At 48.7% G+C, this 121,896-nt stretch overlaps 7 protein-coding genes, 1 long non-coding RNA gene and 1 pseudogene across 34 annotated transcripts; 4 read left to right on the forward strand and 5 right to left on the reverse strand.

The window, feature by feature from the left end:
• Positions 1-1,829: 1,829 nt before the first annotated feature.
• ACKR5 (atypical chemokine receptor 5) lies at positions 1,830-5,695 on the forward strand. Of its 5 annotated transcripts, none has more exons than XM_005571275.5 (3): positions 1,830-1,923; positions 2,474-3,746; positions 4,538-5,695. In XM_005571275.5, exon 2 carries the CDS (start codon positions 2,490-2,492, stop codon positions 3,702-3,704), a length of 1,215 nt encoding a protein of 404 aa, XP_005571332.2. In that variant the 5' UTR covers positions 1,830-1,923; positions 2,474-2,489; the 3' UTR covers positions 3,705-3,746; positions 4,538-5,695. The 5 variants fall into 5 exon arrangements, with proteins under 5 accessions (XP_005571332.2, XP_005571330.2, XP_045221427.2 ...); XM_005571273.5 differs by having other exon boundaries at positions 4,759-5,695; XM_045365492.3 differs by having other exon boundaries at positions 4,782-5,695.
• On the forward strand, positions 3,908-5,695 carry LOC102129072 (uncharacterized; annotated as a pseudogene).
• A 395-nt stretch (positions 5,696-6,090) lies between these two features.
• ZBTB39 (zinc finger and BTB domain containing 39) lies at positions 6,091-13,780 on the reverse strand. The gene is made up of 2 exons (XM_045365490.3): positions 13,639-13,780; positions 6,091-12,205 (listed from the first exon to the last, which is right to left on the reverse strand). Exon 2 carries the CDS (start codon positions 12,159-12,161, stop codon positions 10,023-10,025), a length of 2,139 nt encoding a protein of 712 aa, XP_045221425.2. The 5' UTR covers positions 12,162-12,205; positions 13,639-13,780; the 3' UTR covers positions 6,091-10,022.
• Positions 13,781-17,553: 3,773 nt separating this feature from the next.
• On the reverse strand, positions 17,554-24,428 carry TAC3 (tachykinin precursor 3). 2 transcript variants are annotated; one of them, XM_005571277.5, is made up of 7 exons: positions 24,286-24,428; positions 23,584-23,702; positions 21,472-21,565; positions 21,254-21,283; positions 20,717-20,770; positions 20,274-20,348; positions 17,554-17,839 (listed from the first exon to the last, which is right to left on the reverse strand). In XM_005571277.5, exons 2-6 carry the CDS (start codon positions 23,695-23,697, stop codon positions 20,275-20,277), a joined length of 366 nt encoding a protein of 121 aa, XP_005571334.1. In that variant the 5' UTR covers positions 23,698-23,702; positions 24,286-24,428; the 3' UTR covers positions 17,554-17,839; position 20,274. The 2 variants fall into 2 exon arrangements, with proteins under 2 accessions (XP_005571334.1, XP_005571335.1); XM_005571278.5 differs by lacking the exon at positions 20,274-20,348.
• Positions 24,429-34,337: 9,909 nt separating this feature from the next.
• Positions 34,338-59,065, reverse strand: MYO1A (myosin IA). Of its 2 annotated transcripts, XM_015431071.4 has the most exons (28): positions 58,834-59,065; positions 57,168-57,301; positions 56,947-57,062; positions 56,585-56,679; positions 56,261-56,365; positions 56,019-56,065; positions 55,819-55,882; positions 55,517-55,615; positions 53,095-53,198; positions 52,845-52,992; positions 52,229-52,347; positions 52,061-52,147; positions 50,454-50,519; positions 50,208-50,312; positions 48,234-48,296; positions 47,831-48,031; positions 47,434-47,660; positions 46,894-47,094; positions 46,573-46,666; positions 45,993-46,142; positions 45,823-45,891; positions 45,358-45,432; positions 40,079-40,213; positions 39,243-39,349; positions 38,774-38,906; positions 38,469-38,621; positions 38,166-38,293; positions 34,338-37,915 (listed from the first exon to the last, which is right to left on the reverse strand). In XM_015431071.4, the coding sequence occupies exons 2-28, from the start codon at positions 57,279-57,281 to the stop codon at positions 37,789-37,791; spliced, it is 3,132 nt and encodes a 1,043-aa protein (XP_015286557.1). In that variant the 5' UTR covers positions 57,282-57,301; positions 58,834-59,065; the 3' UTR covers positions 34,338-37,788. The 2 variants fall into 2 exon arrangements, with proteins under 2 accessions (XP_015286557.1, XP_073863327.1); XM_074007226.1 differs by lacking the exons at positions 34,338-37,915; positions 38,166-38,293; positions 38,469-38,621; ... (6 more) ...; positions 46,573-46,666; positions 46,894-47,094 and having other exon boundaries at positions 47,549-47,660; positions 47,754-48,031.
• NEMP1 (nuclear envelope integral membrane protein 1) lies at positions 59,002-96,199 on the reverse strand. 10 transcript variants are annotated; one of them, XR_010579462.2, is made up of 11 exons: positions 95,957-96,199; positions 80,905-81,029; positions 78,463-78,682; positions 77,023-77,095; positions 73,042-73,135; positions 72,468-72,582; positions 71,518-71,743; positions 68,557-68,730; positions 67,660-67,840; positions 59,663-59,730; positions 59,002-59,118 (listed from the first exon to the last, which is right to left on the reverse strand). XR_010579462.2 is itself a non-coding variant. In XM_065524431.2 (10 exons), the coding sequence occupies exons 1-9, from the start codon at positions 96,105-96,107 to the stop codon at positions 67,660-67,662; spliced, it is 1,359 nt and encodes a 452-aa protein (XP_065380503.1). In that variant the 5' UTR covers positions 96,108-96,199; the 3' UTR covers positions 63,436-64,114. The 10 variants fall into 10 exon arrangements, 7 of the variants coding, with proteins under 7 accessions (XP_065380503.1, XP_073863336.1, XP_065380504.1 ...); XM_065524431.2 differs by lacking the exons at positions 59,002-59,118; positions 59,663-59,730 and adding an exon at positions 63,436-64,114; XM_074007235.1 differs by lacking the exons at positions 59,002-59,118; positions 59,663-59,730; positions 77,023-77,095; positions 95,957-96,199 and adding exons at positions 63,436-64,114; positions 88,440-88,575.
• On the forward strand, positions 95,645-97,591 carry LOC141408066 (uncharacterized). Its single transcript, XR_012420369.1, has 3 exons — positions 95,645-95,802; positions 97,018-97,097; positions 97,453-97,591. It is a non-coding gene; the product is annotated as an uncharacterized lncRNA (long non-coding RNA).
• Positions 97,592-98,529: 938 nt separating this feature from the next.
• NAB2 (NGFI-A binding protein 2) lies at positions 98,530-104,906 on the forward strand. Of its 2 annotated transcripts, XM_005571290.3 has the most exons (7): positions 98,530-98,770; positions 100,559-101,432; positions 101,882-102,015; positions 102,349-102,400; positions 102,495-102,627; positions 102,839-103,030; positions 104,039-104,906. In XM_005571290.3, the coding sequence occupies exons 1-7, from the start codon at positions 98,688-98,690 to the stop codon at positions 104,146-104,148; spliced, it is 1,578 nt and encodes a 525-aa protein (XP_005571347.1). In that variant the 5' UTR covers positions 98,530-98,687; the 3' UTR covers positions 104,149-104,906. The 2 variants fall into 2 exon arrangements, with proteins under 2 accessions (XP_005571347.1, XP_005571348.1); XM_005571291.3 differs by lacking the exon at positions 102,839-103,030.
• On the reverse strand, positions 104,834-120,713 carry STAT6 (signal transducer and activator of transcription 6). Of its 11 annotated transcripts, none has more exons than XM_005571288.5 (22): positions 120,645-120,713; positions 117,507-117,643; positions 116,950-117,088; positions 116,576-116,659; positions 116,043-116,181; positions 115,878-115,930; positions 115,541-115,689; positions 114,828-114,959; positions 114,511-114,699; positions 114,077-114,164; positions 113,808-113,930; positions 112,160-112,252; positions 111,621-111,827; positions 109,417-109,511; positions 109,188-109,324; positions 108,715-108,861; positions 108,434-108,497; positions 108,211-108,321; positions 107,927-108,019; positions 106,497-106,562; positions 106,279-106,407; positions 104,834-106,190 (listed from the first exon to the last, which is right to left on the reverse strand). In XM_005571288.5, the coding sequence occupies exons 2-22, from the start codon at positions 117,620-117,622 to the stop codon at positions 106,001-106,003; spliced, it is 2,544 nt and encodes an 847-aa protein (XP_005571345.1). In that variant the 5' UTR covers positions 117,623-117,643; positions 120,645-120,713; the 3' UTR covers positions 104,834-106,000. The 11 variants fall into 11 exon arrangements, with proteins under 11 accessions (XP_005571345.1, XP_005571344.1, XP_005571343.1 ...); XM_005571287.5 differs by having other exon boundaries at positions 120,641-120,713; XM_005571286.5 differs by having other exon boundaries at positions 120,479-120,713.
• Between the last annotated feature and the right edge of the window lie 1,183 nt (positions 120,714-121,896).

The raw sequence follows: 121,896 nt of genomic DNA on the forward strand, positions 1-121,896 counted from the left end.
GCATGTTCCAATGTGAATGAACCTTGAAAACATGCTAAGTGAAAAAAAAAAACAGACACAGAAGGTCACATATGATATGGTTCCCTTTCTATTAAGTATCCAGAAAAGGTAAATCCATAGGGACAGGTAGCAGAAGGTTGGGGGCGGGGGAATAAGATTGATTGCTTAATGGTTATAGGGTTTTCTTTGGGGGTAATGAAGATGTTTAGCACTTAGACAGAGGTGGTGGTTGCACAATGTGCATGTCTAAATGTCATTAAATCACACATTTTAAAATGGTTAATTTTATGCTATGGGAATTTCACCTCGACTTAATATATACTCAATCCCCTCCAGGCGACACACCTTTGGCTCAGGCCTAGGCAGCTCTGCCATCTGCCAAGTGTGGCTTGTGTAACACACAACCTCTCTGGGCCTCAAAGAGGGTGAAGAAATCCATCCTCCCCAGAGGGATATCTCCAGAATCAAACGGTATGAAGTGAGGTGAAAGCCCTCTGAGAGGCAGGAAGCTCTGCTGACACACAATGTTCACCCATAACATGCAGCTCAGAATCCCTTACCCACTAGTTTGGAGGGAGAGACAACTCTGCTCTCCCTCCCCCACACCCCATCCCCTGCTCATTCCCTGCCAGCCACCCACCACACCCTTCACGCAGAGAAGTATAGAGCCACAGGGGGAGGGCGCCATTCTCTCTCTCCCTCCCCATTTAGGAATCTCCCTGAAGCTTTGACAAAGCCCCCTTGACACCCCACATTCATTTTTTTTTTTTTTAACTCTGTCACCCAGGCTGGACTGCAGTGGCCTGATCTCAGCTCACTGAAACCTCTGCCTCCTGGCTCAAGCGATTCTCCTGCCTCAGCCTCCCAAAGTGCTGGAATTGCAGGTGTGAGCCACCATGCCCAGCCATTTAATCTTATCTTTCTCCCCAGATTCTCACCTCCAGTCACAAGATGAAGGCAGGGAGCTCACAGCCCTGTGAGGGGCTGGGGAGAATGGCAGGGTTGGGCCAGAGTCATTAAAAGCCCAACTGATTTTCAGATTTATTTTAACCCTCCCCTACACCTCCACATCCAATTTCACTCTAGTAGGAATTAAGACAGGGGAGGCCGGGCGCGGTGGCTCAAGCCTGTAATCCCAGCACTTTGGGAGGCCGAGACGGGCAGATCACAAGGTCAGGAGATCGAGACCATCCTGGCTAACACGGTGAAAACCCGTCTCTACTAAAAATACAAAAAAAATTAGCCGGGCGCGGTGGCGGGCGCCTCTAGTCCCAGCTACTCGGGAGGCTGAGGCAGGAGAATGGCGTGAACCCGGGAGGCAGAGCTTGCAGTGAGCCGAGATAGCACCACTGCACTCCAGCCTGGGCGACAAAGCCAGACTCCATCTCAAAAAAAAAAAAAAAAAAAAAAAAAAAAAGACAGTGGAGAGAGGGATTCCAAGCTGACTTAGGGAGAGGAAAATACATATATATGTGAAGCATTTGCCACAGGCCCGGCCTGAGCTAAGCACTTTCCTTCCCTCAACAGCTCCTTTAATTCTCACAGCATCCCTTTTAGTAGATAATATTGTTGACCCCACTTTGCAGAGGAGAGCACTGAGGCTAAGGAAAGAGGTAAATTCATTCAGCGAGTGAGGGAGGAGTTGGGATTTTAATGCTGGCAGTATGACCTCCCTGCCACTGGCACACCAGGTCTTTTGCTGGGACGTCCCCTGTAACCGGATTGGGGGAATGCAGGAAAAACCCCCGCCTTCTCCACAGAGCCTCAGCAGTGACAGCTACTTCCCGGATGGGAAGGGCGGCCGTGAAGCCAGCACGGAAGCCAGCCCCACAGTCAAGGGCCCTCCAGCCTCCTCACAGCTCCCCACAGCCTGGACCTGCCGGCCCTCCCTCCAGGACGGAGGGGCTCCCAAGGGAAATTCAGGTGAGTGTCGCCCTCTCCCAGGGAAGATGGGAATCAGGGCTTGCAGACAACTGGCTTTCCCGTGTGATCCACAGGTTTTCCTAGGGGTGAATCAGATGTGTGTGGTGTGCGTGTGTGTGTGTGTGTGTTCCACACTCACGGTCCAAATAACGAGACAGAAAAAGAGCAATGAAGATCTGTGCAAAAGGGCTGAGGAATGAAGTGCCAGGAGAGAGGTGGAGGTTGGAGACCACCTAGGAATGGCGGGTGTGGGGGCATTGAGGGGGTTGTTGAGGGAGAACTGTCTGGGGGTGGGAAGAAATGTTGGTGGACACCAACAGCCCTGGCCTCTTCCACCTGAAACCCCTTAAGAAAGTATCTCTGCTCTTGGGTCAGAGCTAGCAAGTAAGTTGTGTATTATTTATTCACAGTTTGAAAGCTAAACTTCCCTTTCTTGCCTCATCAGCCCAGAATCTTTCCCCAAAGCCCCCGACTCCCTCTGGCCTCTACCTTGAGGACACAAGGCTCTCAAGGTCTGCTTTCCCTTCCAACTCTCCTTTCATCCCAATAGGTGTGTGCTGGTCCCAATGTCAGTGAAACCCAGCTGGGGGCCCGGCCCCTCGGAGGGGGTCACCGCAGTGCCTGCCAGTGACCTTGGAGATATCCACAACTGGACCGAGCTGCTCAACCTTTTCAACCACACTTTGTTTGAGTGCCATGTGGAGCTCAGCGAGAGCACCAAGCGCGTGGTCCTCTTTGCCCTCTACCTGGCCATGTTTGTGGTTGGGCTGGTGGAGAACCTCCTGGTGATATGCGTCAACTGGCGCAGCTCAGGCCGGGCGGGGCTGCTGAACCTCTACATCCTCAACATGGCCATCGCGGACCTGGGCATTGTCCTGTCTCTGCCCGTGTGGATGCTGGAGGTCACGCTGGACTACACCTGGCTCTGGGGCAGCTTCTCCTGCCGCTTCACTCACTACTTCTACTTTGTCAACATGTACAGCAGCATCTTCTTCCTGGTGTGCCTCAGCGTCGACCGCTATGTCACCCTCACCAGTGCCTCCCCCTCCTGGCAGCATTACCAGCACCGAGTGCGGCGGGCCATGTGTGCGGGCATCTGGGTCCTCTCGGCCATCATCCCGCTACCTGAGGTGGTCCACATCCAGCTGGTGGAGGGCCCTGAGCCCATGTGCCTCTTCATGGCACCTTTTGAAACGTACAGTACCTGGGCCCTGGCGGTGACCCTGTCCACCACCATCCTGGGCTTCCTGCTGCCCTTCCCTCTTATCGCAGTCTTCAACGTGCTGACGGCCTGCCGGCTGCGGCAGGCAGAACAACCCAAGAGCCGGCGCCACTGCCTGCTGATGTGTGCCTACGTGGCCGTCTTTGTCATTTGCTGGCTGCCCTATCATGTGACCCTACTGCTGCTCACACTGCATGGGAACCACATTTCCCTCCACTGCCACCTGGTCCACCTGCTCTACTTCTTCTATGATGTCATCGACTGCTTCTCCATGCTGCACTGTGTCATCAACCCCATCCTTTACAACTTTCTCAGCCCACACTTCCGGGGCCGGCTCCTGAACGCTGTAGTCCATTACCTTCCTAAGGACCAGACCAGGGCAGACGCACACTCCTCCTCTTCCTCCTGTTCCACCCAGCATTCCATCATCATCACCAAGGGGGACAGCCAGCCTGCTGCAGCAACCCCCCACCCCGAGCCAGGCCTGAGCTTTCAGGCATCCCCTTTGCTTCCAAATACTTCCCCCTTCTCTCCCCCTCAGCCTCTTACATCCAGCTGAGGTAGAGGCCAGGCTCCTCCAACAGTGAAGGAAAAGACACAGGTGAGAGTATAGGTGGGAGATTTGGGGGGATGTAGAGGGGAGGGTCAAATTTGTGTCTATCTTAAAATACAGAGGTATGGAGAGGGAGACAGGGTCGGGAGGGATAGAGAGCAGGCCCTCAGTGTTGTACTATTTGTCTTGGTCCTTGTGTCTAAGGAGCCATGCAGAAAAAAAGGTGAAATAAATGGGAGAGATAGTCATGGACTCTGGATCTTTTAAAAATCTGCACTTCCAGCTGGGATTGGGAAGGGAGCTGAGGCTAAAGAGGTGCTCGGCAGAGGAAACTAGACACATTCATTTCATAAATCACTCTGGCCGGAAAGAGTGAGCTCTGCAAGAACGTCACAAAACTCCTTTTGTGTTTGTGAGCTTGTTGATCTTCCAGCTCACTATGCAGGTTATGGGGACAAGAGGCCAGAGGCCAAGGAACCAGGCGACCCCAGCAGGACGTTCTCCAGCTGTGCATCCTATGCACAGCTATAAGTGAAGGGGGATGGGGATGTCAGGGGTGGGGGCAAAGCCAAGGTCTGAGACCTGCACCCTGCAGCTGGGTCAGCTGCAGGGTATCTCCACCCTCGGCCATCCAGGAAACACAGCTCCATTTCCTTGTTGACACCCTCCCCTCCCCGTTGTCCATCCTGCTCCCTCCCCACAAGCAGAGGAGCTGTCCCAGAGTCAGCTCCTCATAGCTGACCTCCTCCCAGCTTCGGATCTAGGAAACTTCCAGACTTCTTCTAGGGAGACACAGAGCTACCAGAAAGCCCAACCCACCCCCATCTCTTTCTCTCCAGATCATAGGAAAGTATCAAGGGATGTCATTCTGGGAGCAGCCCTTGGGACAGCCAGCAGCAGGTGCTGACAGATGCTCTGTCCTTCACCCTGTCCCCAGCACCAGATGGGGAAGGCCACAGTGGAAACTTCTCAATTCCGTCACAGGGCAGAGCTCTGACACTGTTATAAGTCAGTTCTCCCTGGCCATGTCTTTTCATAATTTTCCTGTCCCACAACTTAGGTTCCTTAACACTTCTTCTACAGATGAAGCAAAGAAGTCCTCTGTGAACAAGTAGATCTTCTGGAAAAGGATCACTTATGTTTGGGAGACTAGGACCCTGTCCATGAAGAACTCTGAAGTAAAGGCCTAAGAACAGGATCTAGTTTCCGCCTTCCAATTCCACGTCCTTTGCCTCTTAATCCTGCCCATGGTGAGGGGACTAGAATCACTGATAGCCTCTTCGCCATCTCCTCTGTCCTGCTCAAGTGCTTGATGTATCTGGAATGTTTAACTTGGAGCAACTACTCACTGACCTGGAGACCACCTGTTCTGCTTTGAGAAATCAGACCTGTTCTGTGGATGCACTGACCACGTGCTCCAATTGCATAGCACCCAGGTTTGTCAGGAGCATGGAAGGAAACCTGCATCTCCCTGCTCACTGGGCCCAAACCTGAAAGGGTCTTATGCTGCAGACAGCTGCTCAGTAGCACAGAGCTGAAGGCTTTTTGAATCAGGAGTCTGGGTTGTGGCTTGGGTCGCAGTAAGGGCTTAGCCTACCAATGCAGAATTCACACTGAAAAAGACTTTCGTCTCTTGTCCCAACATAAAGAAGTAAGCCAAGATCTGATGCCCCTATCACTGCCTCCTCTGACGTGGGCTACAGTTGTTTCCCAAAGGAAACCTAATTTTACATCTGTCACATTGCAGGTCACCTCAGAGGCCACTCTCCCAAGATTAGTTATCACCCTGGCAGTATGAATACTTCCCTAAGGCCTCCCATCCATGGAGGGGAAGAGTGGTAACCAGCTGTTACACTCAGCATCTACTGAGCACTGATGGGAGCCCCGCCTGGGCCATGTGCTCTGGGGCCAAATGGACATCACTCCCTAACTTCTTGAGGTCTGTCTCCTCTGTGGAAACACCCGTATATCAAACTCATTAAACTATGCCAAACTTTTGCCTCCTCCCTCTTTCAATCTGTCTCGCTCCACTCAAAGACACACCATGTCCCAGCAAATCAAATGGCATTGGCAAAACAAATTGTAGCCAAATCTCTCACTTAGTAACATTAGTCCAAGTAGACACGGGCAGGGACCCACCACTCTCTCTGGGCTGACGGAGGATCCTCTCAGGAATACCCCCTGAAAAGGTTGAGTCTCTGACTTAATTTCCCACTAAAAACAGGTCAACAAGTTAATCCTGGGGAATTCCAGCTACAGAAAAGGAAAATGTACTACCTGAGAGAATTCTGGCATCTGCTGGGCAGAAATGTGCTACTGAAAGGGTGATGAGCCCAGATATTCTGAACTCCAGGTATGAGCATATTCATAGTAGGTAGGAAGAGAACTCTCATTTCAAATTTCTTTTTTTATTCTAAATAAAAACCACACTTTGTGCTGAACAATGGAATATAAAAGAATCAGATGTACAATGATTTTAGACATCTACTATTTGGGGAAAAAAGTTTACAAAATATACAAAACTTTACAGCAATAGATAGTAAACACTTAAATATTAGGAGGTCAGTACTTATTAATTTAATGGAAGGAGTTAGACGTCAACAACTCTTCTCTGTTTCGTAAGAGACTTTAGCTATTCAAGGTGGGGGCGGCGAGTGGATTGAACAGGGGAAGGATTTTAAAGAAACATCAAAATCGAGTTTCATTTTCATTCTGATGTTAAGCTTACGATGCATAACCACACTGAAACTAATGCTGTGCACCCTGCCTCCTGACTCATTTGGTGCAGGATTTAGGGAAAAGAGTCCCAGATGGGTGCAGACCACTCCATAGAGCCCACTCCCATACCAACAAATACAATGTCCATCTAGAATTTGCTTTGGAAGTAGTCTGGGGCTTGGGGAAAGGGCCACAGGAGGCCAGAGGAGGAAGAAAATTCAACACTAGCAAAAACATGTCTAGGAAAAAGATATTTAAGCCCAAAGGTTTGGCCTGGAGACAAACAGGTACTCATAGATCAGAAAAGAAGGATATTAAAAAAAAAACTTTTACCCATCTCCTGGTTCTTAAAGGTCACCTGGGCCTGACCCCTATCCCACCTCCTTTCTTCCTAACTAGCCATGGACGATGGGAACTCCATGGAGTCATAAAATTTAGGACCAAATACTAAGGTTTAGCAGAGCTTCCCAGCAGGTGCTATGGCATCAGTAAGTCACCAGTGGGTCACTGGAGTGCCAGGATACTAATCTCTGCCTCTGGCCACATGGAGCCTCTGCTGTTTAACCCCAGATACCACACAAGTATTACCATTTTCCCCTCAGAAAACAAGTTGGGAATGGCCTCATATTTGGTTTAATGCTCTATGATCATTCTTAATAATTTGTGAATAAGAGAGCTCCACAAATGATGTAGCTGGTCCTGAGTACATACCAAGAAAACAGGAGAAGAGGATGTTCAAGGCTTAAACAGAACTTCAGAGTAACACAGAAGACAGTACTAAACTAGGCTCCAGGAGAGAGGGAGCAACAAAATCAAATGAACGGAAAGTCAAAACAATTAAAAATGCAAAATAAAATGAATACCTTCTACCAGGTATCCCAGGGTGCCCTATGCCACAATATAGTGTTTCAAGTAAAACCATTCAGAAGAGGGTGAGCTAGAGGCAGAGGAAGCAGACATGACTTTGGCGGGGTGGAGGGAAACGGGGAAGTTCAGGTGTGAATATAAGGGTCCCCAACAGGGAGAGGGTTTGGTCAACAAATCTCATAAGCTACTGATCCTATGACATATCTGACTGGGACCAACTGGGCCACCCTGATCATCTGATCAGCCCCAGGGGGATCAGGGGATGCAGTTTTCTGTCTCGTGTTTCAAGGGCACAGTTTCAAGGATCTGCTTTTTGGTTTACTGGCAAAAAAGGAAAACTTCACAGTTTCAGGTTAAGTACACAGACCACCCAGCACCCATGATGCCCTCTGTTAAGGAAAAAGGTTTCTCCAGCACATGTATCTGCTCTCAGCCACTTGGCTGGTTCCAGTAATTACCACCTCTCTCACGCCAGCATTTCAAAAATCAGTCCTCACCAACAGTCTGGGAGGGACTGCTCATGCTTGAAAATGTAGCAGACACTTGATTGTAGTCTGTTACACATCTCCTTCTTAATTCTAATGGTCAGTGTGAGTAAGAAAGGGAGAAGCCAGTCAGCAATGAAGTCTCAACACTGCTTTCCTGATGAGGATGTCCTGAGGGGACACTGAACAAGGTGGGTTTAGATGGTCTAAGGTGGACCTTTAAACTGGCCACTGTACAAGTCCCTTCATCTAATGGTCACCCCACCAGACAGCCATGCACTCCGACTCTGAGGCTTTATCAGTTCAGGGCTGGGGAGAAGCAGCAGGTCCAACAGGGATGGAGCTTTGGTTTGTCTGACATCTCAATATAAATAAGGACAGGAGGCTTCCAAACTGTGCAAATAGGTCCCTCATGTCACTTGCTCCCCTCAACCCTGTCCCCAATCTACTCCATCACAGGATGGAAAGGGGTTGAAAGGCCTGGAATTTAACTGGCCCGAACTTTCTAGAACATACACCCATGGCCTAAAGCGTTCCCTGGGTTTATTATGCTAGAGATAATCTGGAGAAGAAAAGAATTTGCTTAAGGGCTTGACACGTCCTCCCTTAGTTATACCCCTGGTTCTCCAAATCTCTGGTCAAGGCTGTTTTCTAGAATATGGCTACTTGCTGGGGAAAAACTCATTTTCCTAAAGTCTCTTATACAAAAGACATGCTGGGTAATGTGTATACAAAAACAAAAATAAATAAATATTAATGTCCAAAAAGGCTTTGTGAGTTAATGAAAACTAATTGCTTGTGAAACAGCCTGGGGTGCTGCTGAATCCCACCAGGGGCAGTGTCAGGGCTGAAGCCAGGGACTCCCAGAGCTCACCTGAGCAGGGTGAGGTAGTATGAGCTACTGAGGTGGCACCTCACAAGTATGCAAGATCGAGGGCCCTATCCCTCAAGCCTTCTTTGGGCAAAGCCCCTTAGAAAACCAAGTAAGAGTGGAGCTAACCAGCTGCGTGGGCTGGGCCGGCACACTCTGCAGCCACCCACGGAGGGCCTGAACCAGCTGCCATCCAACAGCGACCCCTGGAGGTAATGGCAACGACAGATCAGGATAAATTCCAGCAGGTCAAAGGTGAGCTGCCAAAGCTCCGGCACTGTTAGCACAAAGTAAACAACAGGTTACCCGACTAGGACAGACAGTCAGAACGCACACCCTGCTACACACCACCAGTTACTCAGGTCCCTTTAATTCTGAAGGGCTCGCAGTCTGCGACTCCACCACTTCATGGAGTCAGCTCATCTAAACCACGGGCCAAACGCTTCTGGGCAGGAGACCAGATATAAATTAAGGCAAGGCTGCTGCTGTCAGAGGCATCCCCACCTCTCCACCAGGACACTCATTCACAGCCAACAGAAGTGGCCGAAACAGACGACTGTATCAAGTGGTTCCCTATCCTCTCTGCCCCACAGAAGGTCAGACGTCCCGGGCCAGCACGCCATAAAATCCTGTTTCTTTGGAAATTAGGAGACAAGAGAAACCTCTCCTGTCCATCCAGGCTGCCACTTCTGGCGGCACCGCAGGACACCTCTTCTGGCTGGCAGGGATTCATCCCAAAGCTTTCTGACCTAAATAGAAAGCTCTGTCCCTAGTATGGATCTAGCTGCCAAAAGATTTTCACTGTCCAATCAGCAGATTAGGGTCGTAGATAAGCAGACACCTACATCCCTGATACCTTGTCCCTGCTGAGGGCTAGAACCTGAGGGGACTGCCCTGCTGACCTGTCTTTTCTGAATGACCACATTCCCAAAATCTTTCTCATAGCTGGTCAGCCCAGCTGGAGGCCTGGCGGGAACACCCACAGTGGAAAACCTCCCTTTACTCCCTCTGTCCAGTGAGGCTGTTGGTTGGATTCGTAGCAGCATAAAACCTATCAGTAAACTAAAACTAGAGAGGCTGGGGAAGGGGGTCTAGTGGACACCAACTGCTTGACTAGATCCCAAAACCAGCCTCAAAAGAATAAAAAACACAGCCCTTCATGGGCAAGAACAGGTATGGAGGTAAATGTGATAAGGCTGTTGCTTCTCAAAAACAGTAACAGCTTATGTGCTATTTCTTCTTCTTTCCTTCTTTAAACACAACACAGAACAGAATTCCTACCAAGGCAAAATTATAACTTCAGCAGGGGAGGGACCAACAGCTCTTAGATATCAGCGTTCCAGCTGCCGCGTGGGAGCTCCCCGTGGCTCTGCCAGGACCCAGTCAACTGTCCGGGTTCTTTTCCGCCTCTTTGGAATGGATGATGTACATGAAGGTCTGCTCGATGGTGAAGTCAGGGGGTAGGCTGCCTTTGTGCACACCAACATGCTTGCTCATGAGGTTAAGGGTGGAACTGTAGTGCCCACAGACTGTGCAGCGGTACATGAGGGCCCCCGAGTGTGTCTTTAGGTGGCACTTGATGGTTGAGCGGCCTCGGAAGAACTTGTGGCACACCTTACATTGGTATGGCTTCTCGCCCGTGTGGATCCGCCGGTGGTAGTTGAATTCGCTTGTGTGGGCAAATCTTTTGCCACAGACCTTGCAGCTATACTTGCTGTTCCCAGGTTGGCCCTGCAGCGCCAGCTCTTCACTCAGAAACTCCTCTGCTGGCAGCTTCCGCTTCTGGAGAGCCGGGTGCTGTAGCCCAAAACCAGGCCGTGCATCAAGGCCACTGGTGCATTTGTGCTGGCTGACGTGGTAGCGATAGGCAGCCTCTGACTTGAAGCTCTGGCTGCACAAGTGGCAGTGGAAGAGGGCATCTTCCAGACTTTGGTGCACAGCCATGTGCTTCTCTAGAAGATGCCAGTCCACAAAGCTGTTGGCACAGACAGAACAGGAGAAGACTGAAATGCCGAGATGGGACAGCGTGTGCCACATGAGGCTGCAGAGGTTAAGGTGACGCTGGTCGCAGACACTGCAGGCCTGGCCCTTCAAGTTTAGGTGGTCAAGGATGTGGCCCCGGACCACATGGAAATCTTTGGCCAATACTTTCCCGCAGGCAGCACATTTCAGCTCTGGGGAGGCTGCTCCTGAAAAGACACCCAGCTTCCCTGGCAGGGGATCATTGGGGTGGACAATGACGTTGTTCTCAAATATTCCATCCCGTCGGTGAAGGGTCAGCTGCCACTGGGTAAAGAACTTAGTTTCACACATGTCGCAGGAGAAAAGGAAAATACCAATGTGGGACAGGACATGGGTTACCCGGGAGTTTCGGTCCTGGAAGTGGGTCTCACAGACCTTGCAGTTGCCCGTCAGCAGGTCCACATGGTCCCGAGCATGCTGCCGGATCAGTTGAATGTTGGGCTCTAGAACTTTCTTGCACACCTGGCAGGGCATGGCCTTATTCTCCCGATTGTCATTCTCTCCAAAAGTCAGCTCATCCTCACTGTCATCACTCAGCTCAATCACCTCCTCAGCTGTGCCTATATCCTCAGCAGGGTCTTCAAACTGCAAGTCATCATCCCCCAGGTCCTCGAGCTGGAGCTCATCCATCTGCCCAAAGCCTGGATCTTTGGAGTGCTCACTATTGCTCAGACAGGAGTTGGTCTCAGTGGTAATGTCTACTGCATTGTCAGGGGTGAGGAAGCTGTTTTTACTGAAGTCTCCATTGCTTTGAACTTTGTATGGCTGGCAGGAGCTGGTGCTGGTCTGGATGCCCGTGCTGACAGTGCCTAGGACTGGCTGGGTCATCATGCTAGGAACAGACGTGAAGGGAGCAGGGGTGTCATGGTCTTCTGTCTTTGGTGGTGGTGGTGGCGGTTGCAGCAGAAGCAGGCTATGGTTAGCATCACTGGCAACATTCCTCTCTTCCTCTTTATAGCTCCCTCCAGCATCACTGGGCAACACATAGTTTCTATCAGCACCAAGGTGGTCCCCACCAGCTCGGAGTTCTCCAAGGGGATGGGCAGGTTCTGCCGAAGGACAACTCAGGGTACCAGAGTGGCTCTCATTGGTGCTGGTCAGGGGCTTGGCCCTGGCAGTGCTCTCTAGGTCAGGAAAGGTAGAGTGACAGGCCTGGAGGAGGTCCTCCATACCCAGACGCTCAGCCACCTCGTAGATGACCCCAACATTGATCAGGTCTGTGAAGAGTTCTGATGTGTAGACAAAGCTCAGAACCTTCTCAAAGTTGGCAGGGGTGATAAAGTCCACCACATAGGTCCTGGCAGCATCAAGCCCAGTATTCAGGAAGAGGTTCTGGAAGTAGCCAGCTGCACAGGCCAGAACAGCCTTGTGGGCCGGGAAGGAGCGGCTCCCCACCACAATGGTGACGTCGCACATGGTCTCTGAGAGCCGGCACTTGTTGAGTTCCTTCAGCAGGTTGTTGGGGTGGTTGGTGCTTTGCAGTTTGATCCTCATGCCCATCTTAGCAGCTCCTATGAAATTACCTCCTTATCAGCACAGTTAATCTGTGGACAGCAAGAGAAAAAGATGGATGGCCAAACACATCCGTGCAAAAGAGAGGCTATGCAGGAGAAAATACCACCACTCTGAATGTTTCCAAGCCCCGGGTGGGGATCAGGAGTAAACTGGCATGGAGAGTTCCTCCATTATGACAAGACAAGGACATCTCCCCCTGTATATACTCAAAGAGTTAAGACAAAAACCAAAAGGCTTGATGACAATCTGATAGCTTGGTCTTAAGCTGGTGCCTAGAGACGAACTAGAGGCATTCCCTCGGACACAATCTTATACTTCATTACCAGAGCCACTGGATCAGATTTCTCTATTAATTTCCTCCCAAATACAAGCTTTCCTACTTCATTGAGCATATATTCTTTTCCCTCATGATGCCAAATGCCATGCACATGCTTGAACACAACTATCAAAGCTCCACTAGCTACTGAGGAACAGGTAAGTTAGTTCCATCTTTTAACTTTGTCATTGCTGTGTCTTCAACCTCTCAATCAATCTCTAAATAAATCTCACGTTCTTGAATCCCCATCTCTCTCTGCCTATACTACATACCTGCTCTCTGGCCTTTAGATAACCCAGAGCCATCACAGTCCCTGTATTCTGTGAAGTTAAAACACTCAGAATGCACAGCAAAGCAAAGCAGAACACAACTGTGGTAGTATTTAATATTATTTTAATATGTTGTATTCTTTTTGGCCACCCTTTTCGGGGTTTATATTTTGTTAGCCCTGCACTAACATATATTTACTTGATGCCGCAAGAAAGACTTCTAATTATACAGATAAGACTCCTAGAGGCTTGTTCACTACCACTTTCTGCCCTTTCTGACTCCTGCACGACTAAGGAAGAAGAGCTACTTGAATCCCTGTTCAGTCTCACAACTGTGCGCAACGCAGCCCCTTTCTCCATCTCTCCAGATTCTACCAACAACTCCCAACTTTTTCTGGGGCCCAGGAAGAATCTGAGTATTGTGGGGTACCGGCCAAGCATCTCCCGGGCCCTGCTGGCCACCCCTGAACGATCGGCGGGTCGCAGCGCCGGGCAGCCAGAGTGGAGGGTGCGAGAGGGGGAGGCTGGGAACTTCTGAGGACACCCCAACAATCTCCGGGCGCCGCGGTCTCCCCTCCGGAGACTCGCATCTGGGAGGGAAGGGCGCTGCATCGGCTGGGGCGCTCCCTCTGGAGGCACCGAACGCCTCGGTCCCTCCACAAACAGCGCAGGGCTCACCCGGGTGAGCCTGGCGGGGGCACGGGGCTGAATAAGGGGCCAAGGGAGGAGCGGCGGGGCCGGCCGGGGTCGGCGCGCGGGCGGGGAAGATGGGTCCGGCCGAAGGGAGCGGGCAAGAAAACCCCAGGAAGAGCGAGAGAAATGCCGGCACGGGGGTCGGGCTTCGACCAGGGGCAGCCCTCGGCCTGGCCGCGCTTACCCGGCTCCGCGGGGCCCCGAGCACCATCGCCGCCGCCGCCTTACACAAAGGCCCCGGCCCGCCGCGCCCGGCCCGACGAGGAGGCGGCGCCGCCGGCCGCGGCCAGACTCTCCATCCGCCGCGCGGCTCGCCGCGCCGGCCCGGGCCGCCCCCGCCGCCCGGCCCGCAGCGCCCCCCGCCGTCCCGGAGGAGGCAGCGCCCCCCGCCGCCCGACCGCAGCGCCCCCCGCCGCCCGGGAGGAGGCAGCGCCCCCCGACGGCGGGGCCGGGGCCGGGCCCCTACTCGCGCGAGGGGTGCAGGGGCTTCCAAGTCCCCAGGCCTGGCTTTTTCTAAGCGCTGATCCACTGTGTGGGGGACTTGGTGCCTGAAGAGTGAAAAACCCTATCCAAACTCTCTTCGCCTCCCCTATTCTTCGCTCACAGTTCCAAAAGCTTCTCTTCAGAACATCTACTATGGGCATTTTACAAAAAGTTGTAAGATTGTTTGATCACTATATATCTCCTCCACTAGGCTGTGGGCTTCCTGGATCAGGGATCTGTGGCTTTGCACACCGCGGCACGTCCACACTGACTGCTACCACACTTCTTGGCACAATAAGTGCTTAATACATTAAGCCTGCTTGAATGAATGAAGGAGCACTTGAGGGCTAGACTGCTACTACTGGACCCTTCTGGTAATCCTCTGCTGTCCCTCCTTCCACCCAGGTGGCCAAATGAAGAAAGTCACAGGATCTCACTGTACGTTGGCACCCCAGGCCTGTTTCCTGAAGCCTGCCCTCCCCAACTCTGTGTAGAACTCGATCACTCTTCCTCCCAAATCATCTTCTCAAATGCTGCTGCCCAAGAATTGTCATCAAACCAAAACCACCTACACTGCCAGCCCCACCCACCACCACCAAAGACATTAGAAGTCTTGGTCATGTCACCCTCCCTCCCTCGGTACAGAGGAAGCTCTTAGGCTCCAGGATCCTTCAGTTTCATCCTCTCTCCCATCCCATCCCCGTCACTGCCTGAGAATAGCTTGCAGCCAAGGAAGGACAAACTCCCAGGACAGGTGCATGGTAGGGTTCAGTAATTCCTTGATGGATAAATGGAAAGGAAGGGACACACTGAATGTCGCCAACAGATCTAAGCCAGTTTGGCCATTCAGCAATTGTCCATTCTCTTGATGAATTTGGGAGATTGCGTGTCCTTGTTTCCACAACCTCACTAACTGGTGGTAGATTATACTGAAAGCAAGCACTATACCAAATGCTGCCAAACATGTAACATTTGTTAGCCAGGAGACACAAAAACAGCCATACAACTGTTCTTTTTTTTTTTTTTTTTTTTTTTTTTTTTTCTTTTGAGACGGAGTCTCGCTCTGTCGCCCAGGCTGGAGTGCAGTGGCCGGATCTCAGCTCACTGCAAGCTCCGCCTCCCGGGTTCACGCCATTCTCCTGCCTCAGCCTCCCGAGTAGCTGGGACTACAGGCGCCCGCCACCTCGCCCGGCTAGTTTTTTTGTATTTTTAGTAGAGACGGGGTTTCACCATGTTAGCCAGGATGGTCTCGATCTCCTGACCTTGTGATCCGCCCGTCTCGGCCTCCCAAAGTGCTGGGATTACAGGCTTGAGCCACCGCGCCCGGCCACAACTGTTCTTATAGTTTGGGGATGAGGCATCTCACTTTACCATCTAGTGAAAGGGTCACTTAGAGGCTGACACAATGTTTCAGTGGCAGGCCCAGCTCTCACGGTTGTGCAAGGGAACGGAGTCTCCCTAAAGTGGAATATCACACAGCCAGCAGGTCCAGACCTCCAGCATGACTCTGGAGACAGAGGGCTGCTGGGCTTGCAAGGGCCTGGGCCTGTTCAATCTTTCTAACCAACTGCCCCAGCCATCTCTGGAGGGTTGACCCCAATAAACTTCACATGAAAACAAAGCATCCCAAAGACGCAGGTGAAAGTATATACCACTTATACTGAAGTCTTTTTAAAGTAAATCACCATATAGTCACAATAACAAACATATACAAAGTTAAATGGAGAAGAAAGGGCCAGGAATTTAGTCAAGGTCTTGTGGACCAGATCTCTTTAGGCATCAACCATTTTACAACAGGAAAGGGAAGATCAGGATCCCTTCACACATTCTTCAAGTACAAACACAGGAATCTAACTTAACATTTGTCTTCATTTTTTCCAGGAGTCCCCAGTACTGCAATTTTTGTCAGTCCCACTAGAGAGCAATCTTTCTGCACTTACGTTCCTACCTGCAAAGCAATTTTCTCATCTCAGCCTATATGCCTAACTCCCACTAAGTCTGAGCAGAACCAACTCTTATAGCTTTCATGACCCAAAGAAAGTCCCTAGACTCTGCTTAAGTGTACCCCGTTTTAAGCCCTATAGATAGATAATTTTGAAAAGTCAAAGAGATGACTCACTGGAAAAAGGGTCTAGGCTCTGGGGTGGGAGCATTCTTTGACCTCTGGCTATAAAGCTGACATAAGTAATACTAAGGTGAGTGTTCCCTCCTTTCACCACCCCCCCATATAGCTGTCATTCCAAAGTGGCCCCAAGTCAGGCTGTAGGAAGACAGAACTTTCACTGGAATGAAAGGACTGCAGGAAGTGGCCTCTGGCTCTGTGGCCCTGTCCCTACACTGCCTTGGGAAATCTATGTGTCGATGTTTTATCAGTGCAATTCAGGGGCACAACCAAGGCCCCTGTACCAGGCTAAGATAAGGAGCCTGAGGATTTCACTGGCTGTTCCATTAGGGTATAGAACCCCCCTTGGGATGACGGGCCGTGATAGTTGACATCTCAGATTAATAAAAGACACCCATACCCATGCATATACCACATGTAAGTGCCTTACACATTCTGGGGACTGTTAAGTCAGAGCTGCAGGGGCTGCTAACAGGCATATTAGAGAGGAGTCAGAGGAAATAATGTTTTACCTTTATAATAACTAAGGCAGCCAGTTAACAGTGAAGATATCTGCTCCTCTCTTTCTTGGCCTCAGTAGTAACTTCCCTGTCCACACCCTGTCCTAGCTGGATCAAGTTCTGTTTGCTTGTCCACAGCCCTGCTAAAGTGTAAACTCTCTGTATGAGTCATCATTTCATCCCTAGGATCTGTCACAGAACCCAGGCTCAGCATTTGGAGACAGAAAAATTGTATAGTGTTATAGATTCATCCTCCTCTGTGGCTGGGTCTCTGCACAGCCTTGGTCCTCACCTCCTTCTCTAATTAAGTAGGGTCAGATTCAGGAATGGATGTCTCCCAGGCCCATCCTAGTAATACAAGTCATTCTGAATATATTTTTTCTTTTTCTTTTTCCTTTTTTGTTTTTTGTTTGTTTGTTTGAGACGGAGTTTTCTGCTCTTGTTGCCCAGGCTGGAGTGCAGTGGCGTGATCTCGGCTCACTGCAACCTCCGCCTCCCGGGTTCAAGCGATTCTCCTGCCTCAGCCTCCCAAGTAGCTGGAATTACAGGCATGCACTACCACGCCCGGCTAATTTTTGTATCTTTAGTAGAGATGGGGTTTCACCATGTTGGTCAGGCTGGTCTCGACCTCCTGACCTCGTGATCCACCCACCTCAGCCTCCCAAAGTGCTGGGATTACAGGCGTGAGCCACCAGGTCCAGCCTGTTTTTTCTTTATCTAAAACTGGTCTGTGAAAATATTTATGTGTTAGAAACCATCTTCCAAATTCATGTGTTTATTTTAATTACTAAATAAATCTGATACTCATTGTGCAAAGCACTGTGTAAGGCACTGTTCACGAAATAGATATATACAAAAAGATATATAAAGTTATTTACATTTAAATATGAAGTGTGTGTATCATAAGTATGTGTGTATTTACCATGTAGCTGGAAGAGTCAAGGGACAGAAAAACCCACTAACCAAATGAGTAAACACACACATCACATCATTCATATGAAAAAATCCTTTATTGTTGAGGAGTAGAGAGAGACATTATATTTTTAATGTAGGACACTACAGGAACTGTAGGGGATTCTATAGTCAATGCCCATTGGGATTGGGGATATTCGCTATGCAGTTTCCACACCAGGGTCAGGTAGAAAAGACGGAGAAGGAGTCAAAGCACAAGAATGTTACAAGAACAGGGAAGAGAAAGGGTAACAGGAGTGTGTGCACCTGGGGATTGGGACAGGGAAACAGGTCTTCCTAATGCAGTCCAGGAGTCCGGAAGTGGAGTGCTGAGGACAAAAAACAAACAAACAAACAAAAAACACTGAAATCACATCTTATGTCCTGTAAAAAAAAAAAACTCCCACTAAAACCTGCTGGGGCAGCAGGAGAGAAGGGGAGGGGCGTTTGTGCGAGAGGAAAGAACAAGAGTCTTGACCCTCAGCCTGCCCTGCAGGCTTTGGGCCTGAGGATGGAACTCTCCTAGCAGCAGGTACTTGCACCTTCCCAGCTGCCATATTCACATTACTCTACACACCTGTGTGCATGGCCAGTGGGGCCCATGCGGACCAAAGAAGTAGGAACTAAGTTCATGCCATCCTGGCACCCCCATGAGCCAGACATACACACAGCCCTGTCCAAGGTGCCCTACTAGGAATGCTCCCCTTGCCTTATCCAGTTCCTCCTCTTCCCAGAAACCTCCTAGAGAAAGGACAGGCCCAGGGATTACTTCCTTTTGCTTTTTTTTTGAGACGGAGTCTTGCTGTGTTCCCCAGGCTGGAGTGCAGTGGCAGCGCGATCTCGGCTCACTGCAAGCTCCGCCTCCCAGGATCATGCCATTCTCCTGCCTCAGCCTCCTGAGTAGCTGGGACTACAGGCGCCCGCCACCGCGCCCGGCAAATTTTTTTGGTATTTTTAGTAGAGATGAGGTTTCACCGTGGTCTCGATCTCCTGACCTTGTGATCCGCCCGCCTCGGCCTCCCAAAGTGCTGGGATTACAGGCGTGAGCCACCGCTCCCGGCCTACTTCCTTTTTCAACAGTTTCACATGAATGAAATCAGATGACACAATGATCTTTGCTGATCCATCTCATGTAATCTTTAAATGCCGGCTCCCAGAAACCTTATGTCCTATTCTGCCTGACACCTAACAGGTTGGGAATGCTCCCTCAGTGGTAAGATTATGAAGGCTGCAATTATGGGTCCCTCTGAAAGAGCCTGGATGCACAAACAAGCATTAAAAGTAGATTTCCACAATACACTTGTTTTTGCCATTTGTATAAAATGCTATAGCAAAATTGCACTGTAATTATCTTTATGGCCAGTGCACAACGCTGGAGGAGAGTATGTCATCCAGATATAGCTGCTTGTATAATTATCTGGCCGTCGGCAGGACTGAAATAACCATCTAATGAGAGCAAAATGATACAGTAACTACCATGTAATCAGCGAGTTACAGTTATTATAGCTCTTTGTGCCCTCTCACCCAACACTAAATGGGGGGCCAGACCCAGTCTCTGGTCCCAGGAATTCATGCACAGGCAGCATCATCAAGCACCAGCTCCTTGGGTCTTGGGCATGCCACCTTGAGACCAATGAGTATGGGTAACAGGGACACAGGAAGAAGGCAGGAGGCTATTCATGATTAAGAGCCTTCCCAATCCCTCTCCCTCTCGTTTTCACTCCCCCCGCCCCACTTCTTTGGAAGCTAGTGAAAAGAAAGCCATTGGCAGAGCTGCTATTGCTATGTGTGGTAAGACAGTGTCAAGGCGGAAGGTTCGTGTTTTGACTAGACACTTCCCTGGGGGACTCTCACACTCGCATACCAAGTGAGGAATCTGTCAGCCCACTCAGGCCTGGGGTCCAGACAGAGCTAGTCAGGGGAAACATTAGGACATCCCCCACACCCCCCAGACTGGGACAATTATTATAAAATTGGCACACAGCACTATGCACCCGGCACTGTTCTGAACACTTTATCTATACTCAATCCTCAAAACCACAACCCTGCGAGATACTATTATCACTTTTATTTTTCAGATGAGGAAACTGAGGCACAGGAGGGTATGTAACTTTGCCAAAAAGATACAGATAGAGTGGCAGATCCAGGATTCACATTGAGGCCATGTTCCTATTCATTACGCTAAAGAGAGAGATTCAGATATGGTTTCCTGCTACTCCCATTAGATTTCAGAGCTCCTTGCATTTCTTCCTGAATCATCCTTGTGTATGACTACCCTCTGGACCCAGTAACACAGGATTCCGAGTGATCCAAAAGGCTCAGCCTGCCTGGGAGGCAAATGCTTGCCTGTGAATTGGTTGTGGTATTTGTAATTATCAGATAATAATCTCTCCATCTTTTTGCATAGATCACAAAAGAATGAAGTCCAAACAATAGAAGTTACCCATCAGAGAAGCCCCTCTCTCCTCATCTCCCAACACTCACTCCTGCTCAATAGTCAGCTGAGGTCCATGATCCAGAGGAAAAAGATGAAAGACGGGAGGATGTGTACACACACACACACACACACACACACACACACACACATATACACATGCCTCTAAGTGTCTTTGTGTTTGACTGACAGTGTGCTGGGCACTGGCAGTGTATTTCAGGGCAAATCTATGAGCTTTAATACCTGTAGCATGTGAGGAAATGCACAGCTGGCAACCCCCACAGCCCCCTCCCCAGTCCCCTCTCCGCTCTCTAATGAACAATCCTTACTTCATTCTGCTCTCAGGGGATACTTGAGGGTGCCAGAGCTGGGGACGTTCTCTTGATTCACATCAGTAGGAGAGTCTAGGGTAAAGCGAACAGTGTAAATAAGAGGGATCTTTCTGAATGTGAACTACACCCTGATCCAACAGCAAAGGGCTGGCTATGAAGGGCAGCATTCAAAGACAGAGTTGGGAGACTGGGGAGAAGCAGAGTCTCCCTGTCCTTCCTCCCAACTACAGCAGGTCTACCTTATAAAGGTCTCCGCTCCTCTGTTCCCAGGGAAGGCTTGCCTGTGGATCCAAGCTGATTGGGATGAAGGGGCCGAGGAACCCTCACTGAAGGTAAGAAAGGTCCTGTCTTTCCCTCTGGTGAATAATATGGGGCACGTGACTTCTATCATACTCTGCCAGTACCCTAAGGCCTTCCACTGTACCCCCACACACTCCTACCTGGCTTGACGCTCCTCTTGCCCATCAGTCCCACGAAGAAGTCATGCATGTCACCTGCAGAAAAGGGCCAACATTGTCAGCAGTGATTATGAGAAAGTGATGCATCTTCCCAGACATGGGTCAATACTTCTGAGACTGGGTTTCTGGTCTCTGTTCCTTTTTCTTGTCAAAGCATAACTCCTCACAGTTAGCACGTGTCTCCCCTAAACCCACTCTCTCTGCCCACCTTTCCTTCCTCCACATTTCAAGAATTTTCTGCTCTAGCAGGTGCCTGACTTGGAATCTTCAGGGCCACCAAGAGATCCTCTTGTTTTCCAATGACCAACCAGCAGAGGGAGAGTCCACTATGCCCCTCACACCAGCTTCCTCCTAGTTCTGGATGGCCTCTCCCTTTCAGGAAAGGTTGGCTGAGCAGTGGGAGCTGGCATATTGTTTGTACCAGGTGAGAAGGGGCTGGACAAAATGGCCCCTGGGCCCAATGCCCCACAGAGCTCTGGGAAAGTGGCAAGAGATAGGGAGGGAGAAGAGGCTACTCACGTTTTTCGGGAGATGTTGATTCCTTAGGATCTGTGAAACCAAGAACAAATGTCTAAATGGGGAGTGAAGCTGGACAGTGATGAGAGGGGGTTCAGATCACAACCCTCACCGATTCACTAAGCTATCCCCCATCTCCCTCCCATCTGAAAGGATCTCCCAGGCCTCTCATCTTCAGAATCCTGCCCCTCACTCCCCTCTCTCCTAGGGCTGCCTCCTACCTGTGCTAGCCTGGCTCATGGCTTTGAGCAATCCCTCCAGAGATGAGTGGCTTTTGAAGAGTCTCTGGAGTAGCTGGTAGAGATCCAGATCCCTCTAGGGAAGAAACAAAGAGGGCTGAGGCAGGAGGCTCCCACCCGGATCCACTCATCCTTTTCCCACAAGAAACAGCCTCTTCCTGAGCCCATCCTGAATCCGATACCCGATTTCTTTCAGAATTTCCTCTGGTTCACACTGGACGAGAAGTAGGTGCTCCAGGAGCGACCTGTGGACCAACAGCAACACCAGCACTATGCAGAGCCTGTTAGAAATGCAGACTTTTGGTCCTACCCCAGACCTCCTGAGACAGAATCTGCATTTTAAGCAGCCCCCTAGGTGATTCACAGGCATGGTGAGGTTAGAGGCGCACATCTGCCCGATTCCCCCACTCTGCACGATGTCCACGGATGTTTCTCTCCCTGTTTTCCACCGCCTCTTTCTCTATTCTCCATGGCTTTCTGCCTCTAGTTTTCTCTCCCTCTCCCTTTTCGGCCCTAGGTCTAGAATTCCAGGAAGGCAACATGCTCAGAAGGCATGTCTTCTCTCCACAACTGAACCCCAAGTTCTAGAGCTGCTGCCCAGCACGGGCTCTTGATTGTCCCTGTGATTTTTTTTTTTTTTTTTTTTAGCAACTTGGGCACAGCAGGGTGGTGGGCACACACCACACAGCCAGTTAATTGCAACTGCAGAGAAACAATAACAATGATCATGGCTGGAGATTTTCACCTCAAATCTCAAGTCTTGGCAGTGCCTCTCTTTCCAGAAGCCATGCATCCTTGGGCTGTTGTGCACACACAGAAGTGCATTTACACAGAACGCACCCCCACACATACCAACGCAGTTGCCTAGGCACACCTATATACTATCCTCTTCCTGCCCCAATTTCTCTCATCCTTACAGACTCTCAGGGAGAAGGGGTAGGATGGCAATCCCTCTCATTCATTGACCAAGAGGGCAGAGGGGACATCTCATTGGCCAAAGTCCTGAAACAAGTTTGTCTCAGAAAAACCCAGATATTCTAACTATCCTGGGCTGGAACTTTGTGGCTCCAAATGGTGTCCAGCCCATACTTGGCACTCCCTGGGCCTGGGTGTTTTTTTTGTTTTTTTTTAATGGTTCTGGCCTTTTGGATATGGCACAACCACTGCCACCTGCAAGGCTACCCTGGCAATATCTCCCTTGGCCCAGCATGTGGCGTTCAGGCAGCCACTTTTCCCAAATTGTTGAATACTCTGCCCACCTCCTGTAATGAGATGCTAAACAGATTTGAGCTGAAGAGGCAGTTAAACTTCATGCATTGAATTTGTAATAAGTCCCACCCGTAATCATCTTAAAAGCATTTGTACCGATGTAATTGCTGTCATTTCAAAACCTTGAAAAGACTCCCTCCCTATTCTCCCCCTGTATCCCTACCCTGACAATTCCTATTCTTTTTCATAGAGGAACTGTGGAAATCGAGGTTCAACCTGGTTTTTTTGCTGTTGTTGTTTTCCTATCCTGACTAAGCAGAGGATAGAGGCAGGCAAGGGAGAAAAGAGAAGGAAGGGGTTGGGATCTTAGAAGCACCTGAGGTTACTGGGAGTGGATGAGCAAAAGATAAGGGAATTTATTTGCATTTTGAAAATAAAACAATATACATAACTGATAGGTAAAATAGCACACAAATGACCATTTGGGAAAGAAATTCTGACTGTTTCATACCATCCAGGGAGTAGAAGGGATCTGTCCCTTGCAAAGGGGTCTGAGGTAGACCATAGAGAGCCTTAGACCACCCTAGCTCACCCCTCACAGTACCATCCAATCACCAAGTCTCCCATCAATCAACCTACCAAACAACATATTTGTAGGGCACCTTTTATGTACAAGGTGTCAAAGACATGCAGAGATACAGAGACACAAACACAGCTGGAGATAGTGGGAACATGAGAGGACCAGAGAAACAAAGAAATTGAAAGGGAGGAAAAATGCTCTCTGATGGACAACCCTCCCACCCCAGCTTCCTCACTACAGCTGTCCAGACAGGCAGAGTCCCAGGTTCCCGTGATGTCCCCAGTACTCTGCCCGGTGAGATTTACCTTGCTGTGGCCCCCACCAGGAACCATCTCCTCCTGTGGCTCCTTACAGACAGCCCCAAAGCTCTGAGCTAGGCTGAAGGTCAGGATGGCTGTGAATAGCAGCATGATCCTCATGGTGCCTGGGAGAGCAAAGGGACAGGACTCAGGTAAGGGAGAGAAGAGGAAGATACAGCGTGGGTGAAGGCACAAGAGACATTCATTACCAGCAGCTTGGCTTGACCCTGCTTCCCCAGCCCCCAACTCCACTGTCCAAGCCCTGGTCTGGAGAGAGGGTGGAAAGTATTTCTGAGAAGGGGGTAGAGCCCTTGGGCTTAGTTTCCCTGCTCCCTCATCAGACATCTCCCCCGGAGATGTGCAGTGCTATAGTGGTGCCGGGGGACTCTAGCTCCCAAGGAAGATGGTAGATTTATAGGACATGGACTGGTCTGTTTCCTTAGTGAGCTGGAGGAGGGATCCTGGATGCTATTTTCCAGTACTAGATAATCCCAAGACTTAGGCAAAAACTTTCTGGTATGAAAGAATGAGTCTATAGCCAAAGGCTCCAAACACTAACCAGCTCTCGGCCCTACAGGTGCTTTCTGCTCACCTTCCCAGTCCCCTGCTCCCCTATCAGAGGCTGCCATCTGCTTTATTCCCTCCTGACGCTGGCTCCTGTCCCCTGGTGCCAGCTCCAGTCCATCCATCATTCTCCCGACTGCCTACCTGTGGAGCAGCTCTGTGCCAGGGGCTGGGTGGTCTGGCAGGATCAGGGAACTGGCTGGGAGCGCTGCCTGCTACCCTCACACACTGGTGCTGCCGGTGCTGCTGCAAAGAGAGAAACCGAGTGGAGGGGATCTAGGAAGGCTGCAGTCACTCAGTCCCAGCTCCCTGAGAAAGGCTCTGGGTGGGTCTAGGGGAGCTGAGGGGAGGGGCTGAGAGTCACCAATCCCAGGGTGGCTGGAGGGGAGGCGGGGAGGCTGCCGGGGGGAGGAGGATGCAGAAGCAGCCACACACACAACACACACATACCCCACAGACCCAGCAATAAGCCCATTTCCTAACAGCACCCAAGCTGGCTGCTGTGTATGGTTTGTGTATGGTTTGACACTGTACAATACCCCAAAATAAAGGCCTCAACAGCAGCCTCAGAAGCAGAAGTTTTTATCTGACCCCCTCCTGTCCTCTTGTCACTCAGTTACATTCTCCCCCAAGACCAGCTATAAAAACCAGAACCCCTTTTCCCCACAGCCAGCCATAAAACCTAAAATTACTCTATGTAAAAACTGGCCAAAAAAATTATCTGACCAGCCGAGAGTGGTGGCTCATGCCTGTAATCTCAGCACTTTGGGAGGCCAAGGCGGGCAGATCACGAGGTCAAGAGATCAAGACCATCCTGGCCAACATGGTGAAATGCTGTCTCTACTAAAAATACAAAAATTAGCTGGGCACGGTGGTGCATGCCTGTAGTTCCAGCTACTCAGGAGGCTGAGCCAAGATTGCACCACTGCACTCCAGCCTGGTGACAGAGCAAGACTCCATCTAAAAAAAAAAAAAAAACCTCAGAAAAGATGACACTCACCCCTTTTTGGGGGTCTCCTACTTTCGTTGTGGAGTTTCAAGAGTCATGGGCAGATTCTTCTCAGGTCTAAAACTCTGCTCTCTTCTACACTACATTACCTAATCTCTTTGGTTTTTGAGGATGCCAAAAATAAATTACTTTGTATTATTTAAAAAACCAGGCCGGGCGCGGTGGCTCAAGCCTGTAATCCCAGCACTTTGGGAGGCCGAGATGGGCGGATCAGGAGGTCAGGAGATCGAGACCATCCTGGCTAACACGGTGAAACCCCGTCTCTACTAAAAAATATATATATATACAAAAAACTAGCCGGGCGAGGTGGCGGGCCCTGTAGTCCCAGCTACTTGGGAGGCTGAGGCAGGAGAATGGCGTAAACCCGGGAGGCGGAGCTTGCAGTGAGCTGAGATCCGGCCACTGCACTCCAGCCTGGGCGACGGAATGAGACTCCGTCTCAAAAAACAAACAAACAAAAAAAAAACTAGATGTATAGCTAGTCATATATAATAACTAGATTAAAAATACAGTTTTAGAGATGACTTATGACAGTTATTCACAACAAATTATTACTACTATACACGGCTACTTATTTCTTTGTGCATTTAAATTTTTAAACACATGGTTTGGGGCACCTAAGGACAATGAAAGCACTCACCATTGAGGATGAAACTCCCATTAAAAATAGGCTAAGCATGCAGGGCGTGGTGGCTCACACCTGTAATCCCAGCACTTTGGGAGGCCGAGGTGGGTGGATCACTTGGGGTCAGAAGTTCGAGACCAGCCTGGCCAACATGTTGAAACCCCATCTCTACTAAAAATACAAAAAATTAGCTGAGTGTGGTGGTGGGTGCCTGTAATCCCAGCTACTCAGGAGGCTGAGGCAGGAGAATCGCTTGAATCTGGGAGGCAGCAAGCCGAGATCACGCCATTGCACTCCAGCCTGGGCAACAGAGCAAGACTCCACCTCAAAAAAAATAAAAATAAAAATAAGCTAAGCACAGAGTGGGCTAATCGGCACTGGGCTGCCTGCCAGCCTTGGGGGAGCATCTTTACAGTGGGGCACTCAATAAAAATGCCACACATCTTGTCCCATGACATTTCCCTCTTTGGGGGGGCCTAGGATTCAATATAAAAATGGGATCCTTGATGGGTGAGGATCTGTATTCTGCCTTCCAGCTATGCCTGCTTTACACATTTAAATATAAGGCCCTAAAAACTATGTTTTCTTCCCCCTGTTTATTAAAGGGTTCCACCCTAAAGTCAATAATCTAATTTAAAAACAAGCTAGTTAAAAAGCCCAAAATACAACTTTCTAAAAAAAAAAAAAAAAAGTGGCTCACGCCTGTAATCCCAGCACTTTGGGAGGCTGAGGTAGGTGGATCACAAGGTCAGGAGTTTGAGACCAGCCTGACCAACATGGTAAAACCCCGTCTCTACTAAAAATACAAAAATTAGTTGGGCGTGGTGGCACACACCTATAATCCCAGCTAGTCAGGAGGCTGAGGCAGGAGAATGGCTTGAACCCAGGAGGCGCAGGTTGCAGCGAGCCGAGATCACACCACTGCACTCCAGCCTATTGACAGAGATAGACTCCGTCTCAAAAAAAAAATTACCTGACCTACGTTATTTGACTTAGGTCATAAGACCTCCATTCCAGAATTCCAGAGAGGGTCCTGCCCCACACCCAGAAGGAAGGAATGAGAGAGGCCAGGAGGAATCTCAACAGACAGGCCTTGCTGGGTTTCCCCACTCAATCTCTTAACACTAGATCATGCCCTTTCTGTCCCGTCATATTTCTACACAGTTGTCCGTACTTGGTTAAACCTAAACATAAAAATAGACAATTTCCCCTATAGCTGCAAGGCTTCATTCTAAATGCTCCCATTCATATTAAATAAATTTGTATGCCTTTTTCCCTATTAATCTGCTTCATGTCAGTGATTTTCTTTCTTTTTTTTTTTTTTTTTGAGACGGAGTCTCGCTGTGTCTCCCAGGCTGGAGTGCAGTGGCGCGATCTCGGCTCACTGCAAGCTCCGCCCCCTGGGTTCACGCCATTCTCCCGACTCAGCCTCCCAAGTAGCTGGGACTACAGGCGCCCGCTACCACGCCCGGCTAATTTTTTTGTATTTTTAGTAGAGACGGGGTTTCACCGTGTTAGCCAGGATAGTCTCGATCTCCTGACCTCGTGATCCACCCGCCTCGGCCTCCCAAAGTGCTGGGATTACAGGCTTGAGCCACCGCGCCCGGCCATGTCAGTGATTTTCACTGAAACTTTAGGGGGCCAAGACCACAGTTTGGCATCACAAATAAGACCACCAAAGCTACTGTGCTTTTCTGGAAGCCGCAGAGAAGGAAATACAGGAACCTGACAAGCCAGCAGAAGAGTAAGAATTTCCTGCCAGACTCCCAGTTTTCCAGTTTTCCTCTCTCTCTCTGTGGACTCTGGATGAGTGGACAGTAAAAATCATTGTTTTCCTTTTCCTTTCCAAATGTAAGATTAATGAGAGAACAGGTTTTGTGTGTGACTAACCTTGGTATAGTGAGTCTGATATATTTTTTAGTACTTTGTGGTATGAGTATTCATATTGTTTGACCCCGTTCCTTTCTTATTTATTTTATTTTACTTTTTTTTGAGACGGAGTTTCGCTCTGTCACCCAGGCTGGAGTGCAGTGGCCGGATCTCAGCTCACTGCAAGCTCCGCCTCCCGGGTTTACACCATTCTCCTGCCTCAGCCTCCCGAGTAGCTGGGACTACAGGCGCCCGCCACCTCGCCCGGCTAGTTTTTTGTATTTTTTAGTAAAGACGGGGTTTCACCGGGTTAGCCAGGATGGTCTCGATCTCCTGACCTTGTGATCCGCCCATCTCAGCCTCCCAAAGTGCTGGGATTACAGGCGTGAGCCACCGCGCCCGGCCTGACCCCATTCCTTTCAGAAATAGCTTTTTTGTTGTTGTTGCTGCCATTTTCCTTTGTTTTTGTCTTTGTCTTTTGGTGTTCTGTCATAAGGAGGGGTACCCTAGGCTAGAAGAGGCCTGCAACCCACTGTTTGAGCAGGCCCCGCAAACCAGTCAGTTTCGTGGTTCTGGTTAGACTGATTTCTGTTACGACAAACTTTGCTGCCAGTCCCTGAAATAAAAACAGGGTGAGAGGTTTCCCTGTTGTCTTATGTCCTTGAAAGCATGACGTGACTAGATGGGGATATTCCCGCTTGGTATCCACCATCCAAAGGATGTGATTTTCGGGTAACATCACAGCCAGTATGAAAAGATTGGGAGCCCAAGACATGTCTTTTCAAACATTCCAAGCTCCTAGAGGAGTTTTGTCTCACAAGGTCTCATCCCTCCTGGGCTTCTGTCTTCTTTGATATAAAGAAACCTTTGGATTAAGTCGCTATTGGAATTAAATACCCCATTAAAAAATCTAATTGTCAATGGTCAAAAGATAAATCCTTTAGACTAAAATTCCTAAATTAAAAAAAAAAATCACTTGTTCTAAAGAATTGATAGAAAGACCAAATTAAAAGGACACATAATAGTGTCATAGCTATCCTTAAAACTTGTCTTGATTAAAGCATGAAAACCTGACCTAAAACAATTCACTCAAACTGCCATTTTGGATTCCATACAAAATTAACAATGGAGGCTGCTCCATTTTACAGTTTAATAATTAAAATTCCCGCCGTGGCTTAGGGTTTCCTTCCTAATCAGAAATCAGTCCTTTTCAGCTTAAAATTTATGTGATTTTTAAAATATCAGCATTTGTCCCAACTAAAATCTGGTAACAAGAGATTTAAGGCAAAGCACAGTGGCTCACACCTGTAATCCTACCACTTTAGGAGGCCGAGGCGGGCAAATCGCTTTAGCCCAGAAGTTCCCTGGGCTTGAGACTAGCCTGGGTAACAGGGCGAAACCCCATGTCTACAAAAAGTTTTAAAGGGGGAGAGAGAGAGAGAAATTTAAAAGAATTTTTGTTAAAGAGCTCCATAGTTAGAAGTCAACTTAATTAAAAGCTAATATTCAAGCTATGTGTATATTTTTAAAGCCTTCCTGTGTTTTCTCTTTAAATCCTATTTAAACAAATTTTGTTCAGTCGACTAAAATCTTTTTTTAAAAATGTGCTTGATGTCTCTATTCACTTCCTTTCTTAAAATCTATTCTCCCGTTCACTTTTACTCCACCCTATTCCTCCTTCCTCTTTGCCATCTCCAATACCACATTTTAAAAAAATCTAGAAAAGACTTCTAATGACTCAGACTCCTTAAAAAACTCAGAGAAGACCGGGCGTAGTGGCTCATGCCTGTAATCCCAGCACTTTGGGAGGCCGAGGCAAGTGGATCACCTGAGATTGGGAGTTCGAGATGAGCCTGGCTAGCATGGTAAGACCTGGTCTCTACTAAAAATACAAAAATTAGCTGGATGTGGTGGTGCACAGCTGTAATCCCCACTACTCAGGAGGTTAAGGCAGGAGAATCGCTTGAACCCGGGAGGCGAAGGTTGCAGTGAGTGGAGATCGTGCCACTGCACTCCAGCCTGGGCGACAGAGCGAGACTCCGTCTCAAAACAAAACAACAACAACAACAACAAAAAATGCCATTTGTAAGGGCATCTCCCTCTCTCACCCAAACCTCCAAAACCTTTTAGAATAGAAAAGACAATGGCTTAAAATTTAGATAACTTTACTTTTATTTAGATCTAAATTCTATGCCTTTGAAATATACATTTTCTACCTCATTTCACCTAAAAGTCATGTCTTAGAGATACAAGTTTAGAGTTGCCTAGTTAATAATTAAGACATAAAACAGATAATTACAAAATTGATAGTCTGAAGTTGGGGAAAACTACCTAGAAACTGACAAATAAAAAATCTGGTCTGGCGTAGTGCCTCACGCCTGTAATTCCAACACTTTGGGAGGTCAAGTTGGGAAAATTGCTTGAGCCCAGGAGATCAAGACCAGCCTGGGCAAGATGGTAAAACCCCCTGTATCTACAAAAAATACATAAATTAGCCAGGTATGGTGGCATGCGCCTGTAGTCCCAGCTAGTCAGTCAGGTAGAAGGATTGCTTGACCCTTGGAGGTCGAGGCTGCAGTGAGCTGTGATGGCACCACTGCACTCCAGCCTAGGTGACAGAAGGAGAATCTGTCTCATTTAAAAAAAAAAAAAAAAAAAAGGATAAATCTATAAGCTCTACTTCAAGTATTTTGTTAAAAAAATAAAAACTTTAACTCAAATGTCTGTTTAATTCACATGACTTTGTAAACCAAAAGTAAAATTCTAAAGCTCCCTAACCATCTGAATGGACCACTCCTCACAGCCAAGGGTATTGTAAACTTAACCTGAAAACTAGGTCAGGCCATGATGGGAAGGGGGAACCAGACCCTCCTCCCTTTTGGAATTAATGATAGAACAGACTTAGTCTGATAAGAAACATACATTCATTTATTCATATATTTTTATTTATTTTTTGAGACAAAAATGCCTTTTACTAAATAACTGATTACTCATATCATATAGAGGCCTGGCTTTGGTGGAAGCCCATCTGCAATACCACTGCCTAAAATGAGACACAACTAATAACTATTTAACTAGACTGGCCTATTCTCAGGACTAAGAGACTAGTTCCATGGCTTATAAGACAATTCACCAACTCAATTTCTGGACTATAACATTTTTTTTTTAATTTTAACCCCGAGGAAATCTGGGGCTCAGAAGACAATACCCTAAAATGAAGGCCTCAGTAGCAACCTCAAAAGCAGAAGTTTTTCTCTGACCCTCTCCTGTCCTCCTGTCGCTGGGTCCCATTCTCCCCCAAGGCCAGCTATACAAACCAGAACCTCTTTTCCCCAAAGCCAGCCATAAAACCTAAAATTACTCTATGTAAAAACTGGCCATAAAAAATTATCTGACCTACCTTATTTGATTTAGGTCCTAAGACTCCCTGCCTCCCCCGTCCAGAGAGGGTCGTGCCCCATACACAGAAGGAAGGAATGTGAGAGGCGGGAGGAATCTCAACAGGCCTTCCTGGGTTTCCCCACTCAGTCTGTTAACATTACAGCATGCCCTTCTGTCCAGCCATATTGCTACACAGCTGTCCATACTTTGTAAAACATAAACATAAAAATTGGCAATTTCAGGCTGGGCACGGTGGCTCACGCATGTAATCCCAGCACTTTGGGAGGCCAATGCAGGCGGATCACAAGGTCAGGAGTTCGAGACCAGCCTGGCCAGCATGGGGAAACCCTGTCTCTACTAAAAAATACAAAAAATTAGCCAGGCATGGTGGCACATGCCTGTAGTCGCAGCTACTTAGGAGGATGAGGCAGGAGAATCGCTTGAACCCAGCAGGCAGAGGTTGCAGTGAGCCGAGATCATGCCACTGCACTCTAGCCTGGGAGACAGAGCAAGACTTCGTCTCCAAAAAATAAAAATTAAAAAAAAAAAAAAAAAAAAAAAAAAAATATATATATATATATATATATATATAAAAACTGGCAATTTCCCCTCTATCTTTGGGTCTTCATTCTAAAGGCGCTCATATATACATATTAAATAAATGTATCTCCCTTTTCTCCTATGAATCAATTAGTCTCATGTCAGTGATTTTCAGCAAACTTTTAGGAGGCTACGTGTCTTGGCCCTCACAACACCAATTCCCATGTCTGAGTCCAGTTCAGTAGATGTGGACCCTGGGCCTCTTTCCCCACCTTGTTCATCCAACAGCTCCTTGCCTTTTAACCTTCAGGCTTGACTCCTGGGCTAAAACAGTTTCAGGCAGGCGCCCCTCCCCACCTAGGACCACCAGGCTCAGGCCCCTGAGGGTTACAAGGTGAGCTGAGCATCCCCTCCAGTCCTCTCCCGTCCCCCTCCCTGAGGGAGCTGCCCCATCACATTGGTCCTTGTGAGTGTCACACCCCTCCCCTGCTGTTGGGCAAAGAAAGCTCCAGTGTCAGCCTCCCTCCACTCCTCAGCAGTGCTCATGCCTCTCCCACCTCAATCCTTCTTGACCCCTGAATTAGCTGGACTTACCTGCATCCTTCTAGAGTTCTTTTATGCTTCCTGATGTAATCTCAGAGAAGATGAACAGAACTCGATAACTGTGCTGCCCCATCCCCTCCCCAGCCTTGATCTCTTTTTTTTTCCTTTTTTTTTTTTTTTTTTTTTTTTTTTTTTGAGACAGAATCTCACACTGCCACCCAGGTTGGAGTGCAATGGTTCAATCTTGGCTCACTGCATCCTCCGCCTCCCAGGTTCACACGATTCTTCTGCTTCAGCCTCCCGAGTAGCTGGGATTACAGGTGCACACCACCATACCTGGCTAATTTTTTTGTACTTTTAGTAGAGAGGGGTTTCACTATGTTGGCCAGACTGGTCTCGAACTCCTGATCTCGTGATCCTCCAGCCTCAGCCTCCCAAAGTATTGGGATTACAGGCATGAGCCACCGCCCCCAGCCTTGATCTCTTAATTGCTTCCCTTTTTCCTCAGAGTTACATTTTCCCCACTCTAATCTGTCTCCCTGCAGTTCAGGCATCTTCTTCTCTAACCTTTCAAGCCTCTTGTTCACACCCCACACAGATGAGGGAGATTATCTGCTTATTTCTCACCCAAGGGAGAGAGCCGTAGGGGAGAGTCAGAGCCAGGATCAGAGCCAAGAGCCAGAGCCAGATGCTGCTGCTGAATGAGACAGCGGAGATGCAAAAGCAAAGCCAGAGCCATCCGTCAGCCCAGTGTTTGTAATGGGTACAGGGTTTGAATGTTTGCAGGGTGCTCTGGTGTGGAGCAGTCCATCTGGTTTTCATCACCATGACCATGTAAGTAGGAAATATTCTGATTTTCCATATGAGAAAAAGGCCCAGAAGGTTCAGTCACTTGCTCTAGCACATGTGGCTACTAATCAGTGAAGAACAGCCTCAAATCCAGGTTTGTCTCACCCCAGGTCTCCCACTTTTTTTTTTTTTTTTTTTTTTTTGAGACAGAGTCTTGCTCTGTAGCCCGGGCTGGAGTGCAGTGGCCGGATCTCAGCTCACTACAAGCTCCGCCTCCCGGGTTTACGCCATTCTCCTGCCTCAGCCTCCGGAGTAGCTGGGACTACAGGCGCCCGCCACCTCGCCCGGCTAGTTTTTTTGTATTTTTAGTAGAGACGGGGTTTCACGGTGTTAGCCAGGATGGTCTCGATCTCCTGACCTCGTGATCCGCCCGTCTCGGCCTCCCAAAGTGCTGGGATTACAGGCTTGAGCCACCGCGCCCGGCCCGTCTCCCACTTTTTTTTACTACACTGGCATAAACTTTGACCTGTGAGGGAACAGTTAACTGTCCCAGAGGGAATGGGGAGCCCCCCTCTCCAAGAGACTTGAATATTTGGGACCTTCTGCTCTTCTACATCTTGAGATTGGGAAAGAACTGTATCTTTATCACATATTTACTACAAAAACAATCTGTGCAACAAGCCCTTCCCCAATCACCCTATTTAAAATTATCACCACCCCAAAACTCCATATATCTCACTCCCATTTTTCCCTTCATGAACTTATTACATCCACCACGCTAAGTATTTTACTTATTGTCTTTCTACCACCACTCCCACCCAGGAATACAAGTGTCATGATGGCAAGAATTTTTGTCTGTTTTGTTTGCTACTGTATCCCTCACTTTATAATGTTTGACATAAAATAGGTGCTCAATAAAAATACATTTACAAGGCTGGACATGGTGGCTTATGCCCATACTCCCAGCACTTTAGGAGGACAAGGTGGGAGAATTGCTTGAAGCCAGAAGTTCGAGACCAGTCTGAGCAACATAGCAAGTAAGACCCCATCTCTACAAAAACATTTTTAAAAATTAGTCAGGCATGGTGGCGCACGCCTGTGGTCCCAGCTATCCCAGAGGCTGAGGCAGGAGGATCACTTGAGCCCAGGAGGTTGAGGCTGTAGTGAGCTATAATTGCATTGCTGTACTCCAGCCTGGGCAACAAAGTAAGACTCTGTCTCCTAAAAGAAGAAAAAAATGTTATTTACAAAATGAACAAGGAAGCCAGAGCCAAGTTTCTTGTATCACAGTCAAAAACATGAATCCACCATGGAACCTCTCAAGTGCTGCTGGCGTCCTGAAATGTTTGTCTCCCACCCCACCCGAGAACTTAGACTGTACTGACAGAAGTCACTGGCTACATAGGGACCCGTGTTCATCCCAAAGTGAGGACAGCAGCTGGGTCTCAAGGCCTCTTTATTACACAAGATGCTAATGGGACTCATTAAAAGCTTCTCATTACCCAGCTAATTACTGGGCTATGTGGGCAAAGAACATGGGCCAGGACCCAGGGTTGGGAGCATTTGGTAGGATGAGAAGTGGGAAGCTGTTTACATGCAAATGGCATGACTGTTTCACTCCTGTGAGGAGCCCAGGTGCTCTTCCTAATTGGATCCATCCATCTCCCTCCTCCTCCTCTCCTAACCCCACCAATCTGGAGCTGGAGGCCCAAGCTAAGCAGGCTGAAGGGAGTTGCGTGTGCAAGAGGAGGAGGTGTTAAGCCAAGAGCTGAGGACCAAAAGCCTCCTGGGTCCAATCTCTGCATCCAATCCTCTCCCCGACCAACCCATCCGTCCCTGCTCCCAAGCCCTGGCACCAGGGAAGCAGGGCTTCAGCAAAGGTCCACCATAAATAATGTCCTTTGATGATGCAGCATCTCAAAGAGGATGGCAGGAGCCAAGGATGGTGGCAGGGGGCAGGGAACAAGGGGATGGCAGGGAGAGCTGATCACCCCTTGATCTCTGGGATTAGCAAAGACTTGAAAGAGCTAATGCTAGGCTATGTTGGAGAAGTGATGAGGGAGGGAGGTATTGGAGGGCTAGGACAGCCTGGGCTTCGTTTTGCCTACAAATCATATGGAAATGGCACGTAAAGTGGGTGTTGCAGCTATAGAGTGCCCAAGTGTTTTTTCTTGAACACCCACCCTTTATTTGAGCCACATCTCAGATGATGTCCCTGGCCTAGAGGAGCAGGGTACTTGGAGTCCAGGGTCCTTAGCAGCTCTTCCCCTGCAACTTCCCCTCTTTGCCGCTATGATGGGTTAGGGATGAGGCCAGGAAAAGGTGTGTACAGTTGTGCTGTGATGAGACAGGTTAGTCAGCAATTCACTAAGGGCCAGAGGTAGAAGCAGACCCTCTAGCTTGTGCACACGAGATGGCCTGAATATATCCACCACACGCACAACTTGTGGACTCTCTCAAAATCCCAGAGGGGTACTGGCGAGGGGAGGGCAGGGCTAGGGTCATATGTGACACTGGGTGGAGATACCAATGAAGAGTGGAAGGATGACAGCATTCTATGTCCTGCCATGTCCTGCAGCCAGGAGACAGCTGGAGAAAACCCCACAGAGCAAGGAACAAGAGGCCCTCAGAGCCTGGGGAAGAAATGGACTAAGCCAGGAGGACTGAGCTAGAGCTGGTTTAAGCTGTGAGATGCTAGGATGGCTCCTCATGGGTTAGGGGAATCCAGGATGGCTTGTCCCCCTCAGAGGCCGAAACAACCCAGACTCTGACAGCGCTGAACTGGCAGAAGGGAAAGGGCTAGGAGAGAAGAGGCAGGGCTGGGGAGGGGAGGACTGGTAGCAGAACTCCAGCTTCTCCCACAGTGATGGAGCTAATTCCAACCCTGTAATACAGGTGAGGAAACTGAGTCCTTATTGGTTTCAGGGGATGAAAACACACACTCGGGCTCCAGAAACGAGGCAGAGACAGGAAAGAGGAGGAGGAAGGAAGAGACAGAAGAGTAAAGGAGGAGGGGAGTGCCTTCCCTTCCTCGAACTCCAGTCCATCCACATGATGGGCACATTGAGGACAGGGGTGAGGGCCCTAGCCCTTCCCCTCTCCCACCACCCACAGCCCAGGGAGCTGACAGTGCCTTTAGCCCTGTGAAGGGAAATGCAGGATAGGGAGCAGCAGCTGCATGTTCTCCTGAAATTGCTTCTGAAAATGACCACTTCACTGGGAAAGTGACGACAATTTGGGCCCTGGGAGCAGGAGATGAGATGGAAAGCGGGGGCGATGAGGCGCAGGTCACCACCCCCCTCTCGGCCAGATAGGCCCTTCTCGGCCTGATTCTGAGAAGTCAAGGATGGGGAGAGCTGTTGGGGGGTGGGAGAAGGCTGGTCAGAACCTGAGTTACCCCTATTCTGAACAGAGCCACCCTTCTACCAAACAAGGCAGGCTCTAGCCCCTCACCCGCCTGAAAACAGATGATTCCCCAGGTCCTATCTCAGCTTAGAGCAGGGTGTGCCAGAAGCAAGTGGCTTGTGCTCGGAGAGCAGATTAATCTGCAGGCAGGAAGAGAAGTTAATCAGTTCTCCCTGGCCAGCATGATAGCCGGGCCGTGAGCTGCCTGCAGATGGAAGTCAAGTGGAGGGAGACCCCAGTCTCAAGGCACAGTGAGTTCAGGGAAGGAAGTGGGAAGAGATAGGCAAGGTAGAGATCTTGAAAGGAGGAAGAGACAGCCAGAGACAAAAACAAAGGCAGCCCCTGGTAAGCTCTCACAGACCACAGATCTAAATTTTACTGTGAATATATGAGCAGCTTGTTCCCCAAAGGTAGAGGCCAGGATGGTGAGAGGCTGAGACAAGACAGAATCTATGAGAAAATAGATATGAGGGGGAGTAGAAAAATATTTACAGCATTTTACAAAATATTACATATTGATATCAGTCAGAGCCCACAGAAACAGGGACAATGAGACGGTGTGAGATAGTTGGGAGGGTGAGAAAAAGATAATGACGATGATGCAGGAAAAATAAAGGAAGAGGAGAGGAAAGGGCCAGGTCACAGGGATGGGAGGGTCTTGATGAGGGAGCCTCCCAGTGAAGGGCCACCTGCTGCAGGCCCCAGCTGTGGGACAGCGACGAGCAAGATAACTGTTGGCAGCAGTTTGGCATCTCGGGTGTGTGAGAAGGAAGGGGGTGTTGGGGAGGCTGGTGTGATGCAGCCCTGTGTTGTGTGTGGGAGTAGAGGGGGTGATGGCGCTCTCCCACGTTCAGGAGACCCTGCATTCCGCAGCACTCCTAGCATACATAAGCCCTCCAGCCTTGGGCCACTTTTCAGGCTAAATCGCCAAAGGATCCCAGTTTCTGCCAAGATAGGGATGCTCACTTCTTCCCTCCAGGGACACACTTAATGAATCAGTCCACTGGCCACCTGAGACCTAAGCCCCATCCTTAGCTCCCCCCGCAGCCCCTCCACCCACCACAGTCTCTCTAAACACCCCCCAGAGCTCAGCCGGTCAAGGAGCCCGGAGACAATTTCCCTTCTTTTCCTTTCTCATTACCTCACTAGCTGGCTCCAAGGAGCTTGAGGAGGAAAAAGGGCATGGGGGCAGGGGTCTAAGTACACCTGGGTGAAAAGATAGGGGGAACAGGGACCGACCCACCCTGACTGAACCTTTCCAAGCCACATGTTTTATTAGTGAGCAAAGAGGCTGAGGGTTGGAGGAAGCTACTTTTGGAGGAGAGAACAGGAAGGGTTTGGGACAAGGGTCCTCTTCAAGGGTAGTTTAATCCCCAAGCCATGCCCCACGATCAGAGGGGTTAGAGACCCTCCCACACAGGAGGGCAGAGGGGGTTAATGCTGGTTTGGGAGGAAGCAGCTGCAGTCTCTGCATGGCGCCCCCTCCTCATTGCACTGTCACCTCCAGGCAACGACTCCCCTTCTTCTTGCAGTGTAGCTTGCTGTTGTCACCACCTACGGGGCCCTGGATGACCTTGACAGCCACACTGTTCTCCTTGAACCTCATTGAGAACCTGGAGAGGGAACAGAAAAACCAAATCTAGTGCCCATCCCCTCACCCCGACTCCCGCATTTCCATGATGGCTCCCCTATCATGCGAGTCAGAGGGCTTGAGGCCCCAAGAACCTGGGTGGGGGCCTGAGAAACACCTCCAAGCCCCACCCTGCTCTGCCCTACATGCTTCGCTTTCTGATCCCGGTCACAATGACCATTAGCCTGGCTGTCTACCCTAAGCCGCCCTTCACCCCCAACTCATGGCCTCACTTCTCAGTCACGGTAACTGCAAGCTGCCTCTGTGTGGCATCCAGCACAGCCCGGTACATTTTGGTCAGCAGTTCAATCACATGCTCGCTGACCAGCAGGAAGTCCCCCTTGGAGCCCACCGATGACATCTTAGGAAGAGGGAAAAATAGCAGGAAAGGGATTCATTTTTTCTCTCCAGCAGCACCTGAGGGACATCAAAGGCCCAGAGCGAAAGGTCTGGTCCCCATCACCTCCAGCCTTCCCCAGCTCTGGGATGCATACCACCTTCTCCAGTCCAAGGCCTGCCCCACCCAGCTCTGATACCTCACTCAGATGCAAGCTAAAGAGCCCATCCTTGAAGCTGGTGACTGACACCCCAGCCACATTGTCTAGCCCAATGACAATTTTGGCCTGGGACTTCTTGGTGTCTGTGAGAATCACATGGCCCTTGGTCAGGAGGAGAATCCGAGAAGAAGTCTAGGGACGGAACAGGAAAGGGTAAGGAAAGGCAGGATTAATTGCCCCCACTCCACCTGGCAGGGCGCAAACACAGCCTGCCATCCACTCTGCAGATGCCAGAAAACAGCTCTGCAGTAGCTGTGGGAGGAGTTCAGCCTGCAGACCCTTACCTTGCCATTGCCACGATTGACCTTCTTCACGGCCTCTGCCATCAGAACAGGCCCTTCCTCCCCACCTTTCAGCTTCTGCAGCTTGGGGTTCCCTTGCAGCCCAATGTAGTCACCACAGAATGGAATGGGGACACTGAGAACACACGGGAGGTGTGCAGCAGAGACAAGCCCACAGGCCTCTCCCCACCCCCAGAGTTCCCATTCTAGTCCTCCTGGGCCCTTCCCCCACGTCCATGTATCCTCTGTCAGTGTCCACAGAGCACAGTCCGGGACCAAGACATCAGCACCACCTGGAGAGTTGTTAGAAAGGCAAATTTTGGTCCCCACCCCAAGACCTGCTGGATCAGAGACTCTGAGGAGGGACATAGCACCTGGGGATGACAATCCTGCCAGGTGATTCTGAGGCAGGCTCAAGTTTGAGAAGCACTGCTTGATGGAACTGGCTGTGCAGGGTCTGGGAGGCCCTCACCTCTGGGGATATGAAGCCTTCTTGCCCTTGAACAGTTCACTGGCACAGAGCTTTTCCCTCAGGATCTCTACCTGCTTCGGGGACAGCTGATCCCGGAACTTCTTGCACTGTGAGGAAGAAGGAACAGGAGCTAAAATCATGGAGTGGGAGGGCAGGGCTGGGGAGGGAGGTGAGAAACATCGACTAGAAGACCCTAGGAGAGGAGAGAGACTGAGGAAAAAGGACAGGCACTAGACACCTCAGGGAGAGGCCAGGGCTGGAGGACCATTGAGGAGGAGTGCAGAAACCGAGGGAGGCTGGGGTAGGGAATGGACACCATCAAATAAAAGCACCAGGAGGGCTCTATGCTCAGCTCTCAGGGCAAGGCTTAGCCCCAGACAGGTGCTGAATAAGCATTTCCTGAATAAAAGAATAAATTACATGATGCTAAGTGAAATAAGCCAGACACAAAAGGACAAATACGATATGATTCCTACTTATATGAGGCACCTAGAAAAGTGAAATGCATAGAAACAGAAAGTAGATTATAGGATATCAGGGGCTAGGGGAATGGGAGAATAGGGGGTTATTGCGTAATGGGTACAGAGTTTCAGTTTGGGGTGATGAAAAACGTGTATGGAGATGGATGGCAGTGATGGCTGCAGAACAACATGAATGTCGCTCATGCCACTGAACTATACACTTAAACACCGTTAAAATGGTAGATTGTATGTTATGTACATATTACCACAATTTTTTTAATGAGAAAAAAATAGAAGAGGGAGGCAAAAGAGGAAAATCAGGGTGAGGGGGAAAAAAAGATGAAATGAGAGGAGGGGTGCCTGGGATCCACTTGCCTTCCACCGGTAGAAGAGTTGCTGCAGCTCCTGATTCGCTGTGCTGAGGCACTTGTAGGGGGCGGCTGGCCATGTCTTGTCCAAGATGTTTGTGGATGGCAAATTGTTCTTCAGCCCCAGTAGGAATTTCTGTACCTGGTTTGGGAGCAGGGGGATTGGGAGTAGAGTGATGAGAAGAAACACTTCCTGACAGGCAAACTGGCACCCAGATCCTGCCACTTCAAAGGAGGAGATTAACCCACAGTGAGAAGCAAGGGGTGGAGCTGAAGAGATGGAAGGGAGTCACCTCCTGGATCTTTTTCAGCGTGAGGTGCAAGCTTGAGGCCGGGAGGTAAGAGCATGAATAGGAGACTGGAGGGAGAGAAAGATTAGTTCCAACCAGAGACCTGCTACCCAGGGCAGTGAGGTAAGAGGAACCAATATGAAAGCTGGTTTCAAAGTTTTGCTCCTGTAGCTTTCTATTCCCTCTGTTCACAATTACCTACGGGTGGCAGCCACTGTCTGTGTCGGCTGTTGGCTAGGTACCAAATTTCCCCTCCTCTCAAATCAGTCAAGTCCAAACATGTCAGCCTCCATTCAAAGGAAGAAGGAACAAATAAAGGAGCAAAGGAGAAAGAGCAAATGAAGGTTCAGGGAGGCAATGAAGAGGCCCAGAACTTCAGAGCCCCCATTCCTCTCTTAAGCTTTGGGATCCAGACCCTCGAACAACAAAGAGGGGCTATAAGCAAATGTGTCTCATGTCTGAATGAGTAATAGTCAGGGTCCTAACCACGGTCAAAAATCCAATCAGTGGAGGTCAGTTACAATTTGCTCCAGCCTCTGTCCAAGATCCCATGCTCTTCCTCCTTCTCTCTGGCCTTTCCCAAGGTTTCACTGGAAGTGCTTTTCTCTCCCCACTTTCCTCCCTGACACTTAGACCTCAGCCTCATGTCGTAGGACCTCTGCATTCCCCGGGCACATCACCCAGACAGGACTCTTTCCCATGCCCCTACCCAGCCCACACATGATCACTGTGTGCCTTGGCTCAACTCTGCCAACCTGGGAGATCTGCTCAAAGCCCTCCCTGATTCCCCAAGCCCCAGATTGCCTCTCCTTTCTTTGAAGCTCCACAGCAATTTGCCTACACTCATCTTTATACTATAGTTATTTGCATGGAAAACAGCTCCCTTTTCTAGACACTGAGTCCTTATAAGGCAGGATCCCAGGTCTCACATTTTTTTTCACTATTCAACATTTTTTGAGTGTCCACTTAGTGCCTGGCACTGTTCTAGGTATTGGGACATAACAGTCAACAAAGTCTTCATTTTCACTGGATTTACATTCTACTATAGGGTGGAGAAGGGGACCAACTACACAAGCAAATAAATATAGAGGGTGATGTCAGATAATGGCATCTGCTGTGATGCAAAGAAGTAGACCCTGAGGCAGGAATGACTGGCAGCATATTCCAGAGACATTAAAAAGCCAGGGTGTGCAAAAATTAGCTGGGCATGGTGGCGCATGCCTGTACTCCCAGCTACTCTAGAGGCTGAGACAGGAGAATCGCTTGAACCCGGGAGGCGGAGGTTGCAGCGAGCCGAGATAGCACTACTGCACTCCAGCCTGGGTGACGGAGCAAGACTCTGTCTAAAAACAAAAGAAAGGGTGACCGGAATCACTTGAGCAGGAAAAAAGGATCAGAGGGTAGGTCGGGGCAGATCATGATGGGCTTTGTAGGCTGTGGTAAGGAGTGAAATGGAACACCATTGGAGAATTCATGCAGAAGAGTAGCATAATATGATGTTTTTAAAATTCAATATAGCTTATTATTTTGCAAATTTTTTTAACTTACAGAAAAGTTGAAAAAAGATACAATTAACATCTGTATACTGTATGCTCCTCATCGAAATTCACCAACTGATAATGTTAACACCTTGCACTATCTGTGTACTCTAACACATATACACATGTGTGCATATAAATACATGCATATACACATTTACACAAATCCTTGCCACCCTACCATCCTAAACTAGGTTATAGATATCATGACATTTTACCCTAAAACATCAGCATGCCTCTCCCAAGAACTGGAACATTCTCTTACATGATCATAACTCCATCATCACACCTAAGAAAATCAACATCATTCATCCAACAGTGATCCACACTCAGATTTCTCTACATGTCCTTTACAAACTTATAAACATGTCCTTTTAAGCTTTGTTTTATTTTTCCTTTTCCAGGATCCAGTGAAGCTTCATCCATGACTGTTTAGTCTCCCCCAATCTAGAATGACTGTTTAGTCTCCCCCAATCTAGAATGAGGATTCTTAAGTTTTTGTTTTTGTCTCTTTTTTGGAGACAGGGTTTTGCTCTGTCACCCAGGCTGGAGTGCAGTGCCACCATCACAGCTCACTGCAGCCTTGCCCTCCCAGGTTCAAGTGATCCTTCCACCTCAGCCTTCCAAGTAGCTGGGACTACAGGTACGAGCCACCACACTCACCTAATTTTTAAATTTTTTTTGTAGTGTCTAGGTCTCACTATATTGCCCAGACTGGTCACAAATTCCTGGGCTCAAGCAATATTCCCGCCTCAGCCTCCCGAAGTGCCAGGATTACAGGAGTGAGTCACCTTGCCTGGCCAAGGTTTTACATCCCATAGAGCACCTAGCAACCTGTTTGTTTATGGCACAGAATTACTGAAGATATAAAAAATGACTTGATTTTTGGCACTTCTAAATGTCTGAAATTTTTATGAAAATGTTTTACTAAGATATCAGGTTAAAAAATTAAAATAGAAAGAGGCAGAACACAGTATATTGTTGTAACTGCAGGAACTATCCAAGCTCATTGTAGCTTCCACTACAGGTCTGGTGGGTTTGGTGGGTTTGGGATCTGGGTCTGGAAAGGCCTCCACGACTGGAGTCCCCAGTCCCTGGTCTGATTTTATTTATTAATAATTCAAAAAACATGCCTAAGCATCTGTCATAATCCCCTTTGTTCCAATTAATGTGGAGCCTCTGAAGGCTTTCTTCTTTTCATTGTTTTTTCTAGATTAGAAAGTTCTGCCCTTTCCTATGCAGCCCCCCTCCTCCCAGGTCTGCCTAGGGCCACGGGTTGCCCAGGCCTCTATTGATGAGGGGCAGTCTTTGGCAGTGGTTAAAAGCTCTAGAGTCAAATAATTTATAACCCAGCTTTACCACTTACATCTGTGGAACCCCTGGCAAGTTATTTAACTTCCCTGAGCCTTGGCTTTTTAACTATAAAATGGGAGAAAGAAAAGAGCCTACCTCACAGGGTTGGTGAAAGTATTAGAGTTAATGCACATAAAGAGCTTAATGCATAGTAGATGTTCAAAATGGGTAAGGCCGGGTGCAGTGGCTCACGCCTGTAATCCCAGCACTTTGGGAGGCCAAGGCGAGCGGATCGCTTGAGCTCAGGAGTTTGAGACCAGCCTGGGCAACATGGTGAAACCACATCTTTACCAAAAACACAAAAAATTAGCCAGGCGTGGTGGCATGTGCCTGTGGTCTCAGCTACTGGGGAGGCTGAGGCTGAAGGACGGCTTGAGCCCAGGAGATGGAGGTTGCAGTGAGCCGAGATCATGCTTACTGCATTTCCAGCCTGGGCGACACAGCAAGATTCCATCTCAAAAAAAAAAAAAAAAAAAATAGGCTGGGTGCAGTGGCTCACACCGGTAATCCTAGCACTTTGGGAGGTCGAGATGGGCAGATCACTTGAGGTCAGGAGTTTAAGACCAGCCTGGCCAACATGGTGAAACTCTGTCTCTACTAAAAATACAAAAATTAGCTGGGCATGGTGGTGCATGCCTGTAATCCCAGCTCAGGAGGCTGAGGCAGGATAATCGCTTGAACCTGGGAAGCGGAGGTTGCAGTGAGCCAAGATCACACCATTTACTCCAGCCTGGGCGACAAGAGTGAAACTCTGTCTCAAAAAGTAAATAAATAAATAAATAAATAAATAAATAAATAAATAACAAATGATAATGGATACTAGCGTTAGTTACAGTCAAGGCAGTGGCAAATTGGAATAGTCAGAAACACTGGGGGGATCAGTGCCCAGTGGCTGCAGACTTCTATGGGGGTGTGATTTATTGAGGCCCTGGTCTAAACCCAGCAGCTTCTGGGTTGACAATTAGTAGCTGCCTGACAATATACAGATGAAAGAAAGGAGGAAGAATGGCAGTCAGGAGGTAACAGCAAAATCAAATTACAAGTCTCAGGTGTGTAGCAAGAAGCATGTATGGTGGGAAGGCAGCTACTCTGGCACCAGCACAAGAGGTGAACAGGCAACTGAAGAGACCTGGAAGATGGAAATTCCCTGGGGAGGGGAAAAGAACGAGCAAATGAAGTCTCAGGAAGGCAAAAAAGAGGCCCAGAGCTTCAGAGCCCCCATTCCTCTCTTGAGCTGAGGGATCCAGACTCTCAAACAACAAAGAGGGGCTGCAAGCAAACATGTCTTATGTCTGAATGAGCACAGTCAGGGTCCTAACTATGGTCAAAAACCCAGTCAGCAGAGGTCAGTTACAATTTGCTCCAGCCTCTGTCCAAGATCCCATGCTCTTCCTCCTCTCTGGCCTTTCCCAAGGTTTCATTGGAAGTGCTTCTCCCTCCCTGGTTTCCTCCCTGACACTTCTCAGAAGCACTATTGCTATCCGACTGATGTCTCCAGAAGTTACTCTTCTCTGTCCCTGTTTTTCTCCCCCTGGGAACTGCCTGTAAGTTTGAATGTGTAGGCCTTCCAGGTAGGTCTTCCCACCCAGCCTGACCCACGTCCTCCAGAATTAGGATAGGTCCTTCCTGAGATTTACTTTCTGACTTGCCAACAATAGTTTCAGAGGAAGTAGAAGGAAGACACAATTCCCCCACTTTCACCCCAACCGTAAAATATATCTTGGGAGGTTGGGCTAGTTAATGTGCAGATCACTCTACTCTTAAATGAGGCTTAGCCTCTTCAACTGTTGTTAAACATCCAGCCCCAAGCTCTTCACAAGCCTATTTGACCATAGACCAGATGATGGGTGTGCTGAGACCCCTTCCTGCCACAAGGTTGCCTGGAGTGTCCACTCATGCCAAAATGCTATCTGATTCTGCCCCTGAGTACAAGGCACTGGGGCCTGGTCCCTACAGGTAGCTGCCCTCTTCTCCTAGGACTTAACTACATGCAGACTGAGGAAACTCTTGGGGGAAAGCTTTGGGTTGCCTCTTCTCAAACCCCTCTCCCAAACCTGTGCCTCCCTGCTCCATCCCTAACATCTACCCTAACCCATACCACTTACCATGCTCTTGTAGATGAAATCTGCCAAGGTGAGGGCAGCCTCTGACCGGAAATATTTGCGATAATTCTTTCGGGCCTGGCAGAAAAGTACAAAAAAGTAGCCAAAGTGAAGATAGGCAGATTCCGGAAGAGGTTCTACTATTTTTTAACCACACAAAGACCTGAGTAAGATAAAGAGCTGAGACTGTAGCTGGAAGGAGGTAGTAAAGTCAGACAAGTTGGCAGTGAGGACACTTAGAGCAGAAGGCAAAGTTCTGCTGCCAAGTTAGGCATCTACACACCCAGACACCTACACAGGTCTCCCCTATAGGCCTCTCACTCCCAGATACCCACCCACACATGGACGGACTGATACACAGAAGTACAGCCTGGGTGCAGGCAGGACTAGCTCTCTGCTGCTCTAGCCAGCAGGTGGCACAATCCAGGAGGAACAATGTGAGGAAGCCTCTCTTCCACTCTCCATTACCTTCCACCCTCTCACAAAGGCCTGGATCAATAACACGGATGCCTTTATCTTCCCATAGTGTTTCTTTTGCTGTAGAAAACATGGGAGTTGTTAGAAAAACAGCATCTCCTGAGCCACCTTCCATCCTCCCTATTAGAGTGAACACAGTCGGATTTTGGGGGTGACCATACCACATTTCCCCGAAACCAAGCAGAGATGAGGATCTGACTCTTTCGCATCAGCTGGTAGTGGGTGCGGCAGCGCCAGCCTCGGTAAATCTTCTGAATGAGTGTGGCCAGCTGCTGGAGTCTCAGGCGCCTCTGTTCTTCGAGGTAGAAAAGCTGTGGAGAGGTGGAAGAGACTGGCTCAGGGGAACAGTACTGTCCTCTCCTATACCCCACGGTACTTAGGCTTCCCAACTAGGCCTTATTTGATCATTCCTTTGTCTTCTTAGTTCATTTATTTATTCATTCAGTAAACAAGTATCTACTGAACTCTAACTTTGTAGCTAGATGTTGATCACTCCGACCCTCAAGGGCTCTGCCTCAGGCAGAGGCACTTAGAGCCTTGCAGCACTGAGCTCCCCAGACTCAGGGCAGTGTAGGAACCCAACAGTTCAGTTCCCAGGGATACGGTTCCTACAGACAGGAAGCTTCCCATCTACTATCCATTCCAGGTTATACATGCTCCCACCCCCTCCAGCCTTTCTCAAGTGGGCTTTCACTCTTCCACCTTCCACCCTCACCAAATGCAAGTGCACTTCTAACTCACAGTCTTGGGGCTTCTAATGAATATCTTTGTCTTGCCAAAGGCCAGCTCCCCCGAGGACATGCTCAGCTCCCCCAGGACCTTCTCGACACCTTCCCTATGGAAGCAGATGACAGAAAGCTGCAGAGGGGTATCTCAAGAGAGAGTCCTCTTCCACCTTTCCCCTAATCCTTTCAGCCTCCAAGAAGTGGTCATTCAATTCATTCTTCCAAGTATCCATTCACCCAGCTTCAGCAGATGTGCACTGCACCTCCAGGTCTCTTCCTCCAGAGATGCTTTCTGCACTGCCCTTTCCTGATGCCCAGTCTCCCTATGGGGTCTTACCGGTCTCCCCCATTCCAGTGAGGCCAGGTGCTCCGGCTCAGCAATCGGTACCTCTCCAGGAAGGGCCCGTAACCCTGGCGGTGGGCATAGCCTGCCCGTCGCACCCGCACATTCTCCAGCAGTCCCAGGTACCGAGCCTGGGTTGCCACCAGGTCTGAAGAGAACTGACCTCGCTGCTGATGCTCATTGGGCTTTATGCACCTGGTGGGAGGCAGCGTAAGGCACAGGCTTCAGGAGCTGACACCATTGACAGTGTAATCCATCATGTTCCCCTATGCTGCACACAGTCCACTTCATTGAAAATTTTCAAAGAAAGTAGACACACTGGCCTCCCCAGTTTCACTCGCTTCTATGTATTCCCTACTGAATCTGATGCTTTCTCACTGGGATTCTCAGCTCCTTATCTGACTGTTTTCTGTGAGGAAAGGACCTCTGATATCCTTATTCCAGAAGCCTCCCACACGGACATGTTGTATAGCGCATGGACCCTGCACATGCCATCACATATGTAGCATGTTCCCCTGCACGCCAGCATGTCACCTGATGTAGTTGGGGTTCTTGGAATACAGGTTCTTCATGAGGATGGCCACAGAACTCTTGAACTGGGCCCCAGCAGTCGGGGGGCGTTTGAGAGATGCCTGCTTAGGATTGCCCTCAGGAAACAAGGACTGAAGGAGGGGGTGCTGGGCCTTCCACATGGCCTGTGACAGGTCTCGGAAGAGTAGGTCATTATTCTTGTCAATAAAGTTGGTCACATTGTATGTCACCTGTAAAGGAGCAGCTATCGGTTTGGAGACCCCACAACCTTGTCCCAGCACTTGGCCCTCCCAGTCTCATTGTGAAGTATTCCAGACTCTCACCTTCCCCGGGTTCCTCCCCCATTGCCTTCAGCCTGGGCTTGGGCCCTAATCTCTGCCCTCCAGCCCTGCCATTTCACCTTGCCCGCATAGTGGCAGATGCGAAAGCAGCTGAGGCCCATGGTGTGGTCATATTGACGCTGGGCATTCTGGGTGACTTTGCTCTCATAGTGGCCATGCTTGGAGAAGAGCTGGTTCAGCTTTGCTAGGAAAGTGGAGTCACTGACCACCCCAGGCCGCAGGCATTCCTCATCCAACATGGCCAGGATACCTCGCTGATTCTGGGCCAGGGGAACAAAAGAAGGCCAACCTAAATCTGGTCCTCCAAGATGTCCACGTTCTCACTGCTGCCCCCTTTCTCCACTCTTATCTTCTGCCTTCTTTACTGTCCCTACCAAGTGGGGAGTCAGGGAGAGAGACAGGGGAAGGATGTTCAGGCAGTCTGGAAGAGGAAGTCCCACAGATAAGAGAATGATAACTCACATGCTCAATGAGGTTACAAATGATGCCATTATCAAAGTAGTCCACCTTTGTCCACGGTATGCCCTGGTCAGGGGAAACAATTACAGGGAACAGGTCCAAGACAAGCCTCCAGAGACCTCACCAGATCCAGCCTTTCACCCACCCAACAAAGGACATCAGAAAGTCCCATAATTCAGAGGGGTCCTTGGTATGATTTCTATTTATGTCCCCATCCCTCCAAGGTTGGTGGAGAATTTGTGGGGTGGGTAGACAGACACACGGAAGGAACTGGAGCAGCTGTGACAGAGGGTGAGACAATGCAGAGATCCCTGTAGGTGGTGTAGGGTGGAGAGGGAAGTGTAACATGTTGAGTGAAGATTAGGATAGAGATTTCCCATGTGGGAGTGGGGAAGGATCCATGTGTATGTGGAACAGCGGCCACACTACTCTGTGCTCTTTAAAACCACAGCATGTGAGTGAGAGTTTATCATCAAACAACAAGGCTAATTTGATACATCTTCAAAGATCTACATCCATGATTCTCAAACTTCAGTGTGCATCACAATCACCTGGAGGGCTGTTAAAATACAGATTGCTGGGTCCCACTCCCCAAGTTTCTGATTCAACAGGTCTGGGATGTGGGCCTGGAATCTGTATTTCCAACATGTTTCCAAGTGATTTTGATGCTGCTGGTCCAGGACCACCCTTTAGGAACCACTTTATCTACATGAGACTTTTAGACTATATAATGTTTTGAAAAGCAAGAATGGTGCAAAAGCAGAAAACCCAAAGATAATTGTTCTCTACTTTGGGGACTTGCTGGGCATCAGGTCTACAGACAGGACAGTTCCTGACCCCACCCAAGGGTCAGATGCTCTAGGCTGGGACATTCTCAAGTATGGCTGGGAAGCATAGGTCTTTCTTTCCTCCCTCTATCACAGGTCTTTAGCGAAAACAGAACTAAATTAAGTTGCCCTCCCACTTCATCCCCCATATACCTTCCCCAACCAGTTAAAGGAATTATGATATCCTTAAAATACTATGTTGTTGTAAAAAAGCATCCTTACATACTGATATGGAAAGATCTTGTTATGCGATGACGACACGGTACAGAACAGAGAATATTTACTGCCATTTGTATAGATTTTATGGGGAAATATATTTACAAATTTGCTTGCATATGCGTAAGAGACTTCTGGAAGGAGGCCCATGTTGGTTGCCTCTGAGTGGGGAGGAGAACTAGGAGGCTAGGGGCAGAAGCAGGAGGGAACGTTTCCTTATATATTTTTTAAGCTTTTTGAATTTTGAAGCATGGGAATGTATTATGTATTTGATCATTCAAATCGTTAAAATTAAAACACACAAAACAACTAAAAAAACTTTTTCACACATTGTGACCACATTGCCTGAAATTCTGTTACAAATGATTCCTGAGAGCTCACAAGGGAACATCCCTGGGAGGGTTTTGATGAGTGAGACTCTCAGCCATTCACACTTTGAAGGGAATGAGCTCAGTCAGAGAGCTTTTCTAACACCTAGCCATAGAAATTGGAGCCATGTGGCATTTTTGGTAAGGAAGTCTGGGATCATGGTGTTACAAGAAAGGACAGCAACTGTAGCTAGGGCCCGGGGGAGACCAAGGACTCTGAGATGTTAGAGAAGGGCACAGAAAGAGATGTGGTTGGGCCAAGCCCAGGAGAAATGTCCTTTTTATATTTGGCTCACAGTCTGCCATAGGCCAAGCACAGCTGTCACTTCCCTCTTGTCAGGACTTTCCACACGTGCACCCTGGGAGGCCAGGGAAATGCAGAATGGAGAGCAGAGGATTAGGGCTACTTGGTAATGCTGGAATGATCTACTCTGCAAGGGAAACATTTTGTCCTCTGTGTTCCCATCTGGGGATGACTTAGAGGAAATTGTGATCAAGAAGAAAGGAAGCTCTGGCATATGCCTAGAAGTTGTTTAAGAGGGGAAAGTAGAAAAGACTTAGTTTACTTCTCTCTCATATTCCTCTTGCTCTTCTTTCAAGGTCATCTCTATGAACACCTGCTGCAGCTTCTCATTGCAGTAGTTGATCACAAATTGCTCAAAGCTATTATCCTGAGAGAGGGAGCACAGGTTAGAGAGCTCACTCCAAGACTTTCTCCCTCTCAGCCCTACCTCCCCCCACTCGCATCCCCCCTGTGAGCCTGTCCACCTCTAATCCTAGGGGAGCAGGGTTCTGAGGTGAGGAACTCTCACCTCTAATATCTCAAAACCGTAGATATCAAGGACTCCCATTACCTTCTTCTTTTCCCCGATGCCCACCTGAAGAGGACAGAAAGATAAATCTGAGGACAGGCCCCCTCTGCACACCAGGCCAGGTCCTTCTGGAGCGGATGGGGTTGGAGTAGGGGGCAAACAGAACTAGAAAGAGCTTTGCCAAACGGGAAAGGAATTGTTGTGATTTTACTCTTGCTCCTCCATACACTAGAGAACAAAACAAAGAGGGAGGCAAGAAGGAAAAGGAAGATACAGATAGATTCCAGGATGGTGCTACAATGGTACCAGGTAGAAAGACAATAAAACCTCTCAGGACAATAACCATCTCTTACATTTGTAGAGCATTTTACAAAAGATTCCATGTCTTTATTTATCATAATCTTATAAGGTGCTTTTATTGCCATTTTACAGATGAAAAAGTCAAATTTCAGAAGGATAGGTACTTACCCAAGCCTAGACTCAAATCCCTTCTTATTCTACTACCTTTCAGTAATAGCTTCTAAATAAATGGCACTTCCATGTGGATAATTTGTTAATAACAACTTTACTGAATATAATTCACATACCACATATAATTCAGTGGCTTTTTAGTATATTCAATAGGTTGTACAACCATCACCACTACCTAATTTCAGAACATTTTCATCACCCCGCAAAAGAAATCCTATACCCATTATTAGTCACTCCCCATACCCCTATCTCCCCCAGCCCTTGGCAGTCATTGATCTACTTCCCATCTCTATGAATTTGCCTATTCTGGACATTTCATATGAATGGAATCAAACAAAATGTGGTCTTTTGTGACAAGCTTCTTTCACTCAGCATAATGTTTTCAAGGCTCATCAATCTTGAAGCGTGTATCAGTACTTCATTCTTTTTATGGACAAATAACATTCTTTTGTACAGATACACAACATTTTATCTCTTCATCAGCTGATGGACAGTTGGGCTGTTTCTACTTTTTGGCTATTACAAATAAGGCTTCTATGAACACTTGTGTACAAATTTTAGCTGAGGACATCTAATTTCAGTTTTCTTGGGTATATACCTAGGAGTGGGAATTGTGGTATCATATAGTAACTATTTACATAATTTATCTGATCCTCATTAAACCCTGTGAAGCAGGTAGGCATGCATTAGTGTTTCTTAGTTTTTTATTTAATTTACTTTTTTTCATAAAATATAGATTTGGGGTCTCACTATATTGCCCAGGCTGGTCTTGAACTACTGAGCTCAAGCGATCCTCCCACCTCAGCCTCCCAAAGTCCTGGGATTACAGGCATGGGCCACCACGCCCAGCATATTAAAGTTTCTTAGTGGGCGTTTCCAAATCAGGACACTGAGGCCCAGAATCTTTGTGATATTGAAAGTCCACATGACTTTCAATTAAGTAAGTAGATGATAGATCCAGATTGTCTAACTCAAAAGCCCGTGATGTTTCCATGACAACACACTGTTGGAAGGAACTGTACCCTCCCATCATCCTCCCTACTCTGCTCATCTCAGAAACCAAGGTATAGGGCTAGTGACAGGGCAAGAAGGTGAGGCAGACAGGAGAGCATGGAGAAAGGAGAGCGGCCACTTGCCTTGATGCTCTCATTGATTCGATTCACTATCCAGTCGAAGAGGCGGCTGTAGACATTCTTAGCCAGGGCATCCCGAGCATACTGAGCCTGTGGATGAGGCCCAGCTGGTTAGGGCGGCATCACAGAACAAGGTCAAATCAACCCCCTCCACTCCAGTGAGCCCCTTACCTGCATGACATTCAGTGCAGTGACCACCTTTTCCTTGGCTGTTTCCATGGTCCTCGAGCACAAAGCTCTCTCTAGTTCTTCTGAATTCAAGCCCACAGTCTCCCCAATCTCCCGAATACCTGGGGTAATGAGAAAGTACACCATGTCCTTAGAGGCAGTTTTCTCTCAGGGGAGGGAGTGCGATCTGATAAGTGAAACTGCCTGAGAGACTGGTGTCCTGGGGTCTCACTGGAGAAGTCATTGCAGCCAACCCAGAACATGGCCCTGGAGGAATCTCAGGGAGTTGGGGGGCAGGAGAAAGGGGATCTGGGCATTTTGCATGTATCATCTACTTTAATATGAGAATCTCCTGAATTAGGTGTGATTATCCCCATTCTGCAGAAGGATCACCTCAGACTCAGAGAATTTCCAGACCTAGATATATCAAATTTCAAAAGCTCATTCCCATATGCTTCATCGGGAGCTCTCAGTGAGTCTGTTTAGGGGAGAACTCAGGAGTGGGCTGAGTGGGACTGCATCAGGGTGAGATCAATTATGCTAGGGATGGCAGAAGGACACGACTTGCAGTAGGAGATTAAGGATCTGGGTAGGGGCTCCAGCAGGCTGGGATGCAGACCTCTCCCATCACGGATGCCACTTGCTGGTGTCCCATTGGCCTGGAACTCATCAGCTACCAACACGTTCCCCAGCTTTAGCACCATGGATGTCACCTCTAGCACTTGTTGAATCTCCTCCTCCGAGAACCCAATCACTGCCATTGCACTCTTAGGCAGAAAGCAGAAATCAAAAGCTGAACTGTTAGTGCCAGTCCAATGAGAATAGAGGATGACCTAAAGGCCCAAGCCTGCCCCACCCCGGGCACCCACCTGTACAGCCCTGAAGCTGGAGGCGTCGTCCAAGCCATCCACTCTGGATACTTCCTGATTCAGATAGGCATAGCCAGTTGTATCCCGCTCGAGCTTCAGGGCCTCTGGGAGGGCCAGTGTTGGGGAAGAGGGTTAGTACCCAAGGCTCTCTGGAGCCCTCCAGCCTTGACACCTCACAGCCCTTGCCCTAATGGATTCATTCATTTATTCAAAGGAGTCATTTTTGTTTTGGGTTCTTCCCCTGCCTCGTTTGATTTGGGATCATTAATTCCTGTGATGACAGAATAATTTTTTGTTGTTGTTGAGACAGGGTCTCACTCCGTCACACAGGCTGGAGGGTAGTAGTGCGATCTCGGCTCACTGCAAGCTCCACTTCCCAGGTTCAAGTGATTCTCGTGCCTCAGCCTCCTGTGTAGCTGGGACTACAGGTGAGTGCCACCACGCCTGGCTAATTTTGGTATTTTTAGTAGAGATGGGGTTTCTCCATGTTGGCCAGGCTGGTCTCGACTCCTGGACTCCACCTGCCTCAGCCGCTCAAAGTGCTAGGATTACAGGCATGAGTCACTGCACTCGGCCTGATAAACTAAAATTTTAAGTACACTTTTAAGTAGTGTTTAGGGTTTTCATGCTCATATTGGTTGGGTTTTCCCCCAACTTTTATGAAACAAAACCCTCATTTTACTCTTCTCCCTACCCTCAGGGTTCTAAATAATAAAAATAAACAAGCAACCCTTCCATCCTACGCAAGTGCCTCTGGAGGGTGAAGGAAAGGGGAGAAGGGTAAGCTCATATCTCCTGCCTGCCCCCAGCCTCAACTGTCGGCCTGGGTTGCTCATTCATTGTTTGAACACCAAATACCAATAAAGTGGCAGGTAGCATGTTCCCCGACCCTGACACCTCTTCTGAAAAGTTTTCTCTGATGCTGAGGCACTGAGCCAAATGACTCTCTTGCATTCCCCACTGGTGAATATATATCCCAGCCCATATCATATGGGCTAGGTTTTGTTTTTTTCTGTCTCTCCCACAAATGAGCAACTTGTGTGTTGGGACTGTGTTTCTCATCTCCATATTCTGTGTGCCTTTCTGGCATGCAGGAACTTTTCTTTTTAATAAACGAATCAAGTGAATTATCAAAGCTGTTTCCCTAGGATGGGAGGGATTGGGTTAATCATGGAGTTTGAGGGATGTCAATTATCTGGTATGCAAATGATCTGAGAATCAGGGAGCATCCTTCAAACTATAAGCTAATGGTAGCTCCCCCGGCACACAAATTTTGAAACAAGAGCCTGCTAAGGAGGCGTATCTGGAGAGAGAATGAGTCAGAAAGTCTGGGGATGATGATACCTGGGAGACCTCATCTAGAGTTGATTTAAACCAACAAGTGACAGACCAACCAGAACAAGACACTAATGCCCATGATGCAGACAAGTTGAACACAACCAAAACTATTAAGCCAGGAATGAGCATGAGATCTGCAGGTGTTCCTGAAGATCATAGAGATCTCCAAGAGTGGAAAAGGAGATAGCACAGGTCTAGCATAGAATCACCAGAAACCAAAGAGACATTCTTGGGGGCCAGACACCCACAGTGCTCGCAGCCAGAGGGGAGAATGGGAGGCAAACTCCAGTAGGCTTAAAGTCCACCAGACCCTCCAGTGATGCCCACCCAGAGCCACTTCAGGCCAGTACAGCATCCAGGCTGTAATGGACCCTTCCCCAGACCAAGCCAAGGGGCTGTAGGTCTTCTGCTCTTATAGCCTGCTGCACAGGCCTGATGGCCCCGATCACACCATATTACAATGGATCTGCTCACACACCTGTTATCCCTAGAAGACTATAAGTTCTTCGAGGACAGGGTCGTGTCTTACTCAAATCTGTATCCCTAGAGGCTAGCATAATATTCGATCATAGGTGTTCAAGAGATGTTGAATGAATGAATGAATGAATGAAAATCAGGAACACGGTCCTAGGTGAGGCAAATGTAGACCCAGGACAGCTTCAACTGCTGCTCACTGAAAGTTCCTGAACACTTACAACATTCTGCCTGCTTCCCTGTTTTAATTAAATCCCCTTAAGTTGAAGGTAGGAAGGAAAGTAGATGGAGACAACTGTTTCATATTTGAAGCCAGCTCAGGAAAAGCAGAACCCAGGCAGGAAAGAGGAACAAGAACAGTGAAGAGGCAAGAAGGCATATCCCTAGCAATAAAACCCCAAAAAAAGAAGATAACACAGGGGTAAAGGAATTTGTTCCCAACAATGAGTGGGTGAGGCTCAGAATGGGAAATGCAGCAAGGAAAATCTGGGAGGTTCAAGGGAAGAGGGCTACAGGGGCCCAGAGGGAACAGGGGTTCTGGGACTGAATGGAGGTTGGGGACTTTGCCATGTGTCACTCATGAGAACACTTTCCCCATGCAGGCACATACTCAGCAGCTGTGCATCTGCTCCAGCCAGCAGCTGATAGAAGATGTGGAAGTTCCTTTCTCCTTTGAGCTGCTTCACTACTCGGGATTTCTCAAGCAGATCTGGCAGAGAATTAGAAAATAACATCCTGAGGGCCTGGGAGATGCCGTAGCTTCCCTCTAACTCTGCCCCCATCACTGGCATTCCTAGTGGTTGGGAAGTCTCCTTGATATTTAACATTCTGTCTTTCTACAGGAACAGATTAGCAGAAAGGGCCATGTGAGGCAGGTGGAAGACAGGTGAGTAGAATTGGGGAGACACATACAGTTTGTGATGACACCACCGAGGGGGGATCCCTTGAAGTCAAATTCAATATCCATGTACTTTCCCTTCAGAGAGAGACCAGAGAGAGAAAGACTTAGCTTCTTCCTCTTCTCACCACCCTGCCCGGGAGGGGTCTGTGCCACATTCTTCCCTCTCAAGCCCCCACATCATCTCCTCCCAGGTGGGGAGACATTTACTCACAAATCGGGAGGAATTGTTGTTGCGAATGGTCTTGGCATTGCCAAAAGCTACAAAGATGAGGAGGGGAGAAGTGAAACTCTAGAGAAGGGAAAGGAGGAAGGGCTTCCAGTCCTCATGACAATCTCGGATTTTTTGGGGCTGAACAAGAGAGGTGATTTTGCAGCACTGGGGAAGAGGGTCTAGGGTTTAGTGATTCTGGAGGTTAGGTGTAGGGTGGAGAGGGCAGAGAGCAGAATTCTCACCCTCCAGCACTGGATTAGACTGCAGCAGCTGCTCCTTCACAGAGTTCACCTGCTCTCCTTTCCCACAGATGGCAGCCACATAAGACATCACCAGCTTGCTGGCCTCTGTGCAGGAGAAACACTCTCGTGGGTCCCTACCCAGGACCAGCCCATCCCCCCATCTCCTTAACTTCCCTCACCCCAGAGCCTCACCACCCCTTGGAGTCAGATAAAGTGGGAAGGAAGTTCTGTGGGGTAAAGGTTCAGGTCTAGGTCTGGCTTGGAAAGAGACAAGGAGGCAGTTCCAGAGGTGACTCCATGTGTTCCCCCAGCCAGGGGCCTCACCAGTCTTGCCCGATCCACTCTCGCCTGTGATGAGGATACACTGGTCTCGGTCCCTGTCCCTCAGTGACTGGTACGCCACATTTGCCAATGCGTAGCTTGTGGGGAGGAAGTGGGCAATGACTATTGTGGAACCAGTTCAAGACACCATCTTTCACTCAATCTCCAGCATGCAGGTTCATCCACTCTCTCTACTTGGAGCAGACTGGGCAAGATGTGACAGGCCTTGGAAGGGGCCTCCAGAAGGCCAGGGAAGGAAGGGGCAGCTGGAGAAGCCCCTTCAGGGGAAGGGACAAAGGAAATTAGGATGACTCAGTGTCAAGAAGCTGGGGCCCTGTCAGTCTTCCCTTGGTCCCCCTACTCACATATGGGGCTTCAGCTCATAGAAAGTATAGTCTCGATATTTGGCGATGAACTCTGGCCCATAGATGGGAAGCTGCTGATAGGGATTCACCGAGATCACCACATTCCCAATATAGGTCTGGAGCCAGGAAGAAGGTGAAGGGAATGAGCTGGAGGGTGAGGTGGGTACCTGTGACCTCTCCAGCCACATATCCACAGCCAGAGACACCCATATGACACTCACATAAATCTCCTTGCTTTCATAGCGAAGCTGAAGATTCTTGAGCAGGGATTCCTCCACCAAGGGTTCCAGGAGGACAAGATCCTCCACCCCCACAGAACCATCCAGGAGAGGCATGTCCAGAGGGGCCACTGATCCTGGAGATAAGAGGCACAGTTTGCTGATGTCCACTCAGCTTTAGGGACCAATAACTGTTTGAGGGGAGGATGGCAGAAGGACAAAAAGAGCCTTCCTCTCTTCCTACCCTGGCCCTAAAGAGAGCCCCCAACCTAGGAGAGGCCTCTGGACCAGCCCAAGCTAAGGGAGGCTGAAACTCTCAGCAGAAGGTTGGGGGGATCCTCTGGGTTACAGTTGGTAGAGGTAGGGCAGGGGCGGGACAGGAACACCTGCCTCTGACCACCAGGGGAAGGCAGGCACCCAGTGGGCTACAACTGGGGAAGCGGAGTTGTGACTGAAGGAGAGAGGGCTGAGGAGGAAAGTGTAAGTGAAGACTTGTGCTGCCGCCAGGTACAGAAAGCCCTCTCTCTCCCGCACTGGGCCCTGGCCAGGGTCCAGACTCCCTATCTCCCCTCAGTGCTTCTTCTCAACACTTTACTTCTCACAGCCCCTATTAAAGACACCCAACCTACCCATACCCATTTCAGAAGTTCTTCCAAAGGTCTCTCCTCCCCTGGCATTGCTACAGTGAGCTTCATTTTTAAAATGGGAACTGGACAAGGCAGAATTATAGAGGACAGAGGCAGGAGTTCCTCCATAAGAGACTGGAATTTCCCAAAGAAAATGAAAGTGGGGTTTGCTTCCACAACAAACAGGCAGTTGTCAGGACCTCTGGATGTGTTACATGTCTGTCTCTATTTTTCCATCTCCAGCTTTTACACCCACTCCTATAAGCTTCTGGCATGGACTTTGCCCCAGATGGACACACCCAGCTTCTTGGGGAAGTGGGCAAGGAGGAGCAGAGTTGGAACTACAGGGAGGGTGGTGGGGCTTGGCCCCCACACAGTAGGCACATAGCAGGTGTTCCCTAAGGAGGAAACCCGGCCCTCCTCAGTCTTTCCTGTGAGACTGAGTAGGCAGAGTGGCCAGGCACAGGACAGAATTATTAGTACAATGGTCAATGCCACTCCCAAACAGGAATGAAAGAGACACATTCTCCTACGCTATTGCATCTCTGAACCCGGGTCAGAGAGGGGAGGAAGCAGGAATGGAAGTGGGGCAAGAAGGGGCACAGGCTTCCTTCTCCCTTCACTTAGCTTTCCCCAAGCTCTAGGAAAAGAAAGCACTTGTCACTTCTCAGAAGGACACAACTGAGGAAGTAATAAGAATATCAATAATAGTCTCTAGGAATCATGCAGCGTTTACCATGAACTGGGCACGGCTCTAAGCACTGTACAAACACTAATTCATTTAGTGCTTACAATATCCCCACGAAGTAGATACTATTTTTGTATTTTCTAGATTTTACAAAAAGTTAAGTCTTTTAACTAACTTGGCAGGGAAGGGTGAGAAGCAGAAGGTGGGTCGGGAGCAGGCATATTCTTTGGATTTAGATTTGAAGGGAGTGGGAATGCGACTGGTTGAGGGTGGTGAAGGGCAAAAGACAACAGGCCCCTGATGGGGCACCTCAAGGTGTTAAAGAGAAGCAGTGACAGGTCAAGGCAGGACTCACCCAACACTGGAACTAGGGTATAACTTCACTGTCCTTTGGAGAATGGTGGATGAAATCTCAATTTGACAGGAATGGGGCATAGGAGTCCCGGCCCCGGGATGGAGAGGTGGTTTAATGGGAGCTGTCCATGGTGCAGGGAAGCCGGGAAAGAGGCTGGCCTCCTCTTGCAAGTGTCCACTCTTCTGATCTTCCCTTTTGCTGCCTCTTCCAGCCCAGGCTCCCTGTGCCACTCAAACCAGGAGAGGCCGGAGATGGCTGATCAGCACAAAGTCCAGACTGTTCCTGCTGAGGGTGTGGCTCACTTAACCCTTCACAGGCCTGAAGCCCCAGAGGGAGACACTCAAGCTCCCTCTAGGTAGGAAAGGATATCTGGCTGGCATTAGCTGAGAGGCTTAACTAAAGGAGGGTTCTTGCTCCATTGTCTCCCAAATTTGGAAACGAAAGCTGGAAGAATGGAATTTATAGCCAAGGAAAATATTTCCCAAAGAGAAGTCAGGAATTTTGTCAAGGGCAGGTAGGGCCCAGTGCGGTTGCTCATGGCTGTACTCCCAGCACTTTGGGAGGCCAAGGCGGGAGGATCACTTGAACCCAGGAGTTCAAGACCAGCCTGGGCAACATGGCGAGACACGTCTTTACAAAAGTCTTCCTAGCAAAAAAACAGTACCTCCCTCATACCTAATCTTCCTATCTTATTGGGAGTCAGGGGATGTTAATGAGATTACTTGGAGAGCTAAGCAGACAAAATCCCCAAATTCTTCTCCACTTCCCTTCCCCCATGAATCAGACCCCATCATAGGGACCCAAAGATTAAAGTGATTAGTAATAATACCTTATATGTATATAGATGTCCCAGTTTCATTAAACTCCCCCGTCATTGCCTCACTGAATAGCACCACCCTGAGGAAGGCAATACAGATACATTAAAATGGAAAGCTAGGGACAAACACCAGACTCAGAGAGGTTATACAATGTGCCCACAGTTCCACACTAGTGCATGGCAGAACCAGGAACAGAATGCAGCTCCCTAACCCTAAGTTTGCCATAAGTTGCAGCCCAAGTTCTGATGTTTCTAATTTTAATTCTTCAGCACTAGGATACTAAGACCCTGAGTTGCTGTAATAGCTCCCTCTGATAGATAAGTACCCCCTCATCCAGCCAGGAAAATTCCTAAAAACAGCAAGTCCTCTCTGCCTACCACCCTCTCTCCCAGGCATGCACAAAGAACAAATTAGGTAATTATAGTAACTTAACTGAAGAGACTTGATTCTCCAACTCTCAGCTATGACTGCTTGGTGCAAGGTCCAAATTCTATTGCTCTCACAGAAGCAGTCTGCATAAGCCTGGCCCATCAGCAGTTCTATTATCAACCTGCCTTTACATAATTTATTGATCTACTACATATATTTGAAGGTGGAGGGGGGCAAGGAAAAGAGAGAAAGCTGAGTGGAAGTGACATCAAAACATAATGCTCTGTGTAAGTGGAGCAGTATCCATGTCCTAGAGGCAGAAGTGACAAATATCCCCTATTTCCCCATGGAGGAAACCGATCCAGAGTGAGAAAACCACTTTTCCAGGGTCATACCACTGCAAACCTGGCAGAGCTGGCACCAAAACCCAAGTCTCATGCTCTCTAGGCCAGGAATCTGCAGCCATGTGGGGTTTACCTGCATGTCCACCCATTCAGTCAACTGAGTGCCTACTATGTGCTTATTCATGAGCAAAGTGACTCTAAAATGAGATGGCATTCTCCAGTGTAAGAACAATGACATGAGTATCACAGCTAGGGCAACCAACTATACTGATCTGCCTGTGGGACACAGCGGAGTTCTCTGGACATGGGAATTTGAGTATTAAAACTTGGAAAGTCCCAGCAAACTGGAGCCAGTGGGTCACCCTAAATTAACAAGATATGAAATACACATCCAAGTCAGCTGGGATTTTCTAATCTCCTGCTTTCTAGGCAAAACTGAAGCAATCAGAGCTTATTAGTCTTCCTCTACTCTGACTCCTAAATCACTTTCCTTTTTCCCCCATTAACATTTCTAGACCTTGGAGGGGCAAGAGGGAACTTTTTGGGGTTACAGAAATGGTCTATATCCTGATTGTGGTAGTGGTTATACAACTGTCTCCATTTGTCAAAACTCAGCAAATTTGTACACTTAAAACTGGTAAATTCTATTGTTATGTAAATTGTACTTCAACAAAGTGGCAAAAAAAAAAAAAAAAAAAAAAATTCTAGGCTGGTTATGGTGACTTACGCCTGTAATCCTAACACTTTGGGAGGCCGAGGCAAGCCAATCACTTGAGGCCAGGAGCTCGAAACCAGCCTGGTCAATATGGTGAAAGCCCGTCTCTACTAAAAATACAAAAAAGATTAGCTGGGCATGGTGGCGGGTGCCTGTAATCCCAGCTACTCATGAGGCTGAGGCAGGAGAATCGCTTGAACCTGGGCAGTGGAAGTTGCAGTGAGCCGAGATCACACCATTGCACTCCAGCCTGGGCAACAAAAGCAAAACAGTCTCAAAAAAAAAAAAAAAAAAAAAAAATTTAAAATTCCAAATCATTTGGTGCTGATTTCTGACAAATTGGGAGGGCAGCAATCTGATTAAGCCAACTCACTCATTAATCCTCCCACAGACACTAACTTTTAAAAAGATGTTACACACTAAAAAGGCAGATATTTTCAGATATGCTGAGGAAGATATCTGGTGGTAGAGGGTCTTCTTGGCTCTCATAAACTATCTGGTATTAATAACATTTATCATACTTAGACTGGACTAAGATGTGCCAGGTAACAAGCTAAGTGCTTTACATCATTGCTATTCAAAATGAAGTCCAAAGACCAGCATTATCTGATCACCTGGGAGCTTACTAGAAATCCAGAATCTTCAGGAGGATTAATTGGGAGGTCTGCTTGAGCCCAAGAGTTCCAGGCTGAACTGAGCTATGAGTGTGCCACTGCACTCCACTCCAGCGTGGGTAACAGAGCAAGATTCTTCTCTCTTAAAAAACAATTAATGCAGATTCGTGGGCACCACTGAAGATTTACTGAATCAAAATCTGCATTTTAACAAGATCCCCAGGTGATTCCTATGCACTTTAAAGTTGGAGAACTGCTTTACACAACTCACCATCTTTTTTTATCCTCACTAAAACTCTATGATGTACATCTAGCAATTACGCTTTAAGTTTTTATTAGTTCAACCATTAACGATCACCTATGTCTCTTATTTACCTAGTGATAGTTATGGAAAGAAGAGGAGAAAAGATGTCATTAGTGTGCCTTAATTAACATAAATTTACATATGTTCTACATCCTGTTTTCTTCCTACTTTGCCAACTTTCTGTCTTAAAAAAAAAATAGACAATGGATTTCCACGCAGTCCAAATAACTGAGATGAACTTTGGGAGGCTGAGGTGGGCAGATCACCTGAGGTCAGGAGTTCAAGACCAGCATGGCCAACATGGTGAAACCCCATCTCTACCTAAAAAACACAAAAACTTAGCCAGGAATGGTGGTGGGCACCTGTAATCCCAGCTAATCAGGAGGCTAAGGCAGGGAGAATTGCTTCAACCCAGGAGGCGGAGATCCTGCCACTGCACTACAGCCTGGGTGACAGAGTGAAACTCCATCTCAAAAAACAAAACAAAACAAAACAAAACAAAAAGTAATAATAATAAAAAATAGGCAGGGTGCAGTGGCTCATGCCTGTAATCCCAGCACTTTGGGAGGCTGAGGCGGGCGGATCATTTGAGGTCAGGAGTTCAAGACCAGCCTTGCCAACATGGTGAAACCCCATCTCTACTAAAAATACAAAAATTAGCAGGGTGTGGTGGCATATGCCTGTAATCCCAGCTACTCAGGAGGCTGGGGCAGGAGGATCACTTGAACCCAGGAAGCAGAGATTGCAGTGAGCCGAGATCATGCCACTGCACTCCAGCCTGGGCAACAGGAAGACTCTGTCTCAAAAAAAAAATAATAATTAATTAATTAGATGAAAAAAGACAGGTACAGAGTTAATATGAATATTACAAAGGATTCCCAGAGCAAAGAAGATAGCCAATACATAAAATGAAAGGTACCAGACTCCTATGGTAGAAGCTGGGCCTAGACATAATTAAGGTTTTTCTTCAATACTCATAATGCTCACTATAGCCCTACTCTCTCTTCCATCCTATACAGAGCTCTTGGTAGGGATCCCATAGCTGGAGCCATAGGTCTTCCCTCCATCCCAATGGACAAACAAAAGAGATATTTTGTGCCATAAAAAAACAAAAGAACTAAAGTGTAATCAGAGTAGTTCCTTGGGCCAGGAATAACCTATATTTTGCTTTTCTATGAGACAGCATGGTAGTATAACCTGCTGCTCCTGAAAGAATACCCCTTAGAGATTCTGCATCCTGGGAAATCATTGAGTCCAAGGATGAAAGTAGACCAGTACAGACTCAGGACAGGAAGGGGTGGCTAAGAAAAAAAGGGAAATAAATGGCATGCAAAACCATCTCATTAGAAAGAGGAAACTGAGGAGTTAATTGTTGATACCTGAAAACAAGAAATCCAAACAAGAAAACAATATGTTCATTAAGAAAGACCACGATATATCTATAAAACTTTTATTAAAATTGGAATTAGAAACTATACCAAAAACTTTAAAAATACATAAGACATTGTTCTTTTTTCTTACAGAAAAGAGGGTAAAAATAAGACCCATGGCAAAGAGCCATCCCTGATAATTTTGTTCCTTTCAAACATTCATGAACATTTAAATAAAATTACAAATATTTAAACAACCCTAAGGTATTACCCACAGGCTAAAACTTGCCAGTAATTCCTTAGCCCCGCTATTTCAATATCAATTCCACAAATGTGGAAAATTACGGCAATTGTAGGCTGTAACAGCTTCTAATATTCACATTTTGAACTATTTGTTATGTTGTCATAAGAATGTACTCATGCTACAGGCAAATTCAGAGGTGATTTCACCATTTTCAAATTATCATCAAGAGTGTGAGAGGAAGATGACACACACGTGGGGTGGTATGGAAATCCAAAGCCCCACATTTTGGAAGTCTGTGACCACTCCCATCCCCCACTAAAGCTACGAGTTGGTGTTGGCATGAATCTGCTTTGCTTATTCCCAGCAGGCTCTGGCTCGTGTCACATAAGGCACAAACATCCTTTTCAAGGTAGTAACCATCTAGAATCCAACTCAATTGTAACCTGAATCCGTAAGCTTAAATCACCAAAAGACATCACTGGGTCATAATTATATAGGTTCCCCTAAAAAAAACACAAAAAACCATTTTTGCTATGTAGAAACAGAAACAAAAGGTTTAGGTGCATTTGCCTTGTTCAATGGATATTTCACATGTTTATTAATTGATTTCAGTTAATACGTAATATGAAGGTATGATAAATGTGTCAAACTGTTCTCTTGTTTCAGATACAATTCTTGGCATTTCAATATAGGTTATTATCTCATATGTCAGACTTGAGTCCAAAGAATACCAGAAGGACATTTAATTTCCTTTCCTCCTACTTCCTTTCACTACTCAATTCAAAGAAAAGTTATGAATACAGAGCTAGGAACCATTTTTACGTAGGCATCCATCTGAGCCCATCTTTTTTTTTTTTTCTAAAACAACAAAAAGACTAAGGACAATTACATAATGCATTCCCAAGCCTTTTATGGATATCAGGACCTGGGGGGACTATCCGGCCTATTTGGGTTCTTTCATTCACCAAAATTCTATTATACATGCCAAAGGTTAAAGGGAACACCATCAGTGAAGAGGCTGGGCCCTAGAATGGAATCTATTAGCATAAAATGGAACAGTGGGACCTAAAGAGCTATCATCAGCAAAATTCCCTTTGTAACAGACATAAAAATCATGAATTTGAGGGGAAAAATAAACTAGTTTTGGTGGGATGCAATGGCTAACAGGAATAACTTATTAGAAGGTAACAAAGTTGCTAAATTTTCCTTGTTTTTGATCCCTGTGTTCTGTTGGTCTCTTGAAGCAATCTAAGTGGGAAAGGAAAGTGAAAGAGAAATGTTTTATGCCAGCTGCCTCTTGTATTCCCATTAATGGGAGTCTCTACGTTAATGCTCTACATAATTTGGTCAGACTGTTGAGAGGCAATAGATTTCCAATGCTGATGAGATCCGGAGCCCTGGAGCCCATTTATGGCTTGACATTTGCCGAGCAAGATGCTGACGTGGCAGCAAACATGGCTCCGATGTCCAGCTTACCTCATAGTTATCCCTTCGATCCTTCTTTATGAGATTGGTCTGAGAGATGAGACTGTACTGAAATCACAAGAGCTATAACTGCCAGAGAAAAATTAAATGGGGTCTTCAAGTAGTGACTGAGCCAGCAAACTAAGTGGCCAAGAGGGAGACAAGAGCAGCTCCTAAAGAAGGTTGAAGTCAAGCAATCTCCGGATACACAGAGGATCTGAAGCATCCGGGCAGAGCCACAGGCAGGCAGGGCAAGGACACACAACACACTAGAGAAGCACCGTCCTTCACTGTCTGAGAGCAACTCTCAGGCTGCAGAACCAATTGCCATCTCCACTGCCTACAGCTCAGGTCTCCAACTACCAGACAGGGAGTAAAAAACAGTTTGATTTTACTCACCTCAAATCTAAACACGGTGGAAAAAAACCGATCTAAAGGTGGAAACTATATTTCATGGGGATTTATTAAACAGAGAAAGAGGAGAATCTTTCACAATTTCACAGTGCTTTCTCATTGAAATAAAGACATGATCAGGAAAAGTCACCCTTAGAGGCAAGTTATCACCTCCCTAAGTAGGGGAGGCACCAAAATTTCCAGAGAATCCTGAGACCACTTGCACAAGTTGAATTATTTTTTAAAATAAACTTATGCTTAAATATGCTAGGTCTCAATTTCTATAAATAAGGTAAAAAATAGTATATCTCAGAAGTTTTAATAGTTCTTTGTAGAGAGATAACATTTTACCATACACATAATTCACAAGGGTATAAAGGTTTCCCAATGTAAAGTTCCTTTTACCCTTCAACTGTAACCCATAGCATCTGCCCAAATACTGCTCATTTTTCACTTTCTACTATATGTCTCTTTCCTGCCAACTGAGGTAGTTGTCACTTTAGGACAGTTTAAGGCTGTGGAAAACACTGGCGGAAATAATCAACTGCCCACCTGGAGGGCAGTCTCAGAGCTGACCCTTTGGAAGTCTGCAATGGAGCCAGGCCTTTCAAAATTACCCACGCTAAATGGCTGGTCTAAAGGAGTCATTACGGCTTTTTAAAAAATCATCTGCCTTTTTCCATGATCATGGTGAGCCAGTAAGTCTGATGCTGTGCACTTGCCATGACCATCTATTTTCCTGGCTAAAGTAATTACAGATTTTTCCAGGGTATGAGGCTGAAGACTGCAAAGAAAAAGAACCAAGTAAATGACAGACACTTGAAAATTTGCTTCCTCACAGATAACACTGCTGGTTTATAAGGGGTACTTTGCACTGGCAAAATAATCTGAAACTAATGCTACTACAACAACAGGCAGCATAAATCTCAGGTCAGAAATGCAATCACAAAGAAGTGTAAGTTCATGGAAACTTGACAGCTGAATGAGCACCCAGAGGCATGAAGATAACCTGGAGCCTATTTCCTGGCAATGCAAATTGTGGCTGCTGCATAACTACAAATTCTGTATCAAGAAACTACATAGTTCCAGGGCTTAAAAATTACCCAGATTTGGGGGAGTATGGGTGGTGAGAAAAGGCTGAAATGGACAGAACAAGTAGACAAAGGGAGGGAAAGGAAAAGGACATAGTTTCTTGATTTCATAGCAACTCAAAGATACGTGACCCAATGACAGGAAAAATGGAGAACTTGTAAAAAGCATCCAAATCCCCTAAACAAGATGACTTCTCCTAGCTAGCAGGAATAATGCTACTCTGAACATACATAGTTCACAGGTAAGGGAACTGACCCTTCCTGAAAGGTCAAAGGCAGGGCAAGGAAGAATGGGAAGAGAAGAATACGAATGTTTTTTAAGATGGAATTGAAAGTTGAATATAATAAAAAGCCCAACACACCTCACCTGCAGAAGAGCCTACAAGCATGTTCCTAAAGGCAAATAGAACTTTCCATCATATGTATGAGAACTAAATCAAAGCTTAAAACAGCAGCTCCTGGGGCTTTAATGGATAATCCATATTAATAAATATGTAGGGGCCTAGGGGGCGTGCGTGTCACTCTGGAGCACTTGCTGGTTCTGGAACATGAGTTTGTTACGTTTTAAAAAGACATTCATTTAAAAAACAAAACAATAAAAATCTATTTTCCCCCCAAAACAGTTAAATCAATAATTATTCTAAAGTCAATGAAATAAAAGCTAGAGTGAAAGAGGCTCAGATTTCTGGATTTCTCTCTGGAAGATGCAGCCTATAATCAAAAAGCATTCCTGCACTTAACAACAGTTCTTTCTTTGGAGAGCCAGTGAAAGAAATGCCATGATTGAATCAACTTTCAAAAAGGAACTAGAATGCCATGCTAGCTGTGGCCATCCAATTTCTGTGGGAACATAAAAGTAGGCTGTTAGCTTAACCAATGGGAAGTGAACTACCATAGCATTCACTACCTTATCCACTCTCCTTCCTCAGGGATCCCATAGAGACCTCCCATTTCCAAAGGGAGGCCTTTTTAGGCCTCTTATTTCAGTGGGAGAATTTCTACCCTATCTCACTGTTTCAAAGGGTTGAAAGCAATTGCACAACACACGCAACACGGACCAAGGCACCAAGCCAATCCACATAAAGATAACTGACCACCACCTAGGTTAGAAAGTTGTTCTGTGTGATAGCAGGACACCGAGAATATGAGTCCTCCTCCTCAGAGGATGCTTCCTCATAGATTTCATCCTGGGCAATAATGCTCCCTAATCCATACTCCTGCTCATGGACAGAAACTTCATTTGGCGTGAGGTGGGAAGAGCCTTCCACAAAGTCAGCAAATCTGGAAGAGAGAAGACAATACTCATTAGAAATATGCCTTCTGTCCTTCTGGTTTTCTTTCAAAATAAGAACAAATTAAAGCCTTCAATATGCTCACAACACAAATTATATTGAGTCTAGCCAACATCCTTGTCCTTACTCTGGCAGGTAAGTAGACTAAAGCATGAAGTTAAGGAGAAAAGGAAAGCTGGGATCATAGGCCAATACCCCTGCAACTCCATCCTGCTTAATAAGCACTTGCCTATCCTTTCTAATTATGAAAGTGCCAAGGTTCCTTTAGTCATCTGTAATCCCGATAAGAGAAGATTAAGGGGCATTACACAGTTATTCACGTTTATGGCCCTATAAACTTTATACCATCATGATTCCAAATTGAAGCTTCACATACTCATTGGTATAGTTGCCCCCAACTAAAAAGTGGGTGGAGAGGAACCCTACCAACTCAGGGAGCAATGCAAAACTTTCAGAAAGGAAACTTAATATGGTACTGGAGTCTTCCCATCTTAATGCTACAATCAAAGCTAGAGTAGATAGTTCCCTGAGGAAACAGGTTACTGCTTAATGTGTGATTATATATCTACCTTTCTCTTGACTACTTGAAGATTAACAGGAAAACAAAGGTCACAAGTGCATGATTCTCTAGAGGTACGATCTCTGGTAGAACTCAAGGTCACAATTACCCTGATAGATGTTTGGCATATCTGGCCAAGAGTGTACCTTTTTGGAGACTGGATTCGAGAAACAGTCTTCCAAGCAGAGCAGTCTGGACTGTTACAAAATTCTCGGAGCTCTTCTAAAGCCTTTCGGGTTTCTACCTCTCCTTGTATCCGATACTCTTCTTCTGTCAGGAGACGAGGGGGGACAGGCTTTTCTGTTGCCTTATACACCTTTCTGTGCTCACCAAAATAACATTATGAATCATTAATCAGTAATCTTACTTCTAGCTCCCTTCAGTGGGCCAAGCATACAGCAGACAGCCTGAACATTAAGAGTCATCACTCCTAAAAATCCCATAGACATCTTTAGTTATAATGAACGCCTGACATATTAGACTATGAATGACAACTCATAGGCGACAGAGCGAGACTCCATGTCAAAAAAAAAAGTGATATAATTTGCACCACCTTGTGGTAACAGGAACACACGACATTTTACTAGACGTTTTTATTTTATATAAAATGACTAGAATAAAAATATAAAAATGCCTATAGAAAGTGAAAAATTATTTACAGTCAATATTATCCACTAATGTGAATAAACTCACTTTATTTTTCAATAAATGATAAAATACTTATTTTTTAATAGATGGGAAAATAACAAAAAAATTATGGTATAAGATTGTGGTCCTAGCCGGGCGCAGTGGCTCACGCCTATAATCCCAGCACTTTGGGAGGCCGAGGCAGGCAGATCACCTGAGATCAGGAGCTGGAGATCAACCTGACCAACACGGAGGAACCTGTCTCTACTAAAAATACAAAATTAGCCGGGCGTGGTGATGCATGCCTGTAATTCCAGCTACTATCGCCTGAACCAGGCAGGCGGAGGTTGCAGTGAGCCAAGATCATGCCACTGCACTCCAGCCTGGACAACAAGAGCAAAACTCCGTCTCAAAAAAAGGCCAGGCACGGTGGCTCATGCCTGTAATCCCAGCACTTTGGGAGGCCAAGGCAGGCGGATCACAAGGTCGAGATTGAGACCATTCTGGCCAACATAGAGAAACACCATCTCTACTAAAAATACAAAAATTAGCTGGGCGTGGTGGCATGTGCCTGTAATCCCAGCTACTCAGGAGGCTGAGGCAGGAGAATCGCTTAAACCCGGGAGGCGGAGGTTGCAGTGAGCTGAGATTGTGCCACTGCACTCTAGCCTGGTGACAGAGCAAGACTCCTTCTCAAAAAAAAAACAAAAAAGATTGTGGTCCAATAACTTGATTTCCCAGACTGAAGGTATCACCTTGACTATCTATAATAGACAACTTCAGGACCTAGGAACATTCCATATTTATTTGCAAGGTGACAAAACATGCTACGAATTACATCTTAAAATAAGACTAAAACCTCCAGAGCAATCTGAAAGCCACTGAGAAATAGTCTGAAATGGGCCGGGTGAGGTAGCTCACACCTATAATCCTAGCACTTTGGGAGGCTGAGGAGGGCAGATCACCTGAAGTCAGGAGTTTGAGACCACCCTGGCCAACATGGTGAAACCACATATCTGTTAAAAATACAAAAATTGGCCGGGCGCGGTGGCTCACGCCTGTAATCCCAGCACTTTGGGAGGCCGAGGCGGGCGGATCACAAGGTCAGGAGATCGAGACCACGGTGAAACCCCGTCTCTACTAAAAATACAAAAAATTAGCCGGGCGCGGTTGTGGGCGCCTGTAGTCCCAGCTACTCGGGAGGCTGAGGCAGGAGAATGGCGTGAACCCGGGAGGCGGAGCTTGCAGTGAGCCGAGATCGCGCCACTGCACTCCAGCCTGGGCGACAGAGCGAGACTCCATCTCAAAAAAAAAAAAAAAAAACAAAAATTAGGCCGGGCGCGGTGGCTCAAGCCTGTAATCCCAGCACTTTGGGAGGCCGAGACGGGCGGATCACGAGGTCAGGAGATCGAGACCATCCTGGCTAACACGGTGAAACCCCGTCTCTACTAAAAAAAATACGAAAAACTAGCCGGGCGAGGTGGCGGGCGCCTGTAGTCCCAGCTACTCGGGAGGCTGAGGCAGGAGAATGGCGTGAACCCAGGAGACGGAGCTTGCAGTGAGCTGAGATCCGGCCACTGCACTCCAGCCTGGGCAACAGAGCGAGGCTCCGTCTCAAAAAAAAAAAACAAAAAAACAAAAACAAAAAAAAAAAAACAAAAAATACAAAAATTAAGACAGGCATGGTGGCGCCCGCCTGTAGTCCCAACTACTCGGGAGGCTGAGGCTGGAGAATCACTTGAACCCGGGAGGCGGAGGTTGCAGTGAGGCAAGATCACGCCACTGTGCTCCAGCCTGGGTGACAGAGCAAGACACTGTTTAAAAAAAAAAAAAAAAAAAAAACTGAACCCAGGAGACCTCAATGAGCATATAGTATAAAAGCGATATAATTTGTGGCCGGGTGTGGTGGCTCACGTCTGTAATCCCAGCACTTTGTAATTCGAGCACTTTGGGATTGCCTCAGCACTTTAGGAACCCCTGACATTTGAGGTCAGGAGTTCGAGACCAGCCTGGTCAACATGGTGAAACCTACTAAAAATACAAAAATTAGCTGGGTGTAGTGGCGCATGACTGTAATCCCAGCTACTCAGGTGGCTGAGGCATGAGAATCGCTTGAACTCAGGAGGTGGGGGTTGCAGTGAGCCGAGATCACGCCACTGCACTCCAGCCTGGGCGACAGAGCAAGACTCCATCTCAAAAAAAAAGTGATATAATTTGCACCACCTTGTGGTAACAGGAACACATGACATTTTACTAGATGTTTTTTATTTTATATAAAATGACTAGAATAAAAATATAAAAATTCCTATAGAAAGTAAAAAAAAAAAAAAAATAGACTCGGGAAGGAACAAAGGCGGAAGTACAACACAATGACTTTTCATTAACGAAGAAGCTCCCAGGTCAACACCTCTGTATCCTCTTGCTGCAACTGCATCCCACACTGTACCTGTCAATATTAAGTTACATTGCCTTTCATTCACCTGTAGGTGATGTACAGCCACTGAATAGGGTATTCCAGGTTCTTAGTACACAGAGCAATGATGATAATGGCAAGGGCAATATGTGGTATCTGGATGCCAGAATACATGAAACACAGGCCCATTAGCTGCAAGGTCCAGGTCAGCAGGTTGATACTTCGTTCATTTTCCAAGGGCCCATACTTGTAACACACTGCAAAACTCATGAATCCAACTGTGAGGACATAACCTATGAGAAGAGTTATCAGAAGACATTCTTTTTCATCTATACTTGGTAAAAATAATTTGTGTGGGAAGCAGTAGTAAATTTACTATATAGCACCAATTGAACCGGGAAATCAGATTTTTACTTAATTATTCACACTTTTTTCTTAAAATACATTTCTCTAAGTTTCTATCCTTTCTGCTGTCCTAAATTTATTCGGTTCAAACAGAACATTAAAGTTATATGTCAAACAACCCTGAAATAGTCTATTTTAAAAACCAATATATGGAAATCCAGATTAATCACCCCTCAAAGGATAAATCAAAGGTTACTATCTATAGGACCAAGGATTTTTACTTTGTAAATAAAATCTACAGCAGTTCATTCAGAAATGAAGGAGAAAAAAATTTACTGCAGAGTCCTTTACTTAAGGTCCCCAAGTATATTTAAAATATGATTCCATTAATAAGGTCAATTTACAGCTTTTCAGAAAAATGTTTATTGTGTAAAGAAAGGTATATTTATGAATACCAATAAATGACATCTTCTCCTTAACAGTACCATTCTAATTTAAGAGAAGGTGATAATCGTAGAGGGGTCAGAAATAAGCGAAAAACTACGATTTTTAAAAGTTTTTAAAAATGACATGAACTATTAAATCCCATAAGCAGGTAAAATATTTTCATGATTAAATTAACTGAAACAGCCTATAAACATACAAAAGGAAAGCAAAACCGACAACACTTACTTAAAAGATACTGCCAGTAACACCTCCAGATCTCTTGTAAATTTTTAAAAACTAGTTGAATGAGGTACAGAGAAAAAGACCAGCCTCCCACCAGGATGACGTAAATGGGACTTTTCTAAGACAGAGAGTAGAAGTGAAAGCAAAAAGTTACAACAGGCTTTCCATACATAAAAGAAGCAAAATGGAACTATGATTTTTTTTAAAAAAATTCAACCTACTCAAAATGCACAAAAAACACTTCTCTTAAAAAGATGTCCTTTATACTTAAAATGGTACAGTCTGCAAGGAACACTGGGAAGATGAGATGCTAAATAACTTAAAAGCCTGGCTATATAATTAAAAAACAGGAAGGAGACTTTAACCCCCCTCCGAGCACAGGATTTTATATAAAAAGAAAAAATTTGTAATCAGGCTCCAAGTTTCATCGTGGAAAGTACCTTTCTGAATCAAGGAGAGTAGGACATTGACTCATCAGCCATCAATACACATTTTCAGTTTTCTAAGATTACCCAGGAAAACAGTCCTTCAGCTATCCAAATTCATTCTAGCTGCACATGAAGATTCTGATACTTACCTTAGGCATAAACTTAGATAGTATAAAAATGATGATTAGTAGAGAGGCCACAATTCCCACACTCATCCCAGTGGAGTAGTAGAAAATTTGACTTCTGCAGAAAAAAAAATGTATTTCATGACCATATGTATATATTTCATACATAGTACTGTTGAAACTAGGACAACTAACCTAGCCAAAAGATTTTAAAAGGAACAAGATTAGAGCAGTACAAGCAAACATCAGAAACATTTCCAATTTGGTTCCAGACCACTGCAACAAACCAAATACTGCAATTGCAATCAGTAAGTCATACAAATTTTTTGGTTTCCCAGTGCATATAAAAATCATGTTTACCCTATATTAGAGGGTATTAAGTATACAACAGCATTATGTCTTAAAAATATATATTCCTTAATTTAAAATGCTTTGCTAAAAACTGCTAAAGATCATCTACGCCTTCAGTGAGTCATCATTTTTTTGCTGGTGGAGGGTCTCACTTCCATGTTGATGGCTGTTGACTGATGAAGGTGGTAGTTTCTGAAGACTGGAGTGACTGTGGCAATTTCTTAAAATACAACGAAGTTTGCTGCACTGGCTCCTCCTCCTTTCATGAAGATTTCTCTAAAGCATGCAATACTGTCTTGATAGCATTTCACCACAGAACTTCTTTCAAAATTGGAGTCAATCCTCCAACAGCATTAACCCTTAACAAGAGGATCACCCCTCCTTTGAAGCTAGGCACTGACTTCTCTCTCACCATGAAAGTCCTCAATGGCATCTTTAATTGTAGCCACTTTCAACAATGATCTTAGCTAGATCTTCTGAACAACTTGCTACAGCTTCTGTATCAGTGCTTGCTTCATCTTTTTTTTTTTTTTTTTTAAGACAAGGTCTCACTGTGTTGCCCAAGCTGGGGTGCGATGGTATGATCATGGCTCACTGCAGCCTTGATCTACTGGGCCCAGGTGATTCTCCCACCTCCGCCTTCCAAGTAGCTGGTACCATGACTGACTTTTTTGTATTTTTTGTAAAGGCAGGGTTTCACCATGTTGCTCAGGCTGGTCTTGAACTCCCTGGGCTCAAGTGATCTGCCCGCCTCAGCCTCCCAAAGTGCTGAGACTACAAGCATGAGCCACCACGCCCAGCCTACCTTGCACTTTTATGTAATGAAGACAGCTTCTTTCCTTAAATCTCATGAACCAAGAACCTTCCTTCACTAGCTGTAAACTTTTCTTCTGAGGTTTCCTCACCTCTCTCAGCCTTCACAGAATTGAAGAGAGTTAGGGTCTTGCTCTGGATCAGGCTTTAGCTTTAAAAAAGTTGTATCTGGTTTAATCTTCTCAACAGCCAACTAAAACTCTCTTCATATCAGCAATAAGGCTGTTTCACTTTCTTATCACTTGTGTGTTCCCTGGAGCAACACTTTTAATTTCCCTCAAGAACTTTCCCTTTGCATTCACAACTTGGCTAACTACTTGGGACAAGAGGTCTAGCTTTTAGTCTATTTTGGCTTTTGCTGTCCTCACTAAGCATAATCAGAGAGATGTATGACTCTTCCTTTCACTTGAAGACTTACTATCTACTCTAAGGTTATTAATTGGCCTAGTTTCAATATTGCTGTTTCTCAGGGAATATGGAGGCCCAAGAAGAAGGGAGACAGGGGAATAACCAACTGGTGGAGTTGTTAGAACACCCATGACATTTACTAAGTTCACTGTCTAATATGGTTTGGCTGTGTCCCCACCCAAATCTCATCTTGAATTGTAGCTCCCATCATTCCCACATGTTGTAGGAGGGACCTGGTGGGAGATAATTGAATCATGGGGGGAGTTTCCCTCATACTGTTTCTCATGGTAGTGAATAAGTCTCATGAGATCTGACGGTTTTATAAGGGGTTTCCCCTTTCACTTGGGTCTCATTCTCCCTTGCCTGCCGCCATATAAGATGTGCCTTTTGCATTCTGCCATGATTGTGAGGCCTCCCCAGCCATGAGGAACTATGAGTCCATTAAACTTCTTTTTCTTTATAAATGACCCAGTCTCGGGTATCTTTATCAACAGCATGAACTAATATAGTGTCTTACATGGACATGTGGTACCCCAAAATAACTGCAACAGCAGCATCAAAGATCACTGATCATGGATCACCATAACAGTTATAATCATATGAAAAAGTCTAAAATATTATAAGAATTACTAAAATGTGACACAGAGACCCCAAGTGAGCACATGCTATTGGGAAAATGGTGTGGTAGACTTGCTCGACCCAGGGTTGCCAGGAACCTTCAATTTGGAAAGAAATGCACTATCTGTGAACCACAATAAAGTACAATAAACTGATGTGTGCCTATATTTGCCCAAAACTTGAGGTCAGAGAACTGTAAAGACTGACGCTATGTAGTTACTATCAGATTATGAAGATTAGTATTCAAGGGCTTCCCTCATATATTTCCCAATAATGAGCCTCTGTGTAATGTCCTATTCCCATCTCCATCATCTCTCCCAACCCGATTATTTTTTCTTTTCTAAGACAGGGTCTCACTTTGTCACCCAGGCTGGAGTGCAGTGGTGCGATCACAGATCACTGCAGCCTCAACCTCCCGGGCTCAAGTGATCCTCCTACTTCACACTCCCAAGTAGCTGGGACTACTGGAACGCACAACCCAGGCCTGGCTAATTTTTGTATTTTTTTGTAGAGGCAGGGTCTCACTATGTTGCCTAGGTTGGTCTCAAACTCTTGGGCTCAAGTCATCCTCCCCCCTTCAGCCTCCCAAAGTGCTAGGATTATAGGTGTGAGCCACCACAACCAGCCCCCTATTCCAGATTTTTTTCTACCAGTTATTCCTCCCTCACTGTTTCTCCCAGCATCCCCAAAATAAGGAACAACTTCCAGCAACCCCACTCCAGCCCAACTTCAAACTCCAATTGTTAATCTTTCATTCACTATTCCACAAATACTTTTTACTTGTATACAAACTTAATGCTGATTTTACCTTCACTCAATGTTTATTTAGTTACCTATATATTTTCTTCATATTTGTACATGTCAGTCTCACCTGTCTTAACTAGTAGGTTCTTAAAGGAAGAAAATGAATAAGCACTTGATTTTTATTTTTTTGAAACAGGGTCTCCCTCTGTGGCCTAGCTTGGAGTGCAATGGTGTGATCTCGGCTCACTGCAACCTCCGCCTCCAGGCTCAAGCAGTTCTCGTGCCTCAGCCTCCTGAGTAACTGGGATCACAGGCACATGCCACCACACCCAGCTAATTTTTGTATTTTTTGTAGACACAGGGTTTTACCATGTTGCCCAGGCTGAGCAGTTGATATTTGTCTCTTTTTTTTTTTTTTAAAAAAACGGAGTCTCGCTCTGTTGCCCAGGCTGGAGTGCAGTGGCGCGATCCCGGCTCACTGCAAGCTCCACTTCCCGTGTTCACACCATTCTCTTGCCCCATCCTCCCAAGTAGCTGGGACTACAGGCACCTGCCACCACGCCCGGCTAATTTTTTTGTATTTTCAGTAGAGATGGGGTTTTACCATGTTAGCCAGGATGGTCTCGATCTCCTGACCTCGTGATCCACCCACCTCGGCCTCCCAAAGTGCTGGGATTACAGGTGTGAGCGACCGCGCCCAGCCGATATTTGTCTCTCTACGTCTGAACAAAATGAAACTCATCAACCCATGGACCTGTAAAGATGACACCTTAACACATTACTTCTAGCAATGGAAAGGGTGATGATGTTCCATTTCACTGTATTGGCTAACTCCTAGCAACCCAATGATAGGCCAACCTAATGTGGGAATTTCATTACTGTCAATATTGTTCAAATAAGAAAAAACAAAAATCATAATTCACATTAAAGTATTTTTTAAACTATCCAAGCAGGCAACAGCCAAGCCATAAAGATCCTGGAAATGGGAATGGCAGTACTTAATAGTTATTATAAAACCCAAGCAGGATAGGTATGAGCCGTGTCATTCTACACACTAGCCTTGGAACCTACCTGCTCAGCAAGTCTCCACAAAAAAATAGCATAAGTCCAAGAAGGAAAACAAGAAAGAGTTTGGGATCAAATCCTGAAATAAATAAAGATTTTTGCTTAATAAGGGAACAAAACAGCTTAAGGCATTATAGAATAAAAGACAATGTTGGCACTATTGGTCAGCTACAGTAAAAATAAATGCGAACAGCCCACCTAAAAAGCATTTAAATTCCACCTAAAGCCTGGGCACCCTTCCAGTGTATAATTAAGTTTCTGTCTAACCTGTATTTGCCTGATGATCTTACTTTTATTTCGGCTAAGGTTAAAAGAAACTCAAGCTTCGTTTTGGACAAAGCTAGACACAGTACCATCAGCAATTCATGCAATCACCCACTAGGGGTCTCTATCATTCTGGCTTTCAAGCTTTAAGTCACTCACAGTCATGGAACTCAGATTTGCCCAGAACTCCCAGAACTGTGGGTCAGGGCCTTGTGTTGTTCTCTAACTGGCCGCTTTTCTTGCCCAACAATACCACCTACTTCCCTTTGCTACAGAGCACTGTGCTGGAAAAGCCTACACGCAAATACATCTCACTCAGGACCAGGGGGCCCTTGCAAAGGCCCCTCAGTGGCATACCAGATACTCCCACAGCTTTTACATTCAACAGCTCTACGGGAGGCCCACAAACAGAACAGGAGCAGCAGGAATCAGTAAATGTAGAAGGAATGTCAAAAAACCAGCCAACCCTACATAACCAAAGAACCCTAAGACAAATGGAAGGGCACAACCTATTTCATACTAAACCTAGAAACATTTCTACTACTTACAACATCCCAGGACCCTGTGTAGTAACCAAGGGGAAACAAAGTCAGAGAGAATTCAAGAGGATCCACCTCCTCTGAAACTTTCTCAGTCATCTTCAGAAAAGAGAAAACTTCTCCCAGTTCCACTGAGTAAGTTTTAAACTGCAGTGGTCTTCATCTTTATTTATAGTTCCATGAATACACTTTTTACTTGTGAATGATTAATATTCAGTTTTACCTTTCTTCAATTTTTATTAACCATTCATGTCTTTAAATATAGGCATGTACACATCGGATAGTTACCTTTGTCTAGAAGTGTCCAGAAGGCAGAACACATCTATCTGATTTACTCTTAAGAGTATTTGGCATATATGCTCAGGGCCATTAGCAGCACATTGTAATTATGAATAAAAGTCTTCACAGTTCCAGGTAAGGAAGTACTCAGAATTTCCTGAGGTGGAGTTTCAATTCTAGGCCTAAAGTGTCTGATATGGGGTGAAGTCTCCATGAACTGTTTGGAGCAGTGGTATACTCAGGGTTATAATCAGAACCCAACTGGAGATGTCCTGGGCTGACTTCTCAGTCTCACTAATTATACCCTTCAGAACTCAGTCCTTATCACTACAGAATCCATCAGAAAAACAGAGGTGAGACTTACTCCGGATGACAATGACACTGTACTTGGTGTCCTTCTCTATAATTTCAACTTTGAGGCAGGTTTTCGTGCTGTATAGACCCACGTTAACATAGGTGTCATTCAATTTCTCCTTTAAAAAGGAGGAAAAAAAGTTCCAGATACTAAACTGCTCTAGCTCCTTCAGTTTATCCTCATTCTCCACCTGCGTGACTCGAATCAATTTGGAACTATTTACTCGGATCTGTAACACAAATAAAATCAGGATGAGAAAAAAGTAAGTAGGAATTTTAATTTTTCACAAATACAATTTTTTTAAAACCCTCAGAGTAAACAACTAAATCAGTAATAGTGTCAGTTTTCCACAAGGCTTATCAGAAATATAGAAATACAGAGGCTAAAACATAATTGGGCAAGTAACACTGCACATGTTAGAGAGACAGCTGTTAGAATACCTTCTTGTTAACACGACCTGAATCTACTATTAGGTCGTTCTGACCTAGAACATAGAACATAGAGGAAAAAAGGCTTCCAAGCTGAAAGAGTTATCGATACAGCTATTTATTAGAGATCAAACAAAGCAAAGGTCTATAATATTAAGAAAATTGCCAGGCATAAACTGCCCCAGAAGACTAAAAACGTTTTCCATAATGACAGGCTGAGTTCAATCCATTGTCACAAGTCACTGATTATGAGTAAATGTTGGTTATAATGTGCCCCAGATGGAGTATCACTTTTTTATCAGATAATTTTTTTTTTTTTTGAGACGGAGTCTTGCTCTGTCGCCCAGGCTGGAGTACAGTGGCATGACCTCGGCTCACTGCAACCTCCGCCTCCTGGGTTCAAGTGATTCTTCTGCCTCAGCCTCCTGAGTAGCTGGGACTACAGGGTGCATGCCACCACCCTCGGCTAATTTTTGTATTTTTAGTAGAGACAGGGTTTCACCATATTGGCCAGGCTGGTTTCGAACTCCTGACCTCAAGTGATTCACCCGCCTCAGCTTCCCAAAGTGCTGGGATTATAGGCATGAGCCACCGTGCCCAGCTTATCAGACTTTTTTTTTTAATAATTTTTTTAAAAAATCCACAAGTCAGTCAGGCACGGCCCCCAGCTACTCAGGAAGCGGAGGTTGCAGCGAGCTGAGGTCGTGCCACTGCACTCCAGCCTGGGTGACAGAGCAAGACACCGTCTGAAAAAAAAAAAAATCCACAAGTCCACCCTATGTTTTTGATGTGAACAACAAATGCCCTTATCAGTAACTATGCTTATAACAACTACGACAGGCCGGGCGCGGTGGCTCAAGCCTGTAATCCCAGCACTTTGGGAGGCCGAGACGGGTGGATCACGAGGCCAGGAGATCGAGAGACGATCCCGGCTAACACGGTGAAACCCCGTCTCTACTAAAAAATACAAAAAAACTAGCCGGGCGAGGTGGCGGGCGCCTGTAGTCCCAGCTACTCGGGAGGCTGAGGCAGGAGAACGGCGTAAACCCGGGAGGCGGAGCTTGCAGTGAGCTGAGATCCGGCCACTGCACTCCAGCCTGGGTGACAGAGCAAGACTCCGTCTCAAAACAAACAAACAAACAAACAAAAAAAACAACTACGACATTTCTGAAAGGACTCATTTTGTTCAATCACTGTTACTGCCAGACACTACTGTTTGCCAGGTGACTTAACAGTGTTATGAAACAAATGAGACCAAAGTCATTCTTCAGCTCTGGGGGTTTATGAAATACCTCATGTAGAATCAGAATAGGAACAGCGGGGCAAAAGAGTTTACATCCTGACAGGCACATAAGTTTCCAGCCCAAAGAAGGCATAAGGCCTTTAAAAAGAAAGAGGAGGGCTGGGTGTGATGGCTCATGCCTATAATCCCAACACTTTGGGAGGCCGAGGCGGGCAGATCACTTGAGGTCAGGAGTTTCAGAGCAGCCTGGCCAACATGATGAAACCCCATCTCTGCAAAAAATACAAAAAAATTGGCCAGGTGTGGTGGCATATGCCTGTAATCCAAGCTACTCGGGAGGCTGAGGCAGGAGAATCGCTTGAGCCCGGGAGGCGGAGATTGCAGTGAGCCAAGATGGTGCCACTGCACTCCAGCCTGGGCAACAGAGGGAGACTGCCTCAAAAAATAAAAAATAAAAATAAAAAAAGCAAGAGGGGTGTGTGTGTGTGCACACATACTTACTGCAAAATGAAGGACAAGAAAATGAAGCAGTTTCTTTGGGAAAAGGAAAGGAAGTTTACCCTGGAATACTGTAATCTACTTGAGGGAGCAGAGGGGAATACAAAGTAGGCATAAATGCTTATTGATGAAAACACAACTCAGGATAATCTCAACCCTAACAAGTTTGTTAACATTTTTTTTTAAGTATGTGAAAGGGAGACAAGTGTCAAAATACTCATTAATCACCGACAGACAGAAATTTACAGAAGCTGCCCCTGCCAGAGGATTCCAAGTTATTACCTGTATCCGTGTCCATATATCATGCCATTTTGGAATAAGCACATTTGTGTAACAGAATTGTTGGCTGGCACGCTTTTCACAAACTTGGGAATCCTGAAGCATGACCACATTTACATCAATTTCAGCTTTATGCAAAGAAAGGAAACAAGAATTAAACATAACAAGCTAATAACTATAACTCATTTCATGAAAAAGAGTAAACTAACCACTTTCCTAAACTTTGGGTTAAAACATTAGCCAGACTGAGAAATAAGGGAAAAAACTGAGAAGAAAGAACAACTAAGGCAGAGTCTTATTTCTGTTGTTTAATTATTTAAATATTACACAGTCATTCAGTCAGACAAGTAATAATAAAAACTACTATTAGGTACCTATTAAGACAGTATGCTGCCAGGAGCAGTGGCACATGCCTATAATCCCAGCACTTTGGGAGGCCGAAGTGGGCGGATCACCTGAGGTCAGAAGTTTGAGACCAGCCTGACCAATATGAAGAAACCCCGTCTCTACTAAAATACAAAAACATTAGCCAGGCATGGTGGCACATGCCTCTAATCCCAGCTACTCAGGAGGCTGAGGCAGGAGTATCGCTTGAACTTGGGAGGCAGAGATTTCGGTGAGCGGAGATCATGCCATTGCACCCCAGACTGGGCAACAAGAGCAAAATTCTGTCTCAAATAAATAAATAAATAAATAAATAAATAAATAAATAAGACAGTATGCTGTCTCATTTAATGCTCCCAACAATGCTATGAGGTAAGCACTCATAATCCCTATTTCGTAAATGAGGAACGGATGTTTAAGAAAGATTAATTTGCTCCAAAATCACACAAGTAGTAAATAGCCTATCTGAGATTCACCCCCAGGTCTGACTATGGTCTAGATATACTTCCTGTCCTATAAAGGACTAGTTAAAGTAAGCTAAAATACTCCATCTGTTGATTTTCTCTATCCCTTTCCTGAGTGGAACAGAATTGGCAAGTTTTTTCTTTTTTTTGAGACAGGGTCTGGCTCTGCTGCTCAGGCTGGAGTACAGTAATGTGATCATAGCTCATTGCAGCCTCAAACTCTTGGGCTCAAACAATCCTCCCACTTTAGCCTCCCAAGCAGCCAAGACTACAGGTACACGCCACCACACCCAGCTAGTTTTTTTTTAGAGAGACAAGGTCTTACTATGTTGCCCAGGCTGGTCTTGAACTCCTGGCTTAAAGCAATCCTCCCACACTGGCCTCCCAAAGCACCCACACTGGCCTCCCAAAGCACTGGGATTACAGATCTGCCACCACACCCAGCGAGCATTTTTTTTTTTTTCAGACAGCGTCTCCCTCTGTCACCCAGGCTGGAATACAGTGGTGCAATCTTGGCTCATTGCAACCTCTGCCTCCCAGGTTCTATCGATTCTCCCACCTTAGCCTCCTGAGTAGCTGGGATTACAGGCATGAGCCACCTCAACTGGCTAACTTTTTTTTTGTATTTTTGTAGTAGAGATGGAGTTTCACCATGTTGGCCAGACTGATCTAGAACTCCTGGCCTCAACTGATCCACCCACCTCAGCCTGCCAAAGTGCTGGGATTACAGGCGTGAGCCACCACGCCCAGCCAGCAATATTTTTAATATATAGTACTTTAGGAGGATACTAAAAGATTTCAAGGTTGTTTCCTTCCAGCTGTTTTGTCTCACTTCAAGTTTTAAGAGCAGGCAATGATTATATGCAGTCCCTCTGATATACCAAAACAGAAGATTCTCCTCTCAATTTCTATTTAGTATCAGCTAATTCAAGGTTTAAAAGTGACCACTGTCCAGCCGGGCATGGTGGCTCACACCTGAAATCCCAGCACTTTGGGAGGCCAAGGCAGGCGGATCACTTGAGGTCAGGAGTTCGAAACCAGCCTGGCCAACATGGTGAAACCCCGTCTCTACTACAAATACAAAAAACTCAGCTGGGCGTGGTGGCGGGCGCCTGTAATCCCAGCTTCTCGGGAGGCAGAGGCAGGAGAATCACTTCAACCTGGGAGGGGAAGACTGCAACTGCAGTGAGCAAAGATTGCGCCTCTGCACTCCAGCCTGGGTGACAGAGCATGACTACGTCTCAAAAAAATAAATTAAATAAATAAATAAATAAAAAGTTGGGGCCAGGCATGGTGGTTCACGCCTGTAGTCCCAGCACTTTGGGAAGTCAAGGTGAGGGGATTGCTTGACCTCAGGAGTTTGAGACCAGCCTGGCCAACATGACGAAACCCCATCTCTACAAAAAGAAAAAAGAAAAAAAATATATGGCCAGGCATGGTGGCTCACACCTGTAATCCCAGCAGTTTGGGAGGCTGAGGCAGGCAGATCACTTGAGGTCAGGAGTTTGAGACAAGCCTGGCCAACATGGCGAAATCCCGACTCTACTAAAAATACAAAAAAATTACCCGGGCATGGTGGCGCACACCTGTAATCCCAGCTACTCGGAAGGGTGAGGTAGGAGAATCACTTGAATCTAGGTGGCCGAGATGGCGCCACCGCACTCCAGCCTGGGCGACAGAACAAGACTCCATCTCAAACAATTAATAAATAATAAAAATTTAGGCCGGGCGCGGTGGCTCAAGCCTGTAATCCCAGCACTTTGGGAGGCCGAGACGGGCAGATCACGAGGTCAGGAGATCGAGACCATCCTGGCTAACACGGTGAAACCCCGTCTCTACTAAAAAAATACAAAAAACTAGCCGGGCGAGGTGGCGGGCGCCTGTAGTCCCAGCTACTCGGGAGGCTGAGGCAGGAGAATGGCGTGAACCCGGGAGGCGGAGCTTGCAGTGAGCTGAGATCTGGCCACTGCACTCCAGCCTGGGCAAAAGAGCGAGACTCCATCTCAAAAAAAAAAAAAAAAAAAATAATAATAATAATAATAATAATAAAAATTTATACACAAAGATGTTCACAAACTTACAACACTGAAAAACTAGAAATACCACAAATATCCAATCAACAGTACAAACCACCAATATCCAACCAAATGTTTAATCCAGAAACATTAATAATGATTTTTATCAGGCAGATGACACATGCCTGTAGTCCCAGCTACTTGGGGAGACCGAGATGGGAAGTTACAGTGAGCTATGATTGTGCACTGCATTCTAGCCTGGATGTCACAGCAAAACCATGTCACTAAAAAATAATAAATGAAGGCCAGGCGTGGTGGCTCACACCTGTAATCCCAGTACTTTGGGAGGCTGAGGCGGCTGGACCACCTGAGGTCAGGAGTTTGAGGCCAAGCTAGTCAACACAGTGAAACCCCATCTCTACTAAAAATACAAAATTAGCTGAGTGTGGCTGGGCGTGGTGGCTCATGCCTGTAATCCCAGCACTTTGGGAGGCTGAAGTGGGCGGATCACAAGGTCAGGAGTTTGAGACCAGTCTGGCCAGCCTGGTAAAACCCCATCTGTACCAAAAACACAAAAATTTAGCTGGGCATGGTGGCGTGCACCTATAATCCTAGTTACTCGGGAGGCAGAGGGAGGAGAACTGCTTGAACCCTGGAGGCTGAGGTTGCAGTGAGCCGAGACTGTGCCATTGCACTCCAGTCTGGGCAACAAGGGCAAAACTCTGTCTAAAAAAAAAAAAAATTAGCCAAGTATGGTGGCACACACCTGTAGTCCCAGCTACTTGGGAAGCTGAAATGGGAGAATGGCTTGAAACCAGAATCAAGACTGCACCACTGCACTCCGGCCTGGGCGAGACAGAGCAAGACTATGTCTCAGGGGAAAAAAAAGAGAAAAAATTAAATGAAGATTTGCCCATATATTGGAATGTAATACAAGTAAGACAACATTTATAAAGAATTTTAATGCCAGGTGTAGGGGCTCACGCCTGTAATCCCAGCACTTTGGGAGGCCAAGGCAGGCGAATCATCTGAGGTCAGGAGTTCGAGAACAGCCTGGCCAACATGGTGAAACCCCCATCTCTACTAAAAATACAAAAAAAAATTAGCCGGGCGTGGTGGCGGGCGCCTGTAATCCCAGCTACTCAGGAGGCTGAGGCAGGAAAATCGTTTAAACTCAGGAGGCGGAGGTTAAAGTGAGCTGAGATTGCACCATTGCACTCCAGCCTGGGCAACAAGAGCAAAACTCCATCTCAAAAAAACAAACAAACAAAAAAAACCAACCAACCAAACAACAAACAAACAAAAAACAAAGAATTTTAAATTACATGGGAAAATTATTGTACTACAAAATCAAACGATAAAACTATCTCTGGTAACAACTGGCAGCCTCCAGGGAAGAGAACTAGAGTACTGACTGGATACAAATTATCAATTCATAAAAAATTAAAAATATGTGGAAAAAGATCAGAAGAAAATGTGCTTTTTAAAATAGATTGCTTCTGAATGGATTAACAGTGAGGTTTCTGCCTACTTCTTTATACTTAATTGTACCTTGCCAAATCATCTAAAATAAACATGCATTATTGTGGCCGGGCACAGTGGTTCATGCCTGTAATCCCAGCACTTTAGGAGGCCGAGGCGGCCGGGCGTGGTGGCGGGCGCCTGTAGTCCCAGCTACTAGGGAGAATGGGGCAGGAAAATGGCATGAACCCGGGAGGTGGAGCTTGCAGTGAGCGGAGATCGTGCTACTGCACTCCAGCCTGGGTGACAAAGCGAGATTCCGTCTCAAAATAAACAAACAAACAAACAAACATGCCTTATTTTTACAGATCAAATTTCTTTTTTTTTTTTTGAGTCAGAGTTTCACTCTTGTTGCCCAGGCTATAGTCCAATGGCGTGATCTCGGCTCACCACAACCCCTGCCTCCCAGTTTCAAGTGATTCTCCTGCCTCAGCCTTCCTGAATAGCTGGAATTACAGGTGCGCGCCACGTCCGGCTAATTTTAGATTTTTAGTAGAGACGGGGTTTTTCCATGTTGGTCAGGCTGGTCTCGAACTCAACCTCAGATGATTCGCCCGCCTTGGCCTCCCAAAGTGCTGGGATTACAGGCGTGAGCCACCGCGCCCAGCTACAATCAAATTTTTCAAAATTTCCAGTGAGGGCCGGGCGCGGTGGCTCAAGCCTGTAATCCCAGCACTTTGGGAGGCCGAGACGGGCGGATCACAAGGTCAGGAGATCGAGACCATCCTGGCTAACACGGCGAAACCCCGTCTCTACTAAAAACACAAAAAATTAGCCGGGCGAGGTGGCGGCGCCTGTGGTCCCAGCTACTCGGGAGGCTGAGGCAGGAGAATGGCGGGAACCCGGGAGGCGGAGCTTGCAGTGAGCTGAGATCTGGCCACTGCACTCCAGCCTGGGCAACAGAGCGAGACTCCATCTCAAAAAAAAAAAAAAAAAAAAAAAAAAAAAAATTTCCAGTGAGAAGGAACTCTCTACATTTTGAAGTACTCCATTCTAACTTTAGGTAACGTCTGAGTTTTAGAAAGTTCTTGTCTAATTCCATGATTGCTCTTCCTAGCTGCCACCAGTATCAGGCAGCACTGAACAAATGTAACCCCCTGAGTTTACTCTTCTCCAAGCCAAGAAGTCTCTGTTCCTCTCCTCATTTAAGAAACTTAGAGAGAGACTGCTAATTGAGTGCTTACTATGTAGGAGCATTTTTGCCTCTATTTTCTCTTTTCTTCACAACTCACTACCCCATTTATTAAGAAGTTTATTCACATCATGGCCCTTCGAATGCTATCCTGGGCCCTCTTCTAAGGATGCTGAGACCACCTTAAAGCTGTAAGGATAATCATCAAGTGGCAGCATGAGATAGGCAGGAACCAAAGGGAGAGGTGAAAAAGAGCATGGCCAAATGTGGTGGCTCACTACTGTAATCCCAGCACTTTGGGAGGCCGAGGCAGGTGAATTACCTGAGGTCAGGAGTTAGAGACCAGGCTGGCTGGCTAACATGGTGAAACCCCGTTTCTACTAAAAATACAAAAAATTAGCTGGCCGTGATGGCGTGCGTGCCTGTAATCTCAGCTACTTCGGAGGCTGAGGCAGGAGAATCGCTTGAACCCGGTAAGTGGAGGTTGCAGTGAGCCGAGATCGGGCCACTGCACTCTAGCTTGGGCAACAAGACAGAAATTCCTCCGTCTCAACAACAACAAAAAAAGCCGGGCACGGTGGCTCACGCCTGTAATACCAGCACTTTGGGAGGCCCAGGCAGGTGGATCACGAGGTCAAGAGATCAAGACCATCCTGGCCAACACGGTGAAACCCCGTCTCTACTAAATACAAAAATTAGCTGGGTGTGGTGGCACACGCCTGTAGCTCCAGCTACTCGGAAGGCTGAGGCAGGAGACTTGCTTGAACCCGGGAGGTGGAGGTTGCAGTGAGCCGAGATCCTGCCACTGCACTCCAGTCTGGCGACAGAGCGAACTCCATCTCAGGAAAAAAAAAAAAAAAAAAAAAAAAAAAAAGATGGTAATGTGTGTTTATGAGATACTATTATCTTTATTCTCTTGAGCATCAACTTCCTCCAGTGGATTCTAGAAAACGTCACGTATTTTTCTGTTTTGAATTTAATGATAAGGGGGTAGAAGGAGGTTTTCAGAAACACATTCTAAATTTTCTGGATTGGAGCAGAAGAGTTTCCTTTCCAGTCCAAACTTCATTATCCAGCAGCAGGTACCAAATAAGTGGAATATAATGTAAGTGGAAAGTGGAATAACTTATAATTCACTTATAAGTGGAAAGTGGAATAACTCCAGTTCCGTTCTACAGGGCTGTTAAGAGTCAAGATCTTGGAAGGGCGCAGCGCCTCACGCCTGTAATCCCAGCACTTTGGGAGGCCAAGGCGGATGGATCACGAGGTTCAGGAATTCAAGACCACTCTGGCCAACGTGGTGAAACCCCGTTTCTACTAAAAATACAAAAATTAGCCGGGCGCGGTGGCGGGCGCCTGTAATCCCAGCTACTCGGGAGGCTGAAGCAGAATTGCTTGAACCCGGGAGGCGGAGGTTGCAGTGAGCGAGATCGCACCACTGCACTCCAGCCTGGGTGACAGAGCAAGACGCCATTTGCGGGCGGGTGGGGGGTGGGGGAAGGAGTCAAAGTTTTACATGAGAAGATAGTAAAGATCACTGCATTTAGGTCAACCACATTCGTTCTGCCACCCGTGCCCTGCGTCCTGACAGAGCATAAGCTCAGATGGTGTTTGCTAATTTGCCGAATGAATGAGATGGTCCTTTACCCGCGGCAGCTCTGCCTGCCCAGAATGGTCCCCTGGTTTTCTCTTTTAACCAAGAAACTCGAGGAGGCCTCTGCGGCGCGACAGAGCCCCCAGGATCGCTTCTCAATGAGTCTAGGCCTCCCTTCCTGTCTCCGCCAAAGGGCTTCAGGCTCCTCCCCACTCTGGGAAGCTGCCCCAGCCCGCTCCAGGGCCCAGACCCTCAGCCCCGACGCCCACTAGCCCGCCAAGTTTCTTCCACCACATTACGCCGGCGCCCCTCGGTAGAGCCACCGTGGCCCGTCTGCAGAATAACGGCCCGCGCCCTCCAGACAATCCCTTTTCCAAAAATAACCCCCTCGGCACCCGCCCCCTTGGCAGCTGCTGCCCGGGCGGTACCTGTGCCGTAGACCAAGCAGCCGGAGAGGATCAAGAGTAGCCGCACTGTCCTACCGCCCCCGACACCCCAGCCCCAGGGCCCGGGACCAACTGCCGGCGAGACCGCCACTTTCATTCCTCCCGCCATGGTTGCCTCAAGCCGCCTCCTCCTCACGTGCCTTACCCCAGCAACTAACTCTGAACGGGCAGCACCAGCAGCCTATCCTCTACGAAACCCGCCCCTATCAACCAATCGAATGGGCAGCGCTTCGAGCACCCGGCTCTCCAAGGGTCCTACGAGTCCCGCCCCTTAGCAACTGAAGAGAGAGGGCGGGAAAAGCAGCTGTCAGCCTATTAGAAAATGGGTTCTCACCCTAGCAGTGGCGACAGGAAGATCCCACCCCGCTAACAACACGCTTCCGTCTTCAGTTTATTTACAACTGGTGTGATTGATGGTAAGCTTAACCAATAGAAAATCGGAATGGGAGAGGCCTTCTTGACCAAACTCGGTATTATCATCGAAGCTGTTTGAAGTTCCTTCGCTTTTCTTTCGGTTACTTTTTATCACGACCTTTCTGTTATGAGACGCCTACAATTGAGATCGCTTTATGAGTAGGGTCCTGATAGGCCATTTTTTAAAGTCGACTGACAAAAGTGTGGTTCTCCAAAATCCTAAAGGATTTAAAATAGAAGTCACAAAAAAGTGTGTTGTCAATATTTTATAAGCATAAACATTAGCTTTTAAAAATGTATTCATAGGATTTTTATTTTTGGAAGTAAAATTAATGTTAGGATTAAGAAAGATTTATTTATTCCTCTTATCATCTTGTGAGACAAATATAATTCTCTCCATTTAAGAAGCCAAAGCCAAGACAGCCACAGGAACCTGCCCAAGATTTCATAGTTCATCTGGTCTGTGGTCCCAACCTAAATCCTACTGACCCCAAAGCCTGAGTTATTTATACAGATTAGCTGCTTCCCATTCAATGATTTAACACAGGTCCCAGCAGAGAGCCAGGTGTTCCGAAACTCTTAGTAGAAATTGAAACCTTTTTTTAAGAGGATCCGATGGTGGTGGGTAGGAAAACTACAGATGATAAAGCCAAATGAATTGAAGAATTCAAGGAAGGGGGTATCTTCTGGGGAAGGCTCAAGCTTTCAAAACAATTTTTTTTTTTTTAATATTTTTAGAGACAGGGTCTCTCTGTGACACCCAAGCTGGAGTACAACAGCACCATCACAGCTCAGTGTAACCTTGAATTCCTGGACTTAAACCATCTTCCTACCTCAGCTTCCTAGATAGGTTGGGCTACAGGGATGCACCACCATGCCCGGCTATTTGTTTGTTTCATTGTTGTTGTTGTTGTTGTTGAGACAAGGTCTCCTTCTGTAACCCACCTGGAGTGCAGTGGCGTAACCACAGCTCACTGCAGCCTCGAACTCCCAGGATCAAGCAATCCTCCCACTTCAGTCTCCCAAGTGGCTGGGACTACAGGCATGAGCCACTATGTCTGGCTTAATTTTTTAAATTATTTTTTGTAGAGACTGTATCTAGCTATGTTGCCCAGGCTGACCTCAAACTCCTGGCCTCAAGTGATTCTCCCACCTTGGCCTCCCAAATTACTGAAATTACAGGCGTAAGCCACTGCACCTGGTCTAAAACAAGGAATTTTTTAAAAGTCAAAATGGGCCAGGCACAGTGGCTCAGCTCCGTAATGCTAACACTTTGGGAGGCCAACACAGGCGGATCACCTGAGGTCAGGAGTTCAAGACCAGCCTGGCCAACATGGCAAAACCCTGTCTCTACTACAAATACAAAAATTAGCCAGGCGTGGTGGTAGGCACCTGTTACCCCTGCTACTCGGGAGGCTGAGGCAGGAGAATCCCTTGAACTTAGGAGGCGGAGATTGCAGTGAGCCAAGATCACCCCATTGCACTCCAGCCTAGGTGACAGAGCAAGACTCTGTCTCAAAAAAAAAAAAAAAAAAAAAAAGTCAAAATGGGCTGGGCATGGTGGCTCATCCCAGCACTTTTGGGAGGTTGAGGTGGGAGAATCACTTGAGGCCAGGAGTTCAAGAACAGCCTGGCCAACACAGCAAAACCCTATCCCTACCAAAAATACAAATATTAGCCCAGCATGGTGGCAGGTTCCTGTAATCCCAGCTACTTACAAGTCTGAGACAGGAGAATTGCTTGAGCCCAGGACGCACAGGTTGCAGTGAGCCGAGATCACACCACTTCACTCCAGCCTGGGCAACAGAGCGAGCCTCTCTCTCAAAAAAAAAAAAAAAAAAAAAAAAGGAGGCTGAGCGCCTGTAATCCCAGCACTTTGGGAGGCCAAGGCGGGCGAATCACGAGATCAGGAGTTCAAGACCAACCTGGTCACCATGGTGAAACCCTGTCTCTACTAAAAATACAAAAAATTAGCTGGGCATAGGGGCGGGCACCTGTTATCCCAGCTACTCGGGAGGCTGAGGCAGGAGAATCACTTGAACCTGGGAGGCGGAGGTTGCAGCAGTGAGCCAAGATCAGTGCCACTCCACTCCAGCCTGGTGACAGAGTAAGACTGAGTCTAAAACAACAACAACAACAACAAAAATAAGGCCGGGTGTGGTGGCTCAAGCCTGTAATCCCAGCACTTTGGGAGGCCAAGACGGGCGGATCATGAGGTCAGGAGATCGAGACCATCCTGGCTAACATGGTGAAACCCCGTCTCTACTAAAAAAAAACACAAAAAACTAGCCGGGCGTGGTGGCGGGCGCCTGTAGTCCCACCTACCCGGGAGGCTGAGGCAGGAGAATGGCGTAAACTCGGGAGGCGGAGCTTGCAGTGAGCTGAGATCCGGCCACTGCACTCCAGCCCGGGCGACAGAGCGAGACTCCGTCTCAAAAAAATAAATAAATAAATAAATAAAAATAAAAATAAAAAAGGAAATCTGAATAAACTGTAGACTTTAGTTAATAATAATTTTCAATACTGTTTCATTAATGGTGGCAAATGTACCATACTAATGTCAGATAATAATTGGGGAAATTGAATGTAGGGTATATAGGAATTCACCATATTATCTTTTCAATTTTTCTATACATGTAATGTTTCTAAGTTGGCTAGGCTCAGTGGTTCACACCTGTGATCCCAGCACTTTAGGAGACCGAGGCTGAGGATGGCTTGAGCCCAGGAGTTCAAGACCAGCCTGGGCAACATAGTAGGACTCTGTCTTTACAAAAATACAAAAATTAGCCAAGTGTGTTGGCACGCGCCTATAGTCCCAGCTGCTCAGCAGGCTGAGATGGGAGGATCACTTGAGTCTGGGAGGTTGAGCCTCCTGTGAGCCATGACCATGCCTCTGCAGTCCACCCTGGGTGACAGAGTAAGACCCTGTTGCTAAAAAAAAATGAATAAATTGGCCAGGCGCAGTGGCTCACGCCTATAATCCCAACGTCTTGGGAGGCTGAGGCAGGTGGATCACTTGAGCCTAGGAGTCTGAGACCAGCCTGGGCAACATAGTGAAATGAAACCCTGTCTCTACAAAGAATACAAAAAAAAAAAAAAAAGAAAAAAATTAGCTGGGTGTGGTGGCATGCACCTGTGGTCCCAGCTACTTGAGAGGCTGACGTGGGAGAATTGCCTGAGCCTGGGAAGTCAAGACTGCAACGAGCTGTGATTGCACCACTGTGCAGCCTGTAATCCCAGCACTTTGGGAGGCCAAGGGTGACAGAGTGAGACCTTGTCTCAAAATAAATAAAATAAAGCCTACTAAAAATATATATGTATAGATATGTATGTGTATTTTTTATGTGTAGGTATATATACACATATATAAACACATGCTTCATTTTTTTTTACCAGGCCCCATCCTCACCATTCAGAGCTTGCTCTTTAGTTTTCACTAAAGGCAAATCCAGGGAAACTAATCTCAGAAGATCACTGACCACTGACTATTGAAATATAATGAAGTGTATAGTAATGAGACTGGCTGTCCATAAAAACATTACAACCTATCATCCAAATGAGTGCTGTCACTTCAAAATAGTCATTCAAGAAGCTTTTAGCCTTGTTTTAATGAGGACACTGCTCAAAACAAGAAGAATCTCCTTCAGAGTCTATAACACACAATGCAATGAATATTCATTATCTGCAGGTGGATTGGATTTATGCAAATAGCCAAAAGAACTCAGGCCAACACTGATGAGTAAATGGGGTGGGAAATCTGGATGGTAAATGTGTTTCAAAATTTTTTGGATTTTTGAAAGATAGTATGGTGCATATACAAAATATAAAGCAACAATCCCAACGCATCTGGACAGCACCCAGTAATAAAATAAATTAATATTTATGCAATGACATATATGACTATTCATACCGTGATAAGTGAAAGATGGAAAAGTGAAAACTATGAATAACTTTATGTAAGTTTAGGTCAGGTCCTGCCACAAAATAAATTCAGTTCAGATTAGGTTTGTCAAATACGTTATGAAAAAGATTTTGTTTTTTGTTTTTGTTTTTTTGTTTTTTTGAGACAGAGTTTTGCTCTTATTGTCCAGGCCAGAATTCAATGGCGTGATCTCGGTGATTCTCCTGCCTCAGTCTCCTGAGTAGCTGGGATTACAGGCGCCCACCACCACGCCCAGTTAATTTTTGTTTTATTTCGTTTTGTTTTGTTTTGAGACCAAGTCTCAGTCTGTCACCCAGGCTGGAGTGCAGTGGCGCGATCTCGGCTCGCTGCAACTTCTGCTTCCCAGGTTCAAGCGATTCTCGTGCCTCCGCCTCGGAGTAGCTGGGATTACAGGCACGTGCCACCACGCCCAGGTAATTTTTGTATTTTTAGTAGAGATGGGGTTTCACTATGTTGGCCGGCTTGTCTTGAACTCCCGACCTCCGGTGATCCACCCACCTCAACCTCCCAAAGTGCTAAGATTAAGGGCATAAGCCACCATACCCAGCCAAGCTTTTGGTTTTCATAATTTTTTTTAATTTAGAAATTGTGAATGAAGGATTTGCAGACCATGAATATTTGATGAAGGCAATTCCAGAGTTTTGAGAAGGAGCACTCCATTCCACATACTCAGTCACCCAAGCTAGGAGCCTGAGGGTCATCCTAAACCCTCATTCTCTCCCCTCAACCCTCAGTCAATCAGTCAAGTCCTGTTGATCTTATTTTCTATCTTTTGAATCTGTTCTTCCCCCCATGCCAGTGCCTTGCCATCTTTCAATTGAGAGGGTCCTTCAGTTTTTTTCTAGCTGACCTTCCTACTCTTTTTGCAGCCATAAATCCTTCCTCCACTCTGCTCCTAAGTGCAGATCTGACCATGCCATGAGTCTTTGTTTCCAGAGTCTTTATGGTTCCAGTAACACCACAGGATGAAGTCCAACATGCTTAGTATGATCTAAAACTCAGATGCAAAGACACAAATAGCTATAATAATGTTATTCAATGTTTGTTACCAATCTGTAATGAAACAATTCCAGAGATTAAGTGTAGCCGGGCACGATGGCTCACGCCTGTAATCCCAACACTTTGGGAGGCCGAGGCGAGTGGATCACGAAGTCAGGAGATCGAGACCATCCTGGCTAACACAAAACCCTGCCTCTACTAAAAATTCAAAAAAATTAGCCAGGTGTGGCGGCGTGGTGGGACTACTAGCAGTAGTCTTAGCTACTGGGGCAGCTGAGGCAGGAGAATGGCGTGAACCTAGGAGGCAGAGCTTGCAGTGAGCCGAGATTGCACCACTGCACTCCAGCCTGGGCAACAGAGCGAGACTCTGTCTCAAAAAAAAAAAAAGAAAGAAATTAAGTGTAAGCATTTAGAAAGTTTTATAGGAATTTGACAGAGAAATTTTATATTTATTGAATCTAACAAAATGGTAGTTTGTTTTCTGAATAATTCACTTTTAGTGCATTCTATAAAAGTAGTGGACAATAATAGATTGAAAATGTTTTAAAAATTGGTCCTTAACCATACTTTGAGAAGCACTGGTCCATAATATTTTTAATGTCATGTACTTGTACACCTCTCTAGGCTCATTTCTAACCACCTCCACCCACCACCCAGCAGTAATGAACAACCTTTTATAGTTTCTGAAACGTATCACTCTGTTTCATATCTCCACCTCCATGGAAATGCACTTTCTGGCCTCTCTGACTTGACTTCCCTTCCTCCTGGAAATTTTTTTTTTTTTTTTGAGACTCACTTTTTGCTCTGTGGTGCAGGGATGCAGTAGTGCCATCAAGGCTCACTGCAGCCTTCAACTTCTGGGCTCAAATGTTCCTTCCATCTCAGCCTCCTAAAGTGCTGTGATTACAGGTGTGAGCCACCGCCCTGGCCACTCCTGGAAATCTCAAATTGACTGCATCATCACCTCCTTTGGATGCCTGTCTAAACCAAGGCCCCTCACAACTCCAAGCAGAACAGATCATTCACCCTCTTATACTTCGGTCATTGTTTATACCGCCATTATTGCACTATGTTGTAATTATTTGTTTATAGGTCTATTTCCCTATTAGTCTGTGAGTTCCTTAAAGGCAGTGGTTAGGATTATCTGTCTTTCAGGACTGAAACATTTCTTGTAAAATAACTAACTCGAAGGACAACATTCCTTAGATGATAAATTCTGGCATGTTACTGAAAGAGAAAAAAAGGGATCATTATTTTATATTTTTCTATTACCAGCCAGGATTTCAGCCTACTACCTTTCGCATCTGACTCTGAATTAATTTACCAGAATGGTGGACATTTTAGAAGGCCAAGGAGCCAGACTTGTGGGACTCACTGGAAACTTTACAAGGGAAAGATATATGGAAAACAAATGTCTCCACTTAAACAGTTTTGCCCAGGCTCAGTCCCTTTGGGAGTAAAATCTGTGTCACCTGCCCTTTCAGAGTTGCACAGGCCCGTGAATAGGATCAATTCATTCATTTCAGAGGGTCCACCAGATAACAGGCTGGAGAGCTCCTGGGTTTTGGCTGAAACAAGCAACTATAATTGGAAATGTGTACAAAGAGCAATGAGGAGGCCACCGAGGGGTGGGAGGAATTAATTCTGCCTGAAGGAGTGGAAGGGGTCCAGGAAGGAGAGGGTGAGCCAAACCTTGCTGAGTGAGTCGGATCTGGCCCAGTGGAGACGTTGGGGGAGGAGTGAGCAGAGCAATCTGCTAGATGAAAATCTACACGTGCGTAGGGACGACAGTCTCTGCACTCCTCTTCCGCCCACTTTCCTCCCTTTCCTCGCAATCGTTTCCCCTTTTCTTGGAAAACTAGGACTGAGGATACTGTTTCCCTTCACGGAGGAGACCAGTACAGATAAAGGAAATATTAATCCTTTTCATCACGAGACCAGTTGCTCTGCTCTGTGTGTCTTTGAGAGCACTGGGGATGGAGGGAGCAGGTGAATCAAGCAAAGAAGTGGTCCTTCTTTGAGTGAGCCAAGGGGACATGGGAGAACAGGGCCCATGCAGGAAACAAACGAAATTTTTTGTATTTGTCCCCACTCCCTTTTTGTCACCACTCCCCACCCGGCCCTCCCCCCCAAAAACACACACCTGTCTCTTTATGTTTTTCTATAGTTTCCCATGGTCTCCGTCTTTGTCTTTGCCTCTTTCCCTTTGCTAAAGGCTGGAAATTCCTTGTTCTCAACGGAAGGGAGTAGGAGGGGAGTTGGGGGTGGCAGGAGTGGGCGGGAAGAACAGACATCTCGGCAGCTCTGGCTGCGGGCTGCGGGGGCGCTCTGGGCCTCTGGCGGGCCCTGACAAGTCAACGATTTTTTAAATAGGGGCTCATATACAAACCTAGAGAGAGAGAGAGGGACACAGATATACAAGTGGATGTAAAGAAACATATAAATACATAATCTCAGGTACAGAGACACAAACTGGCAGTAGCGTCTTAAATATGCTTAGCATTCTACAATTTAGAGAGTTTTCCTGTACATTCTCTCATCCGAATCTCACGACAATCTTGAGAAACAAGGACACAAAGACACAAACACCCAGTAGTTTCACTCTCACACACCGGGTCACACCCGGACCCCCGCGGGCTCCCCTAGGGGAGTGGGCAGGCCCCTTCTGCGGAATTTCTCTTCCCTCGTCCCTCTCTGGCCGAGCACCCCCTCTCCCAGGACCGGGGAGTGGAGAACTCAAAATCAGCTCCTCCCTCCTCCTCTTTCCCGGACCAGGACCACGACCCGGGCGACCGGCGCCCAGTAGGTTGCCGCCCACTTGCTCACGCCCTACTCCGCCTCCTCCTTGGGCGGGCGTCTCCCAGATCCCAAGGCTCAGCACCGCCCCAAGGGGGCCGGGGTGGGAGGGAGGGGGGCGCCTCGAGCAGAGGCTGCGTGGGCGGAGGATGTGCGTCACGGGGAGCGTGGGCTGGGGGAGGGAGGGGGCACGTGGAAACCCGGGGCCAGCGGCTGGCAGCCCGGGATCCAAAATAACCTGAGATGGTGGGGGTAGGGAGGGAGGGAAGGGGCGCCCACACCCCGTACGGGGTCGGGAGTGTCCCCTAGGCGAGCCCGTCTAGCCGCGCCCTCCAGTTGCGGGGCGGAGGATTGGGAGACGGGACTCTGCTCGTTCCCACCACCCCCACTGTGTTTGGCGCTTAATAGGATGAAGAAGGGGACCTGAGCAACTGAAATCCCCCCACCAACAACGCGCTCATTCTCCCCGGACCCCACAAGGCGGAAAGGTCTCCTCTCTAGGCCAGAATGTAGAACCAGCCCCAGCCCACGGCCTCCACGCCCCAGCCCCTCAGAAGTGCGGACAGAGGAGAGGGGCGGGGCGGGGCTCAGGTTTCGGACTAGGGGAAACCTCACCTGTGGCCAGTCCGCTGGCTTCCCTTTGTCCCCCACCAGCCCCCCTTTCCCTGGGGCTTAGAGCCTTTGGGCCGGGCCCTCAGAGCCCCCGCCTCCCCCAACAGCCCTCCCAGCCGTGGGCGGGAGTGCAATGCGAACCAGATGGGGCTAGGAGAAACCAAAGGGGGAGACGGTGGTGGGTTGCAGGGGGTGGGGGACTAAGCTCCTTCAAGGCGCTCCTCCCTCCAGCTCCGCCGCAGGAAGTCACGTCGGAGGCTCCCGACCTCTTATCTTCCACTTGACTCTCGGACGAGGTCCCTAATAGACGGCCCCAGGAAGAGTATCGTCTTTGTCTCAGCCTTGCCACACAAAATTCCCAAGCAGGGCCTCATCCTCAGCAAACAGAGGACAAGTGGAGGAATCCCTGCCTGACCTACGCGCTGACAAAACCCGATGCGTCCAATCAACACGCGCACCTAAGTGGTGGCATGCAGCATAACCCCCCCATCCCTGTTTCCCAAACTTTTCCAGGCTAGCATGGAGGCCTCGGTTTCTGAAAGCTGCCCCCTCAGATTACTCCACTGGGGGGCTGGGGAGGGGCGCGGGGATATCTAGGGGATCCCTGCAGAACCCCACGCTCTCAGGCCTGCCTTAAGTGCACACATATTATGGGAGTCAGATGCACACGCAGGAGGAGCCGCACACCCCAGCCTTCGCGAACTTTTCCCGACTGACTCCTAACATTCACAGGTCCAGCACCACAAGGCCTGAGTGTGGGCAACGGGCGTCCCCGTCGTTGTTTAGGTGCGTGTGCACGTCCGTGCGCTTCTTTGTGTACTTGTGCGTGGTTGTGAAACTCCTCTCAACTCGGAGGAGTGGGGGAGACTAGGAATGTCGCCGGCGGGGCGCTCACGTGGGTACGTGGGCGCCAAGAGGGCCGGCTGTGCATCCGGCGTGGGCGGCACAGAGCGACCTCGCCCCGCCCGCTGCGTCCCCAAGCCCGCCCTCCACAGCCGGGCCTCGGTCACCTCGGTCCCCAATTCGGCGCCTCGGCTCTGAATCCCCGCCCCCGCCTCCTGCTCCACACCCCCTCCCCCCAGTCTCCGCCTCTCCCAGTCTCTAAGCCGCGGCGTCTCCGCGGCCGAGAGGCCCTGGTGCCCGCCCCCCGGCCCCCGCCCCCACCCCCGCCCCCGGCTCTGCCCACGCCCTCCGCCCGCCAGCCCGGCAGCCAGCGCAGCGCCGGGCCTCGCTCCCCGTGCGTCCTGCGGGGGCGGAGGCGCGGAGAGGCGGCGAGCGCAGCCGGGGAGGGTGGGGGGGCAGAGGCACAGACAGAGGCGCGGAGGCTCGGAGAGAGAAGACGTGGAGGGAGGGACAGAGCCTGGACAGCGGTGGACACGGCATCGTGCGCGGGGCAGAGTGCAGCACGCAGCAGGCGCCGAGCGCTGGGCACCGAGAAGAGCAACCCGGGTGGTCTCCGGCCGTCCATGCACAGAGCGCCTTCCCCCACAGCCGAGCAGCCGCCGGGCGGAGGGGAGAGCGCCCGCCGGACCCTGCAGCCCAGACTCAAGTTAGTGGGCAAAGGGAGGCAGCGGGGAGTGGAGATGGGTGGAGCTGGACTTGGGAATGGGGTCCAGAGGGCGGAGGTCGAGGGGAGGACGTGGGGAAGCGGGACGGGGGTGGGGGGTGGAGACTGATGGAAAAGGGGGTGCGTCTTCGAATTAGGGGGCCCTGGGAGCAGGCAAACATCTGATGAAGCTGGATATGAAAGAGTAGTACCTAAATATCCATTCCTGGTTTACTCTGTGGGCTCTCTCTGGCCTAAGTGCCCCCTGTAAAGAACGTGGGAGCCTCCTAGCACCAGGGAATGCCCTGGAGCTCGAGCTGGCGTCAGTGCGGAAGGTGGGGGGACGCTCAGTTGCCTCAGTCCCTCGTTGGCACGGAGCGCGCGGGCCCCCGGGGTCCAGGAGAAGGCGGTGCCTTTGAGTTAAAGGAGCATCAGCTGGGGGAAGGGGGGTGACGAGGGAGGCAGGGAGGCCTTAGGCAGTTCCTTCCTATGTCTGTCCCTTTATGCACAGAGTGGGGAGGGGAGTTTCAGTGTGCAGCCCCTTCTGCAAGAGGCCTTGAGCCTCTCCCCTACTCCACTTGAAGATGCGGGTGGAAAATAAGGGAGAGGAGAGTAGGCGGGAGCCCCTGGGCGGTTTTCGCCCACAGACGCTACCACTGTGGGAGTGTGTGTGGGCGGAACGGCCCCGGAGCAGAACAATTGCGCCCCTCCCCCTGCCGCAGCCCCTGAGCTGAAGGAAAAGGCCGACTGAGGAAGTGGGGAGTGTCACTGCTAGGAGAGGGGCCACTGAGGAGCACTGGGCAGCCTGGAAGGGTGGAGAGGTCCTGGGGGGAGAGAGGAAGCGTGCTGGTTAAGAATGCTTAACCAGGCCATTCTTAACCAGGCCGGGCGCGGTGGTTCACGCCTGTAATCCCAGCACTTTGGGAGGCCAAGGCGGTTGGATCACGAGGTCAGGAATTCGAGACCACCCTGACCAACATGGTGAAATCCCGTCTCTACTAAAAATACAAAAATTAGCTGGGCGTGGTGGCGGGCGCCTGTAATCTCAGCTACTCAGGAGGCTGAGGCAGGAGAATCGCTTGAACCCAGGAGGCGGAGGTTGCCGTGATAGCCCCACTGCACTCCAACCTGGGTAACAGAGCGAGACTCTGTCTTAAAAAAAAAAAAAAAAAAAAATGCTTAATCCCTCGGAAAAGCTGAGCGGAGAAGAGCAAGGCACCACCTGGCTCACTGAGTGGGAAAGCCAGGGAAGGTGCCACACCCTCCCTCCTAGCCACCTGGGGCTGTGGCTCCTTCACAGGGAATGAAGCTGGCCAGCAGCGTCCACTGTGCGGGAGACAGGGGTTCTACATTCACTTTAGTATAGGCGACTTCACTTTAGTGTTGAGACTGCTGAGTGTTTAGGGTGGAAGGTGAGGATTGTGTTTTGGGGGAGAGGGAGGTCCAGCCATCCGAGGTCGGTGCTGGTTAGCTTCAGCGCTCAAGTTCTTCTTACCTCAGACCAAAAAGATATAAGCTGAAGATAAGGTTTAAGAGGCTTCGACTCCTGCAGACACAGGGCACTGGTTTTTGGGGCTTCAGGCCAGTCTAGGACAGCACTGGCTTGTCCATGCCTCTGAGCAGTGCCTGATTCTCAGAGTCTGTACTCAGACCTGGGCACTGCGCAGGACAGCATCCAAATGAGAGAGGGGAAGAAAAGCAGGCAGGAAAGAGGGAACAATTGTTAGTGTGGGTTGGTACCCAGTAGGGGACTTGCACCGACTGCCTCTCTCTTGTGCCCCTCCTTCTCAGGCCCAGTGCCCGAGCCATGGCACTGCCTCGGACGCTGGGGGAGCTGCAGCTGTACCGGGTCCTGCAGCGTGCCAACCTCCTTTCCTACTATGAGACCTTCATCCAGCAGGGAGGGGACGACGTGCAGCAGCTGTGTGAGGCGGGTGAGGAGGAGTTTCTGGAGATCATGGCACTTGTGGGCATGGCCACCAAGCCCCTCCATGTCCGGCGCCTGCAGAAGGCACTGAGAGAGTGGGCCACCAATCCAGGGCTCTTCAGTCAACCAGTGCCTGCTGTTCCCGTCTCCAGCATCCCGCTCTTCAAGATCTCTGAGACTGCGGGTACCCGGAAAGGGAGCATGAGCAATGGGCATGGCAGCCCAGGGGAAAAGGCAGGCAGTGCCCGCAGTTTTAGCCCCAAGAGCCCCCTTGAACTTGGAGAGAAGCTATCACCACTGCCTGGGGGACCTGGGGCAGGGGACCCCCGGATCTGGCCAGGCCGGAGCACTCCAGAGTCGGACGTTGGGGCAGGAGGAGAAGAGGAGGCTGGCTCGCCCCCCTTCTCCCCCCCTGCAGGGGGAGGAGTCCCTGAGGGGACTGGGGCTGGGGGGCTGGCAGCAGGTGGGACTGGGGGTGGACCAGACCGACTGGAGCCAGAGATGGTACGCATGGTGGTGGAAAGTGTGGAGAGGATCTTCCGGAGCTTCCCAAGGGGGGATGCTGGGGAGGTCACATCCCTGCTAAAGCTGAATAAGAAGCTGGCACGGAGCGTTGGGCACATCTTTGAGATGGATGATAACGACAGCCAGAAGGAAGAGGAGATCCGCAAATACAGCATCATCTATGGCCGTTTCGACTCTAAGCGGCGGGAGGGCAAGCAGCTCAGCCTGCACGAGGTGAGAACCCCCAGGCCTCCTAGGATTGACCTTGACTCCCGGGCCTCCAGCCGCTTACCTCTGCAAGTTTCTACGGTCTCCAACTCTGTTTCATTACCCCTTGACCAGGACCCCAGGCCCTGATCCCCTCCCTGACAGGCCCCCACCCCAGCGGCCGCAGTGCTTCCATCCTCAGCTGAGGGGGAAGCAGAGGTACAGGCCACACCAAGCTGTTCAGCTCCTTGTCACTCAGGACCCCACAGGAGTGGAAGAGGCCCTGGGCATTCCTAGGAAGCTGTGGGTGCTGATCTCTGTCTGTCTTCCTCAGAAAGCTCCCATGTAGTGTCAAAACCAAAGCAAGCATCTGATGGATGGGCCTTATTTGTCTGATGGTGAAGGGGTGTGAGGAGGTCTGGTGAGGCAGCAGGGGAGTTCAAATTCTGACTCTCCTGGCTGCCCTCTCTCCACAGCTCACCATCAATGAGGCTGCTGCCCAGTTCTGCATGAGGGACAACACACTCTTATTGCGGAGAGTGGAGCTCTTCTCTTTGTCCCGCCAAGTAGCCCGAGAGAGCACCTACTTGTCCTCCTTGAAGGGCTCCAGGTGAGACCCCTTCCCCAGGTCCTTCCTGGACTGGAATCCTGCTATGGAGTTAGATTATGTCCTAACCTTCAGCTCAGGCAGCTCTAGGCCTGCTTCCCGCCCACCTGGATGTCCTGCTTTTGGTCAAGTCAGCTTGTCTCAGGTCTGGTCTCTCCTCCCATCCATGTCGGGTCCCCCCAACCCCCTACAACAATAGGGCCTGAGCTAGAGACTCTTTCTCGGCCAGCTTCTTGACAAAGGTTTTAAATAACACGTCTCTGGCCGGGTTCTGTGCTCTGCCCGTCACGTGGCCCTCATCAGCCTCACCCACTTTATTCTTATCCATCTTTTCAGGCTCCACCCTGAAGAACTGGGAGGCCCTCCACTGAAGAAGCTGAAACAAGAGGTATGTTTTCCGGGGTGCATGTAGGGGCATTGGGCAGCCTTCCCCAATCCCCTCCCTTGCCAGGTCTTCATTTCCCCATTTTGGGCATCCACAGGTTGGAGAACAGAGTCACCCTGAAATCCAGCAGCCTCCCCCAGGCCCTGAGTCCTATGCACCCCCATACCGCCCCAGCCTGGAGGAGGACAGCGCCAGCCTGTCTGGGGAGAGTCTGGATGGACATTTGCAGGGTGAGTGTGCCTCAGAATACTTTTCTCTTCATTGAGGGTGGGGGAGTAGGGGAGGGGTTGGGGGGAGGAGTGAGCCAGGAGGCAATGCCTGGAACAGGGTTGGGAAGCTTGGCTGGAGGGGGGGCAGAAGGGCCTGTGGGCTGGCTGTGTGGTTGAGGGTGGGGGTTCCATTGGCTGCAGCCCCTTACCTGACCAGTGCCCATGCCCACAGCTGTGGGGTCATGTCCAAGGCTGACGCCGCCCCCTGCTGACCTGCCTCTGGCATTGCCAGCCCATGGGCTATGGAGCCGCCACATCCTGCAGCAGACACTGATGGACGAGGGGCTGCGGCTCGCCCGCCTCGTCTCACACGACCGCGTGGGCCGCCTCAGCCCCTGTGTGCCTGCGAAGCCACCTCTCGCAGGTGAGGCAGCCAGCAGTGCTGTCCCCAAGCACCCCGGCCACCCAGGCCCCACACAGCAATTCTGGTGTCCTGGGGCCAGGTGGGAGGAAGAGGGATATAGTCGTCAGAGCGGGCCGTAGGAGGGCTGGGCTCCAGCCAGCCAGGCCTTGGGGTGCGGTGAGGCAGACCCTGCCGGGCTGCTCCCACCTTGAAAAGTCTGGTCCTAGTGTAGATCTGTGAAAGGGGAACTGGGGAACAGGGAACAGAGAAAAGAGGATGAAAGCGCAGGAAGGAGGAGCATCAATAAGGGAAGCTCAGATGGCACTTCCACCAACCCAGGAGTGGGGAGCAGGCTAGGAGTTGCGGGGATGGGGATGGGGATGCCCAGCTTGGAAGCAGAGGAGCCCAAAGCAGTGATGCTTTGTGTGTGGAAGGGGGAAGAGGGAGTGGGCAGGCAGAGGGCCGGGCAGCCGCTGGGCTGAGAGTGACGCAGCAGACAAAGCCACCAACCCTGGCTTGGTATTTTTAAACTGTGCGTGGGTGGGAAGTGGGGGCGGGGACTGGAAGGGGGCCTCTTCTTGAGGGAGGAGCTCGGAGGCTGGCTTCCTGTGCTCCCCCTGATTTGGCTACCAAAACACTTGGGGGGCCATGGTAGGGTGACCTGGGAGGGGCCTGGGAGGGGGCCAGGGATGAGTGGGGGTGGCAAAGCTTGGGAAGAGGGGGAGGGGAGAGGTCAGAGCCAAACCACCCCCGCAGCTCCTGACAGAACCAGAAATTCCAGCACAACGGAGGAGGCGGGAGAGACAGAGAAAGAGAGAGACACAGAGACAGAGCTACACACAGCCAGAGAGGGGAGGGGGCTCACACACACAGGAATGGAACCCCCCATACACATGCAGTGGGCAGGAAGCAGTAATTCAACAAACGGAGCCCATCTTCACAACTTTCTTTGCCCCTGCTTCTGTTCCAACCACTTCTGTCTGCAGCCAGTCACCCTGCAGTCTCCTAACTGCCCCCTTTTCCCTGCAGAGTTCGAGGAAGGGCTGCTGGACAGATGTCCTGCCCCAGGACCCCATCCCGCACTGGTGGAGGGTCGCAGGAGCAGCGTGAAAGTGGAGGCTGAGGCCAGCCGGCAGTGAGGGGTGGACTGGTGTCTTCAGACCCAGGACCTCAGACTTCTGGCTCACACAGACCCCCATGCTCTCCATCCCCGGAATATAGTCACAACCCTGGATCCTTCCTCTGCCCTTCTCCTGCCTCCCCACCTGCTCCATGGGCATAAGACTGTGGGGCTTCAAGCAATAACAAGCAGGGGCCTGGAGAGAGGACACAAGGAGGGTGCGTGGTGCCCTCACCCCTGCCCAGAGCGAGGGGGCAAGGACTCTGCCTCCAAGGGCATCTGGGGTTCTCCCCTCCCTCACACGACACACTCCCATTCTCTTTAGGTTTGCACCTGTGGTGTGAGCAGTTGGACTCAGTTTGGACAAGGGGGAAAGGGGGACTTCCCTGGGAAGGTCCAGCAGCTAAAAGTGGCAACATTTGCCCCCAGAATTGGGGGCCTGGGAACACTGGACCTGCTCCTTCTTCCCTCTCCTTCCCCGTTTTTGTGCTTCTGGTTTGTTTCTTTAATTTAACAAGTGCTGCAGTTTGCCCTCCCATTCCCATCTATCCCCCAAGTCCTTTGCAATTTCCTCCCTCCTGCCCTACATGGGGGCGGTGGGTGTGGGATCCCTTCACTGGCCCCCTTGGGAGGCCTGGGTTGGACTCAGGGTCTCCTCCAGCTGGGGGCTGGACCGCAGCACCTATCTGAGCAGTTAGAGCGTCTTTCTTTTCAGATTGTGTACAGTAGATTATTTATTTTGTTATTTTGGAATAAAATTTATTTTATGGCTTAGGATCTATGACCCCTGCCTCGAGAGGGAGAAACGGTGACATGGGATGGGGGAGTGAAGGGAAGCTGGCAGTGGATAGGGCAACAGAGAAGATACAGCAGGCAGGGCCCCTTCATACACTGGAGGGCCACATGGTCAGGCCTGGACCCAGACACTCACCCTGGCTCCCAGGCAGCATTGGAGATATGGAGCCATATGTAGATGTCACAGCCACTTGGACCCACTTGGGCACAGTCAGACTCCAAATTCAGAGTATTTTTGGGTTAGCATATGTCAGAGAGGCCAGCACACTTGCTGCTGTCTTCTGTGCAATGTCTCACACTCCCAAATTTGTGTTGTCAAACAGGCAAAAGCAGACACATGTTCTATGTGGTCATGCAACTAACATGCCAGCTATACATTAACATATCTTAGGTACATACACGTTCACACAGCTATACATGAAGAAACTCGGCCCTTGTACTTTTGCATAGTCTCATACACATATCAGAAGCCTCCACCTCGCTAACAGGAATTTGGGGCTTTGGGAGATTTTTTAATCAGGGCAAAACTTGTATTGGTAACCACATGTCCAGACCCCTCCTGTGCTCCATCCAGGGTCCCTTGAGCTGCTTCCCATTCCCCCAGGGCTGAGACCTAATATCCTCTATCCCTGGCCTCTAGCGTAAATGTGTCTGTATGTTCCTGCCTAACCATCCTAGGCCCTGGGTCAGAGTGGGCGGAGAAGCCTTCCATGCCCTAACCTGTACTCCTACCCAGCCCACCTCCTGCTCAGCCCCATCACCCTCAGAGAGCTCTGTATGTGTGTGTGCGTGCGTGTGCGCGCTGCAGGTGCGGGCATGTTGGGGCGTGTCTCAGAGCCTGAACTTCCCTTCCAGTCAGTGCTGGAAGGAGGTGGGCAGGGGAATGATGAAAGGAAGGAGTGGATTGGCTCCACCCACCATGCATTCTCCTGTCTTTTCCTCCTGACCGAGAAGTAGGTGGGGATAGGAGGGCACCCTCCCCATCTGCTGCTTGGCAGGGCATGAGTAAGTGTCCAGAGCAGGTCTGTGGGGGTAGTAGAAGAGCTGTCTCTCTGGGTTCTCCCTCCCGGCTGGGATCACCAACTGGGGTTGGCCCTTAGGTCCATGTGGGACATTGAGATCCCAGATTGCCCATAGTGGGAGGGTTGCAGGAGGGGCTGGGCCCCCAAGGACCCTCCCCCCGATTCCCCTTGCCCCTCCAGGAGAAGCTTAGTGAGGTCCTGTTCAGTGGGCGGCAGCAGAGGAGGGAATATGTCTTCACCAATCCTACAAGGAGATGGGAGAAGCAGTGGAGTAGGCATGGCGCCCACTCCCCTAGATGCCACCCAGCCTCCACTACTAAGCTGCCACTCACCAAGTGCCCTGAGAAAACGCTCTCACTGGCTGGCTCAGGCAGCTGTCTTCCACCATGGTCACATCTGAGCAGAGCAGGGGGTCAGGGCTGGACACAGCATGCTCCTGAGGCTGGCATGGCAGCAGGCCCCTGCCAGGAACCAGCAACGGAAATAAGGAGGGAGGGGCAAGGCCAGGAAAGAAGAGGCACATGGGGTCAGGAGGGGCCTTGTCACTCACTGGGGGTGAGGCTGGTCAAAGGACAGGCTCATCTGGCCCAGGCTGGGGGGCATCTGCAGGTGAGGCCTAGAATTAGGGAGAGCACAGTTAGAGGAAGGCAGGCTAGGCAAAGGCAAAGTGGTGCAAAGTCAGGACCACTGAGTGAGGAAACAAGCTCCACCTCCTTATCCTGACTTAGTAGTGGCTTTGGGCAAGCTATTTCTATGCTCTGAGCTCAGTCTTCTCATCTGTAAAATGTGTGTGTTACGGGGGTGGATTAGCCAATTTCTAATGTTTCTTTGGACTCTGAACTTTGATAGTTCTTAAGTCCCCAAGTCCTCACTCCCGCCTCACCTTCTGGGAGGGGAGATGTTGTGCCTTGACTAAGAGTTAATAAGCACCTGGGTGTTATACTTGGGGAAGAAAAATGTCTAGGCCATCTCAAGGCCAAAACAGATGAGTAAACAAAAATCAACACAGCAGAGAAGTGACAGTGGCTCTCAGGGGCAGGACAGAAACAGTCATGCACCACACAACGACATTTCTGTCAGCTACAGACCACAGTGATCCCATATGATTATAATCAAGGCCAGGCAGAGTGACTCACACCTGTAATCCTAACACTTTGGGAGGCTGAGGTGGGAAGATCACTTGAGCCCAGGAGTTTGAGACCAGCTTGGGCAGTAAGTGAGACCTTGTCTGCAGAAAAACCTTAAAAAAGAATTAGCCGAGTATCCTGGTGCACAACAGCATGAGGATTGCTTGAGCCCAGGAGGTAGGGGTTGCAGGGAGCTAAGATTGCACCACTGCACTCCAGTGAGTGAGACCTTGTCTCAAAAAAAAAAAAAAATTATAATCAAGCTGAAAATTCGTATCACACAAATATTTACCATTATGTAACTATTTCCTTATACTGTTCAGAACGGTATCATGCTGCTCAGGTTTAAAGCTAGGATCAACAGGCTACACAATATAGCCTCAGTGTATAGTAGCCTATACCATCTAGGTTTGTGTAATTACACTCTATGATATTCGCATAACTATGAAACTGCCTAAGGACAGAAAATGCTCTTTCATTAAGTGATCCACGACTGGACTTACACAGCTTTTGCTATGAGCCAGGCACTATGCTCAGCTTTGTAAGTGTTATGAACTCATTTAATCTCCAAAATAATGCAGTGAGGTAGGTTATTATTATTAGCATTATTATCCCTTATTGGGCAGATAAGGCACCAAAGGCTAAGTAATTTGCCCCAAACCAGTAAGTGGTAGAGCTAGAATTCAAACCTAGGCAGTCTGGATCTTAACTACTATCCCCTCATTAGAGTGGACAGAAGAGAAGAAAGGTTGTTAGCATTTGGTGCTCCTTTCTCACAGAAGAGCCTCTTCTAACAATTCGAATGCCCACCCCCTTAGAGTGGGATGGTATCCCCATGAGGTTTTTCACTTACTCCTGGAAGGCGGACAACACATTGACTGATTCTTCTGGGGAGAGGCCTTGATACGGGGGGATGGAGTGAGAGTGTGGTGGGTACACCTGGGGCCTAGGGAAAGAAAACAGGCCCCCTGATGCCAGCCCTTCTCCTGGACACCACCACACCCTGCTTTTGAACGGGTGTCCCTTTCATGGAAAGGAAAATTCCCTGTTCAGCCCCCAGTGCCAGCTCTCCCAGCTGCCCATGCTAAAAGCCCATCTGCACAGACCACTCCCATTCCTGTCTTTCCAGCTCCTTACACCATATCTGGGCCAAGCTGCATGCTCATGGAGGAATCAGGGGCCATTCCAAGGTCATAAGAAGGCACCATGGTAGGCATCTGGAGCTCTGGGGTAGGAAGTGGCTGGTCCCTGGAGGAGGGAAGGAGATATGTATGACTGACCAAGAGTTGATGCCACCCCTCCTTCCTGCAGATAAGCACTAGACCCCTAACCTACCCACTGTCCACACCACCACACTCACCTTTCCACGGTCATCTTGATGGTAGCTGGGACATAACCCCTGCCATCCTTACCCATCTGTTCAGCTGTTGTGAGAAGGAAAAGAGAGCCATGGAGTGCTCTGGAGTTAGGGAGGAAGGGAGGTGGAAAAGGTGGGCATGGATGATGGGGAAGTAAGAGAAGTGCAGCTATGTAATAGGGAGTGACATCAGGATGACACAGGCAGGCAGGGAGAGGAGGGCAGCGGGGAGCAGGGAGGAAGTGGGTGACAGGAAGGAATCAGAAATGCCAGTTCCAGCTCACGCTTGTAGTGGCTCCGGAAAGCCTCATCCTTGGGCTTCTTGGGATAGAGGTTTTTGAGCTGAGCAAGATCCCGGATTCGGTCCCCCAGTGAACGAATGGACAGGTCTTTGGCAGAGAATGGCTGGATGTTCTCTATCTGTGGAGAGCCTATGGTAGGAATGAGACCCTGAGATCCCCCTGTTCAGACTTTCTTCCCCTTCCCCAACCCCCACCACAAGACCTGTTCTCACTCCACCAAGGCAAGGGGGAGAGGACCTAGGGTGGGGCTCCTGAGGGAGCGAGACCCACTAGTCTCCATTCCCACAGAGGTCACGGTGAGAAGGTGAACATTTAGACCCCAGAAGGAAGAAGAGAAGCTGGAAGAACTTCCTAAAGATCAGGATCAGCATCAGGAAGGTCAGGACGTTTCATTCCCAGAAGAAACCCCAGAGGGCACAGGCACAGAGACATAGGACTGGCTGGGGTGGCCTCACCATCCTGGCCCCGGATGACGTGGGCAATGGTGATGCCCCCAATCTCTGAGTCGCTGAAGCGGAGGAGAAAGGTTCCGTCGGGCTCGTTCAGAAGAAGGCTAGTAACGTACTGTTTGCTGATGAAGCCGATAATCAGCCTGGCCGGGATGAAAGAGAGGATGGGGCATGGGCAGTGAGTATGGAGGTGACTGGGGTATGGCTGCTCAGACCACCCAGGGCGGGGACTCACCGGTCAGACCAGTAGCTCCGGAGACAGCGTTTGGTGAGGTCCAGGACACCATCAAACCACTGCCAAAAGGTGAAGCCACGGCCCAGCAGGATCTCCTAGCGGGAGAAGGGAAATGGTGTGAGCCAAGAGAGGGCCAGAGCTGGAGCCTGTTTAGGGCAGGCACTGAGCTGTGAGTGCCCTCATGACAGAATCACAGGGCTGAGGGATCGGACCGAACCTGAGACTCCATCAATGACAACGACCAATCCTCATGCTTACATGTGCCAGTCACTATTTCAAGCCTTTCCATATATTTATTTGCTCTTTATAAGGCTATGGAGGTAGGGACTATAATAATTCCATTTTACAGATGAAGAAATGGAAGTCCAAAAACGTCGAATGACTTGCCCAGGTCTACACAGCTGGTAAGAGGCAGAGCTAGGATTTAAACCCAGGCATTCTGGCGCAGGAGCCCCTGTTAACTACTGTGCTACACCCTCTCCCTAAGGAAGTGTGGCAGAGGTGAAGCCCAAAGGAAGGTAACCTGCTGGGTGTGACTGTCTTGCTCCCTTTTGCTAAAACACCCTCTGGTCACATGAGCCTTTCTTTCTTCTCTTTAAAGATTCTGTCTCACACTAAGAAAGAAAGAAAGAAAAGAAGGAAGGAAGGAAAGAGAGGAGGGGAGGGGAGGGGAGGGGAGGGGAGGGGAGGGGAGGGGAGGGGAGGGGAGGGGAGGGGAGGAAGGAAGACCAAAAATTAAAATAACGTAATATAACATAAAATCAAAGAGCAAGAGTCAGAAATATGTAGTTCTGTCCTAGCCATGGCACTCACCTGCTTTGGGACCTTGAACAAACTACATAACCCTCTGAGCATCAGATTCCTCATCTGTAAAATGGGGATAATAATAGTATCTACCTCAAAGGAATGTCGGGAGGCTTAAGTGAGATAACATACATAAAGTGTTAAGCACGGTGCCTGGCACATAATAAGCTGTCAACACGTGGTAGCTGGTATTACTGCACATGTCCCTATGGGATTTTGTTCAGTTTAGACAGAATCTCATTCTGTCAGCAGGCTGGAGTGCAGTGGCACAATCTTGCCTCACTGCAACCTCTGCCTCTCAGGTTCAAGTGATTCTCCTGCCTCAGCCTCCCAAGTAGCTGGGACTACAGGCATGCACCACCATGCCCAGGTAATTTCTGTATTTTTAGTAGAGACAGGGTTTCACCATGTTGGCCAGGATGGTCTTGATCTCTTGGCCTTGTGATTCGCCCTCCTCAGCCTCCCAAAGTGCTGGGATTACAGGTGTGAGCCAGCCTGGGCCTTTTTTTTTTTGATATGGAGTCTTGCCCAGGCTGGGGTGCAATGGTGCGATCTTCCCTGCAGTCTCCACCTCCTGGGTTCATCTCCTGCCTCAGCCTCCCGAGTAGCTGGATTACAGACGCAAACAACCATGCCTGGCTAATTTTTTGCGTTTTTAGTAGAGACGGGGTTTTGCCATGTTGGCCAGGCTGGTCTCGAACTCCTGACCTCAGGTGATCCACCCGTCTCAGCCTCCCAAAGTGCTGGGGTTACAGGCATGAGCCACCATGCCTGGCCCCCCTCTTTTTTTTTTTTGAAACAGTCTTGCGCTGTCACCCAGGCTTGAGTGCAGGGGTGTGATCTCAGCTCACTGCAACCTCCGCCTCCCGGGTTCAAGTGATTCTCCTGCCTCAGCCTCCCACGTAGCTGGGATTACAGGCATGTGCCACCACAACTGGCTAATTTTTGTATTTTTAGTAGAGATGGAGTTTCACCATGTTGGCCAGGATGGTCTCGAACTCCTGGCCTCAGGTGATCCGCCCACCCCGGCATCTCAAAGACTGAGATTACAGGCATGAGCCACTGTGCCCAGCCAGGAACAATTTTTCCAATGGGTCAAAGTCACTTTGAATCAGAGCTCTGTTTACACACAACCTGGGTGAGTCATGCAAGTCGCTGGTAAAGAGAAAGGACAGATGACCCCCAGACCAAAACCACAGGGATGTCAGAGAATGCATCTCTGGAGCCAACCCCCAGACCTGGGGTTTTTCCTCCCTGGTCCATGACAGGCCTTCCTAAAGGACCTGAGAGGGCACTGTGGAGACTCCAGCGGAAGGTCCCTGCGTGGAGGCTGAGCAGGCCCTGAGTGCCTGAGGCATGAAGAGCTTGGGGGTGGGAGGTCCAAAGGGCAGGAGAATGACCTTGTTGAACTGTGACCAGGACACAGAACGGTGCTGGAAGGCCTCCATGCTGAGGCTGTTGTCATTGAAGATCTTCTGGGCCAGGAAGAGGAAGTGCTCTGGGAGCAGCCCCCGGTTGGTCCCCACCTCAGCCATGAACTTCAAGTTCAGAGTTTCACACATCTTCTCCCAGGGCACCCGCTCAGCCACCACAAAGGGCACGCGGTCCTGAGGAGAAGGGGGAAGAAGAGAGCATCAGAGGCTACCGTCTTGTTCTTCCTCAGGCCGGCCTTCATCCCTCCCACCTGCCTATGGCCTGCCCATCCACAGCGCCTGATATCGCTCACGAACATGCTGTTTTTTCTAGGTTACAGTGCTGTGGCCTGATAGTTGTTAAGACTGGGGTGAAAAGAGGTCAGAAGTACGAAAGTAGGCCCATGAGAAGGTGTTAAGGTCACACCCATTTAAACATGCCTGCCACCCCATCAACAGGCCTGCACCACTGCCCATATTAGAACCCACCCTGCCCCTGTTCCCTCCAACTCCAGGAATTTCCTCACCATCTCAGAGAAGGCATTGTCCCACAGGATGGTGGCTTTGGCATTGTTGTCTTGGTTGCCATGGACGATGACCACCAGGGGCAGAGACAGGGCCTGAAGAGGGTGAGGACAGGGGTTTCTTTTCTTTCTTTCTTTCTTTCCTTTTTTTTTTTTTAAGATAGTATCTCACTCTGTTGCCCAGGCTGGACTGCAGTAGCACAATCTCAGCTCACCGCAGCCTCAGCCTCCAGGGCTCAAGTGATCCTTCCACCTCGGCCTCCTGAATAGCTGGACCTACAGGTATGGACCACCTAATCCAGCTAAGTTTTTATTTTTTGTAGAGATTGGATCTCCCTATGTAGCCCAGGCTGGTCTTAAACTTGCAGGTTCAAGCAATCCTCCTACCTTGGCTCCTACCTCCCAAAGTGCTAAGAATTTTTTTTTTTTTGAGACAGAGTCTTGCTCTGTCACCCAGGCTGAAGTGAAGAGGCGTGATCTCAGCTCACTGCAACCTCTGCCTCCCGGGTTCAAGCGATTCTCCTGCCTCAGCCTCCTGAGCAGCTGGGACTACAGGCCTGCACCACCACACCCAGCTAATTTATTTATTTATTTATTTATTTATTTATTTATTTATTTATTTATTTATTTTGAGACGGAGTCTCACTCTCACCCAGGCTGGAGTGCAGTGGCGCGATCTTGGCTCACTGCAAGCTCTGCCTCCTGGGTTCACGCCATTCTCCTGCCTCAGCCTCCCAAGTAGCTGGGACCACAGGTGCCCGCCACCACGCCCAGCTAATTTTTTGTATTTTTAGTAGATATGGGGTTTCACCGTGTTAGCCAGGATGGTCTTGATCTCCTGACCTTGTGATCTGCCCACCTTGGCCTCCCAAAGTGCTGGGATTACAGGCGTGAGCCACTGCGCCCGGCCAATTTTTTTATTTTTAGTAGAGACGGGGTTTCACCATATTGGCCAGGCTGGTCTTGAACTCCTGACCTCGGGAGCTACCAAAGTGCTGGGGCTACGGGCCTCCCAAAGTGCTGGGGCTACAGGCGTGAGCCACCACGCCCAACTGGACAGGGGTTTCTTAATAAAGCAAGAAGTTTCCTCAGGGGGCTGGCTCTGAGCACTCAGAGAAGTTACTGGACTCACACATCATAATCAAAAAGTTCATGCCATGTTATTAAAAGTTTTCTGAAGCTCAGTTAGGGCCTCACTCTAGAGAAGTGGTTATGAGTCACTGCTATGGAGCCAGACCTCCAGGTTTCAAATACCAGCTCCAACACTTAGCTGTGTGACTGGGACAAACTACTTAAACTGTGTCTCAATGTCCTTATCTATAAAATGAGGCTGATAATACTGCCTACCTCATAATGTTACTGTGAAAACCAAACGTGTGTGTGCTGGCACACATGTGTGTGTGTATCATTTAATAGAGAGACCTGGTCTATAGGAAGTGCTTCCTAAGTGTTTGCTGCTATCCGCTACCATTCCCTGCCCCATGCGCTCCATGTTCTTGCTTCACCCCACTCACCCGGGCCCCAGTGTGCATGAATCCCAGACACATGGGGTATGGGGCAGTCACAGGAGGTGAGGGTCCAGGGACCCTGTGTGTGGCATTAGAGAAGGACTCGGGGTCCCAGATTGGGGTAGGGCTGGGCCACGGTTCACCTGGAGCTGGATGGGGAGTTTGCCGGGGCCAAGTGTGAAGCTGGCAGAGAAGAGCACAGCGCACTTCTCCTCTGTGACAGACTCAGTGCCCTTCCGCTCACACCGCTTGATCTTCTTGAGAAGCTGTGGGTGGGGTGAGGGAGAGCAAGGGCGAGTGCATGAGGACAGAGACCGCTCCTCTTGGGCTTCCCGACATCCTCTCCAAGGAGAGTCCCATAGTCTCCTAGTGGTGCCCCCCTCACTGCCCACTGCACCCCAAAGCCCCTCACCAGGTTCTTGAACAGGGCAGAGCAGCAGTTCCCAGGAATGCTGTTCTCCAAGGGCACAGTGTTGTTGATGATTTCTCCAGTGCTTTCTCTGCCAGGGGAGGTCAGAGTGTGAACAAGCTCATCTCACTGTGGCCAGCTGTGGCGACGCGCTTGAGTGCATGAGTGAGTGTAGACTACCCATTGTCGCCAGCCCTAAATCTCCACGTCTCTGTTTGGGTTCTTAAGGGAGGAGTCCCCATCTTGGCCAAGTCATGATGCCCCCACCCCATTCCAGTCCTAAGTGGGTCCCTCCCTTTCCTCTGCCTTGACCATTCAGGGTCTCCACATCCCATGGCCCTCCCTCCCCATCCCTTGCTCTTTTCAGTGCCAGCCCCCCAAGCTGCCTCCATCACCCTAACATGCCTTCTCCAACCCCAGGTCCAATCCCAGCTTACGCTCCAGCCCCAGGACCCTGAGGCACACTCAGCTCCCTCGCCTGCTTCTCTGTCACCATGTCAGCCCTGACCAGTGGAGGCTTGGCTGGGGCCCCCAGGAACCTCAAGCCCAACAGGAATCGAACTCCAGCCTGGAACTTGGTCTGAGTCTTCAGTACCTGGGGCGGCTGCTTCTCCACCAGGAAACAACTGGGAGTGAGGAGGACACAAGGGGAGTTGGGGGCTAGGTCCCTGCTGGTGCCCTGCCCACAGCTCTAGCCCCCTTCTTTTCTTCCTGAGGTCTTTTCTAGGCCAGACTGGGGACTCCCGGGACGTACCTGGTGACGAGGGTTCGCAGGACTTCATCCAGCCGGCCAATCAGCGATGCCCGGGTCTTGGGCTCAAGCTCCCCACCAGCCGCCCCTACCTCCTGCTGTAGCTGGGAATAAATGTCCACCAGGCTCTCACACCTGGGGCCAGGACAGTGGTCAGGGGGCATAGGATTAAGGCTGCTTGCTCCGGCCCAGACCCCCTTCCACTATACCCAGGGAGAAAGGCTATCATGCGTGGAGGAGTGGGGTGGGTAGTGGGTATGGCTGCAAGGCACCTGGGCTGAAGGGGGTTCTGTGATCTGTTGGCCTAGGGTCTGGGTGGGAGGTTTGTTCTCAGTGCCTACACCCCTGTGGAAACCCAGCTGCCTCTCCCCTGATGGCTCTTGCACCCAGGACAGCTACCCGCCCTTACAGTGCTTTGTAGCAAATTGGAAAGTGTTCCCACCCAATAAACCAAATGGAAAAGCCCTCCTATTCCTCTGGGCATGGAGAGAAGCCTGGGTTGGATGAGTCCCCGTTTGTGCCTCTCGACTGGGCCCACTTGTACAGGATGCAACCTGAACGACAGTGTGCACAGCCCCGCTGGAACCGGCTTTTATGCATCTTGGTCCACTCCAAGGCCCTCCCGCCTGGCTTCTCTCTCTCACCTGTAGGGCCTCCAGCAGTGTCAGCTGCCCACCCCCAGCTTATCCCCCCTTCCCCATCAGCCCTGGCCCAACCTCTCCTGGAGTGGGGCCAGGCTCTCCTCAAAGGGTGCGCCATTCCCTGCCAGCTGCTGCTGCCGTTTCCAAATCTGGATCCTCTTCAGCACTAGCGCCTTGGCTGTCTCCAGCTCTCCAGTGGTCTCCTGCAGTAGCAGGGCCAGGGCCTATGGGCAGAAAGGGGCCTGAGCCAGAGCCTCACGCTGCCTCCGCACCCAGCTCCTGGGATACGGCTCTTTTTCTCACTCCTCTGGAATTCCCTTACCCTACTTCAGCCTGTGTGTCTCTGAGGTCTGGCTTCCATCCCTCCAGCTGCACTTTGACCTCAGTCTCCACCTCTCAGCCCGTTACTCACCTCACTTGGCCCAGTCCCATTAGCAGGAGTTTCTATCAAGCTGTGCAGAGACACTGAGGGTTGGGGGCAGAAATCAAGGGTGCAGACAGATTAGAGGTTCAGTTAAGGTTGAGATCCAAGAGGGGACCACTCCTATACACTCCCCAGAACCACCCTGGCCCCCACCTTGGCCAGCATCAGCCCCCTTCTGCAGGGCTTCTCGAAGAAGGTGGATCTCCCCTACTCGGTGCTGCAGCCTCCGCAGGGCTGTCTTGAACTTGAGTTCTTCCTGCTTCCAGTGGAAAGGCATTGGCAAGTGGCGAAACTACGCAGGAAGGACAGATGCCAAGAGGTGAAACACTCTGCTCATCCCTCTATACCTGGCCTCTACTCTCTGCTCTGCAGAGAGCGTTTTCTTGCTCCCCTCTCCCCTTTGGCAGTTCTTCCTGACCTTTTGGAATATCGTGGGACCTTGCTCCTAGCAGAATCAGCTCCTTATCCCTTGCTGTGTTCTCTCCAGGCCTCTTACCCTCAGTCCCTCATAGAAAGATTCCCTGAGCTTGACTTGGGGTTCACTCTGACCTTAAGAACCTCCTTTGGTTATTCCTGGGCCTAGAACACTGAGCCTTTACTGAGGTTCAAATTCTTTCTAGTTTGTCATGGCTCAGGCCAAAGTCTCAGGGAATTGAGTTGGGGTGGGAAGTGGAATATCACAATACCTGTTCCATAACAGCTTTTTTCTCTCCTTGAAGTATTTGTCTGAAAGTGGCCACCAGCTTCAGGGGGTCCCTCTGATATATGCTCTATAGAAATGAGAGTGGTAAACAGTGAGCTTGGCTCTTACCCATGTCCCTCAATCCCTCCAATCCCCAGGCCCCCATTCACACATATACTATAAGGCAGCACAACTGTAGACTCCAGAAGTTTTTGTGCATTTGCATGCTTTTAAAATCTAATTTGCCTGCTAGCTAGTAGCTAACCACAGGAACACAAATTTGCTTCCAGCATCCAACCAATTTTCTTCCAGGGCCCAATGCTCAACCCAGTTCAACCTCAGCCCCACCCAGCCTTGTTCCCTCCCCTCCTGCCCCACCTCCAGGGTACTGATGTGTTGCAAGATGGTGCTCCCCTCCCCCTGCTCTCCCGCCGAGGCCTGAAGGCGCTGGACAGTGTCTGAAAGTAGGGCACTAGCCATGTTGCAGCAGAAGGCGTCTGAGCCGACCAGGAACTCCCTGCAGGAAGATCAGGATGAGGCTATCTCAGGCCAGGGCTTCCTCAGCTCTCCTGACCCTTTACCCCACAGCCAAAAGCTCAGCAGTTCCTTTCTCGCTCCTTATTCTCCATCTAGGCCCTCTGTAGCTTTCACCCGTGCTCCTTGTTCCCCAGTCTTCTAGCTGTTATGAGAAGTGCCTTTGTCCCAGCCCAAACCTCCCTCCTCTTCAGCTCAGCCTCCTAAGAGATGGGGTCTCCATCTGTCAACATTCATAGGCTGGTCTTGATGGGGCACAGACTCCCTGCTAAATCTAGGTCACTACACATGGAATAACAGGTCTCAAGTTCTGAATCCATGGCTGAGGGGAAAAAATCTAAGGAGAAGGAAGATGAGTCAGGGAAGACTTGGGGAACCAGCAGGGAACAGCCAGGACTCACCAGGGCTGGCTCTCCAGCCAGTCACCCAGAAGATGCCGCAGGTGTTGGGGAAAGTCGACATAGAGCCGCTGCACTTTTTCTGGGGGCATCTTGGAGACCAGACCCCACAGAGACATGATCTGGGACTTGGAGGTTGCCTGGAGGAGAAAAATAAGGCCACTCAGAGGGGTGCCCAAGAAACTTGGCCTATCTTCTGGAGCAGCCAGGGACCTCCTATAGATAGCCCTCCTAGGGACCATCCCCACCACCACTCATGGCCAGACCACCTTAAACCAGGGGCATCCTGGGTCAATGCCTGAGATGGGGGTAACTCCTTCAGTGATAGACACAGGGGTGGAAAGAGTTGAGCTGTAGCCAGAGGGGTGGGGAGGCAAAGGGAGACAGGGCAGTAGTGAGAGAGCTCTCCTGGAGATGGCAGAGAATTTGGTTGCAGCTCTAGACCTGACTCTGGTTCTGTGGGCAAGGAGCCTTCCCTGTGTGGGCTTTGATTTTCTCATCTATAAAATATGAGTGTTAGATGAATGGAAAACTTTCCAAACTTTTTAAAGCAGTAGGCAATGTCAGCTTTTAATCTGTGGAATCTCAATTACATAAAAGGTACGAAACTGAAGATGCCCTGTTGAAAGCAAGCATGGAAAGCCTGAAACTTGACTGCTTCTACTTCCCTCTCCCCATCTCCTGACGCCAAAGGCGTCCCTAGACAAACCTCTCAAAATTCTAGGACTCCATGAGATAATTTGAAAACCACAAGGCTCGGCCAGGAGCGGTGGCTCACACCTGTAATCCCAGCACTTTGAGAGGCCGAGGTGGGCGGATCACTAGGTCAGGAGATCAAGACCATCCTGGCTAACACAGTGAAACCCTGTCTCTACTAAAAATACAAAAACAAAATTAGCAGGGCGTGGTGGCAGGCCCCTGTAGTCCCAGCTACTCGGGAGGCTGAGGTGAGAGAACGGTGTGAACCCGAGAGGCAGAGCTTGCAGTGAGCCGAGATTACACCACTGTACTCAAGCCTGGGTGACAGAGCGAGACTGTCTCAAAAAAGCCTGGGCGACAGAGCGAGACTCTGTCTCAAAAATATATATATAAGTAAATAAAATTAAATAAAAATGAAAACCACAAGGCTAGATGATGAAGAGGATGGGAGAGTAATAACAGCTACTATTTGTTAAGCACTTACCACGTAGGAGGCATTACACTCAGTGCATTATCTCATTCAGGCCTCATGACACTTTTGAAAATATATAATATCCATTTTATAGATGAAGAAACTGAGGCTTAAGGAGTTTCTCTACCCTGCCCAAGGTCACTCAGTAGGTGAGTTTGGAAAGCAGGCTTTGAATCTGAGTGGGGATTAACCATCGCACTGTGTTGTTAGGATCCCTTCCAGGGGCAAATCTGATCATCCTAAGAAGTGGGGGAAGATGGGAGGAGACTTGAAGGAGGAGAGTTGGAAAAGGAAAGTAGAGAGAACTAAGGAAGAGGATGGGAGAGACCAGAAAAAAAGGCAGGTTTAGTAAGCCAGGAGGAAAGAGCCTAGAAGAGAGAGGAAGCTGGAGGTGAAGAAGAGAGACGAAAAGAGGGAGAAAGGAGAGAAGGGGACAGGGAAGTAGAGGAGGGGGTTGCATCCCCATTTCCAGGTTCAGGGGGAACTGGGTAGACCAGTGGTTTCCCAGGGGCCTCTCAGTTCACGTTTCTCACAATATCCCTCTCTTAGAGATGAGGGAGAGGATGGGATGACAACTCCCCCGGTCTCCAAAAACCAGTAACCCCAAGTCCTCCTGTTCCACGTTCAGCCTCTCACTTCACCCAGGACTCTCAAAGGGATGGAAAATGGAGAGGCCCCTTCTCTGGACCTTCCTGCTCCAAGACCTTCATGCCCCTCTTTCCTCCAGTTCCCACTTCCCCCAGCTCTTTTCTCCTCAAGAGGGATCCTTACCCCTCCTGCTTAGGTCCCTCCAATAGGCCTTTCTCTAACCCAAGAGAGAAAGGTCCTCTGGAATGGGTGGGCATCGCTTTCCTCTGCATCCCCTTGCAAAGTGACCAGCCTCCTGGCATGGCCCTGGCTAGGAATATCCAACCCCTCTTCTTCCCCAGACATTAGGAGGACACATTTCTCCCCACCCCAACTCATAACAAGGCTGGGTCGATTGGCTTGACCAGGACAGGGGCTCCTTTAGCGTTCAGCCCGCTGTAGGGGAAGGGAGGGAGGAACCACGGCGTGAGGGGCGGGACCAGTGTTCCCTCCCAAACCCAGAAGGGAAGCGCAAGGTCTGGGATCCTTGTCCGCCCGCTTGGTGGCCTAAATTCGCTTATCTCAACCCCTACCTCCCGAAGTCCTCTGACTGTGGGACCACAGGATCGAAAGTTAAAACAGCTTCTCTGAGTTGCCCAATGTGTGGATGTGGCGGTGGGGGCGGGCGGGGAGGTGGAGCCAGTTCAGCACGAGGAGGGTTAACTCGGCGCCACCGCTGGGAAATCTCAGCGTCTACAGCAGCCAAGCGTGGAGCAGTTTTGAGGGGGAAATTCCCCCTCCTGTGGGGCACCATGAGGTCTACATCTGGGGCTCGCTCACCCCCCAGCCACACCCTTGAACAGGAACCTTTAGCGGAGGGCAGGATAGGGGTTTAACGAGGATCCACTGCCCTCTGGCATCAACCTTCCAGGGAGGGGCGGCCACTTCCCCCGACCCAGGGCAGAGGAGCACTCCTTCACCTTCTTTCCCTGACTTTCCATTGCCCTGGGGGTGCAGGGGTGAGGCTGTGAAAACGTGACCCATGGGGGAGGGGAGTACTGAGGCCTGGACCCTCCCAGATTCCTCCAGGAGTTCGAAACTGCCAAAACCCAGTGCCACCAGCCACCAACACTAGCTGAAACCATCTCTTGGGGACCATCCACCCAGCCAGGGGAGGATCCCCAGAGCTCCCCCGCCGAATCCACCCCCACACACTCAAAGAGGCCCCCGCACCCACCTCGGAGGCAACCCCTCTGCTGTCTTCTCCCTTTCTCAGCGGGCACTGCCAGGCCCCATAGGTCTGTAGCTCTGTCCAGCGAGTTCAAGGCTGGCCCTGCTAGCACCTCCCCCCTTCCACCACCATCACCAAAAAGAAAAATAAAATAAAACACACACATACATACACACACACACACTCCTCTCCCGTCCTCCCTCTTCAGTGTAAGCAGTGGCTGCCCCAGCCCGCTGTTTCCGGCTTCTCCTTCTACCCAGGTCCCTCCCTGGAGCTCTGACGACACAGAGAAGAGAAAGTGGGCTGGAGGAGGAAGAGGAAGAAAGTGGGGTGAATATGTGTGCCTCCTGTGCCGAGTGGGGGAGCACGTGGGGGATCAGGACTGGGGTCCAGGCCCTGGAGCCAGGCTCCGGCGGAGGCTGACCCCCACTTACTCTGGCCCCCTCAAAAGCATCAGCTTTTCTCCAGAAAGTCACCCAATATCAAACAGAGACATGCCACCCCTAACTGCTTGGCTCCCAAACTCAAACTCTGCCAAGGGCTGGGGTTTGGGCCCACGAGGGACTGGGCTCCCCAGGGCCTCAGGAAAAGTAAATCCCTCTGGACTCTGCGCTCCCTCCAGTGGAGGACCCTGAAAAGCAGCCGGGGAGCTCGATGCCAGCCAACTCCTAGGTCCCCCTCCCTTCTGGCAGGGAACGCCTTAGAGGTCGGTCTCGTGACCACTGACGGGAGGGAGTGGGGGAGGGGAACCCTCAGCTCAGAATTCTGGAAGACTCCAGGAGTCCCTTGGACTGAAGCTGGTCTTTGCCCTCTCCTCACAGGGCACCCCTCCTGAGACTGTGGGGGGAACCAGCACAAGCCGGAGCTGCTGCCTGCAGATTCACAAGGGACAAGTTTGAATTCGAATCTGCTGTGTTCCTATCTGCCAAGTTCCTATCTGTTTCTGGGGTAAACACTGAGACACGCCAAGAAACAAACACACACATGCACAACTTCCCTGACCACAAGACTACACACACACACACACACACACACACATGCAGGTAGGCTCACAAACATATCCGCACTCAGAGCCCACTGTAATCACAACACCACACACACACACACACACACACACACACACACACACACACACACACACACACATGCAGGCAGGCTCCCAAACATATCCGCACTCAGAGCCCACTGTAATCACAACACTACACACACACACACACACACACACACACAGTCTTGCTCAGCTTCTGAGTCATCATCATAACTAGTGGAGGGTTCTGCAGTTTTTGCTGGGGGAGGAGCTGGAGGAGACCAAGGGACCCAGAGAGGCCTTTACTCCCGGACACCTGAGAGCCCAGGTGTGTGGAAGAGGTGGTGTCTGAGGGGCGGCGGGAGGAAGTTTCTGCTCCCCTCCTCCCTCCCATAGC

This window comes from Macaca fascicularis, chromosome 11, assembly GCF_037993035.2.
Source record: "Macaca fascicularis isolate 582-1 chromosome 11, T2T-MFA8v1.1".
NCBI lineage: Eukaryota > Metazoa > Chordata > Mammalia > Primates > Cercopithecidae > Macaca > Macaca fascicularis.

Excerpts from the sequence above, each read along its gene's own strand:
- STAT6 (XM_005571288.5), bottom strand. The coding sequence starts at position 117,622 with ATGTCTCTGTGGGGTCTGGTCTCCAAGATGCCCCCAGAAAAAGTGCAG. Across the intron at positions 116,182-116,575 it reads AAAAAGCTGTTATGGAACAG|TTTCGCCACTTGCCAATGCC; the intron begins GTATTGTGATAT and ends CTTCCTGCGTAG. Across the intron at positions 108,020-108,210 it reads CAGCTTGGCCCAGATATGGT|GCCCCAGGTGTACCCACCAC; the intron begins GTAAGGAGCTGG and ends TTCTTTCCCTAG.
- ZBTB39 (XM_045365490.3), bottom strand. The coding sequence starts at position 12,161 with ATGGGCATGAGGATCAAACTGCAAAGCACCAACCACCCCAACAACCTG.
- MYO1A (XM_015431071.4), bottom strand. The coding sequence starts at position 57,281 with ATGCCTCTCCTGGATGGTTCTGTGGGGGTGGAGGATCTTGTCCTCCTG. Across the intron at positions 57,063-57,167 it reads ATGAAAGCAAGGAGATTTAT|ACCTATATTGGGAATGTGGT; the intron begins GTGAGTGTCATA and ends TCCTGGCTCCAG. Across the intron at positions 52,148-52,228 it reads CTGCACTGAATGTCATGCAG|GCTCAGTATGCTCGGGATGC; the intron begins GTAAGGGGCTCA and ends CCTCATCCACAG.
- NEMP1 (XM_065524431.2), bottom strand. The coding sequence starts at position 96,107 with ATGTCTGTTCTTCCCGCCCACTCCTGCCACCCCCAACTCCCCTCCTAC. Across the intron at positions 72,583-73,041 it reads TATCTAAGTTTATGCCTAAG|AAAAGTCCCATTTACGTCAT; the intron begins GTAAGTATCAGA and ends TCTCTGTCTTAG. Across the intron at positions 71,744-72,467 it reads TTACTGGCAGTATCTTTTAA|GTTATGTCCTCACAGTTGGA; the intron begins GTAAGTGTTGTC and ends CTCTTCTCATAG.
- ACKR5 (XM_074007223.1), top strand. The coding sequence starts at position 2,490 with ATGTCAGTGAAACCCAGCTGGGGGCCCGGCCCCTCGGAGGGGGTCACC.
- NAB2 (XM_005571290.3), top strand. The coding sequence starts at position 98,688 with ATGCACAGAGCGCCTTCCCCCACAGCCGAGCAGCCGCCGGGCGGAGGG. Across the intron at positions 101,433-101,881 it reads AGCAGCTCAGCCTGCACGAG|CTCACCATCAATGAGGCTGC; the intron begins GTGAGAACCCCC and ends CTCTCTCCACAG. Across the intron at positions 103,031-104,038 it reads TGCGAAGCCACCTCTCGCAG|AGTTCGAGGAAGGGCTGCTG; the intron begins GTGAGGCAGCCA and ends TTTTCCCTGCAG.
- TAC3 (XM_005571277.5), bottom strand. The coding sequence starts at position 23,697 with ATGAGGATCATGCTGCTATTCACAGCCATCCTGACCTTCAGCCTAGCT. Across the intron at positions 20,771-21,253 it reads ATCAACATCTCCCGAAAAAC|GTGACATGCATGACTTCTTC; the intron begins GTGAGTAGCCTC and ends CCTTTTCTGCAG. Across the intron at positions 20,349-20,716 it reads CAAGAGGAGCGTCAAGCCAG|ACTCTCCTACTGATGTGAAT; the intron begins GTAGGAGTGTGT and ends GCTTTACCCTAG.